Source organism: Acomys minous, assembly GCF_964271855.1.
Source record: "Acomys minous genome assembly, chromosome: 4".
Taxonomy (NCBI): Eukaryota; Metazoa; Chordata; class Mammalia; order Rodentia; family Muridae; genus Acomys; species Acomys minous.
In genome coordinates, this window is record NC_140486.1 from 110,833,605 (window position 1) to 110,976,489 (window position 142,885).

Genomic DNA, 142,885 nt, shown 5'->3' on the forward strand with positions numbered 1-142,885 from the left:
GCACTGAAGCCTTGAGCTCCACCTCTGAGCACAGCCGCAGCCTGAGGTGCTTCTGTGTGTGCAGGGTTTCATGCCCTATACTTCTCGAGTTAGACTCTCGGGGACCTGAGCAAGTCCGTACGGATTTTTGAGAACCAGCAGCCACATACGGTGCCAGGCTTTGTCTACATGTTTCCTCTGATTCTCTTCTAGAATTTGAGAGCGTCTAGAAAATACTCAGGCCTTCAGCCAACTGGGTATCCATTCCAACCTCAGTCTGCACTCGCCCTATAAAAGTGGACCTGGGGGCTGGGGAGATGGCTTCCTGGGTTAGAGTGCTCTTGAGGAGGATCTGAGTTGCATTCCCAGCACCCCCATCCGGCCTGTGACTTCAGGGGAATCTGACTCTTCTGGCCTCTGTGGGCACCTGTATTCATGTGCACATACACATAAAATTAACAATAAAAAGAAATCTTAAAAAAAAAAAAAGCTGTGATGCCGGCACGGTCTACAAAGCGAGCCTAGGACAGCCAAGGCTATACAGAGAAACCTCGTCTTTTAAAAAAAAAAAAAAAAGCTGAAGATGATGATCGACCTAGGGGTCATGAGAACTGTAACCAGCCTGCAGGTCTCATGATGTCTCCTTTTGTATGTTCATTCATGGTCTATGCTAACTCCCTCCTTTCTTCCAATCCCTCAGCATTCCGCTGTCCTCTGTTGGCCCAAACCTCACACATGGCTCAGTGTCCCCACTCCTGTTTCCAGAGAACTCCTTCTTGAACGTATGTGTTCTACCCCAGAGAGACAGGTGGCTTCAAAAATGACAGAGGTAGAATTATTTCCTGTCTTTCTCAGAGACGCTGGGTGAGAGCAGGGAGAGGAGTCTTCTTTTGAGTCCAGGGTCTCACGTAGCCCAGGCTGGCCTCAAATTCGCTATGTAGCTGAGGATGACCTTGAACTGCTCTTCCTGCCTTCACCTCCAATGTACGAGGTGAGCCATCATGCCTGCCCACCCTGGGGAAGAACTTTCCAGGTGTTAGCTTCTCCACCATGTGGCCAGCACTGCTAAGTGTTCCCTGAGAGAATTCTGGGAGCACATGTGGTTCAGGAAAACAGAATGTAGTCGACATGGAAAAGTGATATGATTTCAAGAAGACAAAAGGAGAGAGATTTTATAGGTGTGTACACCCTATAGCAGCACACCCAGCTACGTCCTGAGCCCCTCACGTTGTAGGATACACAGCTCTTCTCTAGCATGCACGAGGCCACTGTATGTGCTACCACACACCTGCAATTCCAGTACTGAGAAGGCAGAGATAGGATCAGAAGTTCAAGATCATCCTTGAAGCTATAGCCCAGCATGAGGCCAGCCTGGGCTACATGAGAACTTGCCTAAAACAGGAAGACAAAACAAGTTTCCAAGATAACATGAGAAAGAGAATTGTCACAGATAATTGGTGCTGGGACACTCTAAGATGTACAGTACCTTCTCCTCATCCAAAGGCACGGCCAGGGCTGGGAAGGGAGGTGGGCGCTAGGGAGCCGGGTAGCGCCCTCTGGCCCTCAGGCCTACCGTTCTGGTTGCCGGTTAAGTTGAAATTGTTGATATTTTGGAAAGGACAGTGGACTCTGGCCTAGAGTTGAGGCCCTGCCAAAGCACTCCTTGTGGTTCTGTGTCAGGCCTGAGGCACTGAGGTAGGACTGCGCCCCTCCTAGGCTGGCTTCCTCTCCGCCTCTCCCCAGCCCAGTGTTTCCCCATCAGTCTCATCTGACCGTCCACTTCCAGAAGCAGCAGGGGAGGCGGCTGGGATGGAAGCCATCAGTCCACTTCTGGGGTGAAAACAGGAATCTTCCTTCCTTCGGAAAGCTAAATTCACAGGCCAGAAAGAAAAGGAGAGATAGAAGCAGTGCCATGCTAAAGACTGTAGGAATATTTTAATGCTTTAATTACATTATGTAATAATAATATCATAGTCTATTTTACAAGTTAAAGGTATGAGAATGTATGAAATAGAAGTGGTAGGAAAAAAACTAAACGGGTCAGAAAGGTCAAAATTTTCAAAACTGGAGGCCAAAGAAAGCCTGTAGGGCCCAAGGAGGAGGTGGGGCAGGTGACAGGTGCAGTGTGGTTCCTGGTTCGGCTTTGATCCCATGTTTGCACCAGGAAGGAGTCGAGGCTTCTCCCCTGTCCTTGGCTGGGGCTGGGAGTTTAGTCTTGTCAGTGAAGATGGAGATTTTTGGGAGAAAAAGCCAACTGGCCACCTATACAGAGCTGGTTTCCTGGTGCCACAGGTGAGCTCTGTGCGGAAGGAATCGGCTGAGTATCAAAAATCGAATGTGTGGAGGAAAAAAGTAAAGCTTCCTCCTGCCCCTGTTCCAAATTCTTGAAAGTACACACAGGCTCTCCTCTCAGATGTAGAAAAGCCTCACTCTGGATGTGCTGACAAGAAGATCATCGTCAAAGAACTTCGTCTCTATGATGACATTGCCTCTGTGGGAGAGAATTGAGAGGACAAAGGAAGTGAGTGCCGCAGGCCAAGGCACCACTTCGCGTCCATTTGAGGTCTCCAGGATGGGCCCATGTGCCACCTGGAGCTCCAGCTTGTTACACTGCAGTCCTTGTTGAGAGCCAGGTGTGATGTGCACACCCAGAAACACCCCCTCTCTGCCCAGCCCCCCATCCGCAAGGCTGATCGAGGAAGGAGGATCTGAGGTCAAGGTTACTCTGGGCTATACAGTGAGGCGCCACCTCACCTGTAATCCCAGCACTTGGGAGGCAGAGGTGGGTGGATTGCTGAGTTCCAGGCCAGCCAGGGATGCAAAGTGAGACCATGTCTCAAAACAGAAACAAAGCAATGTTAATAAAACAAAATTAAAAAGTGTTGTCTAGCCGGGTGTGGTGGCACACGCCTTCAATCCCAGCACTTGGGAGGCAGAGGCTGGTGGATCACTGTGAGTTTGAGGTCAGCCTGGTCTACAAAGTGAGTCCAGGACAGCCAAAGCTACCCAGAAAGACCCTGTCTCGAAAAACAACAATAACAACAACAAAAATGTTTCTATGGGTTAGATTCTCAGTGTTTAACTCACGTGACTAGTTTTTTTTTCCTATCAAGCACAGATGTCAGAGTAAGAGCCTGCCTTGTGTCTTGGCACACTAATGTCCTTGCAGTGAGCTCTGCATACAGATCCCTCTGGCTTGGTTACTAATGGACAGCTGCAAATCCTGGGCTGACCTCAGGAGGGCAGCTTTTCCTACAGCATTGACTAAGGCAGACAGCTAGGAGATGGCCTGCCCTGCAGCAGCCCCCTGACTCTGGGTGGCAGCTGCTGCTCTTCCTCTGCAGACAAACTCCTCTGCCAGTGCCTGGGTCAGCTGAGTGACCCCCCTCTCACCTTACAAAGGGGGTCACAGCATTCTATTCACACCAGTCAGATTCGCTTCCCTCAATAGCAGCCTTCCTCAGCTGCTCCTTGAGGGAGACATAACAGATTCTTTCCCTGTCTCTCCCAAGCTGCCCAGGCCTCTGCTTGGTCTAACTCAGGCTAACGCTATTGGCCAGGGCTTGCTGCTGTAATTTGCAAGCAATGAGCCTTAAATGAGGCACCTGTACAGTGATGGTGGGTGACTAGTTGGCTATCTCAGTGGTCCATTCTGTTTTCTTTCTGTCTTTTCTGGCCATGCAGAGTGCACCTTGTGCGTGCCAGGCAGGAACATTCTCCCGGAGCCAGAAATGGCAGTGCTTCCATTTATAAGATGGGATACTGTTGCCATACCAAATCTCTTTGAGGGTTTAAAAAAATGTTATTTTATTTTATTTTTTGTTTTTCGAGACATGGTTTCCCTGTGTAGCCCTGGCTATCTTGGACTCGCTTTGTAGACTAGGCTGGCCTCGAATTTAGAGATCCGCCTGCCTCTGCCTCCCAGAATGGATTAAAGGTGTGCACCATCATGCCCAGCTGTTGTTGTTTTTTGTTTGGCGGTGGGGGGTAGTTTATTTTTTAAAATAATAATAATTATTTTTTAAAGATTTATTTATTTATTTAATGTATAAGACTGCTTTATACCTGGAGGCCAGAAGAGGGCACCAAATCTCATTATAAATGGTTGTAAGCCACCATGTGGTTACTGGGAATTGAACTCAGAACCTCTGGAAGAGCAGGTGGTGCTCTTAACCTCTGAGTCATCTCTCCAACCCTAAAAATAATTATTTTAAGGCTGGCTATGGTAGCACATGCCCTTAATCCCAGCGCTTGGGATTAGGGAGAGGCAGGCAGATCTCTATGAGCTTGAGGCCAGCCTGGTCTACAGAATGAGTTCCAGGACAGCCAGGGCTACATAGAGAAACCCTGTGTCAAAAGTAAAAATTAAAAATACAAATAATTTTATTTTATATGCATGGATGTTTTGCCTGCATGTAAACCTGTGCAACATACATGTGCCTGGTGCCTGCGGAGACTAGGAGGGCATCAGGCCCCATGGAACTGGAGCTATAGAGTTGAGAGTTGCCCTGTGGGTGCTGGGAGTCAAACTTGGGTCCTCAGAAATACACCTGAACTGCGGAGCCATCGCTCCAGGCTCTCTACAGCTCTTCTACACATTTGATCTGTTTCTCATGAAGGGTCTCCTGCAGATGCTCTAGTGTTGCACAGTTATGTGTGGATGTAAACTCTCAGCACTACTACTAAAACTTTTTTTTTGCGGTGTACGGTGTAGAACTCACATGTGTTAAGCGTGTTCTCTACCACTGAGATACAACCCCAGGCGTACTGAAATATTTACAGACTCTGTCTTTTCCTAAAGGAAAACAGCAAGTGGCAGCTACTAACAATGTCCTTACATTTTCATTTTGTTATTATTACTGTGTATCTGTGTATGATGTGTGTTAGTGCAGGAGCATGTGGTGTGTGCCATGGTATATGTGTGGAGGTCAAAGGGCAACTTTCAGAGACTGTTCTCTCCTTTTAGCTTAGGTCAGCAGTCTTGCCAGCTTTGACAGTTTTTTTGACAATATGAACAAACTGCTCTTTGACCAGGAAGCACAGTTATTAAATTCTAGGCCAGGCTCTGAAAAGCTATGCCCAAATATAAGATAGAGCACTTTGGCAGATGTGTAAAGGGGGTCCAGACAGCGTACAGAGAGGCTCAAGGACAGCATCCAGTTGCTAGATCTGACAGATCTGACACTTATTTTGTGTCAGTTTCCTTCCACACTGTCTCATTTAAATTTTTTTAATGTGCATTGTGTTTTGTCTGTATATATGTGTGAAGGTGTCCAATCTTGGAGTTACAGACAGTTGTGAGCTGCCATGGGGATGTTGGGAATTGAACCTGGGTTCTTTGGAAGAGCAGCCAATACTCTTAACTGCTGAGCCAACTCTTGAGACCAACACTGTCTCATTTTTTACCTTCACTTTATTCTTAAGAGTAAGGCTCAGCAAGATAAAACATTATCGTCCACGGAGACAGGTAGTCAGGGTGAACTGGAAATTTAAAATGTAGTCTAAAGTTCTTGAACATGTTATTTTTTATAGGACCAAAGTCAGGAGCCTTCACACACCACTCTCTCCCTCTTCTCTCTAGTTCTCTACCGGCAAACAGGACCCAGAGTCCCACCTGCCTGAGAGCCTGCTCTGAGACACACTGGAACCTTCCGGGCCCTCACTCACGTTAGGACGCTGGCGGGCATCATCTGGGACTCAGGCGCTGCTTCTATCAAGGACTGCCAAGTGTTTGTGGAGTTAGGGATCACAAAGCCAAACTCGAAGAACCACTCTGAAGGGAGAAGGAAAAGCCAGTGAGCAGGTGCTACTGTGGGCATGGGGGAACCACAGGCTGTATGTACCCCTCCTTTAGAGGGGCTCCTCCTATCCAGAACCATGAAAGGATCCTGTCAGAACCCTCCTAAACCAGAGGCACAACGAAAGGACACGGAGACCTTTGCAGACTATCTTCTGGTTTATGCCACAGGCTTGTTTCTTCTGGGGTCTAGCAGACAAGGGGCCTTTGGAATTCTGGCTCCAGAATGCCTACATGTTTGTCCTCTTACATTTTGAGAACTCAGTGCAGAGTCCTCACCGGTCACAGCTTATGATGTGTGGGTACAGTCCTATACTACATCATAATGGCTTCTTCCAGGATCACACTGTACTAATGCACCAGGCAGAGGCACCCAGGCTTCCAGTGTCAGAGACCGCACAGCCCCTTCTGTGGCCAGCCTTGTTTTGGTTTGTTTTCCCCAGCGTTGTAGAATGTAGAAATTCTCTTAGTTACAAAATCAGTGTTCTCAAAGCACGGCTCTGCCTGTTGCCCCCATCCTCCTACGCTCTGGTTCCAGCCACACACGGAGCAGAATACCTTCTAGGCATTGCCCTTTGAAGTAAACTTTTTGTTCCAGGCGGAATTTTTCCATTTGCTCTGCTGAAGAAAAGTTCAGTTCTCGAGACACTGCCTTGCACTTGAGGATTTTCTTGGGCACACGGGCTGATGAGAGAAAGAGAGAGAGAGAGATTGGTACCCTTCTAGTGAGAGCCACAAGGATACGATGCTTCAGGCTCCTGGGAGCGCTCTCGGCAGGCTGAGGCTGTGAGCATCCTCTCTCTCTGCAGGCTCTGTGGGTGCTTTTTCTACATGCTGATTCATCCAAATGCTTTCTCTTTTCTTTTTTCCTTCAGAAAGATAAAAAAAGGAAAATTTTCTTTTGGAAAAAGTTGAAATCTTGGCTTCTAGCTTTGATTTTTTTTTCTTTTTTTCCTTTTTGAGACAGGGTCTCAGGTGGTCCAAATTGGCTTTGAATTAACTATATAGCTGAGGCTGGCCTTGAACTCCTGATCTTCCTGCTTTAACCTGCAAAGGGTTGGGGTAATAGGAATATGGTATCACATCCAGATCTGAGTATGGTCTAGTGCTAAAGTGGATTTGGGGAAATGAGAGAAAGAAATGCGGAAGTGAAATAAGATGTGTTCTGTTTGCCTGTAGGGCTCGCCTGTCTAGTAGCTGTGTGCTTACTTAGGTCCCTGCTGCCAGGGTCTGTTTGGGCATTGGGCATAGCTTGTGCATTCAAGGGGCTGCAAAGTACCTTCATGCTCCACACCAGGGACAGACAGGTCTTCTGTCCCTTGCCAGAGTATCTTCCCTGTTTCGGCATCCCGAAGGTTCATCCAGTTTCTGATCAAATAGGATTAAGGAAAGCTAAGGCTCTGAGAGGGACTCCCACTGTGTAGTGTGAGGGTCTCAACTTTGCTCCTAGCAGCTCTTATTTTGTAGCAGGCCTGCCAAACTCCTCAGTGCTGGGAAGGCATGGAAGTATGTGGAGGAGGAGAGTCCAAAAAATACCTAAGGGAAGAGGGAGAGACCGCTGGGGAGGTTTTATCTACACCGTCTCATAAGAAGCAGAGACATGGTGGGGCTGGAAAGAAAGCTCAGCGGTTAAGAGCACTGACTGCTCTTCCGGAGGTCCTGAGTTCAATTCCCAGCAACCACGTGGTGGCTCACAACAATGTATAATGTGATGCATACTGTATACATAATAAATAAATCTTAAAAAAAAAAAAAAGAAGCAGAGACATGGACTGGGAAAAAGTCCAGCCGTAGAGCGCTTGCTTAGCATTTCTTAGGTCCTGGCTCAATCTCCAGAATTAGGAGAAAAAAAGAACTCAGGATAGGAACTAGAACTTGTAGCAAGGGCTAGAAGAAAGAACAGGGAAAAAGAATCTCATCAGCCGAAACTGTAGAGACACGACAGGTCAGATTATCAGGGTACTGACAAAGGACTGAGCCACACAGTCCTGTGGTGAAGATCGCAGCCCACGATTGTCACTCACTAGCACAGAACTCTCACATAGCTTTTTCTTTTCTTCTTTCTTTCTTTCTTTCCTTCCTTCCTTCCTTCTGAGACAAGGTTTCTCTGTGTAGTCTTGGCTGTCCTGGACTCGCTTTTGTAGACCAGGCTGACTTTGAACTCACAGTGATCCACCTGTTTCTGCCTCCCAAGTGCTGGGATTACAGGTGTGTGCCACCGTGCCCAGCTCTCACATAGCTTTTCAGTGTCCTGCTTTCACATTCAAGAATACATTGAGGACTGGTAAAATGGTTCAGCAGGTGAAAGTGCTTGCTGCAGGAGCCTGACAACCTGAATTTGATCTCTGGATATCACAGTGGAAATGCAGGACGGATTCCCAAAATAGTCCTCCAACTTCTCTGACTTCCACAAAAGTGGTGTAGCATATGTACACACACACCCCACGCCCCCACACATGGGGGTGTGGGGTGTGTATGTGGGGGAACAGAGACAGACACACACACACTGGTCAGCCAAGAATAATCAGAAACCAAGCTATTTACTATAAAGTGTAGTGAGAATTTTGGTTTCTTTAAAAACCTAGTTATGTGCTGGGCCTGGTGGTGCACGCCTTTAATCCCAGCACTCAGGGAGGCAGAGGCAGGCATGAGTTTGAGGCCAGTCTGGTCTACAAAGGGAGTCCAGGACAGCCAAGGCTACACAGAGAAACCCTATCTTGAAAAACCAACCAACCAAAAAAAACCCCAGTTAGGTTATGTGACTATGTTTTTGTTTTACTCCCAGGTGTGGGGTATGGGGCTCCTTCAGACTGTCCACAGTGATCAACTATGATTGTCTCATGCTCTAGGGGTGGGGGTGGGGCAGGGCATGATTTTGCCAGCTTCAGATAGTTTAATTCTGGGGACTCTAGAGAGGGTATAAACGGGCCTTGAGAGGGCCTGTGGTGGCAGCAGTAACAACAGACTTTTTGCTGTTGTCCTGCAACGGAGTATTCATTCCTTTGTACCCACCAGCAGTATGCCTAGCCCCATATTGGACACCACTTAGGGACATACTTTTTTGGCCTACTTTATTGGGTTCTTATATATACAACCCTTCTAATCCTTATTCCATTCCAATCCCTTCCAACACCCCCAACACTAAGTAAGAGAGAAAGAAGGTTAGAGGGGAAAGGGGGCATAGGCTTCTTTAGACTACTTCCTGTTGATTAGGGGTGTTGAGTTCCTATGGGAAAAGCACAATCTTCATCGTTAGAATATCTCCAAACAGTAATCTAGCAGTCCAGCAAACCAGCAATAGCAAACGCAGCAGCAGGAACCAGCAGCAAAAGGAGCAGCAAAAAACAACGTGAAGGGCTGGAGAGATGGCTCACAGGTAAAGGGCACTGGCTGTTCTTCCAGAGGTCCTGAGTTCAATTCCTAGCACCCACATGGTGGCTCATAACCATCTATAACATGATCTGATGCCCTCTTCTAGCACGCAGGTGTACATGCAGGCAGATCACTGTATACATAATAATAAATAAACACATCTTTAAAAAACATGAAAATTCAAGCTGGGCATGGTGGCGCACGCCTTTAATCCCAGCACTCAGGAGGCAGAGGCAGGCAGATTGCTGTGAGTTCGAGGCCAGCCTGGTCTACAAAGTGAGTCCAGGGCAGCCAAGGCTACACAGAGACCCTGTCTCGAAAAACCAAACCAACCAACCAACCAAACCAAACCAAACAAAACAAAAAACATGAAAATTCAATGAAAAAAATTTTCTTTTAAAAATGATTGACAAAGAAAATTATTGCTATGGAATCAAAGAGGCGAAGTATGTAAAAGTTATAAAGCAATATTCTGTGAAGTGTCCAAACAGCTTTTTTTTTCTTCTGTTTAACAACAAGCCCTGTGTCACCATCCTCCTGAGAGGCATGGGCTATGCTGTACCTTGGCAGCTCGGCGGTACAGATCTCTTTTCTCTCGTATACAGCTGGGGCAAGCACATGGCCTAGAATTGGACACTGGGGACCTCAGTTCTGGGGTCCTGAAACTGGTATTGCACAAGTATTTGAGGAAGAGTTTTTGTGTGGGCTTGCATTGACATTATCAACTTGCCCTTTCCTGCTGTGTGGCCTTTTGGTGCAGATCTTTGCCACACTGTCCCATTTGTCTGACTTGAGGTCAGCTGAGGACCCTGCACAGCACAGCTGCTGTGTATCACATGGCTGACAGGATGACATTCACCCAGAGATGGTCTAGGTTTTTTTTTTTTATTTTTTTTTGAGACAGGGTTTCTCTGTGTAGCCTTAGCTATCCTGGACTTGCTTTGTAGACCAGGCTGACCTCGAACTCACAGTAATCCACCCGCCTCTGCCTCCCGAGTGCTGGGATTAAAGGCCTGCGAAACCATGCCCGGTTGAAGGTCTAGGTTTTGCTGTTACACAGAAGATGCACAAGACAAGCTTGGGCTGTCCATCAGCCTAGGACTGTTGAGTAATTAGGCCAGGAGCCAGAGTTACGCACGCCTTTCTTCCCTGGTGTGTGGGTCCTAACCAGCTCTCCCAAGTGCTTGACATGCTTCTGGCCACTGAGTTTTTTTTTTTTTTCTTTTTGTTTTGTTTTGGTTTTTGGTGTTTAAAAAAAATTTATTATTTTGTATATAGTGCTCTGCCTACATGTACACCTGGACACAAGAAGAGGGTATCAGATCACATTATAGATGGTTGTGAGCCACCATGTGGTTGCTGGGAATTGAATTCAGGACCTCTGTAAAACTAGTTAGTGCTCTTAATCTCTGAGTCATCTCTCCAGCCCTTTTGTTGTTGTTGTTGTTGTTGTTGTTTTTTTTTGAGACAGGGTTTCTCTACGTAGCCTTGGCTGTTCTGGACTCGCTTTGTAGACTAGGCTCGCCTTGAACTCAGAGATCCTCCTGCCTCTGGGATTAAAGGCGTGCACCACCACCACATGGCCCTACCCTTTATTTTAAGTAACTGAATTTAAATGCAACTTCCACGTACACATTTCTACTTAGGTTATAACTTACAATTTTACATACTGAAAATCTGCCTACTTCTTCTTATATATACAAGAGAAAGCTTCTTCATTCTAAGATGGGGAACAACTGACACTGTTGTCCTGTCAACCCACTCTGAGCTCAGATTTGGCCTAGATGCCCTAAGCCCTGGGCTTTCAGAAGACACTGTCCTTACTTGGCCTGCTGTGCAAAGGCCTCTCAATACCTCACAGCAGTGCCTTATGTACCCACTGCAACAACATGTACATCAGACTGTCTGCAAGTTAAAAAACAGCAATTATCTCTACAATTCCTGACTCACAGGCAGCCAAGGCATTTTTAACCAAGAGCCTCAGCTGGAAAAAGCCTTAAAGAAATGGTCTCGGATCAATCTGCGTCTGGAAAAGATGCCCCTGGCCCAGGTCAGCAAGAAAACCCTGACATGCACAAGACTTTATTTTTATTATTTTTGGAAGGCATATGGAAGGGTGTGGAAGAAAGGGAAGGGAGAAATGATGTAATTATATTATTATTTCAAAAAATAAAGTTATGTTATGTGTGTTGGTATCCATGGAGGCCAGAGGTATATCCTGGGGCTAGATTTAAAGCGGTTGTGAACTGCCTGATATAAATGCTGGGAACGGAACTCAGGTTTTCTGGAAGAGTAGGTCTGTTTTTAACGTCTAAGCTATCTCTCCAACTTATTTTTAATTAGGTGTGTGTGTGTGTGTGTGTGTGTTTCTCTGTGGGCTTGTGCATGTGAGTACAGTTGCCTAGAGAGTTCAAAAGAAGGCATTGGCTGTCTTAGAACTGGGGTTACAAGAAACTCACAACTGCCTCCAATTCCAGGGAATCTGGCACCCTCTTCTGGCCTCCACAGGCACTGCACATGCACTGTGCACAGACAGATGTAGGCAAACAAGACACATTAAAACTGCCAGTGTTTAGGTAAGTTTTTCATTCCACAGTCATGGGGGCTTGTTAGACTTTAGACAATAGGAAAGCAGACAGCACCAAAAAGGGTTCCATCCAAGGGTGGTGGAGTGGAAGCAGCCAAGGCCCCTTCAAGGTCTGAGGTTTAGGAGCGAAAAGCGGGCCCGGGGCTCAGTGTTGAGATAGCTTTTCAATATCCTGGGTTCTCTGGGTCATTCTCAGAATAGAGAGGGACAGACAGACAGACAGGGATCCCCAACAAGCAAACAAACTGACTCACAGGCCTGTAATCTTAGCATGCAGGAAGCTGAAGCAGAATTGAGTGCAAAACCAAAAAATGAAAATATAACAAAACAAGCTAAGACAAAAACCAACCAAACAAAACTTGAGCAAACAATGAGAACGGCTGGCCTTTTAAAAGTGAGAGACAAGCTCTGACGACTAATCAGTCATCTTGTTGATGATCATCTTTTTGCCTGGGGCTAGAGAGACGGCTGAGCAGTTAAGAGCCCTTGCTGTTCTTCCAGAGGTCTCAGGTTTAATTCCCAGCACCCAAAGAGCAGCCCATAACTGCTCACAACTCTGACTCCAGTTTCAGGAATCCAATGCTCGTTTCTGACTCCAGTGGGTCCTGCGTGCCACTGCTACACAGGCATACATGCAGGCAAGATGCTCATATACATAAAATTCTAAAATGAAAATAAAGAAAAGAAAAATGTGTTTGCTTCAACAGCTTTTTGTTAAGCAGGATTTCCAGAGGAAAAAGCGACCTGAGTTTTAAGGCTCAAAGGTCAAGTCAATTCCAATCTAGAGCGAGGATTAGGTTGACAGGCTTTAAAGGAGGGGATGCTGGGCACTATTTATAAACACCGTGCTCTGGGTCAGGCAGGTCATCTCCCTTCTAAAGGCTCCCTGGTGTCTGTGAGGAGGATGAGCAGAGGACTGGTTCTTTGCTACTGCAAGTCTCCCTTAGAGGAGAGCACATCTTAGAATTAGGACTCCCTCACCTGGGATCAGGCCAAGTAAAATGCCCTCACATGTAAAAGCACCAACAGCTTTAAAAACAAGCTTCAGTCCCGGTGAAGGTGCTCGCTACCAAGCCTGACGCTCTGAATTCAATCCCTGGTACCAAATGGTGGAAAGAGAGAAGCCACTTCCATGAGCTGTCCTCTAACTGTCAAATGGAAGCTGTGGCATACACACACACACACACACACACACACACACACACACACACACACACACTAAGTAAAAACAAAAAAATTAAGTTTCAGAACAAAACAGTAAGTTTCAGGGTGGGAGGGAGGGATTGGTAGGAGAGGAGGGAGGGGCTACGATTGGGATGTGAAGTGTATAATTTAAAAATAAATTTAAAAAGTTAAAACAACAACAACAAAACCAATAATCTTCAGAGCAAAGTCAAAGATTGCAACACACTGAGCCACTAGAAAGTTAAAAAACAAAGCAAATAACATGAAAGTATGGGAGGCTCTCAGCTTAAAGGGAAGATTTTATGAATTTTTTTGTGTTATAGAATCTATGTGGGGGCTGGACAGATGGCCCAGTGGTTAGAGAACTTCCTGCCCTTGCTGAGGGCCTGGGTTCCCAGAACCCACATGGCAGTTCACAAACATCTGCAACTTCAGGTGACCCAAAGCACTCTTTTTTCCTCCTTAGGCACCTGGACACATGTGGTACGCATACAAACATACATACAAACATGCATGCAGAAACAAAACTCATACATAAGTAAGTAAATAAAATAATTTAGATGAGCTAGTAGAGGAGTTGGAGCCAGCAGTATAAGGTAGTGGTGGAAGAAAGTAGCAAAGTGCACAGGGAAAACTTAGGGACTTGGAGAAAACAGTTGGAGCAGCAGTTCTCAACCTGTGGGTCATGGCCCTTTTGGGGGTCAAATGACTCTTTCACAGGGGTCACATATCAGATATATACAGTTATAAAGTAGCAACAACATAATCTTATGGTTGGGGATGGTCATCACAACACGAGAAACTGTATGAAAAGGTCACAGCATTGGGAAGGTTGAGAACCACTGAGTTAGGGGAGGGGGTACCAGGTCCATTTCCTTGAGAGACGTGAATGAAGGAAATGAGCTTAAAATGTTTTAGATATCTTCTAGCAAGCCCCCAGAGGCATTTTGTGTGGGCACATTGGTTCTAGGAGCTTAGTTTTAAACGGAAATGGTTACATCAATTTCTATATAATAAACAGATTGTACATGCCAGAACCTCATTGAAGAAGAAAGAATGAGAGAAACTAGGAAAAGAGAGGAAAAGGGAAAAGAGCAGAGAGAGAAAGTGGGGAAGTTGGAGAAGGAAAAGAGAAAAGAAAAAACAAAACAAAACAAAACCATGATATACACAGAAGGGAGCAAGAAAATGCAACAGAGCTGGGCGGTGGTGGCGCACGCCTTTAATCCTAGCACTTGGGAGGCAGAGGCAGGAGGATCTCTGTGAGTTTGAGGCCAGCCTGGTCCACAGAGAGAGTTCCAGGACAGCCAAGGCTACACAGAGAAACTCTGTCTCAAAAAATCCCAAAAAACCAAACCAAACCAAACCAAAAAACCCAAACCAAACCAACAACAAAAAAACAAAAAACCCAAAAACCCAAAAACAAAAACCAAAAATAAATAAATAAATAAAAAATAAATAAAGTAAAAGGAAAAGAAAAAAAAAGAAAGATGCAACAGAAGGAGTAGGGTGTGTGTAGATGGGGTAGATGCACCTACAACTCAGAACGGAGAGGCAGCCCAGGGCAACAGAACAAAAAGGAAGTCTTGGGAAGTCTGTAGACGGGAGTCTATGTTTTTACTTATTTTATGCTATTTAAGTATTCTATGGCTGTCTCGGCAGATAAGGTTCTTGGTATGTGAAACTCCTCAGAAAACCTTAACTGGCAGATATTTAGTTTCATGTAATTTAACGTGTAAATTGTGCCACTTTTTATTTTGTTTTATCCTTGCTAGGTAGGCCAGGCTGGCCTCAAACTAAACAATGTTCTTCCTACCTCTGTCTCCACAGTGCTGGGATTACAGGCAGGAACCAAAACACCCACCTCGAATTTCAATAGTAAGCAATCTGCTTAAAAGTATTTGAAATGGTAGGCTGGAGAGATGGCTCAGCAGAGAGCCCTGGTAGTTTATCCAGAACTGGGGTTCAATTCCCAGCACCTACTTGGTTGCTTCAATCCTCTGTCACCCCAGTTCCACGAGACTGAACGCTGTCCTCTGGCCTCTGTGGGCGTCAGGCATGCAAGCAGTACACAGACATACATGTAGGCAAAATGCTCACACACATAGTTTTAAAAAGAGGAAATGTTTCCATAAGAAGTCTCAGGCCTTTCTTTGGGCCACGAAGGAACAGATAGAGACCACAGGGCACACTACTGTACAGTCACAGGAAAAAGCCGAGAGACAAGCAGGAGTGCTCCAGAGCAGGATGCCTGCCACACAGCACAGGTCTCGTGAGCCAATTAACCCAGCCTAGTTTCAGGTTGTAAACACAAACAACAGACAAACCAGGGCCTTAAGGTTGGTCCAGAACTACACGAAATGCTTAAGGAAGCATTTATATCTTATAGACCATGACGCAAGTATAGAATACTATAATTATTTAAGATGAAAAACTCCCCAAAGAAGGTGCTAGGCATGGTAGCCCACAACTTTAGTCCCAGCAGAGGCAGGTGGATGTCTGTTGGGCCAGCCTGGTCTACATAACAAGTTCCAGGACAGCCAGTTACGTAAGAGAGACTGTTTCAAATCTGCCTGTGTTAGATCGCTCAAGACGATCTAACAGGCACCAGCTCTCTCGCGCACACAACTGAATAGTAATAAAACCAACCAAACAAAACTCAACCAACCACTCAACTAACCCCCTTCCCCAAGGATATAACATCAATTATTTCCAAATTCTCTAACAGACACATGGCCTTATTCTATCTTGCTGGCTTTTTACTTGTTCGGGGGCAAGGGAGTAGAAAATGAAGGGCTCTTGCTATGTAGTCCTGACCAGCCCAGAATGAGCTTTGCAGGCCAGGCTAGCCTTGAATTTGTGACAGCTGTGCTGCCTCATGGGTGCTGTGATAATAAGCATGTACAACACATCTGCTTTCTCTCTAGATTTTAATAAGAAGAAAAGCAATTGAAAGGTGATTTTAGTGTTTGGCTTTGGTTTTATGCATTCTGTGCCTTGCAATTCCCAGAAATCCCACTGTAGTCCTTTATGTTGCTCATATATTAGTTCTCATCCTGCCTCTGTTTCTCATCTACACAAGAGTACAGATAAGAACTAACACTTGTAGAGATGGGTCAGCATTTCAGAGCACGTGCTGCTCTTGTAAAGGACCAGGATTCGGTACCCAGCACCCACACTGGGTGGCTTACAACTGCCTGTGATTCCAGCTCCAAGTGATCCAATGGGCACTGGCTCACACATGTACACAAGACTGGAAATAAAAATAAAAATCTTTTAGTTGGGGTACAGGGAGGGGTATAACAAGAATTTTGGTTTCTTTAAAAACACAAAAATGTAGAGCCAGGCGTGGTGGCACACACCTTTAATCCCAGCACTCTGGAGGCAGAGGCAGGCCAATCTCTGTGAGTTTGAGGCCAGCCTGGTCTACAAAAGTGAGTCTAGGACAGCCAAGGCTACACAGCAAAACCCTGTCTTGATAAACCAAATCCCTCCAAAACAAAAAACCCACAAAAGTGTTATGTGACTATGGTTTTTGTTTGTTTATTTTCCAAGACAGAGTTTCTCTGTGTAGCCTTGGCTGTCCTGGACTCGCTTTGTAGACCAGGCTGGCCTCGAACTCACAGAGATCTGCCTGCCTCTATTTTACTGAGTGTTGGGATTAACAGGCATGCACCACTTGCCTGGCTATTTATGTTTTTTGTTTTAATCCCAGGTGTGGGATATGGGGCTGTTTCAGATTGTCCACAGCAGCTAAATGATTTGTGTCATGCTCTGGCAGGGGCATGATTTTGTCAGCTGCAGATATAGTTTATGTTTGGAATTTTGGGGACTCTGCAGAGGGGATGTAAATGCCAGAACCCTGAGAAAGGCCATGGCTGCTGCTTCACCGCAGCTGCTGTTGCTGTTTGGAGATATCCTGACAATGAAGATAAAGCTTGCACCAAGGAACTCGATGCTCCTGATCAGCAGAAAGTAGCCTAATGATACCACCGACGCCCCTTTCCCTACCTTGTGTTGGGAGGTTGAGGAAGAACAGGGGTGGTGTAGGGAGGTAGGAAAAAGAACCCAATAAAGTAGCCAAAAGTCTGGCTGCAGAGGGAGATGATGATGATGATGACACAAAAATCTCAGTATGGTAAGAAGTAGCTTTTACCTTCTGAGTGACTATATTACAGGTATATGACACTATACCTGACCTAATCCTAATTTTTGTCTTTGTTTTTTGAGGAAAGGTCTCTCTAAGTAGCCGTGGCTGTCCTAGAATCGCTCTGTAGACCAGGATAGCCTCTTAACTCAACAGTTAAGAACACTGGCTGCTTTTGCAGAGTCTTGGGTTAGATTCACAGCACCCACACAGCTGCTCACAACCATCTGTAACCCCAATCCTAGGGGGGTCTGACACCCTCTTCGGGCCTCCATGGGCACTAGGCATACACATAGTGTACAGACATACACACAGGCAAAATACTCATACACATTAATAAAAACAACTTTCTAAAGAAAGAAAATAATAAAAACAAAAGAGAAATGGAAATATTGACCAGGGAGATGGCTCAGTGTGTGAAGATGCTTGTGGCCATGTCTGAAGTCCTGAGCTAAATCCTTGGAACCTGCATGGTGGGACTGACTCCTTCGAGGTGTCCTCTGACCTTCACATACAGGGCATGGCATGAAACTGCCCCACCCTAATAAATACTAAAACAAAAATGGCAATTCTCTGTGCAATAAATAAGTCTAAGTACCACTTGCTGCCTTTCTATTCTAACACACTGTACCGGGAGCTTCAGATTGGTTCTCCTTCTCCTATCTTAACAGATTTAAAACGAGAAGGATTTTATTTCTACTTTGTGTAGGAGCATTTTGCCTGTGTATATGTAAGTGTGCCAAGAGTGTGAGGTGCCCAATGAAGCCAGAAGAGGGTGTCTGATCCCTTGGAACTGGAGTTACAGACATCTGTGGGCCTCCATGTGGGTTCTGGGAACAGAGCCTGGGTCCTCTGGAAGAGCAGGCAGTGCTCTTAACCACTGAGCCATCTCTCTAGCCCACCTTTACTTCTTACAGTGGACCAAATACCTGTGGCCCCATCAAATTCAAAGGTTAAAACTTTGGCTCCTAATATGCTAGTTTTAGGTGACTAGATCACGAGAGTGGAGCACCCATGGATGGGTTTGGGCCCTTAGGAAACTCAGAGAGCTCTCCCTGTCCTTCCACCATGTGAAGACCCAAGCTGAGGAGAGTGTGGAGGTCTGAGGATGACTTGTGGAAATTGGTTTTCTTGTTCTACCACGTGGTTCTGAGGATTGAAGTCGGGCCAGGGATGATGGCAAGAGCTTTCACCCACTGAGTCATCTTCAGGGCCTGATTATTCCTGAGCTGGGTGTGGTGGTCCCTGCCTCTAATCCCAGTGTTTGGGAGGCTGTGGCAGGACTGTTTGTTTAGGGCAAGCCTGGGCTACATACCAAACTCAAAGTTAAGCCAGGCAGTGGTGGTACATACCTTTAATCTCAGCACTTGGGAGGCAGAGGCAGGTGGATCACTGTGAGTCCGAGGCCAGCCTGGTCTATATAGCAAGTCCAGGACAGTCAAGGCTACACAGAGAAACCCTGTCTTGAAAAACCAAACCAAACCAAACCAAATAAAAAACCAAAACCCAAACCCAAACTCAAAGTTGGTCTTTTATATAGGTCTTATCTCACAAACCAGGACTGGTGGTGCAGCACACAGGTAGTGTGCACTTGCTTGCTGTGCTGGCTAGCTTTATGTCAACTTCAACAAGCCAGAGGCATACGAGAGGAAGAACCTCAACTGAAAAGCTGCCTCCACAAAACAGGGAGAGCTACAGTACATCTTCTTAATTAGTGATTGATGGGGAGGGCCCAGCCGTGAGGCGCAAGCCAGTGAGCAGCACCCCTCCATGGCCTCTGCATCAGCTTCTGCCTCCAGGCTCCTGCCCTGCCTCCTTTCAACAATGAACTATGCTGTGGAAGTGTAGGCAAAGAAATCTTTCCTTTCCAAGTTGCTTCTGGTCATGTGTTTCATCACAGCGGTAGTAACCCTAAGACAGAAACTGGTACCAGGAGTATGAGGTATTGTTGTGACAGACCTGACCATGATGTTTTCTGCAGAAGAACCTTGAAAAGCTGGGCTAAAAAAGTCACTGAGTATTGGAGTTCATCGGGCTGTTCGGTGGAGCTTGGGAGAAAGAAATGTTGAGAGAAACGAAAACAATGGAGGGCTGGCTTGTGAAGTTTCAGAAGGAAGTTTGAGAGTCTCATAGAGACTCAAGAGGCCATTTGCTAGACTCTGGCTAATGGGAGCCAAAGAATCAGGTGTGATTAACAAGAGGCCAGCAGCCTTGAATGAAACCTTTGCTTTGCTGGGACAATTGATGATGCCCAGCTGGGGCTGAGAAGTTAGTGGTGATTAAGAAGAGACCAGCATCAACGAAGTCAAATCTAGGAATTGTTTCCACATGGTCAACACACAGCAGCTGTGTTCCAGGTGGCCAAGGTTGTACCTTGCCCTGGCAGCTGAACTTAGTATGTGTAAGAGTATCCCAGGTGTACTGGTTTTGACGGCATAAAATGGCTTGGATTCTAAGAGGCCACTGGTGAAGGTGCAGCCCTCAGCGGCAGTTGAAACCCCACAGTTGAAGGGGTCGTGCAGAGAAGTTGGGTCATGGCACCATGAAGAGCCCAGGAAAGGCTATTGTTCAAAGTGCAGCCCCGTTGCAGTAGGAGACCCCAGTATTTTGGAGATGCCAGAACCATGGGATGGCTACCAAGAACAGCAGCAACTGTGGAATGGAGCCAGCCAGAGCAGAGGGCGGAGGCCTTTGGAGGAGCCCAGAACATGGTGAGTGAATCCCATACAGTGGAATGGTTTACAGTGTTGGGGTTGGTTTTGCTTTGTTCAGATTGTCACTGTGCCTAGTTCTTCTCTCTTGGAATAAAAAAGTATTCAACTTATTTTTGATTTTACAGGAGCCCACAGTTAAGAGATTTTTGTTTTGCTTTGTTTCCCGAGACAGGGTTTCTCTATGTAGCCTTGGCTATCCTGAACTCACTTTGTGGACCAGGCTGGCCTCAAACTCACAGTGATCCGCCTGCCTCTGCCTTCTCGAGTGCTGGGGTTACAGGCATGTGCTACTGTGCCTAGCTAAGATTTTGAACTTTTTAAAAGAGACTTTGTATTTTTAGAGATTTTTGAATATTTCAAAGAAACTTTGAAGTTTTGAGTGTTTGAATTTTTAAAGAGTTGGAATGTTTTATATTGTGATGTTAACATTAATATGAGATCTTGGAAACAAGAAAGGGAAGTTTATGTCTTAAGTAATGTGTAGGTGGGCGGTGGTGGTGCACACCTTTAATCCCAGCACTTGGGAGGCAGAGGCAGGTGGATTGCTGTGAGTTCGAGGCCAGCATGGTCTACAAACTAAGTCCTGGAGAGCCAAGGCTACACAGAGAAACCTTGTCTTGAAAAACCAAAAAAAAAAAAAAAAAAAAAAAAAAAAGTGATGCATTTGTGTGCCAAGCTAACAAGGGTCAATTGTGTTAGCTAGTGTTTATATCAGCTTGACTTGAGCTAGAGGCACCAGGGGGAGGAACCATGGTTGAGAAATACCTCCATAAAACGGGGCTACAGGCAAATCATAGGGCGATTTCCTTCTCCTCTTCCTCCTCCTAATGTGTATGAGTGTTTTGCCTGCATGTAGGTGTGTGCACCACGTGTGCCTGGTACCACAGAGGTCAGAAGAGGGCATCATTCCCTGGACTGCAGGGTTGTGAACCACAGTGTGGGTGCTTGGAATTGAACCCTGGCCCTCTGCAAGAGCAACAAGTGCTCTCAACCTTTCAATCGCTGAGCCAATTCCACAGTCCCACAGAGCATTTTCTTAATTAGTTATTGATGTGGAGGACCCAGCCCTGGGCAGGCGGTCCTGGGTGCTAGAAGAAAGGCTGGGCAAGCCATCAGGAGCAAGGCAGGAAGCATCACCCCTCCATGGCCTCTGCATCAGGTCTTGCCTCCAGGCTCCTGCCCTTCCTTCTTTCAATGACCTGTGCTGTGGAAGTGCAGGTTAAGTAAACCCTTTTCTTCCCAGGTTGCCTTTGGTCATGGGGTCTTATCACAGCAAGAGTCACTCTGAGACACCTGCACAGGCCTGGAGTTTAGAAACAAGCAGCACATTTGGATGCTGAACTCCTCAGCACAATGCCATTTCCTTCCACATTACCTTCTTGTTTTTTCTTTTTCTTTCTTTCTTTCTTTCTTTCTTTTTTTTTTTTTGGTTTTTTGAGACAGAGTTTCTCTGTGTAGCCTTGGCCATCCTGGACTCACTTTGTAGACCAGGCTGGCCTTGAACTCACAGCGATCCGCCTGCCTCTGCCTCCTGAGTGCTGGGATTAAAGGCGTGCGCCACCACGCCCGGCTTACCTTCTTGTTTTTTCAAGACAGGGTTTTCTCTATGAAGCCCTGGTTGTCCTGAAAGTTGCTCTGTAGACCAGGCTGGCCTCTAACTCAGAGATCTGCCTGCTTCTGCCTCCCAAGCGCTGGCATTAAAGGTGTGTGCCACCCGCGCCTGGCCTTTCCATTCCATACTTGAAGCTTTTCCCTCCCATCTGATCTCTTCTTAAGTCGCTTTCTTTTCTTTTTTTAAGTAATGGAATCTAACTTGATCATTGCTTACAGGGTACCCTTTACGATAAGCACTCTCTTACTCTCAGTGCCTCCTCATGCGGCAAGGTAAAACTATCTGTATTTAAACCACTTCCAGGATAAGGCTACCTGCGTGACCAAGAGAACCCGCGCCTCTGTGGTAACTTAATGATTGCTGGCAAGGGTGGCCTCTGTCAATTTACTTTCCTCTGCCCTGAGTCAGAGTCACAGGGGAGGGCTATGGAGCTGGTTGCTTTTGATTGGTAACAACAGCAGAGGCTGTGGATTCCCTCCCCTGCTCTTGCCCTGGAAACAGCAAGCCAAATAGCAGAGTAACCCAAGTAATCCGATAGGCCCTGAAACCGGTGGCTGCTCCTTGGCAAACGTGGCAGTATCACTAAGACAAAGGGAAGAAGGGAACTCTGCAGCTCTGGCTTGGCAGGGAGGTCTACCAGTTCCTTTCACACTTGTCTTTGCTCAATTTGAAACTCCCTCCCTCCTCACTTAACTCTCACTGAAGGGATCATACGGAACCCAAGCCCAAGCCTTCAAGTCTGTGACTTTGGGTTACCAAATTAACTTGTGAGACAATTACAGGGCACATATTGTTCAAGTAGTACAGTAGTTATTTATTTAAAAAACATTTCCTAGCTGTGTGGGAGGTCGTGTGCACCTTTAATCCCAGCACCTTGGAGGCAGAGGATGTTGGACTTCTGAGTGAGTTCCAGGACAGCCAGGGCTGTTACACAGAGAACCCTGCCTCCAAAAAAAAAAAAAAAAGAAAAAAGAAAAAGCACCTGGGCATTGCAGGTGTCAGGTAAGCACTCTAGCCTATTCCCCAGCCCCAAACCAGTGGTTAGCTGTACTGTGTCAGTGTTGATTACCTGGTTCTGATAATACTGACATAAGACGTGACCACTGAGGAACACTTCACACTTCAAGTGTACATTTGAATACACTGTACTGTTTTTCAACTTCTGAAAGTCTAGAATAAATTTTAAAACAAAGTTTAAGAATAAAAAGGTAGAGAAAGTTGCTAGATGTTATAGCACATAGCCTATAAATCTCAGCTCTGGAGAACATGAGGCAGAAGGCTTACATGTTCTAGGCCAGCTGTGCTGGAGAGATGGCTCGGTGGGTAATGGTGCTATGATAGCTGTCGACTCAAGTTTGTTCCCCAGAATTCACAGAAATGTGGGATGAGAGATCAGACTCCACAAATTGGTCCTCTGATCTCTATAAGTATGTCCTGTTATACACACATGTGCACACGTGTGCACGCACACACAAACACACATACACAAATGTAATTTTAAAAATTCTGCCAGGTATGGTGGCATATGCCTTTATTCCTAATGTTCAGGAGGCACAGTTTATATCTCTGTGAGTTCAAGGCCACCCTGGCTTACACAGCAAGTTCCAGGACAGCCAGGGTGATATAGCGAGACCTTGTCTCTGAAAACCAAAGCAACTGAACAACATGGAGAAGACGGCTGGGAGGTTAAGAACACCAACTGTTCTCCTAAACAATCCAGGTTTGGTTCCTAGGGAACCACACGTAACTCCAGTTCTGAGGGATCAACACTTTCTTTTGGCCTCTATGAGCACTAGGCACACATGTTGTGCACAGACATACAAACAGGCAAAAGACTCATAAGCATAAAAATAATTAAAAATTCCAAGGGCCATGTATTTGTGCATTGCCTGAGTAAGTAACTTTAATTTTGAAAGTATTTTGGGAAGTAAAAGCAGAAAATCTGTAAATTGAAACCATAAAGTCAAGCCAAATGAAAAATGAGAAAACTATTTATGACTTGCAAAGGGCCAGTACTTGACTGTAAGGTCGCCTAGACAAAGAAGAGCATGAACATTAGGCAAAGCATGGGGAAGTGCAGTTTCCCCAGGGGCAACGGACTCTTGAGCAGAGAGGCAGGGTTCAATTTAGAATGCTAGTTTTTCTGATGGGCAGTGGCTGTGGGGGAGAGGTGTCAGCAATGACTGTGGCCTGGGAGTACAGGAAGTTAATGGCAGTAGTTATGATCACTTATAGACTGTTCTCAAGGTGTCCAGCCTGCTAAACCAGAGTAAAATTATTCTGGTGCGGAGAGTACTGTCTCTCCGGCTGCTGCAACAGCTCCCTGTGACCGTCCTTCCCAGACGGTACGCCAGGTCTTGATATTCCTCCCACTCAAATGGCTTCACATTTCCATGTCAGCTTTGGTTTGTTTTTGCAAGAACTTCCTAACTGCTTTTTCCCTTCATTCTTTCCCCTTTACATTTCAGTGCAGTGCCACCAGAGCAGCCCTCTCAAGTACCACTTGCCTAATGCAGTTCCCTGTTCAGAACCTTTCAGAGCTTCCCCTGACCCTTTCAGTAGATCACGTCCAGTGGACTCCACAGGTCAACACACTTGACGAGGTTGTTTCTATCTCAGCTCAAAACCCATCTGTTCTAGCTAAAGACAGTCAACCACTGAGCAGCCTCTCTCGGATCCTCTCCCACTTCCTCTCTCCCTGATCCTTTTTATATTTTCCTAGTGGGTTTCTTACCCTTCCTCTTCTCTTTATTAATCTGTAGCCCAGTTTTCCGTCATGCTCAGCTCCACTTGCTCTCCGCCATTAGACACGGCACAATGTGGAGTCTTCTTTAGCTTTGGGTACAGTCATGGCTCTGCCCTTTCGTAGTTTTGTGATTTCACTTCTTTTACGATTTTAAGTTCTGTGTGAGTTTGCTTTATCTATCTGGGGAGTGCATGAGGAGGCCAGCAGGCAACTTTACAGAGTTCTCTCCTTCCATCTTTGTGAGGGCTGTAGGGATTGAATTTGGGTTGCCAGTCTTCTTGGCAAGTGCCTTTATCCACTGAGTATCTCACCAGCTCCACAAGTTATTTAAAAATTTGAAGATTTTATGTGCTTGAGTGTTTTGCCAGTATGTGTTTTTGCACTGTGAGTGTGCCTGGCAGGAACTCATCAGATGATCTGGAACTGGAGTTAAAGATGGTTGTAAGCCATGTGGGTGCTGAGACCCACGCCCAGGTCCTCTGTAAGAGCGACACATGTGCTGAACTGCTGAGCCACCTCTCCAGCCCCTTAACCCCTTAACTACTTCTTCTCTTTTATTTTTTATTTAGTTTAAAAAAAGATTTGTTCATTTATTGTATATGAGTGCTTTATCTGCAGAAGAGGGCATCAGATCACATTACAGATGGTTGTGAGCCACCATGTGGTTGCTGGGAATTGAACTCAGGACCTCTGGAAGAGCAGGTGGTGCTCTTAATCACTGAGCCATCTCTCCAGCCCTATTTAGTTTAGTTTTTTTTTTTTTTGTAGTTTTTTTGAGACAGTGTTTCTCTGTGTAACAGCTATAGCTGTCCTAAACTTGCTTTGTAGACCAGGTTGGCATTGAACTCACAGAGACCCACCTGCCTCTGCCTCCTGACTGCTGGGATTCAAGGTGTGTGCCACCATGACTGGCTTGCCTCTTAAGTTCTTAATGCTAAGCTTGCCTAAACTCTAAAATGTATTGAATATTTACATGACTTCTGTAAAAATTAAACAAGATTCAATGTATTAATAAAACTAGTGAACCTGGGGATGTAGCTTGGTGATGGAACACTTGCTCAGGATGTGTAAGGCCCTGAGTTCCAGCCCCAGAGCTGCACTGTACAAAGCAAAAACTAACAGGGACAAAGAAACACTCACCTGCATTGTTCTGACACAAAGCCTTGCTTACGAGCTTGCACACGGCAATTTTTCTCTTTTAATTCAAGTTTTAACATGCAGACTCTGGACCTTGTTTCCTCCTGTTTTATGCTTTACCCCATTAACAGATGCTGTCCCCAACCCTGCACCGCTGAATTACAAAACCAAGGGCCTGTTGGTCTTATTGCCTTTAGCTCTAAATTCTGCATGAGAAAACTAAGTTTTGGAGGTATTAAAGCTTTGCCTAGGACTAAAATATCTACTGACTAGTGGGATGAAGATGAAGGTGATACTTTGGGTTGAATGTCCTAGGATTTCTATGAATTAGTGTCAGGCAATCCTAATGGGCCAGTTCTTTTGTTCTTCCAAGATTTCCCCAGGGAGAGACAAGCATCGTCAGCAGCTCTGGTTCCAACATCACTCCCTAGATACCAAAACCCAGGTTTTCCTCCAGGGAGTGCTACTAGCCTCTGGCTTTCAGAAAGAAAGCATCCTGGAAGCCTGTGTTTTGTTCTGAGAAAGATCAGTTCAGGGTCAAGAATGAAATCCAAGTTTATATCAGCAAAGAGCTCCCTGTATCTTTTCAGTTTTCTGAGGCAAAAGGGATAAGCTCTTGTTAGAACCAAGTCTCCTGAGGACAGGTGAGGCCAGCTCTCCCCAAAGTAACATTTAAAAGAACAAATGTAAGATAAAATAAAATAAAAATAAAAGGACAAACCTGAAGAATTGTGAAGACAAATGTTAAAGGGCATGGGAGTGACAGTCTTCACTCTATGCATTCTGGGTATGAACTGGTGGGGCAGAGAGTGTAACTACACGTACCTAGAATTCTTTTTGAAATAAAGGAACATGAAACTAAACTGTTATTGATAATGTATCTATGTTCGCAAACTGACTTCCAGTCAGAAATCAATTTAGGAATATACAGATATATATTTATAAGCAAGCATTCTGGTCAGCTGTCTACCTACCTACCTATCAGGCTGGACTGGCTTGGAACTTGCTGTATATCGCAGCAGGCTGCCCTTGACTTTACAGTGATCTGCCTGCCTCTGCTTCCTCATGTTGGCATGAAAGACACACACCACCAGTTTAGGTGCCTATAATTTCCTAACGTTTTTCAAAGTTTGGAAAAATATGGTCTCTGAGCTAAACCTCTTTAAATGTTTCAGTTGAAGTCTGAAGAACTCTTCCAGAACAGTCAACCAAAATAAAGGCCTGTGCCACCATTTCCGGCAAGACCCAATTAAAAAAGCAAGCAAACAAAAAACAACAAGCAGGGCTTGTTGATATTTTAGTCCTAGGCAAAGCTTTAATCCTAGCAGAGGAAGGCAGATCTGAGTTTGAAGCCAGCTTAGTTTACAGAATTGAATTCTGGGGAAGACAAGGCTACACAGAGAAACCTTGTCTCAAATAAAACAAAAAGTGTATAAAAACTGAATCTGAAAGTTTTGATAAAATTTTAAGTTCACAATAATTTTCCTCTTGAACTCCAGAATACTTATCTACTTTACAGTTGATGAAGCCTTACTGGTATAAAACCATGATTGGTATAAAAAAAAAAAGGTAGTGTTAATCTAGACTTAAAACGGACCAAACCCTGCGGTATTATAACAAGGTTACCTGAGCATGTCACTCATCTGGCGTTTACTAACTGGTTATGAACGCTGGGCTCAGTCTCTGCTATGGTCCTTACAGTTTCTGCCAGGTAGAGAAAACTTACAATGCGATGTGAGAAGCCTGATCTACAGAAGAGGCTTGTACAAAGGACCATCTCTGGCTTGCCTGTGGGAGGCCTTGCGAGATAAGATAACCATCAGTGTCTAAAACACGCTGAGGATCTGTTCACTAACCTGTATCACCTTTCAGTTTGGTGCCGTACCCAGGTGTCTCCTCTTTTCCTGATTTGCATACCTGGACAAGATAGCCAAGCCGATAGCGCTACAGTTTCAGGTGAAGACAAACTCCAAGCAAACACTACTTACTCAAGGAAGCTCAGGTCTTGTCCATACTCTACACAACAGTCTTTCTGCCCTGAGATATATGATTTTTCTTTTAAAAAGAAAAAGCCAGATATGGTGGCTCTATCATGTCTATAATCCCAGCGCTTGGGAAGCTGAGGCAAGAGGGCTGTTATTAACTTAAGGTCGGCTTGGATATGAGTTCTGGGCCAGTCTGAACTACACAGCAAGACCATGTTCAAACCCCAAGTTTACACTTCCCCCAAGCCCTGAATAAGCTATGGCTGCCAGCAGTGGTGGACTATGCCCTCAGAGGCTGAGGCAGGAGGAAAATAACTGTTTTGCAGGAGAGGCGATGACACTGGTCAGTGGGTAAAGATGATTGTTGCCTGAATCTGGTGACATGAGTTTGTTCCCAAGGACCCACGTGAAGAGGCGGAGAGAACTGTCACAAGTGTGCTGTGGCACACCCCCACAATACACATAATGAGCACTTGAACACACACATTAAAATGATTTTTCTGGAACTGTACATTTCTAAGAAGTTTGTCTGTAGTTTTGGAGGGTGGAACCAGGGCCTCACACATACTCAACCACTGAGCTACATGGCCATCTGAGAATGACTCTATAAGCAGGTCATTGTTTTCGCTTGCTTGCTTTTTCTTTCCTTCTTTCTTTCCTTTTCCCCCCTAGGCTTTTCAAGACATGGCTTCTCTGTGTAGCCCTAGATGTTCTGGAATTCATTTTTTTGAACAGGCTGGCCCCAAACTCAGAGATCCACCTTCCTCTGCCTCCTGAGTGCTGGCCTTAAAGGTGTGCACCACCTCACCTAGCAGTAGATCAGTGTTTTTGAGGCTGTCACTGATTTCCAAAGGTGTGTCAAAGAGGGAATTTTTCATTTCTTTCCTTAGCGCCAGAGCCCTCCTCTGCATGCTGAGCAAGCACTCTTATCATGGAGCTGCTCCCTGGTGGCTCTGGTGTTCTTGGGTCACCACAGAGCTCAGCCAATCGCAAATTGTCAAGCTTTACAAGGAGTTTTGCTTTGAATTTCCTAGCTTTCTATGTTAGAACCAAACTTGTGAAATATTAGAAACATAACCGCCGCCAGTGACACACAGGTGATAGTCTGAAGGTCATTAACACAGCCTGGGCTGGGCCTACAATTCAGTGGTTTAGCAGCACTTGTCCAGGATATGTGAAGCCCTGAACTCAATCCTTAGTACTGCAAACAGCAACAAAACAAAATGAAGGCCTTCTAATTGGGCACCTTTGCGGGACATGGCACAGCATGCCTAAACCCCAGCAGCTGAGGCAGGCCATCGGGAGTACAGGGTCAACCTTGGCTTCGTAGCAAGTCTGAGACCAGCTGGGAGTGCATGATTCTTGAAAACCACTGACATCTGAGTTCTACCTCCAGAAATTGTTTTGTTTTGTTTTTGGTGTTTTGAGATAAGTTTTCACTGTGTAGTGGCCCTTGCTGTCCTGGATCTCTCTTTGTAGACCAGGCTGGTCTTGAATTCACAATGATCCGCCTGTCTCTGGCTCCTGAATGCTGGGATTACACGTGTGCACCACCGTGCCTGGCTTTCATCAAACAAGTCTCATGTAGGGGCTGGAGAGACGGCTCAGTGGTTAAGAGCACTTACTGCTCTCACAGAGGACCTTGGTTGATGCCTCTTCTGACCGCTACAGGCTCTTGCACTTATGTAGTGTATATAGAATACACATACATATTCAGGCATGTACACATAAAACACAATAAACACAAATATTGTGTGGTGGTGGCGGCGGCGCATACCTTTAATCGCAGCACTTGGAGGTATAGGCAGACAGGGGCAAGCCAGGGCTACACTGAGAAACCTTGTCAGGGGGTGAGGGGGAGCCCACACCAAAAATCCAAAACCAATGTGATTCTACTGAAAGCCAGGTTGGAAACTACTAGTTGACAAGAGTTTTCCTTCCCTGAACCAGTAGGCCTGAAATCCCCTTGAGTACTGGGAATTCATCTCGGGGGCTCCAGTATGCCAGACAGGCATTCCAATACTGAGCTAGCATCCTTATCATTTTTTTAAAAAAGATTTATTTATTGTATTATCGGCAGAAGAGGGCATCAGATAACATTATAGATGGTTGTAAGCCACCATGTGGTTGCTGGGATTGAACTCAGGACCTCTGGAAGAGCAGGCGGTGCCCTTAACCACTGAGCCATTTCTCCAGCCCTCATTTTTTACTTTATTCTGAGACAGGGTCCCCTGAGTTGTCCAGGATGGCTTGAACACGTCATACTCCTGCCTCAGCCTTCTAAGCAGTTGTAAGTGTGCTACCGTGCTCAGCCAAGGCTGGCTTTCTTAAACTCTCGTGCTCATACAAATCACCAGTTCCAGCGGTCTGAGTTAGGAACTGTCATCCTGTATTTCTAACCAGTTCCCAAGTGAGGCAAAAGCTAATTGCCCAGAAGCCAAATTCCGAGTAGCGGTGTGATTCTGGAAGGACGATTATCTTAAAGAACGGAAAGAAAAAAATTACAGCCACTGAGGTCCACATACTACACTACTAGATAGGGGTGAATCAACAAAGTGGGGCTATAGAATGAAACATGTTCCTAAGAAGGGAGATTTTATGGGCCAGGAAAATTTGGAATAGCATATTTTTCTGTGGGAGCGTAGAGAGCAGCCACTAGGATTTTTGCAGTTGTGTGTACAAAGAAGGGCAAGCTGGCACGGGGAAGAAGAGAGATGGCCACTGAGGGGAAAAGATCAAGTGTACAAAAACAAAAAAAGCAAGCCCTTGGCTATAAAGCTGGCAAGGTATAGAGACGTACTAGGAGAAGGCCTGCCGGAACCCCTCCCCTGTCAGAAATGTTTCTGGGAACCAGTCCAGTTAATAAACTCAAGATGGGTAGAGTAACAGCCATCTTCTATCACTCCCTCCTGGGGGAAGCAGGGACTCAGGGGAATAAGTCTCCCCTGGCAGTGCTTTGGGAACCAACAACAAACCGAACCCACTTGCCCAGATGCTTCTCTTGTGTGTGCAGAGAACACCCAGAAGCATAGATGTGGGGTCCCCTGGCAGCTTCCAGCCAACACAATTCTGCAACTCTTTAAACTTCCAGATATACTTCATTAGAATATAAAAAAGTCAAAAGAGAAAAAAATGCCCACTCCCTGGGCTTTTCCATGGAAATTAGAAATGCTTAACATATACTTGTAGAATGACAAGTAGTATAAAAATGTTCAGAGTTACCAGAAGATATTTATTTCTCTAATTTCTTTTTCTTTCTTTTTTTTGTTTTTTTGAGAGAGGGTTTCTCTGTATAGTCCTGGCTGTCCTGGAACTCCTCTGTAGTCCAGGCTGGCCTCGAACTCAGAGATCCACCTGCCTCTGCCTCCCAAGTGCTACGATTAAAGGCATGCACCACTATACCCAGCTTTATTTCTCTAATTTCTAAAACAATAAATGAATAAAAATTTTTTGAAAAAGTATCCAGAGAAATTATATAACATGGTTAGCACATGCTATCAAACAACCCTCATTGAACAGGCCACATCTAAGCACATTTCTGCTTAAATAAACAGAAGAAACTGAAAGGAGGTTCTGTTATTAGGCGATCCATCCTATACACTGCTTGGAAGATAAGAATCCTTGGCAGAAATGGGCACTTTTCAAGTTCCTATTTACTGTATAATGATGGCTAATAGGTCCAGTGTGCCAGCCAATGTGTACAAGCTTTCTCCATGTGTATAAGAACCCTCATAATCCTATGGAATAGGCGTTATCATTACAACCCCTATTTTGATGAACAACTTTTGGTTCCAAGATGAAAGTTCAAAGGTTTCAAAACCAGTAAGTGGTAAGCCTTGGGTGTTCTGGACTCACTTTGTAGACCAGGCTGGCCTCAAACTCACAGAGATCCACCTGCCTCTGCCTCCATGAGGGATAGGGTTCCTTACAGTTGTGTGCTACTGTGCCTGGCTTGGTAAAGTCTTATTTATTCACTTTTTGGTGGCAGGGTTTTATGTGCCCTACCTGGCTTTGAACTTCGGCCTCCACCTCCAAGTGCTTGGATTATAGGCACACACACTAAACCCCGCTGTAGGTGGTGCTGGGGACTGAAGCCAGGGTTTCATTCATGCTGGACAAACACTTCATTAACTAACACAGGAGCTTGACTTTAAAGTTGCCTTTCCACTGTTTGATTCCAATGGCTGTGCTCTTAGCATCTATGACACTACCAGCTATCGTGCATGTCGTTTGTCCCAGAATATACTGCAGCTAAAAAACAGCACTGGTGGCATTTAGACAAAAAAGTCTGTCTACACTGAATATACCCCAGGGAAGAGAGTGCAGCTGCAGGGTCGGGTCCCTTGGTGAAGACAGGCCACCAGAGCTAGAAAAGCTGAAGGTGAGGAATGCAGACCCCTAAATGGGAGCAGTTATTTGATCCTTCCTAAAGTCATTAGGAAGGCTTAGTAGAGAATGTAAAATTACTGAAGCTGCACGGACTCACACACATAACAGAATTCTACTCATGACAACAAAACTTCCTTATTAAAAGTTATAAATACTTGAGTTTAAATATTTCAAAATAATGATCTGATTTCAAAATAATGTTTGATGATTAAAAGTAGCTTTTTTGCTTTTCTATACCCTGATGAAACCATGAATTTATTTGAAAGGGATTCAAGAACTTCAATTTCATTTTTAAATAAAAGATTTGACATTGTAAAGTAATCTGAAATTACCTTAGTTGACATAGAGGTTTGCTTGCAACAATGACTTTGGTAAAAAAGACCTCTTACCCTATTTGGATAACGTTATAAGAATATACAGAGATCAGAAAGTCTCAGGAGAAAAGCAAAATGGTGAAAATCTCACTTCTTACACTGGCTTTAAGGGGTCAGTACCTGAAACCAAGCCTGGCAGCCGTAGGTCTGCTCTAGAGAGCTAGTTCAGAGAAGCAAGTGGGCTTTTTTGTTTTGCAGTCAAAGTACTGCAGGACCCAAACTGTGTTTCTTAGGAATCTGTACAGGGATAGACTGTATGTATCTGCCCTAAGAGAGCCGAAGGGATGATGTTAAGCATGGCGGGAAGGTTTCCCGTGGGATAGCAGGTTCCAAGTCCACACGCCCACTGACCTGCCTGGCCACCTACTGTCATCATGTTTGTGGTGAAGGATAAGAAGTAAAAATATATCAGAATCTTCTCCATCAATATAGCTTGAGCAGCACTGTTCTAGGCAATTAGGGAAAAAAACCTTTTCCGCTCTTGACAAGGTCTGTCTAGTCTGTCAGTATCTAAGGAACACATATAGTTCAGGCTTTGTAAGTTAGATTGAAAGAATATTAATTAAAGTATTTATCTATTTGCTTGTGTGTGTGTGCGCGCGCGTGTGCCTGTGTGTGTGCATGTGTGTGTGTGGGCAGGCTAGAGGACCATCTGCAGCACTCTGTCCTCTCTGTTCACTATGCTGGTCTTGACCGAGCTCAGTTGTCAGAATTGGCAGCAGACCCCTTTACCTGTGGAGCCATCACTCTAGCCCTAAAGAGAATTTTATTTTTTTGAGACAAATTTCTCTATGCAGTCCTGCCTGTCCTGGAATTTACTTTGTATACCAGGCTGACTTCAAGCTCATAGAAATTGCCTATCTCAGCTCCCAAGTGCTAGGATTAAAGGCTTGTGTCACCATGCCTGACTTTTTTTTTTTTTAAAGTAAATAACCAATAGGCAAAAGAGACAATAGGATAGGAAGATAGGAGTAGTGCCAGTAAAAAGAGGAGTCTGGCAAGGGACAGAAAATCACATGTAATAGGAGTTTAGCAGGTTAACAAGCTGGTTTAAACCAGGGGTGGAAAAGTCAAGGTAGAAAGTGAAGGCTTATTGGAGAAAGCCACTGCCACCCACTCTGTTCTCCAGAGCGCTGTCTGTTCCGGTGCTCCACTGACCTGGCCAATCGTCTCACTGTGCTGTAGAATATGTTGGCGTGGTGTGTGCATCTGGGTTTCTAAATCAAATCCCACCCTGGCTTATTGATCATCTCAGCTCTCAACAATACTCAAGTACGCACCGAAGCACAAGTGGACATCAGAGGGCTCCTGGGAGCGCTCCTGCAGGCCAGCCCGCAGACAGCAAGGGCGGCTGAAGAGGGCCTAAAGGGCAGACAGGGGAGCTGCTCACTTGTGATTAGCAAGTTGTAGAAGGGAAAATCAGACTGGTGCTCCGCAAAAACAAGACAAAATACTAACCAAGGAGAGGTGGGAGAGAAAGCTTAGCAGTTAAGAGTGCTTTGCAGAGGACCAGAGTTCAATTCCCAAGCACACACACCAGGCTCACAACTGCCTGTAATTCTAGCTCCAAGGAGCCTCTGGCCCTTGTGAGTACCTGCACACATGTGCGCGCGCACACACACACACACACACACACACACACACACATAATTAAAAAGAAATCTGAAAAACAAAATAAATCCTTGAACACCCACTGTCTCTAAGAAGACCACCTAAATGAGCCTGCTGAATTGTAGGTAAAACACATCACAACTTAAAAGCCTTTTCTGCATTAGGCCTGAGTTCATGACTTGGCAGAGTACTTGTAAATTATATATGGGCTTGTGGCTTTGAGTAATTTCAAGGTAGGTAGGGTTTTTTTCTCCCCAGGCAAAATGGCTGACTAAGCAGATAGTGATATATGTTAATGTCGGCCAGTGCAGACCGAAGCAGTGTGAGGCAGAGCGTCCATACCAAGGTCACTGGCACAAAGAATTCCTCTGGGGTGGAAGCAGCCACAGTGCCTGGCAGTGAATAAGGGAGATTTTCTATTTTCATCATAGCAGTGCTTTCCTTTGCTTTGCTGTTCTGCTTTCTGGCCGTGATGTGCTCTCCTCTCTGTTTGCACACTGTTACTGCCCTCATGCTGCTTCTGCCCTATGGCTGGCTACGCAGGACAGGCCCGCTAGTACATTCTTTTAAGGTTTACTTTAAAATTGTTATTACTTCATCCTGTGTAGTGGTATTTTGATTGCATCTATGTCTGTGTACCATGTGCATGCCTGGTGTGGTGTCTGAAGAAGATCAGATGACCGGGAACTGGAGGTACAGATGCTGTAAAGCCACCATGTGGGAGCTGGGAATTGAACCCGGGTTCTCTAGCCAAGCAGTCAGTGCTCTTAACCACCGAGCCACCTCTCCAGGCTCCAGCCCCACTTCTAAAAAAATTTAAAAGTTGGGGTTGGGGATTTAGCTCAGTGGTAGAGCACTTGCCTAGTAAATGCAAGGCCCTGGGTTCGGTCCTCAGCTCTGGAAAAAAAAAAGTTATATTCACTCATTTATCATGTGTGCATGTGTTCACACATGTATGAGCACACATGCACACACAGGTAGAGTCAGAGGACAGCTGTGGGACTCAGTTATTTCCTTCCTCCCTGGGTCCTGAAGGATCAAACTCAGAAGCTTAGGGTTGGTAGCAAGCGCCTTATGCTACTGAGCCATCCTGCTGGCCACCTTTTAGTAGTCTTAAAAGCCAATTCTAATCGACATACATTTAAACCAACTTCTCTACTCAATAATTTCCCAGCAGTGCTCCCACTTATAGGAGACACGGTGAGAAAATATAAACGCGTCCCTGAGAACTCAGGCTTCAGCATCTGTGAAACTTAATATGCTGTTAACAAGTGATATCACGGTGAAATAATACTCTGGCTCTGGCAAGGCTACTGTGCTTGGAAAAGAGACAATCAACATCCAGACTGGCCTGGGAAACAGTGCAGGCAAGTAATTTGGTAATGAGAAAGAGATCACCACTTGGAACATAACACAGTCTTCTACTACCAAAGTCAGACAATGAAACAAACCTTCCATTTTCAAGAGTCCACTATTCTACTGGCCTGTAGCTAAGCATCTCAAACTGGCCTCAGACAAGCCAGGAGAGACACATCTGGAAGATTCTTGGAGACTAGCTTTGCCTTGCATGCATCCTAGCACCTGCTGATGGAAGAGATGACATTGATCCCCTTTCTGGGGCATGCTCCCCAAAGATTATTTCTTTCACCTTATTTGGAGGCACAGAATTAGGTTTTTGCATTTCAAAATCTACATTCAGGAGCTGGGTGTGGTGGCGCACGCCTTTAATCCCAGCACTTGGGAGGCAGAGGCAGGCGGATCGCTGTGAGTTTGAGGCCAGCCTGGTCTACCAAGTGAGTCCAGGACAGCCAAGATAACATAGAGAAACCCTGTCTCAAAAACAACCAACCAACCAAACAAACAAAAAAACCCCAAAACTATATTCAGGAATTCTTGAGCTTCACCTAATTTAAAAAAAAGAAAAGAACTACAGTACTGAGAGGGGAATCAATTTCCTTACATTATAACCCTTAAAAAAATAAAAGGAAGCCAGGTGGTGGTAGGGCATGCCTTTAATTCCAGCAGAGGCAGGTGGTTCTCTGAGTTCAAGGCTAGCCTGGTCTACAGAGTGAGTTCCAGGACAGCTAGGGATACACAGAGAAACCTGGTCTCCAAAAATGCCATTAAAAAAAAAATAAAAGGAAATCTGAGTGTGGTGGCTCACAGTTGTAATTAACACTTAGGAGGCTGAGGCAGGGGAATGCTGTCTAGGCCAGCCTCATCTCACCCTGCAAATAAACAGAGAAATAGAAAGTGGAAGATGATTCTGAGGTTTGTCTTTTTTCACTATAAAAGCCAATTACTTCCCAGCTTGATGAACAGAAGCTTTCAGGGGTCTAAGACAGGGTGAAAGAAAATCCTCCAGTCTCTGGACTTTTTGGCATCCTGAAACATGAGACTTATAAATCTGCAAAAGCAATTCTACACTTTAAAGCAAAGTTAGATAAACGACTGATATAGCAACCGCAAGCACAATACATTTGAAGAGCTACGATCTTTAAAGCGGATGACGTAATTCCATTATGTCCCTGCAAGTCAAATGGAGCCAGCACGGTCGTGCTCACAGATAATAAATGCACAAACTCCTGGACAGCTGAGAGAGTGGTCTTCACTATTGAACTGAATCTTCTTGATTTCTTCTGTGCTGGGAGGGAATCCCTGGCCTCATGCAAGCTGGGCTAGCGCTCTCTGAACCTCACACCCACCCACCTACCAGTCATGGTAACTTTACTTAAGCTACTTCCTAAACTTTGTTTTCTGTTGCCAGATTTCTTGAATAATATATTTTTGCTGGCTTTATTTCCTCTATCATCCATTTTCTAATATTGGCAGATTATAGTTAATCTTGTTTCCTTAGGTATTATTCTTAAGAAGATCACTACTGATGTATAAATTGTTATAGACTCTCAGCATAGCCTCAGATATTCACCCAGTGGAATTTCCATTCCAGCCTCCAAGGACTTTTGATCCTTATGCTCTCCTGCTGGACTCCAACTCACTCCTGAAATGCTCCTCCGCACTATCCACGCCATCATTTTGCTGTTACTCCCCAGTATCTAAAAGATTAAACTCCTTACACCTACTCATCCTTCACGGTTTTATTTAGACGACGACCGCAGCCTCCCACTTCCGCCCCCAGCAGCACCCACTTCCGCCCCCAGCAGCCTCCCACTTCCGCCCCCAGCAGCACCCGCTCTTCTGCATTTCTACTGCACTATGGTAATGTTGTGCGCGTGTCACACTGTATTCTAATTGCTGTTCGCTCCATCTCCCTTAGACGAGTCTTGGGGAGGTCAGAGGCTGATTTTTAAGTATATTTCTTAATAATTTCACCTTATTTTTTGAGGCAGGACCTTCTCATGTAGCCCTGGCTGTACTGGAATTTGCTATGTAGACCAGGCTGTCCTTGAACTCACAGAAATCCACCTGCCTCTGCCTCGGAAATGCTGGGGCCAGAGGGGGTGTGCCACTTCGCCTAGCTAATTCTCTTTCTTTCTTTCTTTCTTTCTTTCTTTTTTTTTTTTTTAAAAAAACACCGTCTTACTGAACTTTCTGGAGCTCACTAGCCAGACTGACTGGTCCGTAAACCCGGGGAATGGTCCCGTCTTTGCTTCCTCAGGGCAGGATTGACAGCTATGCACTGCTGCACCTTTGCGTTTATATAGATGCCGGGGATCCGAGCTCAGGCCCTTGTATATGCTTATTGAGGTCACACTTTTGTTTGCTATGTTTGAGGCAGAGTCTTAGATATGTGTCACTGGGTATCCTGGAACGTTGTTATGTGGACCAGGCTGGCCTCAAACTTGTGGCACACCACAATCAGTTTAGAAGTCTCTGGACGTTTAGACCTGTTTGTATTTTTTACATTTCTTGGCTTTAGCAGATGCCATGCCACTTACAGCTGTTGTAAACAAATGAAGGAGAAGTCAGGGAGTGGCTGCAGAGAGACCTCCTCACGTACTCTTCATGTAGAAGATGGCTCAAGAGCAGTTAAGGCTTACCTCTCACTTCTAGTTCCATGAGAGTGCTCCCATTCCTCCTCCTTACCCTTACCTCTCATTTCTAGTTCCATGAGAGTGCTCCCATTCCTCCTCCTTACCCTTACCTCTCACTTCTAGTTCCATGAGAGTGCTCCCATTCCTCCTCCTTACCCTTACCTCTCACTTCTAGTTCCATGAGAGTGCTCCCATTCCTCCTCCTTACCCTTAATTCTCACTTCTAGTTCCATGAGAGTGCTCCCATTCCTCCTCCTTACCCTTCCGTGTGCAGTGACTTGACAAGCACTATGCTTCCCAAGCCGAATTATCACTCAGCTACCTATCATGTTAAAAAATGTATTTATTTTTATTTTATATGTATAATTACTTCACTTGCATGTATGTGCACACATGTGTTCTGCAGAGGTCAGAAGAAGGTGTGCTACTCCCAGGAACTGGAGTTAGATGGCTGTGAGCCATCACGTGGGTGCTGGGAACTGAACCTAAGCCTTCTGCAAGAGCAGTAAGTGCTTTTGACTGTTGAGCCATCACTCTAGCCCTGACCACATTAAAAAACAAAACAAAACAAAATCAGACGGTTATAGAAAAGGTAGGTGTGGTAGCACATGCTTTTAATCTGAGTACACTGATCTCTGGATTTGAGTTCAGCCTGGTCTATGCAGCAAGTTCCCAGACAGCCAGGACTGCGTAGTGAGACCTTATCTCAAGAAAACAAAGCAATAGGTTACAGTCTGCGATATTCTTATACTGATCTCAATCTACACTTAAAGGAACTTTTTTTTTCTCCCCTGAGACAGGATTTCTCTTTCTCTGCGTAGCCCCAGCTGTCCTGGAACTCACTTTGTAGACCAGGCTGTCCTGGAACTCAGAGATCCTCCTGCCTCTGCCTCCTGAGTGCTGGGGTTAAAGGTGTGCCACACCACGACTGCCTACAATATAGTTTTTATCTGATACTTTTCATATATGTTTAAAGACAAGATTCCAGAGTAAAGTGGAAATAACTGGGCCTATGCACAAGGTGGTCTTCTAAGTACTACCAGTACAAGCTGGCAGTGGTAGTCTGGTCTACAAAGTGAGTCCAGAACAGCCAAGGCTATACAGAGAAACCCTATTTTGGAAAAAAAAAATTACTACCAATACACATGCATTTATTTGTGCTGTGGCCTAAGAGGATCATGTGAGGCATTCTTTCTTCTCTCCCATTAATAGGATGCTCTGATTTGCTCATTTGAAGACTACTTCCTTGTGGGATACATTTTGTGAGTAACTTTGCATAAAACCTAATGGCCCATAATCTTGTGCTTTTTAGCACTGAGTAACAACTTCCCATAATATGATCATGATTAAAGTTGCTAACTGTATTCTTGTGAATAGCCATTTCTTGACTACAAGCTGTGTTGAAAATAGAAAAAAAAAAAGTGAAACAAAGGATATACAAATTTGGGGCTGGAGACATGACTCAGTGGTTAAGAGTGCTTACTACTCTTCTTAAGGACCAGGGTTCAATTCTCAGCACCCATATGGTAGCTCACAGCTGCATGTATCTACAATTTCAGGTGATCTGACACCCTTTTCTGACCCCCACAGTCTCCTACATGTAGGAGTACTTACACATACACCCAGTCATGTACACGTGTGCACAAACAAAATATTTTAAAAAGAATATTTGCTATTTAAATACTTTCTGGGAAAAAATATATTTTTTAACCTTCCAGATGACTAATTGTTAAAAATTTTTTTCTTATCCCAGGCTGAACTCTCTCCCCTAAATTTAAGAGCTGAGGAAAAACTAAAAGCAATGCAGAGGATGTAACTATAATAGAAAAGAATAATCCTCGAATGAAATATGAATAAGGGCTAGAGAGATGGTTCAGCAGTTAAGGACACTGCTGCTCTTCCAGAGGAGGCAGGCTTGGTTCCTAGCACCAACATCAAGTGGCTTAGGGAATAGACATCCTCTTCTGGCCTCTGAGGGTCCCAGTATGCACACAGTACAAATATATACAATGTAGGCACTCACACATATACATAAAATATAAATAATTGTAAAGAAGAAAAACATTCTTAGGTATGGGGAGATAGCTCAATTGGTAAAGTGCTTGCCAGGCAAGCATGTAAGGAACCAAGTTCGATCCTGGAATGATACAAAAGAGCGAGGCATAGTGGCACAGGCTTGTGGCACAGGCTTGCAGTCCCAGTACTAGGAAGAAAGCAACAGGTAGCTCCAGGTCACCTAACCTAGGCCAACCATTGAGTTCCAGACCTTGTCTCAAAATAAGGTGGACTACTTCTTAGACTCACCTCTGGCCTCTACCTGTATTCACACACATTGAACCTACATACTTGAATACTCATGCACAATCCTAAGTAATACAATCGATAAAATTATATTCCACTCAGCATGCCTAACTCTGTCTTGGCAGCACCAAGCCATCTCATTGCCCCTGTATTAATTTATTAAGGTACACATTTATACCAATGGGAAAAATCAAATAGGTAAAATAATATAGCCAGCTATATGAGAAACCTGTACGAGAGTACTGTGGTGAAGAAGGCTTAGCTGCAGCCATCTGGAACACTTAAGAGGGAGAGATGTCTTATGTTTGGGAACTTGAGACTAGCCTAGACAACAAAGAGACCCTGTCTCAAACAAAAAGCACTGTGACAAATGTGAACCACTGAAAGCAGTCAATAGAACTTATCTTTGGAAATTATGAATGGAATGGAATAGAAATGATGAATTTAAGTAAAGACATTTCAAAACAATTCTCTAAGTTTTATAACAGCAAGTAACAATAAACATTAGCCACATTAGCAAGCTGTACTAAATACACTAAAATACTGCATTAAAATTTAACAGCAAAAGAAAATACCACTAAAAGTATTTCCTTTCAGTACTAAAGATTGAACCTCGGTGACTGGTTTTACTTCAATGAAACAATACCCTATAAGTAAAACATGTCTTACAGAAATTTGTTACATGACAAAGACACTGTTCCAAGTCAATGGAGGAAGAGTAGTCTAAGTAAATATTACTGGGATAGCTGATTTCCAGACAGCTTATTCCTACCACACACTGTAAGGATAAACACATGTCAGGGGATTAAAGGGTTAAATACTGAAACTAAGAGAACAGGCTATTTGATTAATCTCAGGATAAGACAGATAGCCAGCACCTTAACAACAACAACAACAACAACAACACCTACAACAATAACACCCTCTGCTTCTGTACAGCCTCAAAAATTGGGTAAAGACTCAAAATTGCTCCTCACCACAGAAATCTTTACTAAAAGGTAAAGTATTTATATGAGCTGAGCCAGAGCATATGAGGGAGATCTTAAATATGACAAAAATGCAAAAGCCAAATGGAAGCTATAGATACATTAAAAAAAAAAAAACGTAAAAAGAATTCTGTTCAATCAAGGTGGGGGTGGGGGGAGAGGGGCAGGCGTGGTGGCACAGGCCTGAAATCCCAGCTTCATGGGAGGCTGAAGAAGGAAGATCTTCAAGGCTTGTTGGGGCAACAGAGTGAGTTCAAGGCTGGTCTGGGCAAGGGGTTGTTGGGGAAGAGACACTGTCTTCAGTAATGTAGCATTACTGGTGCGTGAGTAACTCAAGCATGCCCACTAGGCAGCCTTGGTTAAACCCAGTGAGTTACAAAGCAAAACCAAAATTAAAACAAAGAGACATGACAGTGGAGACTTGAGGGAATGGGGAGAAAAGAGAAGGTGGCGTGAATGTATTATATACATAGTAAATAGAAAACAATAGTAAAATGGGGTAAACAGTAACAAATATGTAGTTCAGAGAAGAAAACTGAAAACCATGCAATTTGTTACTTCACTAATATAAACACTACCAAGACATAAGGCTCACTGTGTACCAGATGCTTTTCCAAAGCTTTAGCTATCAATTCATTCCATGTCATAATAGATGTGCAAGTGCTATTAGTCTTATTTTCTACCTAAGAAGACCTAGGCAGGAGCTGGAGAGATGGTTCAGTGGTTAAGAGCTCTTTCAGAGGACCCGGGTTCAACTCCCAGCACCCACATGGCAGCTCACAATTGTCTGTAACGCCAACATCTGACACACAGAGACATACATGCAGGCAAAACACCAAGGCACATAAAAATTATATAAATGAAGACTGAGGCAGAGGTTTAGAGAAACTGCCCCAGCTAAACTTCTAAGCTGTAGCTCCTCAGTTCAGTATAGTTCCCTGGCCCCCTTTTTTGAGACATTGCCTCACTATGTAGCCCTAAAACGCCTAGAATTTGCTATGTAAACCATGTAAACTAAGCTGGCCTTGAACTTAGATCTGCCTGCCTCGCTTCCTAAGCAATGGGGCTAAAGGTCTGTGCCACCTCAGCCTAGCTAGTTTAGTACTTAACCACTATGACATATTATTTCTCCAGAGAGCTAGGGATGTGGGAATACAAAAATTTTAAAGGTATCATTCTCTTTTCAAATGAAATAAGATTTTCAAAAATAAAACAAGTCAAGGTGCAAAACTGAGTGTCACTGGTGGGAGAATATAATGCTGCCCTTTAAAAAAATAGTAATATGGTATTGTGAATGGGAATGGCCTCCACAAATTCATATATTTGAACATTTGGTTCACTCCCAGTGTGTGGAACTGTTTAGGGAGGATTAGCAGGTGTGGCCTTGTTGGAGGAGGCGTGTCACTGGGAGTGGGCTTTGGGGTTTCAAAAACCCTCAACATTCCTAGTTAGCGCTCTCTGCCTAGTGTTTGTGGATCAGATGTAAGCTCCAGCACCATGCCTGGAGGCTGCTGCTAGGCCTCCCATGGTCATAGCTTCTAATCCTCTGAACCTGTGAGCCCCAAGACGCCTTCTTCTCTAAGTTCCCCTGGTCATGGTGTCATCGTAGCAACAGAAAAGTAATTAAGAAAAGTAGAGAGCACTTTTTTTTTTAAAAAGAAACAATCTAAAAGAGTTCAGAAAAAAATCCAACAAAAGGTGGCGAGTGATCAAGATGTTTCTATCATAAACTTAACTTAAAAAAAAAAAGGTAAACCATACAGTTCCTGTTTTTTTTCTTTCTTAACGACTTATGAGTTTATGTGTGCCACATGTGTGCTGGTGCCTCAGGAGGCAAGGCGTCAGATTCCTGGCATTCAGTTACAGGAGGTTGCCAACTGCCTGATGTAGGTGTTGGGAATCAAACCCAGGTCCTCTGCAGGAGCAATTAACATCCCTAAGTTCTTAACTGCTGGGCTGTATCTCCAGCTCCATTTTCCTTCTCTTTATTTTCAGATGTCAACAGAGGTTAAGCATCCCTCCCTCCCATGCTAACTTTATGTGGCTGCTTCCCTTGTGCCTTATAATTTAATCAGCTCAGGCTAAGCTTTGCCTGAAAGCCTGTTTCCTGAAGCCCTAACACCATTACTTAAGTGACCGATTCACTCCTTCCTCCCCTCTCTCCCCGTCTCTGTTTTTTTTTTTTTGAGACAGGGTTTCTCTGTGTATCCCTGGCTGACCTGGAAGTCAATTTGTAGACAAGGCTGGCCTCAGACTCACTTGAGATCCACCTGCCTCTGCCTCCTAAGTGCTGGGATTAAAGGTGTGCATCACCATGCCCAGTTTTATAATCTTTTCTATATTTTCCCTTTAGCCTTTTTCTCAACAGGTTCATGTCAAGAATAAAGGTGACAAGGTGTAAGATTTTTCTGTTGTACTCATTTATTCTAAACGTTTGTTTTTAGTAGAGCTAATTATAACTGGACAAAGCTGTTACTTCTGGAATTTATTTCCCTGCAGCCTATGGTTCACTGTCTACAGCATACACACTAACCGTATAAATTATTTAAGGGAAAAATAAAGGCCATGCTATAGCTTTTCTAACACTTCAGACATCTTTATCTGCTTAGAGTTTTCATTATAAAGACAAACAGGAAAGTACAGGGAGCTGCAAAGGAGTCGGTTACTAACACTTTAGACACTATCTAAAGACACTATCTAAAGACAGAGTTTACCATGAATGGCATTATGAAAGGAGATGCAGCCTTCTCTTTTTAAAAAGCACACCAGGGGCAACTCATCTTCCAGTCTCTGCCCACCACCACCCCCTCAGATGTGGGAGCTAATCCTTTACTTCTCAATGCACTCACCCTCAAAAACCAAACCAACAAAACCCTGGTAGATTAGTTTTCACTTTTGTTTTTTGTTTTGTCTTGTTTTTGAGACAGGGTTTCTCTGTGTAACAGCTCTGGCTGTCTTGGAACTTGCTCTGTAGAAAACAGGCTGGCCTCACAGAGTTCCACCTGTCTCTGCCTCCCAAGTGCTGGGATTAAAGGCGTGTGCCACCACGGCCAGGCTGACTTTTCACGTTTACATCCCAAACTTCCTGTGTTGTTGTTTTCTCTCTGGTGCTACGGAAATCCAAGACCTCATTTATACTTCCAGTCTATTCCTCCATCCTTTTGCACACTGTGGTGTGTGGGGTTTTTTTTTTTTTGGCTCTTTTTTTTTTTTTTTTGAATCAGGGCCTAGACTGGTCTTAAACACATGACAAGTTCCTGCTCCAGTCACCAAGTGCTGAGATTACAATCCTGATTTATGATGTCTTGCTATATGTTCTAGAATTTACTTTCACCTTGGTTCCTAACGGTGGCAAAGCAATTAAATATTGGAAGACAAAAAACGGGTCCTGTGACGATGTAAGAGGTTGCTCTGAGAACAGGTTTAGGAAAGCCTAAACCTCCGGCGGGGGTGGGGGGGTGGGGGTGGGGGTGGAGGGTGGGGGGGAGGGGGCGGCGGTGGCAGGTAGGAGCTTAGTAAGAAATGGTTACATTGTACTGAAAGAGGAACTTATGAATGTTCCATACCACACAGCAGGGATGTAAGCAGAATATAGTCAGCAGAATAGAAAATTGGACTTTATGGTGACAAATATTCCATCAAAACACACAGCTTCTAGTCAGAGGTACACACCCTGAGCCCTAGCACTTCCAGCACTTAGGAGACAGAGGCTGGCCTCGAACTCGAACTCGAACTCTCTATAAAGCTGAGGATGACCTGAATTCCTGATCCTCCTATTTCCATCTCCCAAGTACTGGGATAACAGGCATTCAACACCAAGTCCATCAAAGCAGTGACTTCTTATATCGTACAGTGTCCTCAACACAATAAAGCTACCGTGAACAGCTCCACCATAATAAAGCAGTCACCAAAGCAATGCCAAGGAACAAAGATAGTTTTGCCAGCAGTTAGTTCAAAACCAAAGTACCTCAAGGCATCTCACACACCTCATGTTCCTCATCTTGCTGGAAAGAGAACTTGAGAGGTCGTGCAGAAACTGACCATCCAATGCTCCAAAGGCCAAGAAAGTGTTACGGTGGGGTAGAGCTTGGCTTTCTCTTTCCCCACCTCTCTACTACTCCAAGCCCTAGAAGAAGCCACAAGTGAGCAAGAGAAGTTGTGGAAACGAGACGGGTGTGTGTGTCTGGTGGAGGGAGATGGGGTACCCAAGAGCATGTGCAGTCATCACACACACACAAGGTCACTTGCTTGCAGTCACTTTCCCTTGCTACCAGATGGGCTTCCCGCCAAAGATGCTCCTAGGTAGGCTAAGAGGCCAGCTCGCCGCACCCCCCTCGGCCTCTGCATGCGGACCGCAGCACCCTCCTGGTCTCCAGGCACCGACTGGCCTTTAGGACACCTGTTTCTAATGGGGACACCTCTCGCTGCCAGGTCCCGGGGGTCCTCTGCTTCATTTTCCCAAGGCACCATCAACGTCCCCTTCCTCCCTCAGGGTGCCCCTGTGCCCGCCTTCCGTTCGCAGTCCCTCCCGGGGGCCGGGCACGCCGTTCCTTTCCTGACCCCTCACGCAACCCTTCTTCCCGGGTGCCCACCTGGCGCCCCTGCCAAAGCCTGGCTCCTCGGGGCTAGGGCCTCCTCCCAAGTCCTCCCAGCCCCGCCCCTGCTCCCGGGCGGATACAGTTTGAAGCCTCTCAGGATATCCCTGGCCCGCTCGTCCTTGGCTGACATGATGCGGCGCCTGCCGCCTGCGGCCCTCCCACGCTGGCTCGGCGGGCCTCGCAGACGGTACCCAGGAACCGAGGACAGAGTCGCAGCCCGCGGACACCTCAGGTGAGCAGCGGTGGCGGCCAGACCCGAACCGGCCTCTCCCTCCCCTTAGCTCCCGCTCCTGATCCCTTCTCCTTCCCTCTAGTCGTGGAGCTCCCGCCCTGAAACCAATGGTAAGCTATCCTTGAGGATTGGCATCTTGAATAGCCAATAGCAACACTCAGCGGCTCCGCTCGGGGACGAGCGCGTCAGTGGGAAAGGCCCTCTTGGAGGAGTCCCGGAGGACAGAATTTTCATTCCTGTTGTTGCCAAGAGTTCGTCCCAGCGGATCTATGGTTTGAAATCTTCAGAGGTTTCAGGAGCCTGTTCTTGTCGCCAGCCACACAGTGGTCAGAGACTGTAGCAGGCTGCACTGTGGAAGGTGGCAGAAACTACATTTCCCAGCATCCCAGTGAGCATGGGCGATCCCAGTGCACCACTAAAGGGCAGGGACTACAAATCCCAGCACACTCTGCGACCCGTCTTTTTAACTTAGGTTCCAGTGTGCCGCGCAGTGTGCGCATATTTGGAATCCTTCTGTGGGGTTGGTTTCTGAATCCTGTTAATTGAAACCTGGCGGGCCGGTCCTCTTTGACCCTGGAGACGTGTCAGCCCAGTTAACTTCTGTTTACACGGAACTCAGAAGTCTGCAAACCATGGTAAGACTGCAAACAACTAACAAAACCACGGATTAAGCCGTGGAAGATAATAGAACAAAATGACTTCCTCAAATAGTGCTAGTTTATTTAGTCAGGGGTGCATTTTTACGTGTTCTGAAGGATTTACGTTGTGTTTCTGCTTCAGACTGGGAGAGGTAAGGATTGTATACTCAGTGCCAGTACAGGAAGACTTAAAAGAATTTGCCAATCCAATTTAAAAAAAAATCTTTTATTTTTAAATATGAGGAAATTGAGGCCCAGTGAGGCAGAGACTGGCTGGCCACGCATCACAGCAAGTTGAGACAGAATCTGACTTTAAGTCTACTGACCTGCAATGTATTCTGTTTGCACTACACTAGGGAGGTGATATTTTTAGAAGCATGACAATGTGATTTTTTTTTTCCTTAATGAACAGTTTTCCCAACTAGTGTTGAAACACCCAGAGACTAGGTGTTTATTTGGTGGATTAATGTGATAATTCTTTATCCTCAGTCTAGGTAGGTCTTGCTTTTGTTTTTGTTTTTTGTTTTGTTTTGTTTTGTTTTTCAAGACAGGGTTTTTCTGCATAGCACTGGCTGTCCTGGAACACTCTTTCTAGACTAGGCTGGCCTTGACTTCACAGAGATCCACCTGCCTCTGCCTCCAGATTGCTGGGATTAAAGGTGTGTGCCGCCACTGTTTTTGCTTGCTGCTTTTTGGTTTTGTTTTGTTTGTTTTTCTTTGATATTTTGAGCAGAGTCTCCCTGTGCAGCCTTGGCTGTCCTGGAATGCTCTTTGTACACCAGGGTGCCCTGGAGCTCACAGAGATCCACCTGCCTCTGTCTCCCAAGTGCTGGGATTAAAGGTGTGAGACACCACATCCAGCTTTTGCTTGCTTTTTTGCCATTCAAATTGACATTTAATAAGGTTTTTTTTTTTCCAGGAAGTAGGTAAAGTTGGTTTAATCCTCTGTTTCCTTGGAGAAACATGTTCTTCCCTAGGCCTCCCCTGTTCTCACTATACCCATTTGAACATCCACTTTTTTTTTTCCCTTATCCCAAGTAACTCAGCAAACTTTTTGGGTTCTTTTTTGTTTGTTGTGTTTTGTTTTTGGTCAGGTACCAAGTTAAATGTAAGATAAGTCACTGTTAGTTAGCAAACTTTTTGGGTTCTTTTTTGTTTGTTGTGTTTTGTTTTTGGTCAGGTACCAAGTTAAATGTAAGATAAGTCACTGTTAGTTTGGAAGGTACATAACTGTTTAGGGAGATAAGGAGAATTCAAGATGGAGTTGATAAATGACACACAAGACATCAGAATGCCACAGAAGGCTGCTTCTTGGCCATTTGGTTAAGAACAAGTGGCCGGATGTGGTGGCGCATGTGTTTAATGCCAGCACTCTGGGAGGCAGAGGCAGGTGGATCTATATGAGTTCAAGGCCAGCCTGATCTACAAAGCAAGTCCAGGACAGCCAGGGTTGTTACACAGATAAAAACCTGTCTTGAAAAAAACAAAAAACAAAAGAAAACAAAACAAACCCAAAAACCAAAACAGACCAAAGAAAAACAAAACAAAACAGAAAACCCTGAACAAACAAACAAACAAGTGGAGAGTGCCTTAGACGTTCTGATGAAGTGTAATACTAGCAAGACTTTACGGTAGAAGTGGCATTTTAACTTAAAGCAGTGTTTTGTTTTGCTTTTGTTTTGTGAGACAGGACTCACGTTGTAGACCAGGCTGGCCTCAAACTCACAGAGATCTGCCTGCCTCTGCCTCCCAGAGTGCTGGGATTATAGGCATGTGCCACCAAGCCAGGCGACAGCAGCGGTTTTCAACCTGTGGGGCACAACCCCTTTGGCAAACCTCTGTCTCCAAAAATGCTTACATTACCGTTCATAACATAGAAAAATAGCAGTTATGAAGTATCAGTGCAAATTATTTTATGGTTGGGGGCCACCACAGCATGAAGAACTGTATTATAAAGGGTCAGAACTTAGGAAGGTGGAGAACCACTGACTTATGGGATGAGGATTTTCCCTCCGTGTTAAAATTTTTTTTTAATCCTGAGTTACCTTTGTTAATAAGATATATCATACATTCAGCAAGAGAAGATAATATACATCAATCAATACCACCCAAATCAAGATGCGGAACTCATTATGCCCTTTCCTAATCAGTACCACATCCACTTTCCTGCTTTTATGACTATTACATATCTTCTCTGTATTTGAATATATATGTAGGTTTTACTTAAATGTGATTATACAGTATGTATAGTCTCTGTCTACTTTTCTTGTTAGTGTTTTTGTGCTTGTACCATTTTTCATTTGGCGAGTTGTATGTATAAACGACAGAGTTTCCCTCTTCTAAATCTCTTCTTGGTGGGCATTTGAGTTTTATCATTAACAGAGAGCCGGTCTGAAGTGAGCACTCTTGTATGTTTCCTTTTGTTGGCACACTGCGTAGATTGCAGGGAAGAAGTGTTAGCCTGGTCGGATACGTGGATGGTGAGTGACAGTAGATGGTGCTAGGTTTGAAAGGCGTTGTAGAACTGGGGCTTTTGCCCGCTATGTAGGGAAGTTCTACTTGATGCTTATTCTTGTTAACACTGGGTATTGTCATAAGTCTTTTTAATTTTAGTCATTCTGGCTGAATGTGGTATTTCCTTAAAGTATTCATTTCTGGTTTTCTTCACTGCCTATTTAATGGTCTTTCTGTCAAGTGCCTGGTTAAGGCTTTTGCCCACTTTTTGAAATTAGGCGTCTGTCCTCCTATTGATCTTCATGTAGTCTTACAATTTTTTTTTTCTGACATACGCCTTGCAAATATTTTTTTCCAAGGAGGTGGCATGTCTTCATTTTCTTACTAGTGTCTTTGAAAAAATAGAAATTATCTCTTTTTTGTTGTTGTGTCAGTATCGGGAATTGAACCCAAGAACTTGCCTATGCCAGGCAAGAGCTTTGCCACTCATCTACCTCTCATCCCCGGTAAAGATTTAAAACTTTGTTTTAGGTTGATTGATTTTATTTTAGGGATATGAGTGTTTTGCTTGCGTGTGTGTCCTTGCACCATATGTATGCTTGGTTTTCTTGGAGGTCAGAGAGGGTGTCAGATCCCTTGGAATTGGAGTCGTGGATGCTTGTAAACTGCCATGTGTGTGCTGGGAACTGAACCTGGGTCTTCCATAAGAGCAACAAGTGCTCGTAACTGCTAATCCACCTTTCCAGTCCCTATTTTTTTTTTTTTTTAAGAAAGAAAATGTTATTAAGCACATTGTAAGGGAACAGCAGGCTGGGCAGTAACTACAGCACTACCTATAGCCAGAAATAAAAACAATAATGACGATGACAACAACAACAACAACAACAGTAGTGGTAGTAATAGTTATTGTTGTTGTTGTATTTTGGTTTTTCATGACAGGGTTTCTTTGTGTGCTGCGATTAAAGACATGCAGCACTACTGCCTGTCCAGATATGATTAATTTTAATGTAATATAATGGTTTGAAATTTTAAAAATACTGCTTTTTCCCTTGAATTTAAGAAACCACTGAGGGTATGGTTAATAGAGGTTTTGTTTTTTGTTTTTTGTTTTGCTTTTTTTTTTTCAGGAAAATATGGGAGGACATTGTTCTTTAAAAAAAAAAAAAAAAAAAGAACTAGCATAGCTGGGCTCTGTACTGCATGCCTGTAGTACCAGCACTTGGAGAGGCAGAAGCAGACAGATCTTTGTGAGTTTGAGGCCAGCCTGGTCTACAAAGTGGGTTCCAGGACGGCCAGGGCTATTCATAGAGAACCCTGTCTCAAAAACAAACAAACAAAACAAAACAAAAGAGTTAATTGGTTGGTGCTAGCCTCCTTCGTTCCAAGTAAAAAGGTCTTTTTTCATGTCTTTAGAATCTGAAAGTCTGTGGTATACACTTGAAGAAATCTGTTTAACTGTTTAATTTCATGGCAGCCCTTGGCTATCTTCTCAGGATACCAAATGTCTGTGAGACATTTTGCTTACAGAACCATTATTGACCCAACTCAACTGCTTAAAATGTATTTATTTTTAATTTTTATTTTTAAAAATAATTTACTTAATTTTATTTTATGTGCATTGGTATGAGGGTGTCAAAGCCATTGGAACTGGAATTACAGACAGGTGTGAGCTGCCATGTGGGTGCTGGAGATTGAACTCGGGTCCTCTGGAAGAGCAGCCAGTGCTCTTAACCTCTGAGCCACCTCTCTAGGCCCATCAACTGCTTAAAAATATAAAGATTTATTTATTTTTAATATGTATGTGTGTGCTTGAGCATATATATGTGCATCATGTGAGTGCAGTGTATGAGGAGGCCGGAAGAGGGTCTTAGATTTCTCTGGAACTGGACTTCCAGGTGGGTGTTAGCTGTTATGTGCTTAGAACCCAACCTAAGTCTTCTGCAGCAGCAAAGGCTCTCAACTGCTGAGCCATCTCTCCAGTCTCCACCTGCTTATTTGTAAATATTTTCGGAATAGAGGTTAAGAATATAGTCTTTGGCTTCAGACAGCCTGGTTTCCAACATTGCCACTTACTGACTTGATTTGTCAGCTTTAGTTAGCATGCCTGGAAAATGGAAATCTTTTATACGGATCATTTTTTTAAATCATAGTTTTATGAGATGCTGACAAGATAAATATGGAAAACAATTGTCACATAAAAAAATAGTTCAATAAGTAATGTTGTCTTTAGGCGTAATGTTTTTCAGAACCCCAGGGTAGCTGCAGTTGTCTCAGGGTGCACTTGCAGAGCAAGGTCAGCCAAACGGGGATGCCTTTGGCCCAGGATAGTGATGACGATGGCTACTATATGGCCTTAGAATCACCTAGGCCATATTCCTTTCCTTGGGCTCCATGTTTTACTTGCCTTTTCTCCCAGTTCAGGGACTGCAGCCCAGAGGGGACCCTCTTCTCCTGCCTGACTCTTAAGATGGGAAGTTGTGCAAGCAGAATGGGAACTTTGTGTAGGCGGAACTCTAGTGCAATGGTGGGAAGCTTTCTGGGGGAAGAGCATCGGTGACGGGTCGGCGGAGACAGAAAAGTGCCGGACGCCGGGCTGATCATGGAAGCTTGACAACCTGCAGGCAGGCTCTGGGAGGCCGAGACATCGGCGAAGGGGACAGAGACTTGGCGCGGACAGGTAGGGGACGGCAAGAGGGCAGGCTGCGCTGGTATTGCCTGAACCTCCCGCTTCGCTCCGGCAGGCTTTCCCAAGAAAGCCGATGACCACGCTGCCCCGCCCCCGTTGCAGGACGCCGGGAGGCTTCTCACTCTATGCTGCTGGCTAGGAGCAATCCTGACGTCCACTCTAGCTTGCAACTGTCATCTTCCACATGGTGTCTGCCCTTGATGTGCCCCTTCCCGTAAAAGCTGTCTCCTTTCACCCTTTTTGGTCCTTCAGAAAAGCGTCCTCCTGAGTTAGGAATTTATTTCCACCATGTCCCTATCCGCCTACTCGAGAAGCCTCCCATTTCAGAAGAAAACGTTAATCACCATCTTATTCCATCCACTCTCTATCCCCACAGGCTTTGCTTTTGAAATTGAGATCTTTTGGAGGCACCCAAGTTCCTGCCCATCCTCATCCCTATCTCCTTAGTATCTTGCCTGAGAGTCCCATCTATCTTTTTAGTTGTGTCTGCTTGGGGAGGAGGCAGTCTTTGTTCCTCTCTAACTTAGTATTCTTCTTTCCTGTCTTCTTCTATTTCTTTCCTTCTCTTACTCCATTCCTCAGCTTTATTTTTCCCTCCTTAGAACTCTTTGTTTTCTAGCACTTCTCTTTTTCAGTTTCTGACAGGGCTTTCTTAGGTAACCTTAGGTGAGGCAACATACTTACTTTTCCTAATATCCTGAAAGGGTGCTGTATAACTCCACAGGAAAACATAGGGTTTTTTTTGTTTATTCATAAACATACACCCCTTTTCTTTCATTGTGTCAGACTCTTCAGTGTGTATCACTTCTGGAAGACAAGTCCTATGTGAGATTCCTTTAGAGTCCACTCATACTCAGCATATACTTATTTCACACAATTGAGGAACTCTTCTCTACCTAATATCTTGAAGATGACAGTACAATATCTACATTGGGGGTTGGAGAGATGGCTCGGCAGTTAAGACCATTGGCTGCTCTTCCAAAGGACCTGAGTTTGATTCCCAACATCCACACGATGGCTCCAGCCATCTGTGACTTCAGTCTCTGGGGATCTGATGCCCTATCTGTCTTCTGTGAACACCAGGCACTCACGTGGTGCACATTCATACATGCCGACAAAATGGTTTTGTAGATAAATCAATTAAAAAATGATAGCGACACAGTTTTCTTATATCCTGTTATTAAGATTTTGGAGTTATGTTTGTTAAAAAGTCTGTATCATCAGGAGGCCAAATAGATGTATTTCCTGACTTAAACAGAATGTATTGTCTAGATTTGAATTGCCACTGACTAAGTTTGTATTATTTTTTACCACTTTCCTATGCTTAAATGACTTTTTATTTCATTGCTGGGCAATCTAGGGCCTTGTATGGTATGCTCAGCATCACTTTCAGTTGCAGTTTTTGATTAAATGAAGTGTGGCTCTTGTCTTCACTTTGTTTCTGATATGTGCCTGGCTGTAGGTGGGATTCTAATGACACAAAAACTGCATGGGCAGTATTCTCTCTCTATCTCTTAACCCACACCTGTAAGTGAGGTAGATACACAACATATATAAAGAAACTCCTGTGTGCCCTGGTCAGCTTTATGGCCTTAGAAGGTGATGCTTCTGAGGGGACAGATAGGGTTGTGTGCTTCAGAATTGAGGACAGAATATCTTCAACTCCAGGCTGAATTCTGTCCATCTCACAAAGTGGCTATTGTATCTCAATTCAGGAGCTGTTTTTCTGAAGATTTTGAGATTAAAGTCCTCTTGTGTCTGATTCAGCTTAAATTCACACTTTTGAAAGGAGAAGGTAGTAGAATGACTGACCCACTTTCCTTTTGGACAGATCTCAAGACCAGAGAATGGCAGGTGAACAGAAACCCTCAAGTAACCTCTTGGAGCAGTTTATTTTATTAGCCAAAGGTACCAGTGGCTCAGCCCTCACTGCTCTCATAAGCCAGGTGCTGGAGGCTCCTGGAGTGTATGTGTTTGGAGAACTGCTGGAGTTGGCCAATGTTCAGGAGGTAAGAATAGTTTTCAGACAGTTTTTCTGTCTTCTCTATGCTATGTTTTCTGATTCTCCAGTGAGTTTCAACACTGAAGCCCTGTGGACTTGTTTGGTTCTCTATTAAAGGAAAGATGGAAATTGGTGGGCCAGGGGGAGGAGATCAAGGAGTTCTTTTATTCAGTGTTCCTCTGCTCTTGGATAAATTAGATTGAATTGTTAGCTGACTGAAAGATGGTAAGAAATGAGTGATTTTTTTTTTTTTTGGTTTTTCGAGACAGGGTCTCTCTGTGTAGCCTTGGCTGTCCTGGACTCACTTTGTAGACCAGGCTGGCCTCGAACTCACAGCAATCCGCCTACCTCTGCCTCCCGAGTGCTGGGATTAAAGGCATGCGCCACCATGCCCGGCTGAAATGAGTGATCTTGACTTAAAGTAGTGTTATGTTTGACTGTTGTAGTTAGGTTTTGGTCATTGTACATTAAAAATGAGATTTGTTGAGGAATCACTGGGTGGAACAAAGAGATGCAAAGCAATTTATGCTTCTCAGCCTGTACCTCTCACTTTAGACACAACTTTTCTTTGTTTTTTTGAGAAAATTGCAGACATATTTATGCATTGGAGGGAGTTCTCAGGAGTTTTCAGTGTGTTGGTGGGGCAGGCTCTCCTCCCTTTGCCATCACCAGCTTCTGCCTATATAGGATGCCGCTGGCTGTATGCGTGACTACTGCCTGCTGATCTAGGTCAAGGTAATTCTTGTTAATCATTTATTGAATGCTGCTGACGGTGGCCCTGATGTTCTTGGTGGTGGTAGTCTGCATATAGGAAGTGGTTGTCATTTGTTAGGTAGCCAACCTCCAAGGACACTATGACACCATTGGCATCCATTGTCAGCTTTATCTCAGAGCCAATTGTAACCTGAGGTGTGGGTCCAGGTTATTGGGCTCAGCACTGTATGCCTGCTTATTGCTCTTGGTTGGGAAATAGAGTTCCTGTGGTCACTTCACACATAGATCTTCTTTCTAGGGTGGCCAAAGATAGAAATGGAGCCACATAAAAAGTTTGGTGTGTGTGTGTGGCAGGTGGAGACAAGCTCCTGTCTGTGTTGTAGGCTTAAACTTAATATGTAGCTAAAGATGATGTTGAACTTTTAATCCTCCTGTCTCTGCCTTTTGAATTCTGGAATTATAGGCATGTACCACCACATCTGGTTTTATTTGGTGCTGGTGACTGAATCTAGGGCTTCATGCATGCATGGTAGGAAAGCACTGTACCTGGGAGCCACATTCCCAGCCAGCCTGACTTCTTTTTTGTTAACTGTAAGTTTTTATTTAGTGCCACTCTTGCTTGTTATATGAAGGTCTGCGAGGGTAAGGTCTGCTGTGCTTACCATGGCTTCCTTGAGCCGAGTACGTAGCCTGACATACAGCAGACTTCTAGTAAAAATTCAATCAATAATTCTTTGAGGAAGATTTGGGAATTAGGTTTTTTTTTTTTTAGCTTGAGTCTCATGTTTCCTAGACCGGCCTTGATGCTGTTCCTACTGCTTCCACCTACTGTGTGCTGGGATTACAGGCGTGTACCACTGTGCTTGGCTAGGCTCATTCCCAGTAGAAAAACTGATCAACTGTAATGTGTCTCTTTAGATTGGAGAAAAACCCAAATGAACATGCCATGTAGTTGTTTTTTGTGACTGTTGAAAATTGGGTAAGAGGAAATGGATGAAAGCAAGCTGGTAAGATCTTACTGACTTAGGCAGTCAGAGAAGTTTTGGGGTGCCTTTGTTAGAGAAGATAGTCTAGTCCAGATAGCTTTGTCGGTGTGAAAAGCAGCAGCTAGACGCAGTGCTCTTTGCTGAGTCTCTTCCACTCTGCCCCTGAGCCTTGAGGAGTTCACGGTAACTTCAGACAGTATGTAAGGATGCTAGTCTCACATCAGTGCTTACTGGTGCTTAGCAAATCACTTAGCCTATACTTTATGCTTTTCCTGTTTTGAGTCAGGAATAAGCTAGTTTTTCAGTGTTCTAAAATTATGGATGCAATTATTGGAATTTTTTTTGAAAGAGAAGATCAATTGAACTGTTTTGCCTTATGGAGTTTGCTAAGTTGGAAGAAGTGCTGTGTGTGGTGCTGAGGCTTGGACCCACAGTATTGTGCATGCTAAGCAGCCGCCGTGCCATGGAGTGCTGTCCTTTATCTTCAGGAGGAGTGAGGCTTCCGGGCCTGTGCAAAGTGACTCAGTTGCTCCGTGCATTTTTTTTTCCCCCTGGGGATGCCTTTTTGCCACCAGCATCAAAGTACTATAAAGAACAGTTTTATTTGGCTCAGGCTGACAACTCTGTTACAGTATAGCTTTTTTGTCACACTTTACACTATTAATATTTCCAGGGCTCACAGGCCGTATATAGTGCTGAAACTTGGAACTAGCCATGCAGTTTATTCAAATTTGATTGATAGTAGGTGTCAGCATACTAAGTTGGGGGCTGGCAAGATGGCTCAGTGGGTAAAGGTGCCACGTAAGCCTGATGACCAGAGTTTGATCTTCAAGAACCTTCCTAAAGGTGGGAGGAGAAAACAGACTCCACAAAGTTGTCTGTGACTGTATACATGTGCATTGCATACATGACCACACATACACATCCTACATACATCATGTACAACAACAATAAAACAAACAAAAATCATACAGAGTTGGTATATAGACAGGCTCACTTCACTCTTGCTTTTTCATTTGAGATAGTGTCTCCTTTTTAAGTAATCCAGGCTAGTTTTGGACTCGGTATGTAGCTGAGGATGGCGTTGAGCTCCTGATCCCTGTGCCCACCTCCTGAGGAATTACAGGCACATCCAGTTTATGCAGTGCTGGGATTGACCCTGGCTCTCTGTGCAGGCTAGGCAATTCTCCCAGCTGTCAGTATTTGTTTTCAGGCAGGGGAGATCCTGAAACAACGTGAACTGCTTCTGGTGCATAAAGCTTTGTGATGGAGTGAACTTAAAGCAAAGAGGCAGTTGGCGAGGGAAGGAAGAGGGTACTTGAACCTCTTAAATGTTGTGCGAAATGTCTTACTGAGGAAGGAAGAAGATGCACTTTTAGACTAAAATAATCTTGTTTAGGGTTTCTCCAGGAATCACAATTGGAAAGGACCTTAGGGACTATTAAATCTAACAGTACAGAAAAAATGGCCATGACATCTTCGGCATTTGGTCACATGTTCTCTATTAGACTATTGTAGTGGTTGGTGGAAATTTGTTGTGTGGTGAACTTTTCTTTTTCTTTTTTTTCAGCTTGCAGAAGGAGCTAATGCTGCATATTTGCAGTTGCTGAACCTGTTTGCCTATGGTACATACCCAGATTACTTAGGTGAGTTGGTTAAGATCCTTTAGAAGACTTGCTTCTTGGAGCTGTCTGTAGGGTGGCTGAGGTGTGGGTTATAATGTGTAGGTGTGGGCAGGGTAGGCAGGTCTGATTATTGACTTGACTGTACCTCCATCTTCTGTGCCTTGAAGGTAGCTTCATCAAAGGATTTCCCTGATAGCCGTTTAATTTCCTAGGTATAAAATGGGAATTGTGTGCATGAGCAGCTATGAACAGAGCCCTTGTTTATTTCTCAGATCAGTGCCTTGAGAACTAGTGTTTGTAGGGCACCCAGCTAACAAAATAATTCCGTGCTTTTGTTTTTTTTGAAATAGGGTCTTACTGTGTAGTCCTGGCCAGCATGGAACTCACTATACAGAACAGGCTGGCCTTGAACTCACAGAGATCTGCCTCCTCTGCCTCCTGAGTGTGGGAACTAAAGGCGTGCTTCATTGTATCTGACAGTTCAGTGTTTGTTTTTGTTTTTGTTTTTTGAGACAGGGTTTCTCTATGTACCCTTGGCTGTCGTAGACTCACTGTGTAGACCACGCTGGCCTTGAACTCACAGAGATCCGCCCCCTGCCTCTGCCTCCTGAGTGCTGGGATTAAAGGCATGCACCACCACACTCGGCTGGCAGTTCAGTGTTTTAAAGATGGTCAGGATTTCTTTTTGAAGGGTGCTGCTCAGTTGGTGCCACAGGTAAAGGCACCTGATAATGAAGCCTTACTTACAACCTGAGCTCAATCTCTGGGACCCACATGGTGGAAAGAGAGAATTGACTCCCACAGGTTGTTCTCTGACCTCTACAATGCACATTGTGTTAGCGTGCACGCACGCACGCACACACACAGGTTTTTAAAAAAATTTTTTAAAGATTTATTTATTATGTATACAGTGCGCATTAGATCACGTTATAGATGGTTGTAAGCCACCATGTGGTTGCTGGGAATTGAACTCAGGGCCCCTGGAAGAGCAGACAGTGCTCTTAACTGTTGAGCCATCTCTCCAGCCTCCCCCCCCCCCCACAGGTTTTTGTTTTTTTGTTTTTAATTGCTTTGTTTTGTTGAGATTGGGTTATGTATAGCATAGGCTGATCTTGAACTCAAAACTTTCCTGCTTCATTCTCTTGAGTGCTGATATTATAAGAATGACCCACCATGCCCAACTTGAATGTTACTAAAATAAGATTACCATATTGAAGAAAATTTGCAAAAGAATAAAACATGATAGACCATGAGGTTACTGTTAGTATTATGGTTCTCCGTGTTTTTTCCCTTATGCTTGAGTTTTTTGTTATACAGATATAATTAGATGTGATATATAGACGTGTATATGTAGATGTTTTATAGATAAAATTAGATTGTATATGCATCCATACCTTGCCTTTCCCAGGCCACAAATATTTCTAATACATATTTTCTAAATGTAATTTTTTATTGTAAGTCAGAGTCTTGTGTTGCTCAGGCTGACTTCAAACTCGGGATCCTCCTGCCTCCACCTTCCAGTTTTTCATCTTACAGATATGTGGTACCATGTGTGGACTCATTTTTACTATTTCATAATAAACCACTATACCACTGAGCTACATTCCTAGCCCATGTGAATGTTTTTATTTTCTTATTTTCTTGTTAAAATTTTTCATACAATGTATTTTAACTTATTCTTTCCCCTCTTTTAGCTTTCCCAGATCCTCCCCTCCTCTCTACCTACTCAACTCCATGTTCTTTTTTTCCTCTCAAAAAGAAAACAAAATAAGAAACAAAGTAAAAACAACAAGCAAGACAAAAAACAAAAACAAAAACAAAAACAAAACCCCTCAAGTTGGGCGTGGTGGTGCACACCTGTAATCCCAGTACTCAGGAGACAGAGGCAGGTGAATCCCTTCGAGCTTGAGGCCTGCATGATCTTTCAAAGTGAGTCCCGGACAGCCAAGACTACACAGAGAAACCCTGTCTTGGAAACAACAAAACAAAACGAAAGACTGGCAAAAACCATGGACTCCATTTTGTGTTGCTGCACTATTTGTAGGCATGGAACCTGGCCTGGTTTGCTTGATAGACTATACTCAGGGACACCCCATTGAAGAACATTCTCCCTCTCCCAGCAGGCAGCAGTTACAAATAGCTTCTCTGCCGGGACCTTGTGTCTGTTTCCCCTCTCAATGTTGGGATTTTCTCTGGTTTGAACCTGCGCAGGTTTCGAGTGTGCTATCACAGTCTCTGTGAGTTCATTTGCTCATCATCCTGTTATGTCTGGATGACACTGTTTCTATGGAGCTGTCTACTACTTCTGGCTCTCAAATATCTTTCCAACTCCTCTTCTGTATAGATCTCTGAGGCTTGAGGGGACGAGTTTGATGAAGGCATCCCTGTTAGTGCTGAGTGCTCCAGAGTCTCTCACCCTTGGCACATTGTACAGTTGTGGATCTCTCTGTTTATTACCATTACCTGTAAGAAGACGCTTCTTTTTAAATTACAATCTTAACTGAGGAGTGGGCTGGCAAGGTGGCTCAGTAGGTAGTTCCATTGCTGTGCAAGCCTAACAGACTGTTCACTCTATGGAACAACCAATCCTGGGAAGTTGTTCTCTTATTCCACATGCACATTACAGCGTGAGTGTACTCACACTCACATACACACTAGCACAAACACAGTGAATAAAATACTCAGAAACAGTAAATAATCAGGAGTAAGGTACTTGTATACCCACATGTTACTTTATTTCTAACTCATTTTTTTTTCCTTCTGGCTTTTCTAGTTCTTTTCTCCCTCCTCTTGTCTCCTCTCTTTCAATAGTATAAGTGTGGCTGGGTACTCGGGACTCCCATCACGCTTCCTTGCCATCTATTCCTGTCTCTCTGGCCACTTCTTCTTATTCTGTGTTGCTGTCAGGGTGAACAGTTTGCCACTTCCGGGTACGCAACCTTTCTCTGACCTGCTCTTTGTTCTGCCGAGTGCACTCTGTCACTGCCTAAGGAGGCAGCACTCTGTCACTGCCTAAGAAGGCAGCACTGTGAGGGACTCTGGAAGCAGCCTGCATGCATTAGATTCCAGCTCCATTTCTACTAGTTGTGTGTCTCTTAGCAATTTAAATGATCACAGGTGTGCCTCAGTTTCCCTATCTGTAAAATAAGAGTAATTATACTAGTTTCTCTCTAGGCTAAATCTTTTTAGGATTTAGAATTTTGGGGGACTTAAACAGGTAACATGGGGCTGGAGAGAGAGCAGTTAAGAGCACATGCTGCTTTTTCAAAGGACTGGAGTTCAGTTCTCAGCACCCACATCAGGCAACTCAGTACCCTCTATAACTCCAGCTCCAGGGATCCGATGCTTCTGGTCTCCAAGGTATCTGTATACATGTGCAGATACCCATACACAGACATTTCCACAGAATTAAAAAGAATAAAGATATTTTTAAAGAAAGGTAGTATGTGCTTTTTTATGTAGCAGTTTCATGGGATGCAGGCAATAGCTGAAGTTAAACATATCCATAATTTTTTCATGAAACAGATGAATAGACACAAGTAGGATAAGCAACTGGCCTCAGTTCAAGGTAGGAATTGTCACTTGATGCATTTCAACATTATGTTTAAGAGAAAAAATTCAGCTGGGTGGTGGTGACACAGGCCTTTAATCTCAGCACTGAGGAGGCAGAAGCAGGTGAGCCGCATAGTCTCCTGGCTTGCAGTATGGTATTAGGGTGACTGGCCAGCTTTGTGCGGAGATAGGGAAACTTGCTTTTTTTGTTTTGAGACAGGGTCTTGTTCTCTAGCTCAGGCTTGCCAGGAACTGTGTATCCCAGGTTTGCTTTAAATTCACATTTACAGACCCTGCCTCCCAAGTACTACCACACCTTGGTGGATCTCTGAACTCAAAGCCAGCCTGATGTATAGAGTCAATTCCAGGACAGCCAGGGCTCCACAGAGCAACCCTGTCAGTATCTTGGAATCCAGAAGTATGGCTAAAGGGTTGAGGACGTTTGCCATCTGTCTCATGGAGTCACTGTAGGAGGAGCTGCATGTGCAGATGTGTGGGTGGATCTGGCTCTGCTCTCTGTGTTATGTGTGGCTGCTACTGTGATCATCGCAAACTCCTCTTCCATGAAACCTTTTTGGGTTTTGTATCTCCCAGTTGAGATTGTATTTGTTTGCTCTTTCTCTGTCCCCTTTTTTCTTCTTTCTTTAGCCTCTCTTCCTTGCCTTCTACTTTTCTCTTCTGGTAGTTTTACATTTGTCTTTGTAGTGATTGCAACATCTGATTGTAAGACTGCAGCTGGGCATGTTGTCTCACACGTGCAGTCCCAGCACTTGAGAGGCAGAGGGAAAAGCAGGTGGATGAGGAGTTCAAGGTCATCCTCAACTACATAATGAGTATCAGGCCAGCCTGTGGTTACATAAGACGTTATCTCAACCCCCTTTGTGTCAAAAGCAACGACAAAATAAAGCAACAAACCTGAGGACAGGTCCAGGGTTCTTGAGTTGTCACTCCACACAGGCGATGCTCATGGAGTGGTGTGGTGCTGCCCCTGTCAGAGCCCGGAGTCTCCTTCATCCTTTATTCCCTGTAAGACGTGTTTGCTCCACGCAGCATGCTCAGTGAAGGCTGGTTGAACTTACCTGAGCTTCACGGGGCACCAACAGCATCCATTAAGGTAGCTGGCCATGCTGTTGTTCCCTTTGTCCGTGCCTGGCTTTCATACTGAATTCCGTGTGGAGACTGGGTCTTTGCCCTCTGGAAGCACATGATCTTCCAGAGAAGGGAGTGGTTGCTGAGTGAGTAAGTGCACAGTCTTGACAGTGATCTAGTAGCAGACTTGGTGGGGGAGTTGATGCGTTTATCATGAAAATAAACCCTAATTTTATTTTGTGTCTTGATTTCTGTGGTGGGTGGGGCTGAGCAGCCAACAAGGAGAGCCTGCCAGAACTGAGCGCAGCTCAGCAGAACAAGCTGAAACATCTTACCATCGTGAGTTTAGCATCAAGAATGAAGGTACCGTCCCAAACCTTTCTTGTCTTCATTTGAACCCTCATTGGCATCAGTGAAAGAACTTGCAGCTAGTCATACCCCAATTGCATGAGATGTACTTGGCAGATAAAAAGATGACAGTCAAAACGTGCGGACAGTCACTCACTCCCCGCTCTGTTTTGGAAAAGCAAGCCCAGCAGTGGTTGATTCAACAGGTCTCTGTTCTGGCCTGCTGTGGGGATTCATACAGGGAAGCCCTTTGCCATAGTAAGAGGAGCCTGCTATTTAAAGGCTTTTAGGAGATAGGAGTCTTTTTTTTTCTTGACTGTTTTTATTAAGATGACACAGACTCTAACTGTGTGGTCCAGGCTATTCTCAAAGTCACTAGGTAGCAGGGGTTGGCCTCACAATCTTGGTGGTCCTCCCACATGCTGGGTTACAGGTGTGTCATACCACACCTGGCCTTGGTAAGGCTCTTGTAACAAATTAACAATTTCCAGAATTTCCTAACACATATTTAAATGCACTCATGCTGGATGGAACACTTCCTGTGGGGGCTGAGTGGATTTGTACTTACGTGGTGACACTGTGGATGGAACTCAAGGCTTGTGCATGTTAGGTTAATATTCTTTATCATCAAGCCACAGTCAGAGAGGTAGATTTCTTTTTTTCTTTTTCCTTTTTTCTTTTTTTTTTAAGTGGCAAAGCAAGTGGCCCTGAAGAGCCACCTTTATTTATACAATCATGAGCCTGCTCCCCTGAGCAGTGATATCATTGGTTATTTTATTTAAAGAAATCATAACATCAGCACTAAACAAGGCCCATCATGTTATTGTCCCCCAATAGTTTCCCTTCCTCCTTCCCCCACCCACTTTCCCCCAACCTTATTTTGTGAGAGGTAGATCTCTAATATTCTGTTTTTCTTTGGGATTTTCAAGGTCAATTTTTGTGTCAGCTGCTAATTTTGATTTTACTTAATTTTTCTTTTTCTTTTTTGGCTAGAACAACTCAGCAAAATAAAATTCCGGTTTATTGTTGGACATTGTTTCACACATACATCAAACAGGCCAAAAAAATAATAAAACAGAACTTCATAGACAAAAAAAAAAAGGGAAAAGAAATCTTATCTTTGGCCTTTTTAACCATCCCATACAAACCAGCTACTTATAGTACAGCTAGATTTTACTTAATTTTTCATATGCTAACATTAGTCCCTATCCTGTAAGATTCCACTACACCATACCTGCAGGTTCTCTGCCTCAACTGATTTAGAAGAAACCTTATAGCCAGTAGCTTACAGCTTTTAACAAAGAGGGGACAGACTCCTATTAATTTATAGTTGTTTGGCTCACTTCTTCCTTACCTGTGTCTGTTTTTGTGAGAGTATGCCAGAGAATTTGCATCTTTCTGGGATTAAGAATTGCATATTTGAGCTGGACGTGGTGGCGCATGCCTTTAATCCCAGCATTCGGGAGGCAGAGGTAGGCGGATCGCTGTGAGTTCAAGGCTAGCCTGGTCTACAAAGTGAGTTCAGGACGGCCAAGGCTACACAGAGAGACCCTGTCTCGGAAAAAAAAAAAAAAAGAATTGCATATTTGGCCGGGCGGTGGTGGCGCACGCCTTTAATCCCAGCACTCGGGAGGCAGAGGCAGGTGGATGGATCACTGTGAGTTCGAGGCCAGCCTGGTCTACGAAGTGAGTCCAGGACAGCCAAGGCTATACAGAGAAACCCTGCCTCAAAAAACAAAACAAAACAAAACAACAACAAAAAAAGAATTGCATATTTGTTCCTTGATTGTCCTTTCAATTTATCTGGTCTAATCTAATTTATCTTTTATCTGGTCTAATCACAAATTTCTGGTTGTCAACCTAGTACCTCAGGTGGGAGGTGCCTTTCTTCCTCCTTCCCTCCCCCACCCTTGTCCTGGAGATTAAACTCGGGGACCGAGCTCAGGGCTTGTCTGATGCTCCACCACTGTGCTGCACCATAGCCTCGTCAGCCCTGGTTTCTTGGGGAATGGGGACACAAGGACCTTTTTCTTCTCTTAGTCATGGACTCCTCAAGCCTGGTGAAGAGTAGGAAGACTGTTTTCTTCTTATGCAGCCTCTCATTTACACCCTCCCACCATCCCTGGAGAGCGTGGGTGCTCTCGGGTGTGTGTGCTGTGTTTCTCTTCTGCCATCACCATCCTCCTGTCAGTTTCCACTTTTTTAAAATAGAGTTATTTATTTTATTTATTGCATATGAGTGCTTTATCTGCAGAAGGGGGCATCAGATCTCATTATAGATGATTGTGAGCCACCATGTGGTTGCTGGGAATTGGACTCAGGACCCCTGGAAGAGCAGGCGGTGCTCTGAATCACTGAGCCATCTCTCCAGCCCCTGTTTCTACTTATTTAATCGCTTTATTTCTAAACTAGTTCTGATATCTCAGGATTTGTAGAATATAGGTTATTAGATCCTGGTTTTTTAGTCATTGGTACAGGGCTGTTGTTGGAGATTTGGTATTGGTATGTTGATTGTAAGAGTTTGAGAAACGAGCAAATTTCAGGATAACCTGTGTGTGGTTTTTGTTGTCATGTGTATATATTTTGTTTTGCTATGCCTCTACTGTGGAACCATCAGTGCCTGGGATCTGTTTGAGGCTTGCAGCCATTCAGCATATGCAAATGCTGCAAGCCTCCAGAAGGTGGCAGTGTAGCACACACTGAGTATTTCTCTTTCCTGTGGAAGGCGTGTTTAGCATATGTTAAGACTATGGATGTAGAAGCTAAGAGCTGGGTGAAGTCCAGGATATAGAAAACTAAAAAGATGCCTTCTTGGGTGCTGCAGGATCTTGTTTGGGTGTCACAGGTTCCACAGCTTATCTATCTCCTATTATCTTAGCTATTGATGATGACCACTGGTGTGCATTGCCTAAGCACAGAGAGACAGGTAATACTTGAATTTTCCCCCCAATGTTTGCTGAGTGGTTTTTAGAACTGTCGTGTGACCTATCCACAGTGTATCCCCTATTCTGTGCTGCTGAAGGACCTGGAGATGAGGAACCTCCGGGAACTAGAAGACCTTATCATTGAAGCTGTCTACACTGACATTATCCAGGGCAAGCTGGACCAGCGAAACCAGCTGCTGGAAGTGGACTTCTGCATTGGCCGAGACATCCGCAAGAAAGATATCAATAATATCGTCAAGACCTTGCATGAGTGGTGAGGCTGGGAGATGGCGGGAGGTTCTAGTGTGTCCTTTGTGCCTCTCTTTGCAGAACTGTGACCTTCAGAAGTGAGCTTGGGGCAGCCAGGAAGCAGGGGCTTAGGACTGAGACAGGGGCTGCATTTGTGATTACAGCTGTGCGTGTTAATAATCATTCCAGGCCTCCTGGTGCCTGGCTCGTAAAATTGACTTTAAGTGCAGCTGGGCAGTTTTAACAGTGGGTTATAAACTATTCGTGTGGAGATGCAGGTAGAGTCTCTGTATTCTAGCTGTGTGGCACAAAATCTGCACCTTCCAACCGTAAATTCATTTTGGCCAAGTTTAGGAAGTTAGTTTTTGTATAACAGTGAATGGGCTTTTGTGATTTGGAACACCAATGCATACAGTATTTGACAATTGAGTATATAAAGAATTTGGTGACAAGGTGTGGTGGTACATGCCTATAATCCTAGCATTCAGGATGCTGAGATGGGAGGTTTATGAGTTGGAAGCCAGTTGGAGAACCTATCCCCTCTCGCCATGAGTAAATGAATTTAGTAAAAAGAACTAGGGCTTTTGGCTATATTTTTATTTTAGTGGAATTTGATTTTTGCCAAAGAGATTACAAGTTTTACAAGGATTTGTTGCAAGCTTTTTTTTTTTTTTTTTTAGTTTTTAAAAGATTTATTTGTTTATTGAGTATACAGTGTTTTGCCTGCAAGTACACCTGCACATCAGAAGAGAGCACCAGATCTCATTCATTATAGGTGTTGTGAGCCACCATGTGGTTGCTGGGAATTGAACTCAGGACCTTTGGAAGAGCAGCCAGTGCTCTTAACCTATGACTCCAGCCCTGTTATAAGCTATTTAAATGATTTGGAGCTTATGAAACCAGAGCATCTTAGAGATATGTAGGAAGTTTTGAGGGAGAGAGCATTATTGAAAGTGGGGAGTGTGTTCCCACATAGGCTCCTGGCATGCTGGATGCTATTAGACAGGGTGGGCAGTTTTGTGTTGAGAGGGGGAAACTTGCTTTATTTTTGTTTTGTCCTTTAGGTTGTTTTTTTTTGTTTTTGTTTTTTGTTTTTTGTTTTTTTACAGGGCCTTGTTCTCTAGCTCAGGCTTACATGGCACTAACTATATATCTCAGGTTTGCCTTAATCTCAAGATTTGTCCGACTCTGCCTCCCGAGTACTACCACACCCAGATTTAAAAACAAACAAACAAACTTATTTATTTTTATTTTATAAGCACCTTGTCTGCCCACAGAGGTCAGAAGAGGGCATCCGAGTCTCTGGAACTGGGATTACGGATGGCTGTGAGCTAGTGCCTGGGTGTTGGGAACTGAGCTTGGGTCCCATGTAAGAGCAGCAAGATGGCTCCTAACCACTGAGGCATCTCGTCAGCCACTGGAAGAGACTGTCTGGTCTCCTTTTTAGATGTTAGAGGTGAATTGGAAACAGAATTATTGTCCAGAGAGACGGTACAAATATGGCAGAATGTTGACCATATTGAATAATAGTGGACGGCTTATGAATAGTCATTATACTGCCTTTCAGAAATATTTTTATTGAGTGCAGATCTGTTTGTAGACATGGCTGGTATTGGAAGGCTAACCTTGAACTCAGCTCTGACTACTTCTGCCACTGCTTCCTGAGTGCTGGAATTAAAGGCCTGTGCCACCAAGCCCAGCCTGTTTTCAAATTTTAAAATAAAAAGTAAAAAAAAAAAAAGGGCTAATAAAAGTAAGAAGTGGTTGGTAACTAGGAAATAACTTTAAATTCTGAGGAAAAAGTCAATCTCTAAGATAGTGTGCTTTTGGAAAATTTATGTTTTCTGTTGAAAGGGATCAGTCACTTGTAGCGGTCACTTACTTAAAGAGTTTGTCCCTCCTTTAGTCTTAGTCTGCAAAACTGTTTCGTATGGGCTGTAAAGACTTGAAATTAGAGCTGTATTTTAAGAAAGTACCCACAAGCCACTGTATCCTTGGCCTGTGTTGCCTATTTAGGTGACCTTTTTGGAAGGAAGAAGGGACCTGCAGAGGGGACACTAAAGGAAGTCCCATAGAGGGCTGGAAGGATTTGGGGGGGAGACTTCCGAGTCTGCAGGCGCCTTTCTGGGCTTCACTGCAGCTCAGGCCTGGGTTTTTCCATTGCAGGTGTGATGGCTGTGAGGCAGTCCTGTTGGGCATTGAACAGCAAGTTCTGAGAGCCAACCAGTACAAAGAGAACCACCACCGGACTCAGCAGCAGGTGGAGGCAGAGGTAAGGAGAAAGGGGACAATAGCTTCTGTCCTTAGGATTTGCCTAGATATTAGTTTGCAGTGTTTGTTTTCATCATGTACTTTGGTGTGAATACAGATGATTGCCCTTAAACGCCCTGGTGTTTAGTACAGGCACGTAGGGAGTTAGCAGAGCGTGAGCAGGCTTCCATTATGGACTGTACAATTCTCAGTGGACAGTATATTTTGGAGCTGTTGAGGAAAAGGAATGTTGGGGTGGGTTTCAAAAATGGATAGAAGAGAACTGGAGAGATGGCTCAGCAGTTAAGTGGACTTAATGCTCTTGCAGAGGACCAAGGCTTGGCTCTCAGCACTCAATGGCAGCTCACAGCCACCTGAACCCCCAGTTCCAGGGGGATCCAGGGCCTTCTTCTGGTCTTCGTAGGCTTTTATACACATGTCCACAGATGTACACTCAGGCGACAACACACACACATAAAATAAATATTAAAAAGTATTGAAATTTGAAAGAGATGTGAGGAAAAGGGCAGGGCACCTCTGTCATGCCAGTTAAAATAATTGATGACCTACTAGCCTTCTAGAAGACTTACAACAGACTGATGGAGAGAGCGAGCTGAACGCAGGGCCCTGTCCATTGTCTGGTACCGAGAGCACATGCTCGCCATCTCCTGGCTGAGCCATACTCAGGGGCTTACTGCACACTCACCTGAACTCAGCACGTATCTACAGAGAACAAAGGTAATTCTGTCATACCCTCCTTGTGTTGTTGCTTCTGTTACGCTTGGCCTAAATTCATAACCATTTTCTCAACTGAGTAGGTGAGATGTATTTTTTCATTTGTCTTTAAATAATGTTGTTCTCAGAGGGGAGAAACTTGTTGTTTTCCTTCCAAATCTTAGAACAACAGCTTTCTGGTGAGTTGTGCCTTCCAGGGCCTCCCTCAGAGTTCAGTCAGCCCTGTGACAAACTGCCTCAGAATTCTCTTATTAGCCTTTTATAGACATAACATTATTTAAGTATAGTTCAGTGTACCTGGGGGAGGCATACACAGCAGTAGCGTTCCAAGGCTTGGCAGTATCTCTGAGCAAGCCTGGAATGATGGCTTGCAGCATTGACAAAGGCCCTTCTCATTACTTTTGCTTTTGGAATCTTTTTTTTTTTTTTTAATGTATATTTGAATGTGCCATGTCTGGTGTTTGTGGAAATTTAATATATAGCTATTGTTACACATTCACAAAACAGGCTGTGTTCCACGCAATGTAGGTAATAGAACAGAGTAAGTGTTATTTTTTTATTGTGTAGAAAATCCCTCAGGAGTTAGGTTGTTGCAGTGTGCTAAAACCATGCCTCCTGGGTACTTTATAGAGAGCAATTCTCACCATCTCTCACGTCTCACTAGCATTTCCTATGGGCTTGATTTGTGTTTGCCTTTTTTGCTTTTGCCTGCTTTTTAAAATTCAGCCCAGGCTCAGGCTGGCTTCAAGCTTTCTATCCTCCCACCTCAGCCTCTGGACTTCTGGGACTGCAGTTACCTGTCCCCACACCTGTCTGTCCCCACCCCTGCCCTGTATTCTCCCCTGTCCCCTCCTCAAAGGCAGCTTTCTACTCTGGGGAGCTCTTCTGTTTCTTATTTGCCTTTAGGGTCTCTGATAGTGCCAGGTTACATTTTTGTTAACAGGTGCAGCCCACTGGAACATTCCCAAGGCCTATGCTTTGAAAAGCTCTACAAACCTAGGTTACCTGGGTAGAGGACGTGGGCCAGAGATAGCCTATAAGCCAGTCCCTTGAGGAAGGAAATCAGAAGGGCCCTGGTCAGATGTAGGTCAAAGAAGACACATTTGTGGGAGTACTTGTTATCAAGTGGGTGGGGTGGGGGTGGGGAACTAGATCCCTTAAAGGCTTTGAGGCTAAATAGGTTTAACTGGTAGACCTGCCGGGCTGGCCAGTCTTGAATCCTGGACATGGATGGCCACCCTCAGTTCTGTACTGCTTGGCAGAAGCGCTAGCTGTGATTGTCTGTTTTCTGTCTGTTGTCTGTCTCCCTCTCTGTGTGTGTATTTGTGGGTACAGGTGCATAGGTTTGTGGGTGCACGAGTTTGCACAGGTAAATGGATGCCAGAGAACTCTCTCAGGTGTCACTCCTTGGGTACTCTCCTTCCTTTTTGAAACTGGGTCTCTCATTGGCCTGGAACTTTCCAAGTAGGCTATGCTGGCTGGTCAGTGAAGCCCAGGGACCTGCCTGTCTCTGCCACCGAACACTGGGATTATAATTGTGTTCTACTAGGCTTGGCATTTTGTATGTGGGTGCACATCAAATTCAGGTCCTTGTGCTTACATGGCAAGCACTTTGCTCACTACGCTATTTGCTTAGCCTACTAGTAGATTTTTTAAAAACGCAGAGTTGTGGCTTTTATTAAGAGTTTGTTTGTTTGTTTGTTATTTATGAAACTTCATCTCACTATGTAGTCCTGCTAGACTGGAACTCAACTATGTAGACCAGACTGGGCCTTGAACTCACAGAGAGCTGCCTGTCCTTATCTCCCAGTGTTAGGATAAGAGATATATGCCACCATGGCTGGCCAAAGACATTAAAAAACGTTTTTACTTATATTTTATCTATGTGTATATTGTGTGTCTGAGTGAATGCCACTTGTATTTTGGTGCCTGAGGAGGCCAGGGAGGATGTCACATCCCCTGCAACTATGGGAGATTGTGAGTTGCCAGATGTGGGTGCTGGGAACTCAACCAGTTCCTCTGCCAGAGCATTAAGTCCTCTTAACTGCTGAGCTGTCTCTTTGGTCTCAGTCTGAACAAACTTTTGGACAACAGTAAAATCCAACCCCAATTTGTCTATGACAAAATCCTGAAAAACATTGAAGTCTGAAATGCCTCAGGTCCGAGTCACTTCCCACACTGGATACTCAATCTACACAATGCCACTGAGTCAGCGTAAGACACGTGTCTGGTCTAGGAAGCTCACTCAAAGAGTGTGTCCTTCCCAGATGCTCCCCGTGTGCAGAGGTAAGTAGAAGGCTGCTTATACTAGTACCAGAGCGCTGCGTCCTAAACTGTAAACATGTGGGCTGTGGAGATGGCTCAGTGGGTGAGAGCGCTTGCTGCTCCTCCAGAGGACTCGAGCTCAGCTCGCTCACCTGTAGCAGCTCACAACCATCTGTAACTCCAGTCTCTTCTGGTCTCTGGGGCCATCTTCCACCTCTTGGTTCCATGTTTTTGCTAAACTCATTTCCGTTTCATCCATGAGCGGCTTGCTTGCCTTCCTCTGGGTTTCTGAATGTCATTTCAGATTTGGCCTGCTTCTCTGGGTGATCTTTATACTGAGAGCAGGACTCAGTGAGTTTTGGGTACAAACAGGTAGTTCACACAAGTTTTATTTCTCCCTCCAGGTTAGCAACATCAAGAAGACCCTCAAAGCAACAGCATCCTCCTCGGCTCAGGAAATGGAGCAGCAGCTGGCTGAACGGGAGTGTCCCCCTCATACTGAGCAGAGGCAACCCACTAAGAAGATGTCCAAAGTGAAAGGTCTGGTCTCCAGCCGCCACTAGGGCCGGCTGGGGCAGCTGGCACTCACCAGGCCTGGGTCAGGTCGGGAGGGGACACCCAGGGCCTATTTTCTCCCCTCTCTAACTGCAGTGAGTTCCAGATCTGCCCACCCCTCACCAGTACCTCCCCGTCCACTGGTACCATTGCGGAAAATGATTGCTCCTCCCCTGCCTCCTTTCCTAGTTGTTCCCTTCAGACTCAGGGGCTCAACAGATGCCATCCTAACAGGGTCCGACACTGCCCGGCTTCCCTCCAGGGGTCCTTGTCTCTGCGTATGGGCTACCTCCTTCCCAGTTGTTGTTTTGCTCCTTGTCATTTTGTCAGGCTGGTCCTAAGCTGGAGGCAGTTTACTCAGCCCCGAGGGATGACTGTGGAGGTGGCTCCTCTCTGAGTGAAGAGGGGCCCTTGCTTCTCCAGCCCCATGTACCACAGTACACACAATGGTGCAAGTGTCTCTAGCCAGGTAGCCACATTGTTCCCTCTCCTGCCTTACCCCTGTTGGCAGTGCCAGTTCAGGCCATGGAAGGATGTGGTGCTGGGCTATGTTTACTAAACCCTTGGGTTTTCAGCCTCTTAAGCCCAGCCAAAATCTCTTGTCAAGTTGGGGCGCTGGGCTGACTAACCTCTGGTGTCTGATGCAAGTGGAGGGTGCTTGGGTCTGTGGGTGGCAGAAGGTGTTTTTCCTAGCTTGGTGTCCTCTGCTGGCTACTCTTCCTGCTGTCTCTGACTGCTCAGCCTTGATTTGGCATGCGGGCCCGGCTGCTCACTGGGATTGTCTGCCAACATTTGCTCACCCAAGATTTTTCATGCCTACTGGCTGCCCCTGGTGTAGGAATGGTGGTGCCGAAGCCCCTCAGACTGGTGAAGGACCATTGCTGCTTCTTTCTCCTTTTTTCCTGCCCCTCCTTGGCTGGTGACCCAGAGCCCTCTGATGACAACATACTCCTGGCCAGAGAAAAGGACTTGACTAGACTTTCTGAACTTGAACAGTTTCAGGTTATATTTTAATTTTTTTTTTGTACAGGTTGATTCTAATACATTTCAACATGCTTTTTTCTTCCTTTGTGTCAATATTTGTTATAGTGTAATCGCCGGGGATTTCTCACTTGGTTTGAGAGAGAGAGAGAGAGAGAGAGAGAGAGAGAGAGAGAGAGAGAGAGAGAGAGAGAATGTGTGTGTGTGTGTGTGTGGTGTGTGTGTGTGTGTGTGTGTGTGTGTGTGTGTGTGTATATGTTCATTGTGTTTTCCTAAGAGGACTAATTTAAACTTCATTGAGTTTGAAGAAGCACATTTTAAGAACCCCCCCCCCCCCCAGCAAAATAAGAAAAGTGTAGATTTGACATACGCGACTGTGGACTTGAGGCTGTGCTGCTGGTGGGTTTGGAGGGCAGTCATTGGGATGGCTCAGAGAAATGTGATGGCTGTTTTAGTCGCATGGTTAGAAAGTGGGTTGATCCAGTGTTAAAGTATTTTTGTTTTCCTTTTATGCTGGTCCATGTGCCATAGACGACTGTACCTAACCAGGAGTTAAGTTTGATTTTCAAAGTGTATTTGATGAATCCACAGATCACATGCTGTGTGGAAGAAGTTTCTGTTACTAAATAAATGTGCCACTCCCTGCGCTCTATATCCTCACTAAATTCATTACTCAGGTCTTGGAGGCATTCTGGGGATGAAGCCCATGTCCGCATTGATTTGACCACCAGATCCTTTTGTTTTGATCTTTCTTTCCTTCCTTCCTCCCTTCCTTCCTCCCTCCCTTCCTTCCTTCCTTCCTTCCTTCCTTCCTTCCTTCCTTCCTTCCTTCTTTTTTGAGACAAAGGTTCTCTGTATAATACCCCTGGCTGTCCTGGACTCATTTTGTAGACCAGGCTGCCTCAAACTCATGTAGATCCAGCTGCCTTTGCCTTTGGGATTAAAGGCGCTCACTATCACGCCTGGTAGGTATTGATATTTTTTCTTTCTTTTTTTATTATTATTTTTTTAAAATTTAAGTATACAGTATTTTGCCTGCATGTATGCCTGCAGGCCAGAAGAGGGCACCAGATCTCACTGTAGATGGTTTGTGAGCCACTATGTGGTTGCTGGGAATTGTACTCAGGACATTGGGAAGATCAGGCAATGCTCTTAACCTCTGAGCCATCTCTCCAGCCCAGTATTGGTATTTCTTTTTCTTTTTTTTTTTTTCCGAGACAGAGTCTATCTGTGTAGCATTAGCTGTGTACATTTTTTCTTCACTTGCAAATTGATTAGGAAATGGGGTTTGTTTATTTTTTTCTTATTTTATTTTTTGTTCTTTTAATTTTTTTCGAGGCAGGGTTTCTCTTCATAGCCCTGGCTGTCCTGGAGCTTTCTCTGTAGAACAGGCTGGCCTTGAACTCAGAGATCCTGCCTGTCTCTGCCTCTTGAGTGCCAGAATGAAAGGTGTGTGCTACTACTGCCAGGCAGAAAATGGGGTTTGTTTGTTTATTTACTTATTTTTGGTTTTATGAGACAGGATCTCTGTTAGCCTTGGCTGTCCTGGAGTTTCTTTGTAGACTAGGCTGGCCTCGAACTCACAGCGATCTGTCTGCTTCTGCCTCCCCAAGTGCTGGGATTACAGGTGTGTGCTACCACGTCCAGTGCAGGATATTCCTGCTGTGGGTCAAAACAGTGGTTCTCATGTCTTGCTCCACTGTATGTAGGTAAGTTCTCTTCAGTTTTGATTGTTCCGCCATTATGCAGGGCCACCAGTCAGCTTGTTCGCATTCCCCACAGCTGTTAGGCAGCTTCACTGGGAATCGAACCTCGGTCCTCTGGAGTGCTCTTAAGAGATGAATCATCTCTCTAGTCCTGTTTCCCACCATTTTGACAGTGGTTTGTTCTGTCACACTTGTCTCGCTGTCAGTGGATGACAGGACTTTCCCACCTCATTGGGAAAGTAGAATAAGCATTAGCCAGGAAAGCCAGCTTCTTTTCCTCTACCTATAGATACAGCTATATCTTGCCTCCTTTAATCTTACTGTGATGGAAGGGTCTATGTGGGTTCAGTTTCTCCTCCTGTGCCACTTTCCTCAGCATTTCTTACATTTCTGCATCTTCCATCTTCAACGCCTATATGAGACAAAGGATTTCACATCCCAGGGAGATCCTTTCTTGGTCCAGTGTCCCTTTCTAGCCTTGGCTTTTCTCTGTTTTAACAACCAGGCTTCTTGACTTGTCTGCCTTTTCTGTCTGAGCTTCCTTCTCCTCAGCACTTGCTCCAAACAGCCACCCTCCCCTCCCTTTTCTTCTTCATCAAGAGGATCACTGACCTCCATCTCTCTGCCCCTGACATCCTTTTAATTGTAAATCTTCCCTCCGTGTTGCTTAACACTGATGAGCCACTTGCTCAGGCAGTCTCCCAGCTTCTCCTGTGTTTCTCTGCTTGCTCTAAAAGTTTTTCAGGGATGTGTTAGTTACTTTCTGTTTCATAACAAAATAGCCTGAGACAACCTTGAAGTCTGTGGTCCCTGATCTCTGTTGTTTCTGGGCTGTGTGTATGGGGAGGGGGGGGCAGAGCATCATGGGGAGCTGCACAGCTGTGGTGAAGAGGATGAAAGGGAGGGGCCTGGGACAAGATACACACCTTTCTCATGCAGCCAGGTCCCGTCTCATCTCCTAGCATTTCCACCTGCCCTTGGATCTCCACCATCCTGGACCAAACCACAAACCTCTGAGGAGGAGAGGACAGTACAGATCCCAACTCTTTGGTTTTTTTTTTCCCCCTGGTTTTTTTGGTTTTTCAAGACAGGGTTTCTCTTGTAGCCTTGGCTGTCCTGGACTCACTTTGTAGACCAGGCTGACCTTGCACTCACAGCGATCCACCTTCCTCTGCCTCCCGAGTGCTGGGATTAAAGGCGTTCACCACCACCCGGTTTCAAATCCCAACTCTTGACAGGAAGCGTTTTCTGTAGAGTCCGGTTGTATCTGTTTGCTTGGGGCCCATTGTGACCTTATTTTGCTTTTATATGCACTGCATAGGTTGTGTGATTCGCTCCCACGCTCCAGTCTCACAGCACCCAGCACTCCATCTGTGGCGGTTCAGTGTGAAAACAGCCAATTGGCCATTTCCCAGATCTGTTGTCAATAAATGGTGTTCGCTATCCAAGTTTCTGGTGGCTGCCATAACAAAAGACCTCAGGCCATGTGTCTTAAACAACAGAAATTAATTTTCTCACGGTTCCGGATGCTGCGAGCCCAAAGTCAGTGTTGGAAAGATTGGTTTCTTTGAGGCCTGCCTCCTTTGGGTGTAGACTGTTGTCCTCACAGGACGTTTTCTCTGTGTGTACAGACTTTTTCCTTCATGATCTCATTTAACTTTTACCTCTTTAAAGGTCCATTTTAAAGTACATTCACATTGGGGTGTAGGGCCTTCAAGATGAATTTAGACACAGTACAGTCCATAATAGTCATTATCTGAGTGAGAATTGTAGGTTCATTCTTAATGCGTTCCTGTACTATATTTGATTCACCACATCCTGACTTGTATTTTCATTATTTAAAATAGCCCTTTTCCTATCTCCCATGCTACTTCAAGCATTTGAAAATTGGCTCATTAGCATCCTTTTTGGGTACACATTATGTCCTAGGAATGCAGCCAATGGTCAGAATGTGCAAGATTACAGAAGTAGAGGGAAGCTGACTGTGGTGCTTGATACTTGTAATCCCTGCACTTAGAATGAAGCAGGAGACTAACTAGACAAGCTACATAGTGAGCTCGAGGCCAGCCTGAACTACAAGTGTAAGACTATCTAAAACAACAGTAGAGTAGATGGAAAGAAATAGACAAGTAGATGTAAATTGCGAAGTCAAAATTATAAATCCAATTTTTCTTTTTCTTTTATAAAACTAAAAGACCTGGGTGTCGTGACGCATGGCTTTAATCCCAGCACTAGGGAGGCAGAGGCAGGTGGATCTCTGAGAGTTTGCTGCCAGCCTACTTACAAAGTGAGTCCAGGACAGCCAAGGCTATACAAACAGACTCTGTCTACAAAAAACAAAACAAAACAAAACAACACACACACAAAAGGGAAAGTACCTATCAAAGCAATTCAAGACAAATGAGCAAAGAGAACCACAAAAGCGTAAGACCATTAGTTTAAATGTCATTCTAAATAACAATTTTCTGGAAAGAGATGAATGATCATAATTTATGAGCTAAAGCAATCAAGAAATTAAAGATAGGGAAAGCTACTTGCTGTTAAGCCAGTTCCATCCTGGGACCCACATACAGTATCTATTCCTTCATACGGTTTTCTGACCAGTATGTGCGCCCTGTGGCATGCAGGCCTGCACATGGGCACACACACACTCTAGTTATTGTACTTAAAAAAAAAAAAAAAAAAAAGACCAGGTTCAGTGACCCATCTTTAATTCCAGCACTTGGAAGGCCCTGTGAGTTTGAACCAGGCCAGTCTACATAGTGAGTTCCAAGAGAAAGATCCTGTCTCAAAAAAGAAGAGAAACAGAGGAGATGGTAATGGTGATGGTGACCATTCATTAATGGTAGGGCAGGGCAGTAGCTGACTAAGAGTGCAAAACCAAACAACAGAAAGTAAAAACCATAGACGATAGACCTTCACGAAGGTCATCTTCATGTATTACCAGTGACTCCCATCCTTAGCTGACTAAGTGATTTTTCAGAAAATTTAAAGTTTCTAGCTGAGTCTTACTGCCAGAATCCAGCAAGAGTGTTTTTTTCTTTTTTCTTTTTAAAATAACTGTGTCCATGGGTCATTAGGTAAATGTACTTACTTTGCAGGCCTGGTAACCCAAATTCAATCCCTGAAACACACATAACGTGGAAGGAGAGAACCAACTCCATAGAATTGTCCTCTGATATCTGTGGCACACAAACATGTCATTTGTACACCCTCCATAATGACCCTAATGTGTTTATGGGTATAGAGTTAAAGTTATATAAAGCCAGGCACATATATCTCATATGGCACATCCTGAGCTTAAGCAAAGATTGCTTCCTTGAGATGATAAAATCCCAAGGTATTTGATTCAGTGCTTGTCTTTCAGTAAAAACTCCAAAGGTCTCCCCAACCAAGTGTGCTTTTGACATGCTTTTGACTTAATGAGTACTAGTCCTGGACTTCCTCTCTGACTTTCTGTGGCTCCCGGAAGTGCTTTCCTAATCTGTGCTTCTTTGCTTTGGTGCACTTTGCCTGGCTTGTCCTTCCTGATTTATGGGGCAAGCATTCATCCACAATCTGACCTTGGTGAGGAGAAGCCATCCTCCTCTGCACCTTGCTCTGCTCCTGTTATCTATATGACCCTCTTGGGAAGTACTTATCACCTCTCCCCCCACAGTGTGGCTCTTAGAAAGCAGGAGTGTACTATGTGTGTATGTGTGCCATACCCTGTGTCTGTCTATGTCTGAAGTAGCTTGTGTTTGTCTGTGTCCAAAGTAGCCTGTCTCTGTGTCTGCAGAAGCCTGTGAGGTTTTGGGCAAACAAAGCTTTCCTGAGTCTGAGCTGTCCAACCCAAGGTGTGTGGAGGTGGCTTCTGTGGTTCTTTGGATCTTAGGATACAGCATTACTGGGAATTACAGGACCATTTGCCTTTGCTGGCGCACATTCACCAGGACCTCATCTTGCAGTGAGCAAGTGGTACCACTTAGGCTTTCTCAGGTCAACTGACTAGTAGTGAGCTGCATCTCAGCACTTGGGCGAGGACTATTAAAATGTCTGCTTATTAATGAGGACACAAAATGTGGTGCATTGTGTAGTGAAACTGGGACCTATCCCCAGTGTGACTTGGGCTTGGTCTGTAACCATTTTCTGCAGGGTTTGAAGTCCTGTGCTGTGCCTCTGGGGAATTGTTGATGGTGGGGGTAGAGGGCTAGCTTTAGGCTTTGAGTATAGATGAGCGAAGGAGTAGTCAACCAGGACCTTCATATTTCTCTTCCTTCTCTTAGTGTATTGTAAACACGTTTCCATGTTGTAGTTTAAAATTATCTGCTAAGTTTTGAGCACTCCCATGAATGCTGAAGACAGAAGTCCAGTTTCTCTCCATGGAAGTCGGTTTCTCTCAGCAGTAACTGAGTTTAGGGACTAGAGAGAAGGCAGTTAAGAGCACATTCTGCTCTTGGAGAGCATCCAAGTTCAGTTCCCAGCACCCACATCAGGTGTCTGCAGCTGCCTATAACTCTAGGGAATCTGACACCCTCTACTGTTCTCCATGGGCACTGCATTCATGTGCACAAAAGCACACACATATGCATATAATTAAAATACATATATAAACATAAAATATTTTATTGCTGTGGTGAAACACCATTACTGAAAGCAACTTGGGGAGGAAAGGGCTTATTTGGCTTACACTTCCGCATGACAGTTGATCACTGAAAGAAGGCAGGGCAAGGAAGCAGAGGCCATGGAGGTTTGCCCAGCCTTCTTACAGAATCCAGGATTCACTTTTTGGGGTGGCCTCATCCACAATCGACGGGGCCCTCCCATATCAGTCACTAATTAAGAAAATTAAGGGGTTGTAGAGATGGCTCAGAGGTTAAGAGCTGTTCTTGCAAAGGTGCCAAGTTCAATTCCCATCAACCAAATGGTGGCTCACAACCATCTACAATGAGATCTGGTGCCCCTCTGTCCTGGTTTCAGTTTCTGTCTTATGATACACACACATGTAACTATCAATAAAGAATTTTCAGGAAAAAAGTGTCAATACTCATTAAAACCCAAGAAGTACAAAATGGAGCTCCAAGAGAAGCTGTCGGATGGTGCATTACTCAGGGTTCCTTAGAGAAAAAACTGATTCAGTGCGTCTGTATATGTAAAGGGAGTCTATCAGAGTGTAGTCTGGCATATCTGCTTTCAGAGCCATCCCTCTGCTTGCCATTTCCCCCCATGACAGTTTCCCACTTGTAGATTGGAATGCTAGATGAGTCTTCTTCACTGGTTACATAGCTCTTAGTCTAATGAGCAGTGGGTGGGGGCAGCATGCAGAGTGAGAGCTTAGTGGACAGCATGAGACTCACGCCAGGCTTCTGGGTCCAGCCCCGATACATGCCATTAGGGTTATTCTTAAAGTGCTATCTTAAGCCCTACAAATGGCCAGCAGAGGACAGAGGCATACCGTATGCCATCTGGGGCTGGAATCGAAGCTTAATGTGTTCTGGACAAATCTTGAGCCTGGATTCAGAAATCCAGAATAAGTGGTAAACTCCAAACTGGAGCCTGTGGTGTGGTTAGGTCCACAGAGATGACTTTGCAAGGCTAAGAGACCGATGAGATGGCTCAGCAGGTAAAAAGCACTTGCTGCCAAGTCAGACAGCCTAAAGTCCACTCTGAGAGAAGGAGAGAACCAACTCCTTATTTGTCCTCTGACCTCCACATGCACACTGTGGCTGGTATGAGAGCACGAGCATGCGTGAGGGCACACACAAAATGTGTAAAAAATAAAATAAAAAAAGACCCAAGACTGCAAATGCCAGAGAGAAATGAATTCTCTTCACAGAAGTATCCAAGATCCTTTAGCTAGAAGTCACTTCTCATGTCACCTTAGTACTGCCAAGCCCCAGGCTAATGGCAGAGCATGGTGTGTGATGTGCATTTTTACCTCATCTAGACTTGTATGCCTCCTCACACATGCCCATTTGCCCATCTATTTTCCACCAGCCTAGGCCAGAGCTCCTGGCAAGGGACTTGCAGGTGTGACAGTATACCATGGCCTGATGACCTGCCGGGCTCTGGTGGTGCCCAGGGCCAAGTGACTCCTCTGCTGTCTTAGGGTTGCTATTGTGATGAAACACCGTGACCAAAGGAACTTGGTAAGGAAAGAGTTTATTCAGCTTGCACTTCCACTGCACTGCAGGAAACTAAGACAGGAACGCAAAATAGGGAAGGAATGTGGAGGCAGGAGCTGATGCAGAGGCTGCGGAGGGGGTGCTGCTCACTGGTTTGCTTCCATGGCTTGCTCAACCTGCTTTCTTACAGAACCCAGGACCACCAGCCCAGGGATGAAACTGCCCATAATGGGCTGGACCCACCCCCATTAATCACTAACTAAGAAAATGCCTACTGCTGGGTCTTATGGAGGCATCTTCTCAATTGACATTCCTTCTTTTCAGATAACTGTGTGTCAAGTCGACATAAGACTAGCCAGCACACCTGCCTGTTGGCTCTGGTTCCTTAACAATTAAACTTTATTATAAATTTATTAAGTAAAGGTAACTTCCTTATAACCTGACTATCCTAAACAGGAAGGAAAAGAGACAAAGGAGAACAAGAATGAAACCTTCTGGGTGTCAGTTCTGCAGGGCAAATCCCTTGGCATAATTCTCTGGGAATCTTGGACCCGATAGAAGAAAGCAGCACCACCCCAGTGTTCTCTCTTGCTCTGCTCACTCCTCTCCAGCCTGGCCCCTTCCCGCTCAGAACCACTCTCTTCAATAGCCCGGCTGGAGGAGTCGTCCCTCCCCTCCCCACTTGTCCTTAACCCCAGGCCAAAATAGCTCCTCTCAGTCTTTTTTTCTATTTCTTTCTTTCTTTCTTTCTTTCTTTCTTTCTTTCTTTCTTTCTTTCTTTCTTTCTTTCTTTCTTCCTTCCTTCCTTCCTTCCTTCCTTTCTTTTTCATCTCAGTCTTATCACAGATGTTTATCTCAGTGGGGTCAAGCCACCCAAGACTGCTTTGGGGCCCAGTCTAAAGGTCACATTCCTGCTATACCTGCCTTATAGCTTTGTCACCCAAATGTGCCTCCTTAGACATGGTGGTTGTGTTCTGCCAGCTTTCAAGACATCTTTTACCTCTTCAATGTCCCAGGTTCTCCCATTTCCTTGTTTCTGTTGCAAAACTTATCTCCACTGGATTTTGCTGGCTGCCCCTTCTTGGGTTGGATGCTGCTCCTCTATACTCTGCACTTGCTACTCAGTGTCAGTGGATGGAAAAGCTCTATTAGACTGTAGGAGGCTGTGCACAATGTCCAGCTGCCTTTCCTTGTGTTTGTGGTACCCTTGGTGCCCATCACAGCATCAAGAGTAGCAAAGTGGTGCCACGTATGTTTTCATTGTTCTGTGATGCAGATTTGATCGCACCTTAGTTTTGTCATTCCACACAGTGGGTACATCAACAGGCCTCAGGTGGACAGATCAAGAATGTCGAACAGATGGTAGTATTAGTAAGACCACAGGGCGTCTTACACAAGTAATGAAAGGAACCCAGTTGCCTACTGCAGATGATGACATTTTAATTTCCTTATCCTTAGCTACCCCTTTCCTTCTGCTGTAAGTTCACCCAATGGCACAGAGCAGGATGACCATACCCTTCTTCCTCCACACGGACAATCTAGAATCAACAAACCGGGCCACTGTGTTTTTTTCTGTATCATTATGAGCCCGGGGATTTAAGTATATTTACTGGGTTTTAATGTGTTATAATTGTTATTATGATCAAAGTTCAAATTGTCCCAGCTTTGGCCAGAGAGAGTTTCTTTGGGGTGTCTGTCACCTGACTTATTAGGACCTCATTGAAGTTGGGTGTGATGGTTCTGCCTGTCTCATGTGCCAAGATGTCCTAGGCTCCTGTGGAGCAGTCCCCATGCTGGTCCAGCACAGTAAGCCATAGGGCAGACCTCTCCTTTGAAGCCTCATGCTTATTTTGACAGGTCCCTGTGTATTTAATGCTCTCTACCACTTGATGTCACTACTGGTTTTGACAACCTCAGGCTTATCTCTAATACACTCCTCAGGCAGGTCTCATGGGAACAACATTCTGAATCCTGATATCCAGGTAGCACTTTATATGAAATTCCTTTTTCCTAGATATCAAGTATTTTATTCATATTTAACTCCCTTTGTTGATTAGTTTTAATTTAATTAATTTTAGATTTTGAGACAAAGTTTCATTGTGTCACCTTGGATAGCCTGGGACTCACAGAGATCCACCTGCCTTTGCTTCCCGAGTGCTGGGATTAAAGGCGTGGACCACCGTGCCTGGCTGTGCTGATCAGTATTTATTGTCAACTTGTTACAAACCTAGAGTCTCCTCGGAAGAGTTAAGGGGTTGCACAGATCAGATTGGCCTGGGCCATGTCTGTGGGAACTACTGATTGATGTGGTGGGGTAGCCTGCCGTGGCCAGTGCCATTCCTGGGCAGGTGGCCCTGGGCTTCTGTTCCTCCCGACTTCTACTCTGCCTTCCCTTAGTAATGGATCATGATCCGAAGTGTAAGCCCAATAAACCAAAAAAAGTTCTTTCCCAATTTGTCTTTGGTCATAGCATTTCTCACAGACACACAGAAGTGACTAGAGTGCTCGCTTAGGCATGCTGCACTGCTTGCTTCTGCTGCACAGCACTGCTGTAGAAGCCTGCAGCTCACCGACTTTGCTTTGGAAGTTACTTGCTTTTCCTCCTCATGATACTTCCGGGGTTTTTACCCAAAGCGACATAGCACATTTCCAAAAATATGACTTTGTGTTTTAATTTTGGGCTCTATTCTCTAGCATTAGTTTATTCTGTATAGCATACACATACCAGCTGTTAATCTCATATATAACTCCAAAGCTGATCTCCAGAAGTGATGTAATCATTTGCCTGCAGGCCTGATATTCAGTTCTGCCAGTAGAGGGCGCTGTAGGAACATGGACCGGAGAAGGGGCCTTGATTCATCTTGCTTTGCTATATAACAATGGTTCTCAATCTTTCTGATGCTGTGACCCTTTAATACAGTTCCTCATGTCATGGTGACACCCCCAACCATAAAACTATTTTCATTGCTTTTTCATAATTGTAGTTTTGCTGCTGTTATGAAATGTAATGTCAATATCTGTGTTTTCTGATGGTCTTAGGCGATCCCTGTGACAGGGTTGTCTATCCTCCAAATGGATCTGACTCACAGGTTGAGAACCACTTCTACGAAAGTAGAGCTTTTGCAGTCCTCCTCCTGGTGGCCAGCCAGCAACTCATGGCAGGAAAACAGCTGCACTTAGCACCCTCCTCCAGGAGGCTGCAAAAACCTCCGCTAACTAAACCATTTAATGAGTCTGCTTCAAGGTCTTGATCTCAATGCTGGGGCATGGAGACTGTTTCTTAGTCTCTGTCTCAGCCACAGATGTAGAAGTGTGTCCGTTTACCCCCCCACTCCCCGTAACTTTCAGAGGACTTACACCCCCACTCCCCCATCACTCTAGCCCGTTAGAGTTAGCAATTCATTGTAATACGTTTCCCCTTTCAGGTTGCTTTGTAATTTTTCCTTCCTGAATGGGTCCTGTGTAATGTGTAGTAGCCCCCTTTCCCCGTGTGTCTGTGTCCACGTGTGTATGCAGGCACATACGGGCATCAGAGGACAACGTCTAGTGTTGTTCCGCAGGAAACCTATCCACCTTATTTTTGAGACAGGTGTCTCATAGGTCTGGAGTTCACCAATTAGGCTAGGATCCCAGGGAGTCCCAGAGATTCACTTGTCTCCTCTCATCTGTGTTGGGGTTACAAGCATATCCACTCACACCTAGATCTGTGTGTGTTTGTGCTCATGTGTGGGTACATGTACATGTGTATATGCAGAGGCTAGAGGTTGACCTTAGGTGTCTTCATCATTTGCTTCTATAGCTTATTAATATTGAAATTCGTGTGTGTGTGTGTGTGTGTGTGTGTGTGTGTATGACATGGAACACTCAGGTTGTCAGGCTTGACAGTAAGAGCCCTTACCCACTGAACCATCTTGGCAGCCTCACATCTTAGTTTCGGGGACTCTCACTGAATCTGGAACTCCCTGATTGGCTAGACAGGTGGCTATCAAGCCCCATTGGATCCCCCTGTCTCTGCTCCTTCCCCAGCCTGTGATTATGGATATAGGGAACTATATGTGTGCCCTCAGCCCTCAGTCCCCATGACTTTTTTTTTGACATAGGTTCTCATAGAGCCCAAGCTGGCCTCAAACTTATTATGTAGTTAAGGATAACCTTCAACTCCTGATACCCTTGCCTCTACTTTCCAAAGTCTAGGACTCAGTGTCTGTCAGGTAAAGTTATTATTATATTTTGCTTACAGTGCTGGAATCCGAGTCTAGAGCCCCATGCATGCTAGGCAACTGGACTGTCACTGAGCTGTGTCTGGCAGTACTGGAAATAGAACCTACATCCTGGCACCTGCTAGACACATGCTCTGCCACTGAGCCACACCCATCCTTCTTGTTCTTCTTGATTTGAAAAAAAAAAAAAGCACTATGATCTTTATCTTATAGACATCTTGAATGGGATTTGCATTCATAGTTCTTATTTTTAAAAATGTAAAGTCAGTTTTGTTGAATTTTAGAAGTAGATGGTTTGAGGAAGCGTTTCTAACTTTATAGTCCTTCTCCTGTTGCCATGTAGTGTCAAACAAAACAAAACACCCTACTATGATATACTATAGAATTAACCAAAAAAATTCAGCACTGTCACAGCACTGTATTCAATACAATTGCATTTTTACACACATTTAAGGGAAAAAATAAATAAATTATAACAACAAATTACAATTCTTAAAGTTAGGAATGGTGGCACGTGTCTTTTATCCCAGCATTTGGGAGGCAGAGGCAGGTAAATCCCTTAAATTTCAGCCTGGTCCAGACCAGCTAGGGCTACATAATGAGACTCTCTCTCAAAAATAAAACATCACATTTCTTAGACATAAAACAGGAGGGCTGGAGAGTTGTTGCAGCAGTTAAAAGCCCTAGTTGTTCTTCCAGAAGGCTCAGGTTTAATTCTCAGCACCCACATGGTGGCTCACAACCACGTCTAACTCCAGTCCTTGGGAACTTATGCCCTCTTCTGGCTTCCATGGGCACTGCATGCATGTGGTGCACAAACACCATGCGTGTGGTGACAAGACATCCATACACCTAAAATATAAATAAGAAGGAAAAAAATTAAAAAGAAATAAAACAGAGTTGTGAATCATACCCTATATAAAATATTTCCAGATTTTAAAGATTTGAATGAGTACAAAAATGTCTTCTGATCACTGATGGAACAACTTATCGTTATTAAAATAACAGTAACTCTCAAACTATTGAGTCACTATAATTCCTGCCAGAATTTTGGTTGTCTTCTTTGCGGACATTGACAGGCTGACCCTGAAATTTATATGGAAACTCAAAGGGCCTATGACAGCTAAACTAATCTTGGGAATAAGACGTGGAAGCCGTCTACTTCCTGATTCTAAAACACTAAGCAAGTCAGTACGCTAGTGGTGTGAGGATGATGTCATGCTTACACTCTGCTCATGGTGGTGTGAGGATGATGTCATACTTACACTCTCCTCATGGTGGTGTGAGGATGATGTCATGCTTACACTCTGCTCATGGTGGTATGAGGATGATGTCATACTTACACTCTCCTCATGGTGGTGTGAGGATGATGTCATGCTTACACTCTGCTCATGGTGGTGTGAGGATGATGTCATACTTACACTCTCCTCATGGTGGTGTGAGGATGATGTCATGCTTACACTCTGCTCATGGTGGTGTAAAGATGATGTCATACTTACACTCTGCTCATGGTGGTGTGAGGATGATGTCATACTTACACTCTCCTCATGGTGGTGTGAGGATGATGTCATACTTACACTCTGCTCATCGTGGGGATAAAAACAGCTGTTGAAAACAACCGAGGGAGGGGCTGGAGAGATGGCTCAGCGGTTAAGAGCACTGTCTGCTCTTCCAGAGGTCCTGAGTTCAATTCCCAGCAACCACACGGTGGCTCACAACCATCTATGTGATCCTATGCCCTCTTCTGGACTGTAGTTGTACATGCAGGCAGAGCACTGTATACATAATAAATAAATAAATATTTAAAAAAAGAAAAAGAAAACAACCGAGGGGATTGGTTTTGCTCACAGTTTCGTAGCTTGCAGCTCCCGGTCCTTGGTTCCTTTGATTCTGAGCCTGTGGTGAGGCAGTTTGTTCAAAGCAGACAAGAGCAAGGCCAAAGGGACTGGAGACTGCTTATCTCCTTCAGAGAGGCTCTACTGGCACTTCTTTCAAGTACACACCACTTTCTAAAATTTTCAGAGCCTCTTCAATGGCTCTGCCAGCCTGGGCCAAGCATTCAACACACGAGCCTGTGGGGACATATTTCTAGTCCTTCTGGGTTGGTCCCCCAAAGCCCATGGACATCCCATAATGCATAACACATCTGGTGCATTTCAAGGAACTCTAAAATCTTAACTCTCCCCATTGTCCAGAAGGCCAAGTTCTAAGTTTCTTCTGAGGTTAAAGGCAGACTCTTTACCGTGAGCCCCTGCTAGATAAAAAGTATGTATTCCTAAGATACAGTGGCACAGAGTAAGACAGCTAGGACATCCCCCTGAGACCCAGAGGGCAAGAACTGAGTCCCCTACCTCCATGTCTGGGCTCACATGCTGTGGCCAGCTCCAACAGGAATGAGCAGCCATTTATAACCCACATGGGTACAGAGATTGTGAGCAGTCACTGACTTTCCAGGTCTTTCACTGTGATCCCCTGTTCTGTCCCATGCCCAGTGCCCTTCTGGTGAATGTGATCTTTTTGAGAGATGGTCTTCGGTCCACAGAATACCCAGGAGGGTGTAAGAGCCTTAGGAGCCATTCTAGGTCTGTGAGATGTATGATTCCCAAGTCTGGGAAATCAGTCTTTTTCCCCACCTTTTGTATTCTTGGGAAGTTTGAAGGAAGCCTCTTTGCAACTGATAGGGTGTGCCATCACACACAGATGCCATTAACTACTCCAGCGTGGCATCTGGGTATGCTACCTGTCGTATCCGTTTGATCCTATGAAGGCAGTGAGTTTGGCCTGGGCATGTGGTCACTCACAGGAGTTAAGGTATACATGTACCTTAGGCTGGCCTCAAACTCACTTTGTACTTGAGTTGACCTTGAGCTGATGTCCTGCCCCCATGGACATCTTATAATGCAAAACAAATTTGATACATTTCGAGGAGCCCCCAAATCTTAAGTCTCCCCTTTGTCCTGCTGGGCTTATAGGTGTGTGCCACCGTCCCCAACTGACGGATGCAGTGTTTAGATTAACCAAGTTTCATGTATTTTCCATAGCCACTCTGCTCTCTGAGCTGCCCAGACGCCAGCAGGGACAGGAGACAGCACATTAGAGTCTTCCTCCACACTATCAAGTGGGTTTTCAGCAACTGCCTCAACACAGTTATTGGGTGGCCAGCCTCATGTATTTTTTTTTTTTCCTTCAAGAGGCAGCTAGGAGAGGGTTAAGTTCTGGGCTGAGATGCTTATTCAGACATCAGTCAGCCCTGACATGCCATGACCTCATTAAAATGCAAACACCCTTTTCCTCAGCCATATGCAACCCCAGAAAAAAAAATTAGCCTGGTCTCAATCATAATTTATATAGGGATATAATACCCTACTTATGCTTTCACACTGTCATCAAAAAAAACTCTCTCATCTTTGTCACTAAGTGATACCCTGAAAGTTTATTATCTGGTACTTGGCTTGCTTTTATGGCTCTTACAAGATATGGCCCCCAGATATGAGCAGCAGAGGCAGGTACTGCAGAGCACTCTGTGACAGCTAGCCCAGCTTCCCCGAGTGCTGGGGCTGAGTCCTAGTCCTCCTCTTTTTCTTTCCAGCTGGCCATGTGAGTCATGATATTCAGGCCCCACAGTGGAAGCAAAGGCAGGGCTTGTTGTGGGATGTGGGCATGTGCATGTGTGCGCTCTAGAAGCCTTGCCACAGCAGGAAGGGTTGTTGCTCTTTGTGTGCTGGGGCCACGAATGGGAGCTCAAGCCCTCTTTGCCCTAGGCAGTCACAGTGACAGAGTAATTGACAAAGGCAGTTTAACGATATGTTCCCTCCCCCCTCCCCACCTTCCACCCACCCAGAAATAGCATCTCATATGTGCCTTTGGCTGGCCTGGCCCTTACTGTGTAGACTAGGATGGACTCGGACTCACAGAAGAAATCTGTCTTTCTCTGCCTCCCAAGTGCTGGGATTAAAGGTGTGAGTCACCACTTCCAGCCTTGCTTCCACCTCCTCCTATTCCTCCTCAAGTCATGTTGGCTTCATGGTTGAAGAGGATTTAATCCATCATGGGGGGAGGCATGGCTGTGGTAGCTTCATGGTGATTGGAATTCATGACTGGTAATGCCTTATTCCTACAAACTTCAAGAGTGGTCCCAGCCAGGCTTCCAATGTTCCGTGAACTCCCAGACCAGGGCCACTAGCCAGACACCAAGTGTTCAAACACATGAGCCTTTCGGGCGATATTTCACAGTCAAACCACAATAATTACAGACTGGTAGAATTCTTCATTTCCTGGGGGAGAATTTGTTACTTATTTATTTTTCTCAGATTTGTACTTATAGGCTGGGAATGTAGCTCAGCTGGCAGAATGCTCATTTGCCTAGCAGTCACCGAGCCCCAGTCTGATCCCTAGCATCATATAATTTGGGTAGATCACATCTATAGCTACAGCACTAGGGAGACGGAGGCAAGACCAGAAGTTCAAGGTCACCTTTGGCCAAATGCAGAGTTTGAGGCCAGCCTGAGATATATGAGGCATGTCTAAAGAATTATCCCTGGGGTTGAAGAGATGGCTCAGCGATTGAGAGCACTGGCTGCTTTTCCAGAGGACCTGAGTTTATTTCCCAGCACTACATGGCAGCTCACAACCATCTGCAAATCCAGTACCAGGGTGTCCAGTAGCCTCTTTGGTCTCTGTGGGTACGAGATACACATTCGGTACACATATATGCATGCAGAAAATAAATAAATTAAAATTTAAAAGTTTTCCTTTTTATATAAACACCTAGAAATGCCTGGCACATAGTAGTCATGATGGTTAATGTTTTTGTTTGTTTATTTTTGTTTTTTGTTTTTTTTGAGACAGGGTTTCTCTGTGTAGCCTTGACTGTCCTAGACTCGCTTTGTAAAGCAGGCTGGCCTCAAACTCACAGCGATCCGCCTGCCTCTGCCTCCCGAGTGCATCCTGGCTAATTTTATGTCAACTTGACAAAGGCTAGAGCTATCAGAGATGAGGGAACCCCAACTGAGAAAATGTTTCCATAAGATGGAGTTGTAGGCAAACCTGTAGAGCATTTTCTTAATTAGTGATTGATGTGGGAGGGCCCAGCCTATTGTGGGTGGGGTCACCCCTGGGCTGGTGGTCCTGAGTTCTACAAGAAACCTGGGAGCAAGCAAGTTATCAGCACCCCTCCATGGCCTCTGCATCAGCTCCTGCCTGCAGATTCCCGCCCTGCTTGAATTCCTGTCCTGACTTCCTTTGATGATGAACAGTGACATAAAAGTGTAAGCCAAGGGGCTGGAGAAATAGCTCAGAGGTTAAGGGCACTGACTGGGTTCAAGTCCCAGCACCCATATGGCAGCTCACAACTGTCTGTAACTCTAAAGATCTGACACTCTCACAGACATGCATGCAGGCAAAACACCAATGCACACAAAATAAAGGTAAATAAAATATTTTTTTAAAAAGCGTAAGCCCAATAAACCCTTTCTTCCCCAACTTGCTTTGGTCATGGTGTTTCATCATAGCAATGGGAACCCTCACTAAGACGGTGGGTGTTTGGGTGGTGAGGTAGTTACAGCACCCTTCCTTCTGGGATGCAGAACTCCCCTGGACTGTTCCTATCCTAGCACCAAATTCCCAGCTACCCAACCACAGTTAGCTGAGTTCCTTACTGAGGTGCTCTAGCCTCCCTCCTGCTTTGTTTTAGTGGCTTGTCCTCCAGTCCCCTACCTTGGCAGAAGGTAGGTGAAACTAGAGGGCGGGAAAGGGCCTTTTCCTTTCAGAGTAGGACAGAGTCTGCAATATATGGACAGAGGCCCCACAAGTCTGGGGCACTGGTGGAATTCCAGGGAGGGAGGGAAGAGCTGGGCTGAGAGACCCTGTTCCCTCTTCTTCGAGAGTCTGGTCTTCTGAGAGCCCTCTTTCCTTCTGTTGCACCTCCACAGGGTGTTCGTCTGCTTATTCAGAGGCTGGCTCTCCAGGCTGGCCTTGAATTCAGCTTCCCTCATGCTGGGGTTACAGGCAGGAGCAACCAGGCCTTTCCTCTGTAGTCTTTTGATGCCTAGAAATGTTTCTGTTGTCATCAGAACCAGGAACAGAACCGTGACATCTGCCAAGGGGGAGGGAGATGATCCATTAGCGCCTTGCTTGGGACTACAGGATATTGGGATTTTTCCACCCAGATGTTGATGGTGGTTTCTCAGTGTGGGTCAGTATGAAGATGGAAGCCTGCCTCGGAGTATTTTTCTTCAAGGCTTAGACAGGCAGTGAATGTGAAGTGATTTTGTTGTGAGTGACAATGCTGAATCAGTCACTTAAAACCTTCTACCCCCAGGTCAGATGTGTGCGCATGAGCGCGTGTACATACACACATACACACACACACACACACACACACACACACACACAAACACACACACACACATACACACACATACACATACACACACATACACACACAAACACACACACATACACACACATACACACACATACACATACACACACATACACACACAAACACACACACATACACACACATACACACACATACACATACACATACATACACACACACACACACACACACACACACACACACACACACACACAAACACACACAAACACACACTCCCTCCTTCCCTCCTCATCAGTCCAGGAGCTAGCAATTCTCTTAGCAACCATCAAACCCTATAATTTTGGCACTTGCTCAGATAAAAACTGTTTTCTAAAATGATTTCATTTCCATATTAAATCATTAAGAGCATTTGAAAGCAGAAAACAATATGGGATTTAGACAGATGGTTTTGTTTGTTTGTTTTTTTCCTCACTATGTAGCTGGCCTCAAACTCAATATTTTCTTCCTTCAGCTTCCTGAATGCTGGGATTATAGGTGGGAGCCAGCATACCTGGTTATATGTATTTCAAGGTTTTTTTGTTTTGTTTTTTTAAAACCTCATTCATACATTATTGGCTAAGGACAGTCACTTGCATCAACATACTCAGCTTTATATTTTTGAGATTGGGTCTTAAGTCTTATAGGCTGGTCTTGAACTCACTATAGCTAAGGATGACCTGAAACCTTCTGCCTCTACCTTCTGAGCACTGGAATTACAGGTGTTTGTCACTATTCCCAGCTTACATGGTACTGGGGATTGAACACACAGGGCTTTGTGTATGCTAGGCAAGTGTTCTACCAACTGAGCTACTCCCCAGCCCAAGTACTCTGCTTTAGGTGAAAAAGTTGGACCTGCTAAGACAGCTTGGCAAGTATGAATATGTGCTGCACAGGTATGATAACAAGTTAGATCTCAGGAACCTTTGCAGAAGGGGGGGACATGTCCTGAAAGTTGTCCTTTGACTGACACATGGCACACATGTCTGCACACACACTTATACATGCATATACACACATATGTATGCTTACACACATGCATATACACACACCTGTATACACGAATACACATGCATGCATATATATATACACCTGTAAACACACACATATACACACATAAGCACACACACTCATACATACACATGCATATACACTCCTGCATACACATACTCATGCACATACACATGAAGTTAAAATAAGTAAATAAATGAAAAGGCTGTCCTGAGTCTCACTGTGTATATATATAAATAAAATGTGTGTGTGTGAATATGTGTGTATATATATATATATACACACACACATATATATACACACACATTCATATATATATATATATATGGAGAGAGAGAGAGAGAGAGAGAGAGAGAGAGAGAGAGAGAGAGAGAGAGAGAGACTACTCTGTCTTTTAAAAAAAATCATCAAATGGGGAAATTATTGAATGTCTTCCATTTACTGTCCCTCTGAGGGTCTGCTAATATGAACTGTAAGGAGACAAAGTAACAGGAGAAAAGTCATGCAAATGTGTTTAACTCACAAGGGGAAAATCACAGGACAGTGGGTGCCCTGCATAATCGAGTAGGGCTAAATACCTTTCTTCCTCAGGCAGAGGAAGGTGGGGAGTTTAGGTAATTTTGAGGGATAGTAAATGATTTTAGAGAAGATGAATAGACTCAGGAGGCAGAAATTAGCTTGTAAATGATTCTCTGGAAATTTGAATGAGCCCCAGAGAGAGATAATATCTTGTAAATGATTCTCTTTGGAATTGGAATGAGCTAGAGGGACTAAAATGATTCTCTTTAGAATTGGAATGAGCCAGAGGAACAGACAATATCTTGTGACAAAGTCCGTCCAGGTGTGCCGTTACTAAGCCTTCTTTGCTGTGAGATGGCGAGGTCTCATGGAGAGGACTGGTCCAGCATGAATGACATGTTCTGTGGGAACGAGGTTACTTGTGCTTTTATAGTCACAAAACAAAGGTCATAAACCAGTGCATTTACCAAAAACACCGGTGGAGGTTAGGTAGGCGGACCACAGCAAAGCAGCTAAATCTTTCTTTCTCCCCGCTTGCTCTCTCCACATCTCTCCTCTCCCTTAATTTCCCTCCATTTCTTTACCTCTTCCCACGCTTACCTCTTTTCTTTTGTATTTCTCAAGATAGGGTCTGGCTATGTAGACCAAGATGGCCTCAAACTCAACAACATCCCATATTGGGCTCCACTGGGATTGTGGGTGGGGAAATCATCTTAGAGGTTTCCAGTGTTGCTTGGTTGCATTGTTGCTTTGGAGTTGGCACAGGCTAGGTCAGTGATGTGTTCTGAGAGGTTAGCAGAGGTCTGCTAAGCTTGGTAATATACTCCGCAAGGTTTGTATAGTAAAGTCACAAGGGTGGCAGGCCAGATCCAAGGGCAGAAGCAGATGTGACCACAGGGACAAAGCTAAGGCCATTTTGGCCCCTGACCTGCAACATTCTCTTATTAAGGGACCTAAATCTGTCTGTTCTTTGCTCAAAGGTCAAGATGAGAAGTGGTGGGAAGAAAATCAGGTTATTCAAGGGCTGGCATCCTGGGAAGATGGAGGAGTTAATGCACCAGCTCCACTCTCCCCCCCCCCCCAAACAGCTTAGGACCCCTGGCCTATGAAAAGGGCTTTTATAGTGAGGGAGAGGACATGTAGGGGGCATTGGACAGGAAGACCATCTGCTAGGTGGGGTTGTGTCATTCAGTGTCTGCCATTTTATCAGCTGTTTCCAATTAAGCTTGACCTCAGGATAAGAAGTTCTCCTGGTTCTCTAGATTGCTAAACTACTTCAAGCTAAATCTCACAGCAATTTCCCTGCTCTGTGTCAGTTGACTCATAGAACTGCAGGATAAGGAGGGGGCGTTACACGTACCCCCTGTGATGTCATCACAGGGTGCCAGATGTTCTGGGTTCTGTAAATCTAGATTGTTCAGCAGTTAACGCCTTAACCATTTAGATGCAGCCTTTCTCTAGAACTTAGGTTGCTGGGCAAAGGGAGGGGATATCAAAGGAGAAATCACAAAGGATTTCCCGGAGGTGGCCACTGTTAAACACTCTCGCCTTAACCAGAGCCACCTTCCTCAGCCAAGATCAAACAACCTGAAGGGAGATGCAGCGTCTTCTGAGAGCGTCAGCGTCACATTGCTGTGACATGTGCCCAGGGCTCATGTGTTGGGGGCGTGGGTCTTCAGAAGGCGGTGTGGGTCCTTTCAGGATGTAGTCCAGGGCCTGGAGGGATGGCTCAGCAGCTAAAAGCACGTAGTGATCTTCCAAAGGACCCAGATTCCATTCCCAGCATCCACGTGGTGCCTCATCACTGCCTGAAACTCCAGTCCCAGAGGCCTTCTGAAGGCATTGCGTAGACATACATGCAGGCAAAACATGCATGCACATAAAGTAAAAATAAAGGTTAAAAACATGAAAGAACAAATGAAGGAAAGAAAAGAAGGAAGAAAGGAAGGGAGTCTAGTAAGTTCTGTAGCTCACTGGGGCATGGGGACACTGTGGGACTCCAGTATGTGTGCTTGCTTGTTGTATTCGGAGGTGAGGTGGAGGTGAGGTGGAACCTCTTGCAAAAACCCACTGTTTGAACTTTCAGCATCTAAAACTATAAGCCAAATAAAGATCTTTGTAGGGTCAGACTGTGTCAGGATTTTGTGGGGTTTTTTTGGTTTTTTGGTTTTTTTTTTGAGACAGGGTTTCTCTGTGTAGCGTTGGCTGTCCTGGACTCACTTTGTAGACCAGGCTGGCCTTGAACTCACAGCGATCCTCTGCCTCCCAAGTGCTGGGATTAAAGGCATGTGCCACCATGCCTGGCTAAGATTCTTTTTTTTTTAAATAGCTAAAGTTTCCAGAAAAAAGGGGTACCTACATCAAACCATCTCCAAGGCTGATTGACTGAGAACTTCAATGATTGTGGGGTAGGATTCGACTGTCTCTGCCTCGCAAGTGCTGGGATTAAAGGCGCGCATTACCATGCTGGGCAAGAGCTGTGCTTTTTGCTTTGACACAGTAATGAAAACAGACCAATACTCTGACCCATGGAGACATAAGGAGCAAATGCTTAGTGAGCATTGAGGAAACAGCCATGGCACCTCTCAGACATTCCTAGAAGATCTTTTTCCTCAGAGAGGGGGGAGCCATTTGACATGGTGCTTTACTTTTTTGGCTCACCAATTCCTACAACTTCTCCCTTAAGGAAATAATCCTGAACATGGTAAACACTTAATGCCCAGTGAGAGTCAACCTAACACGGCTGAGGTCAGTGGGTGAACAAACAAGTTAATTGCATGTTCATGGGGTTCTTGCCCTCAACATGGTCTTGAGGAAGAAAGACTCATGTGAGGCTTGTTCTGAGGATGCTGAAGCTGGTGTCAGGGAAGCTGCCTTGACCAGAGAGCTTGGGGCTCTGCCCACCCCCCCACTCTCCAGCTTTGGCCAGGCCCCTCTCTAGGACCACTCTGTTTTCTTCTTTGTTTGTTTTCCTAGCATTTATTTGCTAATATTTTAAAGATTTGTTTTTGTTATTTCAAATTACATGTACACGTATTCATCTACACGTGGCCATATGCACATTAGTGTCTGATCCCCCTGGAGCTAGAGTTACAGATGGTTGTGAGCTGGCTAATGTGGGTGCTGGGAACTGAACTCAGGTCCACTGTAAGAGCAGCACATGCTCTTAACTGCTGAACCATCTCTCCAGACTCCTACTGTGTGTGTGTGTGTGTGTGTATACATACATGTACATACCATGGCATACATGTAGAAGTCAGAGGACAACTTTTGTGACTTACTTCTATTCTTATACCATGTGGATCGCACCTTTACCCACTGAGCCATCTCTCCAGCCCCAGTGCTGCCTTCTTTGTGAGCCTGTGCTGACATCTACTCACTCCTGACAGCTTGTGTGCACAGACCCCAATGCCTAGTGTCCTCTTTGTCCCCGCCCACAGCTCTCCATTTCCGTAGTCAGAAGCTATGTGCCACTTGCTCTTCATCCTGTTTCTTCTCTTCCATCCATCTGTGGGACAGAGGCAGAATGAACAGTCATTGAAATGCCATCCGAAGACAAAACCAAAAGTGCTTTTAAATTCTTTTTAAAACCATTCCATAAAATACATGTTGCCTGTCAGCTTTGTACCTAGCGGAAGCAAGAGTCTGGCTCACCCGAGCATTTGCTAAATTCATCAGGTTGGTCATTCAGAGAAACTGGAGAAGAATCCGAAAAATGCTTAAGTGTTGGCAAAACAGAAAATGACTTTTGAGAGGACTCAAGAGAAATCTGTGTCAATTGAAAAGTTCTTCTTTGAGACCTTACAAATTTGGAATACTATTACGTAAAGAGTATGTCAGAAGAAGGCACAAATGACTTTCCAGTGTTTAACAGTTTGAACATACCTTAAATTACTAGTGAGAGTTGAAGAATGGACAGTGTTTTGAAATAAATATTCTCTAAAATAGCATTTGGGAAACTGGTGTCCTGGCTAAGTCTGGTCAGTTGGTAACCAACGGAGGAAAGATAGATGTTCACAGAATTGATGAGACCCACAGACCCAGGGCTGTGTGAAGACCCTGAAAGTCCATCCCTGGCTGTGGACAGTCCTGTCTTGCCTCTTCTCTACGCCTTCTTGGCCGATCCCCCTTGTCTGCGCACCTAATCCAGTTTTTAGCCTTGGACCCAAGCCCCTCAGAGCCTAACTCCCCACTTCCTCACAGTACCTCCTTTCTTTACTCAAGAACTCCATGCAGTCCTGTGTTCATTCTAGATTCTTCCAGAGCCACTGCCTGTCTGGGCTCACAGCTCGGGTTTCACTGGTTTACTGAGGCCTGAGGGTTGTCTGCAGAGGTGTGGGATGGTGTCCCAGTGTGACACAGCCCTGCCTGACCCAGTGTGACACAGCCCTGCCTGACTCCTTTCCTTTCTTCATGGCCATATTCCCAGCAGGCCTTCAACAGCCATGACCCCACACCCCGCAGACTGAGCGATCTCTGCTAAAGCACTCCTCCATGCTGGCTGGGTGCTTTAGTTCTCCCCACAGAGCCATCCTGTACTCAGATGCACTCATGTCCTAAGGCCTGCCTTCCGTATCTTAGAGGTAGATTCTTTATCCTCTTTGCTGTTCTGGCCAAGTTCATCTGGGCCATGTTTCTAACAAGTCCTTGCTGAATGACCAGGGTAGACTCCCCGGTGAGAAATGCCCAAAGATGCATCTCAGGGAACACAAGGCTCTGGATGGTAGCTGGCGCCTACCTGCCTTCCTCCCAGCCATCCATACCCCCACCCAAGTCTAGTCTAAACCTTCACCACTTCTCCAGGAGCAAAGATGGATTACAGCTTGTATTTTTGTTGTTGTTGTTGTTGTTGTTGTTGTTGTTGTTGTTTTGGGAGACAGTTTCTCTCCATGTAGCCTTGGCTGTCCTCAAACTCACGGAGATCTGCCTGCCTCTGCCTCCTGAGTGGTGGGGTTAAAGATGTGCACCACTACTGCCCTGTTAACTCATTGAGTTTTTTGTTTGTTGTTTTTTCTGTATAGTCTTGGCTGTCCTGTACTTGCTTTGTAGACCAGGCTGGCCTTGAACTCAGTGATCCACCTGCCTCTGCCTTCCAGGACTCATTGTAGTTTTACAGATGAGCTTCAGAATTATTTAGACAACTTTCCCTAAAAATTTCAGTGATTTTGTTTGTTTGAGTCAGGGTCTCACCTAGTCCAGGCTGGCCTTTGTGTATAGGAGAATGACCTTGAACTTCTGATCTGCCTCCATTTTCTGAGTATGCCACCAGGTCTGGCTTATATGGTTCTGGGAATAGAAAGCATGCTAGGCAGGGACTGAGCCGTATCCTCAGCCTTCTACCAGTCTTGTAGTTTCTAAATATTCATTCATAAGAGGAGAGGAACCCATTTGTGAATGTTTACTTTGTATCCATTCACTTTACTTATTATTATTATTATTATTTTTTGAGATGTCTCACTGCGTTGCTCTGGCTGTCCTTGAACTTAGGATCCGCCTGCCTCAGCCTTGTGAATTAATGGGATCACATGAGTGTGTCACCTTGTTTAACTCAAGAAGCTTCCCCTTGATTGCCATGGTATGAAATTGGTCTCAGCAAATGACAATGGTGTCTTCTTCCTGCTCTTCTGGACCTGACTCGTTCTCAGCTGTTTCTCATTGCACTGGGCGAAGCGGATCCTTTCTTAAATAAACCTTTCATTAGGGAAGACATTCGGGACTGCACTGAATATTTTAAGAACACAACCATGAAAGTGACACATCTCCGCTTCTGGGATGCTGCCAGTGTAGTACTTAGAGGAGATTCATTGCTCCCAGGGCTTACATTAAGGAGGGGAAAAAAGAGAAATAATAAATCAAGCCCATGCTTGACGAACCCTCTTCCCTTTAAGCTACAAACCAAGAGAAAGGAGAAAGAGGAAGTAATAAATTTAAACAAAATGGAGGAAGAGAGAGCTGATAAACTTAATCAAAGGCACCTGGAGGAAATGACCTTTGTGCAGAGTGGGGCAGTATGGGACAGGGGTGGGAGGACAGGGTCGGCCAGGCAGCCAGGCTCTTCCTTGTATCTACCTGGGGGCAGATGGTTTTGGAGAATGGGGCTTCTGTTGACCTTGTGGCCACCCACTGGTGTGGGCTTCAGACTGGAGTTCCTCAGATATATTTGGGGGAGTGAATAGAAGGCTCACAACCAGGAATGCACCCCAGGAGCCCCAGCATTGATGGAGAAGGCAGGCCAAAGCTTCGGGGGATGGTCTCACATGCGTACTTTTCAATTCCTCTGTTGCCACGTTGGTTATTACTTATTCATTTTTCCTCTCGAGTCTGTAGTCAAATTCCTCAGCAAAATTCCATGCTGATGGAGAAAAGGGCAAGTCCATGGTTCTGTCTGCTCTTAGGCCAGAGCACATGGCAGTGGGGTAGTTAGACTCGGGTATAAGTGGCCAGTGAGGGCTCACTGCTTGTGCTGAGCCCCCATGTTTTTTGTGGGTTGGCTGGTTGTAGGGTTTAATATTATGCTCCTTTGAAGGAAAACTTCCTTACAGGCAGTGAAAAAAATTAATAAGCCATTAGCTAAATTTTAAAAAGGAGCAAATGCAAATTAATACACTCTAGAAGAAGGAATGAACTAATGCAAAATGTGTTTTACAAGCAAATGAGAGGACTGAGTTCTCAGCAGTCTGCTTGTATGTTTTTGTAACAAAATGGAAATTAATATCTTCCCAGGGGCTCATCATCTATTCCTCTCAACTCAATGTAATCTGCAGTGATTGTTTTTAATAGAGGAGAAAAAGCGCCCAGCTGCTCTTTTGAGCAAGCCAGCAGGACATCTTGGAGCAGGTCTGTGCTCTGCATAAAGTCCCTGGGTGGCCTCTTTGTTTTACTGTAGAGGAAAGGCCAGCTCCTTTTCTCCAGATTGGGGGCGGGGGTCAGTATAGAGCAGGCATAGCAGGTGCTAGCCTCCCCGGTGAGCAGAGATCTGGAGCCCCCTGGAAACAAAGAATAAAGACCCTCGGCCCCTTCTCCCCAAGTTCTTGGCCAGTAGACTAGCGGGGTCATCCAGAAGGCCCTGGCCAAGGTCTCCTGGTTGAAAGGACCATATTGCTTCTGGCTGAAGCTAAGTGTTCTGGGGCACGGCCACCTTGATGGTGTGGGGACAGTTGTAGAGGTGACCTTAGGAGAAAGAGTCCTAGAAGTCCAAATAAAGGGCATTGTTGAGGGAGCACCAGCAGTGGCAGTATCCCTGAGGGCTACAGGCACCCTGCTGTGAGGCTAGCGACAGAGGGACAACAGCTGGAGAGGCAAAGGTGGTAGCTCATGCCTCCTGCATGGTCAGTGTTAAGCCTCCTGATGGGAGGAATTCCTGATGGGAGGAATGAACTTCCTGATGCTAGAACTTGTGGGGCTTGTTCTTATAAACCCCCAAGGATGCAATGTGGCTCCTTGTACGGGCAGCTGGTAAAGCAAAGCACTCTCTTCCTCTGCACAAGCTTAGTGCTGGGTGTTAACTTCCAGTGGTTGCAAAATCAAAATTTCTTGGACAGCTTTAAGAAAGGACATATTTATCACAAATATAATCAGTGTAAATGTCAAAGCTTTCACAGACCAACAGACAGACAGACAGACAGACAGACAGACAGAGAGACAACCACTCACCCACCCACCAGGGAATTTTCAAGTGCCAGGCTTATCACATTGCTCACATCTCATTGGGTGGAACTCAATAACATGGCCGCACTTAACAATAAAGGAGGCTGGGAAGTGAAGTCCAATAATACTTGAGAAGATTGTTCTTGAAGAGAACAGAAAAGAGCTTGTGACTGTAGGGAGGACAAGATCCTTCTCTTTCTACCCTCTAGCTTCTCTCTGTGATTTAGATTGACAGGCAATAGATGAATGAGAGACAAGCCAGAGGTTATTAGCAGGTGGACCCTGCACACATATGGGGCACTCAGGTGAGTGCAACTCAGGTGATGTCAGATGAGGGAACCTAGGTACCTAACTCACAAGGGAAAAGGAGGAGGAAGGGTATGGATAGGAAAACAAATGGCCTTTTGGAAAGATAAATTACTCCAGTGCTGGCTAATTTTGTGTCAACTTGACACAAACTAGAGGCCATTTAAAAGAAGGAACCTCCATTGAGAAAATACTCCCACCAAACTGATCCATGGGCGAGCCTATGGTGCATTTTCTTGAATCATGAGTGATACGGGTGGGTCCATCCCATAGGGAGTAGTGCCAGCGGAGGGTCCTGGATGGCAGAAGAAAGCAGGCTGAGCAAGCCAGGGAGTAGTTAGTAAGCAGCACTCCTCTGCATGGAGTCCCTGGGTGGCCTCTTTGTGTTACTGAGGGAAAGAAAAAAGGCCAGCTGCTGCATCAGCTCCTGCCTCCAGGTTCCGCCCTGTTTGAGTCCCTGTTCTGACTTTCCTAGAAGATGGACTACAAGCTGTAAAATGAAAATAAACCCATTCCTCCCCAAGTTGCTGTTGCTGATATGTTTTTAATCACACAATAGAAGCCCCTGACTAACACAGCTCCTTAGGGGAATAGCTGGGAGATTGGAGGGTTTGTGACAGACCAACCCCATATGAGTCCCAGTGCTCAGGAGGCAGGGACAGACAGGTGTCCGCGAGTTTGAGGCCAGCCTGGCCTACATAGCAAGTTAATAAGTTAAGATGGTCAGGCAAAATGACCGGCAGGTGTGGTGCTGATGCCTTTGCCTCTGAGAATACGAGAGCTGCTCTGGGAGGGGACTGGCAGCAATTGGGTTCTTTTGGGAGGGTCTGCTCTATGGTCCACAAAGGATTATAGGGGCTCCATTGCAAAACTAACCCTGTGTCAAAGTGGCTTCTCTGATGCTCCAAGCCCCTGCATCCCACGGCAAGACAAAGAGACCCAGGATCCCTTTCACAAAAAATTATTTTGGAAATGCCAAGTTCAAAGTGAAACTGTCAAAACCCTCGACATCTGTTATTAAAAAGGACCATGCACTTCTCTTGTGGGAGGTGACGCATTTGAGACTCTGATTCTTGGACCTAACTCAGTAGTGGCATTAAATCTCACTTCCTGATTTTCTGCTTCCTCAGACTTTCAGTTCATCTTGAGTTTGGAGCAGGAGTGAAGTGACACATTCTATAACCCTCATGGCTGGACTCTTATTTTGGGTCCTCCCTCTCCGCCTCCTCCTCCTCTTTGTGACAGGGTCTCATATGTAGCCTTGGTTGGGCTGGAATTTGCTATGTAGACCAGACTGGCCTCAAACTCGCAGACATCTGCCTGTCCCTGCCTCCTGAGTGCTGGGACTATAAAGGTGTGTGCCACCACACCTGATCCTATTTTAGGGTGCTTCTGCCATCTGCTCAGTGACAGGCACATTTTTTGCTGTTGTGGCATTGTTGATAGTTAATCTTGATTGTGACAAGACTGTTATTGTGACAAGATTTAGCATCCTAATGGAAACAAATCTCTGGACACGTCTGTGAGGGATTTCCTAGATAAATGAATTGAGGTGTCGTGACCCGTCTTAAACGCGAGCAGCACTATTTCATGGGCTTGAGTTCCAGACCAAATGCAAGGGAGAAATGGGGGTGTCTTTACTCTCTATCTCTTGAGGCAGCTGCGTCCTGCTTCTAGCACCATACCTTCCACACGATGGACTGCCTTGCCCTGTAAGCCCTTCTGCGCTTGAGGTACGTTTAGTTCAGTCTGGTGATTTGAATGACATGTCCTTCCTAGTCTCTGGCATTTGAACATTCGGTGCCCCAGCTGATGGTACTGTTCAGGAAGGCTTAAGGGGTGTGACCTTGTTATAGAATATGTCACGGGGGCGGGATTTGAGGTTTCAAAGCTTCATACCATTTCCAGCGGGTGCTCTGTTTTTATGCATGTGGCTCAAGAGGCAAGCCCTGGCTTCCTGCTCCCGCCTTCAGCCCTCCCTCACAGACCTTAACTCTAGAACCACACAGAAGCCCAAACAAACTCTTGCCTTGGTCATGTGTTTTATCACTGTAACAGAGAAGTAACTAAGACAGCCTGGCATTTTGCCACAGTGACAAGAAAGGCAACTTACTCAGCATGGAAGGCCATGCTAAAGGGAAGACGTCAGTCCCTGGTGCAGCTGGGCTGACTGTCACACTCCCTGGGTAGCAGACTGGGGTTGTCAAAAAGTGCCAACCTCTGGGGTCCTCCCAAAATGCCGGGATGTTGGATGTTGTCTGTCCAAGAGTTTCGTCTTTGGTCCGTTGTGAGTTAATTTTCGTGGTGGTGTTTGGTAAGGGTCATTGTCTTCTTTCATAAAAAAGAAAAGAAGAGTGCCTACCCTCTGAGGATGAGCTTTGGATTCAAGGCAGCCACAGGACCAGCTAGGTATCCCAGTCATTTTTTAGATGAGAGAGGAAGCCAGGGGCAGTGAATGCCTTTTTGTTTTGTTTTGTTTTTGAGACAGGGTTTCTCTCTGTGTAGACCTGGTTGTCCTGGAACTCACTTTGTAGAACAGGCTAGCTTCCAACTCACAGAGATCTGCCCCTGCCTGCCAAGTGCTGGTATTAAAGACGTGTGCCACCATGCCCGGCTGGCAGTGAATGCCTTTAATCCTAGCACTCAAAAGGCAGAGGCAGGCAGATCTCTGAATTAAAGGCTAGCCTGGTCTACACAGTGAATCCCAGGATAGCCAGAGCTACATAGTGGGATTCTTCCTCAAGACAACAACAATCCCAAACCAATAATGAACCCAAAACAAAAGATGAGCCGGGGCCCTCACCCCAGGCTCCATTACCAGCTACCTGAGACACAGATGCTTGCCAGTGATTGGCCCCTGGCCCACCCCTCTACCCAAGGCTGTTCACTCTCTATTTGGAATCCTCAGAGAATCTGATTGGTTTAGCTGCTTTCTATTTTCCATTCATATGAAGCTTTCAGACACTAGAAGCTGTGGAAGAACAGTATGGAACACAGGGCCTGTGAAAGAGACCTCCCCTTTGAGAAAGCACGGAGCGTGTGGGCCCTTCCTGTGGACTAAGACTCCCTGCTGCTCCTGGAATATAGTGTCCAGTGCTGTCTTCTCCTTTGCCAGAAGTCATAGGGCTGTTAAATGTCAGAGGCAAGTTTCAAATTCAGGTCTGTTATTCCAGAGCCACCACTTAGCCCTCAGTCCCATATAATATACTGGCCTTTCAAAGGTAGCTGTGGGAGGCCGAGGAGGGTGGAAAGGAATTCTTTGGCAAAGACCACATGCAGCCAGAACTATGGAAAGGAGAACGTATTTTTTTTTTATCATTCCTTTTTTTTTCTTTTTTGAGACAGGGTTTCTCTGTGTAGCCTTGGCTGACCTGGACTCACTGTGTAGACCAGGCTGGCCTCAAATTTACAGCGACCCACCTGCCTCTGCCTCCCAAGTGCTGGGATTAAAGACGTGCGCCACCACGCCCGGCCTTGATCACTCCTTTAGTTAACATATTTCTGAAGTCCCATGGAGCTATCAATCCTGGAAACCAACAAAAAACCCTCACATGACAGGATGGTGCAAGAAGTGAGCCCAGTATATTACCACCACGCGGAGTCTTGAAAAGCCGCATGAAGCACATGGGAGGAAGTTAAGGGAGTGGGGTGAAGTCATCATAAAATGACAGAAGGCCCCTCAAATGAGAGCCAGCTGTGCTTGGGCCGTACACCTGGCCCCACGCTCGGGCCAGTCTGCATGAGAGATGAGTCTGGAATGGAATACAAACCATCCCGGAACCCAGAGGAAATGTGAGGCCCTCGCCAGGTAGGAGCTACAGTTGGAATGCAAGGACACTGCTGCATCCAAATCCTCTGCAGCCTGCGCTTCAGAGGCCTCCTCAGGGTCTGAAAGACGCTTCTGTCTCCATGTGTACTTTACGTCTTTAAGACCTGTCTTCTTTTTAGTATCTTTCTCCCCCTTTGCTCTCACAGTTACATCCTGCTACAAGCACCTAAAAAACCTTCTCTTGTTAAGACTTGTTCAACTCCAGTTCCAGAGGATTCAACACCCTCCCACAGACACACATGCAGGCAAAACACCAGTGTACATAAAATAAACACAAATAAATAATTTATTTAAAAAAAAAAGACTCCCAAGTATTTGACCTAAGTCCCTACAGGGAGTTTTGAAAAAAGGACCCATGGATGGGATCCCAACCAAGACTGCCTGGCCTACCCTGAGTTCCCGTTCTAATTCTGACCCGATGTGTGATCAAGAAGGAGCCTGACCCTGTAAGATAGGCTTGAGAAACACTGGACAGCCAGGCATAGTAGTTCAAGCCTGCCACTGCAAAGCTGAGGGAGGGTTGCCAGCCTGGGTTGCAGAGTGAAATTCTGTCTGTAAACAGACAAACAAACAAACAAGCAAGCAAGCAAACACCACCCCAAGCCCCACAAAAGACACATAACTAACAAAACCCTGCCAAAGAACAAAACAAAGCAAAACCTATAAGAGTAACCGCTTAATATGTTTTGTCAGGATTAAATGAGGTGATTAATTTTTGGAGAAGTACCTGGCATGTGGTAATTGCTGGATAAATATATCTTTATTTGTATTGTGATGTAAAAGACAGGAGAGAATTTGCATGACATTTTGGGTTAAAAATCTTTAGTAATTTTGATGCCAGTGGTGGTACACGCCTTTAATTCTAGCACTTGGGAGGCAGATGCAGGCAAATCTCTGTGAGTTTGAGGCCAGCCTGGCATATAAAATGAGTTCCAGGACAGATGACAAGTGCTATTACACAGAGAAATCCTGTCTTGAAAACCTCAAAACAAACAAAACTAAAACCAAAAAGCTTTAGCCATTTTGGCCATTCCAGAGAAAGACGCAGATAGGAATGCCAAGGTCTTGTAGATGTTCCTGTTGTCCCATCTTGACGTTGGGTCTTAGTCTCCCTACAAGCAAAGTGTTTCTGAGAATGGCCATTTCCCCTACCTCACTTATTTCAGTGACTGTCCTGATGTAACGCTCCGAGGGACAGTAGTCTTGGAGAGGCAAACTTTCATCTCAGCTTGTAGCTTACAGTCCGTCGCTGAGGAGGTTGGGGCAGGAACACTGATCTATTGTTTCTAGCCAAGAAGCTATCCACATATGATGCCCGCTGGGAGAGGAGAGCCAATTTTCCTCAATGGAGTGACAGTGGGTATGGTAGCCTCACTCCAGGACAGGCCCAAGCTCAGGGGAAGACGGCTGACACAGACTGTTCAGAATCCATGTTTTCAGTGGTGGTATTTTCCTTTTTTTTTTTTTTTTTTTTTTTTTAAGAGAGAGAAAGAACATGAAGTTGGGTGTGTAAGGAGGCAGGGAGAACCTGGGAGAAGTTGAAGGAGAGGAAAGAATATGATACAAATATACTGAATGAAATTCTCAAAGAATATATTAAAAAAAAAAAAACACCAGAAAACCGAAAACTTATCATCTTTCAATTCACTATCTTAAGAGCTCATGTTAATATCGTAACATTAAAGACAACATGTCTTTTCAAGTTCCACAGTCTTTAAAATTTTCCATCATCGAGGGAAGTCAGGAATAAGCTCATGCAGGAACTTAAAGAAGAAACCATGGAGAATGCTGCTTGCTGGCTTTCTCCTGGGTTCATGCCTAGTTAGCCTTCCTATGCAGCCTAGAACCTCCTGTCCAGGGAATGGTGCTGCCCACAGTGGGCTAGGCTCTCCTACACCAATTAACAATCAAGACAACCCCCCCCCCAAGAATGTCAACAGGCTAGTCTGATTAATCTCTACCGAAACTTTTTTCTCAGGTGACTCTAGGCTGTGTCAAGTGACAGTTAAAGCTGATTAGGAAAATGTTCTGCCCATTTGTCGTGGGCACTAGTTGGTCTATGGCCAATAGATAATCATTCCCCTGTATGCATACTTTTTTGGGGCTATTTTATTGTGTTTTCATATCCACCACCATTTCCCACCCCAGCCTCTTCTTCTAACCTTCCAATGCTAGGTACGAGAGAAAGACCATTAGAAGAGAAAGGGGCCATAGACCTCATTAGACTATCTCCTGCTGATTAGGAGGGGCTGGGTTCCTAGGGGGAAGTCCAATCTTTGTTCTCAGAATATCCAGCAATCCAGCACACCAGCAATCTAGCAAATACAGCAGAGGAGCTAGCAGCAGCAGGGACCAGTCGCAGCAGGGGCAGCAGTGGTGGTGGTGGTAGTGGTGGGAGCAGCAGCTGCCACAGGCCCTCTTGGGGAATCTCCCATTTATACAGTCCCCAGAATTAAACTATCTACAGCTGGCAAAAACCACACCCCTCCTAGAGCATGAGCCAATCGGAGTGAATGGTTGTGGACAGTCTGAAGCAGGTACACATAGTCACATAACATAACAGGCTTTTAAAAGAATCCGAATTCTCACCACATTCCTATTATTATTATTATTATTATTATTATTATTATTATTATTATTATTATTATTATATTTTTGTGTGCTTTTTTTTTTGAGACAGGGTTTCTCTGTGTTAGCTTTGGCTGTCCTGGACTCACTTTGTAGACCAGGCTGGCCTCAAACTCACAGCAATCTGCCTGCCTCTGCCTCCTGAGTGCTGGGATTAAAGGTGTGTGCCACCACGCCCGGCCACATTCCCCTTTTAAAAGAGTTCTTGAAATCTTTTGGAGGATCTTCCTTTCTCCATATCGGGAGCAGCCTTTGCCAAGCGTAGGTCAGGAAGTCCAGCTTCATTGCTGAAGAAGTTAAAGGGAACTTCAGAGCGCATCATGGACCCTCAGCCCTGCCAAAAAGTGCTTGGGGCCCAGGACCTAAATTCTATGTATCAGGCTATCCTGGGACTCTGACATGGAAAGACAGGGTAGAAAAAGAAAGGGCTACAGTGTTGTGCAGCCCCGCCCTGTTCTTCAGCTTGACCCACCTTCTGCCTTCTCATCAGCTTCTGCGTCTTCTTTGTCCAGTTGCTCACGGGGTCTGGTTTGTGGCTGAAGCCTAATGGTCTACTGAGAGTTATTTAATTTCACAGCTCAGACAGTGCACTGGAGATCTGAGGACCAGTGTCATTTCAAAGTAGTGCCTGATGCACAAATACAACCCAGATGAGAGAATGTGGGATAATGAAAAGGTCACAGAATTCTGTTTGTATTTTGGTTAAAGATTCTTTTAATTATATTTAGTGTTTGTGCACACATATGCTCTCTCACACACAACACATGCACACGCGCATGCACACATGGCATGGCATGCATGTGGGGGTCAGAGGACAACTTGTGGGAGGAAGGGTGTTCTCTGCTCCCACTATGGGAAACGCAGGCAACACACTCAGCTTGATGGCAGGCCCCTTCACCCACTGCCCATGCTGCTGGCCCTGCATTCTGATTCTTACTAACCTGGCCAGCTCGCTGAAAACCCTTGCGTGACACGCAGTCCTGGTTAGGAGTCATTGTACCCAACAGAGCGCAGGACACTGGCCGATAGAATAGAAGTGTGCTGTGCTATGTTGCCACTTTTGAACTATAGACTGAAATGGATGGGTTTTGTGATAATCAAATGATGGCCCTAATATTATAATCATGGCTTCTGTGGCGGCACTGTGACGTGCTCTTCCCTGGAGTGAGCAAATGTATATGCTCTGTGGGTGCCAGGCTTTGGCCATATGATTTGTTTTGCTCCTAGAATAAGGGCAGAAATGACTGTCCCATATGTTCTTCCGTCACTCCACTTATGTGCTGCTGCCACTACCCCTCCTCAGCTCCCTCTATTCCCTATGGGAAGAAGACACCCCCAGCAGTCCCTGGTCCCTGAGTGAGAGGCACTTGCTGAAGAACTAGACTCAGCCTCAGCAGCGGGCACGCCTGTGAGTGTGGGAGAGGTGATTGCTGCTCTCTGCTTTGGATACTGTTGTGTTTGTCACCCAGTATGACCCAGTGGCCTTGGGACTCATGCAGTGTTCTCAAGCTCAATTGGGTGGTCTCGATGAAAAGCACAGAAAGACGGTTCCCAGCAGCCTCTGTAAGCATAAGTCCATACCTAACAGGGTTTCCCCCCTGCATTTTAAGAGGCTATGTAAGTGAATGCATTCTGTTTTCACTATTAGCACAGTAAGTTACACAAGATTATTAGATAGATTTTGTATTCAGTGATTTTTGCCCAGCTGCGGCCTAATAGAAGCATTCTGAGCAACATTGTAGGTGAGCTAGGATATTCCATTCATCAGGTGTTTTAAATGCATCTAACAGATTTTTCAATTTTTAATGGTTTCACTGGGACAAAACCTCACATCAACTTGAGGAGATTTTATGTGGCTCCAGATATCCTACACACTGTTAGCTAATAAACCTCCTAAATCACCCTTTTCCCCAGTGCCTGCTTTCTCAATTCCACTCTCCTTAGCTCTGCAGAGAAGGCTCCTCTGCCGTCCCCTGCAGTCCATTCATTCCTTAGCGTCACCTCCCTCCCTCTTCCTTTGACAAGCCTTCCATTCCAGGCACCCCACTAAAAAATTCTTTCAGATTTATTTGTTTTTATTTTATATGCATGAGTGCTTTGCTTACATGTGTATGTATGGATGTATGTGCATCGTAAGAATGCCTGGAGAGGCCAGAAGAGGGCGCCAGATCCCCTGGGACTGAAGCTACTGATGGTCGTGAGCCACCATGTGGGTGCTGGAAACTGAACCTGGGTCTCTGCAAGAGCAACAGGTGTTCTTAACTGATGAGCCATCTTTGAGCCCTGATTTCAGACACTCTTAAAATCATGTGTAAATTTCTGTTCTGGTCCTTTTTCTCCATCAAACTTCATGAAGACGACTAGCCCGGTCACACCTTCTTCCCCACTGCAAGCTGCAGGCGAGAAACAGCTCACTTGTGTTGTCATTCCATCGCCTTCCTCCTGCCCCGCTCCGTCCACCTGCCCTTTGATGGCTCAGCTCTACCTTCTCCTTACTGAGATCTTTCCAACACGCAGACCTGGATGCCCTGGACCATCCCCAGACCACCTCTGAGCTCTTCTTTGGCCCATCTGCTTGTTAACGAGACCTGGCTGACTCCTGGCAGAAGGGAAGCTGACAAAGGGGGAAGGGAACAAGCCCTCAAAGGGGAGACAGACACAAAAGCAAAAAGCCAGGCAACCTATGGGCCGAGCTTGTTAACTGAATCCAAGAACCGCTGAAGGAGGTCCAGGAGGTTCCTGTCTCGACACCTGCTGCCTGTGACCTCTTGGGGTTCTGCCAGGTGGCCTTCAAGAACTGATAAACACATTAGAAGGAGTTAGGAGACTTCCTGTGTGATCATGGTAAAGGAAAGAGGACACTTGCTTTTGTGTCCAGTGGTTCCCTCAAAGCATTTCACTGAATAAAACTTTCGCTAGCTGGCAAGAACAGCGAAATGGACTGCTCAAATGATGCAGGAAGCCCTCTCGAGGCCAATGCTGTTACTGACGCCCCAACTGAGAATGTCAAAACCACCAGCGGAAACCTGAACGCAGGAGACCACAGCCTCCGTCCGCTTCAGCAGACAGGACCTGCAGCCCTGATTCAGCAGACAGGACCTGCAGCCCTCCAGGGCCCACAGCCAGAGAATGTGCCGGAGGAGAGTTTTATTGCAAAAACCTAAATTTAACCAGCTGGAGCTCTTTTTAAACAATCATCCTATTCATATATTTAGAATAAATTGTGCATCTTTTAGCAGGCAGTCAGCGGTTCGTTATTAAGACAGAAGATGGGACAGAGTGTTCTTGGCTGGGCTGATCCCAGAATCCCAGGCTCCTTTTCAGGGTTGCTCAGCATGTGGTAAAAGCATTTATGAAGGGCAATCTGTTTCAGGTCTGACAGACTAGAGGCCCACATACCTACACAGCAAGTGGCTGTCATCTGAGTGGCACACACCGGAACCTCGCCAAGGTGACATCATTGTCTCCTCACATTCTACCAGGCGCCTGTAGGGAACACGAACATTTCAGAGCGCTCAATGGAGTCACCAAAACCTCTTGGCCAAAAACCGTTCAAGTGCCTCATAAAGCTACAATAGTTAAAACTGTGTGAAATGGTTACAAACTATTTCCAGTAGTTTAATTTTCTTGATGACTAGACTTTGGGATACAGGGGGAATTGACATATGCAATGAGGGAAAGTACTCACTAAAGACTAATAAACCATGGAATCTTGGGACTTATTTTACACTGAAAACACACACTACATTGGGAGTGGATATGGAGAATAACCACGTGTCATCCCTTGACGTCCAGACCTGACAAGTTGGCACAAGAAGACTGACTGCACAGATCAATTTCTGAATGTTGTGGAAAATATCTGGAATAAAATATTGACAAATCTGACTCAGGGCGCTAAGTCAGTCTGACTATAGGAAGGCAAAGGTGCTTAAAAATGGGGGCTGGAGAGATGGCTCAGCGGTTAGGGGCCTTGACTGTTCTTCCAGAGGACTGGGTTCAATTCCCAGCACCCACATGGCAGCTCACAACTGTCTCTAACTCCAGTTTCAGGGGATCTGACACCCTCACATAGGTAGGCATACATACAGGCAAAAACGCTGGTGCACATAAAATAAATAAATTTTTAAAAAAATGTAGAGAAGCTTGTTTACAAACTACTGTATTAGTAGTGTATTCATTACATAATTATTGTTGATGTGCCTTGGATTTTACTATATACGTCAACTGAGGAGCCCGTGAAAGTATAGATTCTGATCAAATGTCTGAGATGGGGCCCAGTTTGTATCTTTTCAACAGGCTTCTGGCTGCAGCCGCTGTCCCCTCCCCCCCACTGGCAAATGACCACAGCAGGAAATGCAGACTCCTGAGCCCCACGGCCCCACACACCATTTTCTTCAAGTGCACATTACGAGTTTGAGAAACAATGGTCCATAGTTCTTAAGACTGGGTAGAGGCGTTGTTGTTGTTTTAAGAAAGCACCAGGCTTCCACCTCGGTTTAGTGAAACTGGGATCTAGGTGAAGAGGTGCTGGGGCAACAGTATTTGTTTTAAAGATTCGCTGTAATTAAAATGTGGGACCAGTATTGAAAGCCACTGCTCTGGGGAAGTGTTGAAAAACTACTAAATATGACTCGAAATCTCTTTCTGACCAACATACAAAACACAGAACTGGGGATTTCTTAGGGAGACTAGACATATCGATCAGGCGCCAACTGCCAGAGACCAAGTGTGGTGGCAAATACCCGCGACCCCAGTGTTGGGGATGCTGAGCTAGAAGGACCATGAGTTTGAGGCCAGCCTAAAATACACAGCAAGCTCCTGCCTCACACGGCAGCAAACACCATAGCCCGTGCTGATGCAGGCATGCTAGAGGAGACTTCACTTGGTTCAGAACAAAGCCTAATACCCACTTCCCATTTATAACTCCCCTGAAACTGGAGTTAGAGACAGTTGTGAGCTGCCATGTGGGGTGCTAGGAATTGAACCCAGTCCTCTGGAAGAACAGCCAGGGCCCCTAACCGCTGAGCCATCTCTCCAGCCCCCATTTGTCCCCATTTTAAAGCACCTTTGCCTTCCTATAGTCAGACTGGAGTCTTTAATCCCAGCAGGCAGATCTCTGAGTTCGAAGCCAGCCTGGTCTACAGAGTGAGTTCCAGGACAGCCAGGGCTACACAGAGAAACCCTGTCTCAAAAAACCAAACCCAAACCCAAACCAAACCAAACAAACACCTCCCCCCACCCCTGCCCAGAAAACCACCACCACTGCCACACACCACACACAAACCAAAACCAAACCAAACCAGACAAACAAAAAGCCCCCCAAAACCAAGATTACATGTTTCAAATAATGAAATTAAATAAGGAAGTTGAGGCATAAATGTTAGAAAACAAAAGACAAACTTAGAATTTTCTCAAAATAAGTAAAATTGACAGTATTGAAATAATAAGAAATTTATGTAATATGTCCACATAGAAGACAAATAAATGAAATTTAGAGCCTTATCAGATATCAGAAGCAATATAGAATTAGGATTTATTAAGGTTCAACAATATAACCGTGTACAAGCCATATCTTCAAGTAAGTTCCTCAGCAATGTTTACAGTGTGTGTATATGGGGAAAGTGACAAACATGAACAAACAGGACTTCAGGAAATGAAAAGATATTTCTTTGTGGGTAGAACATCCTAATAATATGAAGCCACCAGGTATTCCTTAAATTAAAAACAACCTGGGCTGGTCATGGTGGCACACACCTTTAATCCCAGCACTCGGGAGGCAGAGGCAAGTGGATCATTGAGAGTTCAAGGCCAGCCTGGTCTACAAAGTGAGTCTAGTTACAGCCATGCAGCATTACACTGGTCCAAACATCTATTCTGGGCTAGTTACCGACTCAGCAACAGAAAGCGAGCTAAATTACGTTCATAGGTGTACTCTTTAGGAGGGCACAGCTTTGCATGGTATGACATGAGGTTATAAGTGTTGTCATCTGTGATCCTGTTTAATCTTCATAGTAATTCCATGACAGAGGAAGGTGAGCTGTTATTTTGGTTTTGCAAGAAAGGCGTTTGTAGAGTCCATCAAGGAAATGGGATGTGGAAAAATCAGGAGTTAACACATAGTTGGCTGAGTGTATACTACATCTTGGCTTTCTTTTGGCCAATAAACGTGGCTGCTTCCCCAATGAGTTTCCACTAGTCCTAAGTTTTCATACTTATTAGTGCTAATATGCTTTGCTGTCATACTAGGGAAAGAAGTTTAATGCTGTAGGAATCTTCAGCCTTGTTTTAAGTGAGACGCTAAATCTATTTAAAGTAATACAAAATTCATATATTAGATATTTAAAGGTAAATGCAAAATGGCTGCATTATAGCACTGCTTCATTTTTTTGTATGAAGCTGTCAGTTATAATACAGAAGATACTTTATTATATTTAAGTTTTGTTGTGAAATTGACAATTGTTTGTTTCCTTCTTTTAAAAGATTTTTAAAATTATTTTAAATTATATATGTGTGTATATTATGTCTGTATGTGTGCGTATGTATATGTGTAGTATGTGCATGTGTGGCTGCAGGTGCTCACGGATTGCAGAAGAGGATGTTCGACTTCCTGGAGCTAGAGCTACAGGTAGTTGTGAACTACCTAATGTGCATGCTGGGAACTGAACTCAGGTCCTCTGCAAGAGCAGTCCGTGCTCTTAACCACCGAGCCACCTCTCCAGCCAACATTTTCCTCTTCTAACAAATATAAACACCCACTACATGACAGGTACTTTCCTTGCTACTGCAGCTACAGAGATGAGCAAATCATTTAAAATTTAAATTTTAAGATAATTTATTTTATGTGTATGGGTGTTTTTCCTGCATGTATATCTGTGCACCGCTTAATTGCTGAGCCATCTCTTCAGCCTTTAATCTTATTTTTGACATAATATAAAATAATGTTTGTTCTAGATGAAGTCTCAGATATATGGCTGTACAGCCAATGTTTGATATATACCCGCAGATAATTTAATAAACATGTATTATGATTTAATGTGCACAAAGATGTTCACTACCTTTGCCTGAAAATTAAATTGAAGATTATAGGTATGTCAGGGTGTTCTCTTGGAGACTGTTTGTATTTTATTCCTCTTCATAGGAAAATGCTTCACAAAGTTAGGGCAGCCCTACTTACCTTAGCACAGTGGGTAGGCACACCCTGTGCTCAGGGGTTTGTTGTTACTAAGTGGTGGGGGAGGAGGGCCACAAAGACTCTGTGCTTTAAGGAACAAATATGACAGTGGCATGGCCTCAGGGGAGGTAATTAGTGCTTCTGGTTGCAAAGGTTTAAGAGAAAAAAAACTTGAACAGCCCCTTCGAATTGAGAATGCCTGAGAATAGCTGAGGACCTTCCTTGTGGGATTTTGGGACACTGACCTAAGAGCCACGTGGGGATTTATGAAGCTGGCCGCCCAGGTGGCCATGACAGGCTCAAGGTGGCTGGTACAGGAGCCAACCAGAGCATGTAGCTCCACAATGGCTTCCCATGTCATTCCTACCAGCTGTGCCTGTCCTCCTGGCTGGTGATGCAGGACCTGGTGCCTTCTGGCTCCCGGACCAGTGATGGTTCTTGAGAATCAAGGGTCCCATGCCAGGGAATGTTTAAAAGTAAGTGGTATGGACCTCAACATTTGTCCACTGTATGGGAGGCGTCAGGCAGGCAGATAGGAAGATCTCGGCTAATTGCCAATTTCATACATTCAGAATTTTAGTGTGTGTGTGTGTGTGTAGTCCAGGACAAAGAAAGTTCCAGGACAGCCAGGGCTATTACACAGAGAAACCCTGTCTCCAAAAACAAAAACAAACAAACAAACAAACAAACAAGACTCAGGCCTGTCCTTGACCTCACCTTCTCCAAGCCCACCCAGGCAGGTGGAGGGACTTACATCCCAGCAAACTCAGCTCCAGGTTGACTGTTAGATGTGTCCTGTGTTAACACCACACTTCTTCCTCAGCTGGCCTTGGGTGACTCTTGGCCTTTGTCATTTTGTCTTTCCTTTCCTGCTCGTACAGTCCCCTCGCCTCATCCCCAGTCTCCCTGAAGCAAGGTGAATCTTCCCTCTTAGCTCGGACAGAACCACTAGGCAGCTTCATTGGATGACTACACCCTTCCGTGGCAACCCATTGGTGTCTGCTGTTAGGTATCAGAGAGAGCAGGACGAATGGCTAACTGAGGTGCATATTGACGTATCAAAGTGGACCTGGCCACCAGGCTCTCACCAACACAGACCCTGCTAGAGTCATCCTGGCTGGCACACCCAGCCCCCTACCTAAACCTCGCCAGCCTCTGGGCTCCCCTCCCTCCCCCCAGTTCCTCTGATTCATTATAGTCCTGCCATTTTGGCCTTCTGTCCTCCTGATTCTTTTGGTCCCCACGTGCTCTCTTTGCTCCCACTCTCTTCTCTTGCTTCCCTTGACCTGCCTCATGGCCTGCTTCAGTCTGCTGGCCCAGTGCTGTGTGGACTCTTCCAGATGCTTCTGGCTGTGCTTCCCCTCATATCTACAACAAGCCTCCTCCTCGACCATGCCCAGGAGCAGTCATGTCCTTATTTGTCGTTCATCTGCCGCCTGTGTTCTCAGATCTCCCATTTCCAAGTGATTTTTTTTTCTCTACAAAGACAGCCAGCCACCCTCCTAAGAGGGCCCTCGTCCCCTGCCGAGACAGCACTGGTGACTCCCTTCCCTTTCACAGAGCATCAGATTTTTGAGAAAGTCTGACTACACAAGGCCAAGTTATTTTTTCTTTCTAGCTGTTTATTTAACCGGGACTGGTAATCTTCACAGACATTTCCCACGTGTCTCTAGGGATGCAGTTGGAGGTTTGCTAGTGATGTCAGAGGTCAACAGGCCCACACCCTGATCCTCAGTGATAGAGCAGGGTCCACACCCAGTAGAGACAGAAAGGCAAACCACACCAGGCACTGCAGAAATCACAGGGAATGGTTCCGTGAACAGTGATATAGTCATAGATTCTGGAATCAAGACACAGACTTCTAGGAGTTAATCTTCTGCTTCCAAGCCATGGTTGGGCTGCTGGGGGGAGGAGTCTGGGGCTATTCATAACCACTCTAGTCAACTACATTGGAGACCCAGATCTTGTAAGGGGGTGGTCTGTGATCAGTTGCCCCAATTGTGGATGTTCCTTCTTAGTTTCTAGAATCTATAGATATCTCAGGAGGCCCCATAGCTATGGGACCAGGCCTGAAGGAGAGGCGGTGGGTTTCCAGGCCTGCCCAGGGGAACAAGGCCATCGGTCAAGATCAGCATCAGTCTGTTGATATGTTTCCCAGAGTTCTGTGGGGCTGTGGTAGAGTGTCTGTAGACAAAGCTCATGCGCATGAGGGGTAGTTGGCTTCCATGGGTAGGACTGCTTGACAAAGATGTCCAGTTTCCACCTTCCTGTCAGGGAATAGGCTGTGCTTTAGCACACTTTATGTTGCTATAACAAAACACCTGATGCCAAATAATTTATAAAGAACAAGCTTTTCATGGTTCTGGAGCTTAGAAGCCTCAGATCAAAACTGTGGTAGGTTTATTGCCACAACAGAGTCCTGTCTCTGTTTATGATCATGACAGAGTCCATCTCCAAGATGGTGCCTTGAACATCGTCACATCCTCTGGAGAAGAAAGCTGTGTCTTCAAAAATGGATCAAACTTCCTCTAGAAACCCCTTTATAATGGTATTATTCTATTCATGAGAGTAGATTTCTTTTGACCTGAACGATACTCAAAAGTCCCACTTCCTAACACATGAATTTTGGGTGGCACGCTCAGACCACAGCAGTCCAGAAACCTCCAAGCCATTGTTGATGTGTAGCAAACGATTTCACATTGATTTCCCAGCATGCAGTTAGAACCAGGTTAGACACAATGCCTATCTACATCACTGAATTGATGGTTCCAAGAATGGTGTTAGTAATGGCAGCACAAATCTCCTATGAGCTTTTTTCTTTTTGTCCCTGGGAATGTTTTAAAATCCTTTCAGGCCTACCTCAGACTGCCCAAATTAGAAACTGGGGGCGGCACCCAACAAACTGTGGTTTAAAGGCAAATCTGACCGTTATGTGCGCTAGCTAAGAGAACCAGACTTGCAATTTTGTAATTCCATGTAATCCTGTCACCTCACCACCAGAGGGCACCATTAGGCTGTGGTTCACCTGTCATCGCTTGCTGTCAGGTTCCTCAAAGGCCGGTCACAGGTATCAGAATAGCTCACAAGTGCCATCCTGTTCGGACTGTGCGGCACAGTTGGTCTAGTCCTTGCTCAGCTGTGGAGCCGATATGTTTCTGCGGCGGTAGAACCTACCTGGCCGCGCTTGTTTTGTTTGGTATAGAAGGGAAAAACAAAACAAAACAAAACAAAAACCACTGGGATCAGAAATCGACATGGTGTCCTATTAGAAGTCAGCATTGTGAAGTCCTGACAGGAGGCAGCGCCCCTCTATCCAGTGTTTTCCTCCCCCCTTCCCCCTCCCCCACCCCCCGCAGCGCCCCTCTATCCAGTGTTTTCCTCCCCCCTCCCCCCTCCCCCACCCCCCGCAGCGCCTGCTTCCTTCCACTGTGGCCAGGGTCCCCAGCTCTGAAAGCCTGGCTGTCCTTAGAGAACCCTTCCTTCCTCTGCCCCCATCTTCCCTCCAAACATTTACCCTTTAAAATCTCAGATAAGCTGTAATTAACATCTTGGAAGTGTACCCATTGCAAGTGTTTGATGGGATTCAGGTCTGATGGATTTTGACAATTGTGGATGCCACCCCATTGACTTTTTTATTTTTAAAACAGTATAGCTATCATTATACTGAATTTATAATTCTTCTTTCCTGTAATAGTTAAGATTATTCAGGTAAATAAAATGAGTTGTAACAGCAGGAGACATTGTACATATCTTACATAATGTTAAAGACTAAACATGTTTCCAATATCGTGCTAAGAAATATCGGTGAGACCATACCTGTATTTCAGTGTGTATCAACTCACTCTCACCAGCAGCTCCTGCTCCAATTAGCTTCGCGCTGGGTGCTGAATGACAAGTGGTTTGACCCAATAAAAGTTTAAAATACATACTTACTGTCGGTCACAGAATTCTTGATATAGCTGGATTTTTCAGTTCTATGGCTGACTTCTGCAGGCTGTGGTGGACTCTTAAGTATGGTTGGGTCAGCAGCCAGGCAGAGAGAGAGAGAGAGAGAGAGAGAGAGAGAGAGAGAGAGAGAGAGAGAGAGAGAGCGACTGAGAGACTCATTCCACCCTCTTCTTCTTGGACCTGAGTTTTCTTGTCTGAGACACTTAGACCCCAGAGGACTTTTGCAGAACCCTTGGCAAGCCTGCAAGGGACCTCCCTGATTGCAAAGGTCATTTTTCCTGCCCACAGGACTTTGCGGGGGATTTTATATGAGTGTTATGAAAGGACAGATTAAGTTTTTAGAACTGACTAAAAGTCACATCCATTAAATTCTACATTGATTTAATTTAATGTACTGTTATTGAAGACTTGGCTGTAACCACAATGCTTTATTTACTCAACAAATATTTATTGAGTATTTAAAATATCCAGGGGCCTAGACTCTAGACATTCATTGTGAACAAGTCAAAATCCTGCCATGTGGCATGTCACAAACAGGCACAGAGTGCAGTAAGATGGAGCAGTGGGACACCAGGCCACAGACAGTGACACCAAGACATCTTCTAGATAGCATGGCTCGGGAAGATGTGACTGAGAGACGGGGCATTGGAATAGAAATGGGAATGAAACAAGTTGGTGGGTTAGTCAGTGGTGGGTAGATTTATTTGTTTGTTTGTTTCTTTGTTTGTTTATAGACAGGGTCTTATAGAGCCGAAGATGGTCTTGAACTCTTGATCCTCTTGACCTCTGCCCCCTCCCCCCCCCCACAAGAGCTAGGATTACAGGCATATGCCACCATACCTGACTGAGAAGGGTTTATTTAACTCACAGCTTCAGAGACCCACCATCCAAGACCAGTTGGGCCCACTGTTCAGCCTCTTGTAGGGGAACCTTTTGGCTGTGACACCACAGGGTAGAGACAGGGAAGGTAAAAGACAGCATGTGGAAAGGCCGACTGCATTCATGGAGTAGCCTCCCCTTCTCACAGCTTGCTGCCTTCAGAATGAGAGAGAGACCCTAACCACTATGAAAGCAACAGCCTCTAAAACTGAATCATCATCCCGTGTCATGTGCAGGTTCCACCATCTCTTTCGCTGCCACACAAGGGACCCTCCTGGACCACCTGCTCTTCGGGATACACCCTTGAATCATCACCAAGGTGTAGCAATGACCAGACCAGGCTGTCTGGACAAGGAACCGATGAACACAGAGGTCCTAGGCGGGAGGGGTCCTGGTAGATCACAGGGGCCACACCTATGTGGAGAAACCAGGGAGTAGCAGGGGAAGCTGGGAGAGCCACCAGGTGCCACTTGCTGTTGCCTGGGACTAGATGGGAGGGACCTGAGCAGAGGACAGCCAAGACCTGCTCAGAAACCAGCTTGTGTTGAGAGGCAGGGTGGGCAGCACCAAGGTTTGCATTAGACAAGGGCGCAAGTGGAGGAGACAGCTTCGGGTTTCCTGCCGATGACTCTGATGCGGACACAGGACTGGCTTGAAGCAGCTGTAGTCTGGGAGAGACCAGATCTTCATTCCCCTGGCTTCAGCACACTTTGCAGAGCACCCTGCCCCACCCCCACCCCGTTCTTCTTCATAAGCGTTGAGTGTGTCAACGGACAAGAACCTCAAGGGCAGCTGATCCCCCTGCGGCCCTCCAGTGACCTGTCATCCTGCCCTATGATAGATAAGAAACCCACAGCTCAGATGTGGGATATTTGCCCCACCGCACAACCCCCAAGTGCTGGTCTTGAGAGCAAAAGGTCACAGGGACAGTCTCGTGAAGTCACAGACACAGTGTCAACTGAAGGAAAGGGAGCAAAGCGGCAGCATGGTTGGGAGGCAGAGAATGCCACACGCCAGGGCAATTACTTAGGGGACATAAAACATTGGTACTGACAAGGCAGAGAGGAAGTTGGCAGTTCTGTTGTTTCTGAACTGGAATCCTCCTGCCTCCGCCTCACAAATGCTGAGATTACAATTATACACCACTATACCCAGCCCCCTCTTTCTTTATATATAAGCCTTCTCATCTGCTGCCCCAGGCACTCCTTGTTCCTGAGCATTCTCTAGGGACACAGTCACTTTGGATTCAGTTGCTGATAAGAGAATGTGGCCTTTTGTCCATCCTGTTAGCCATCCCCTAGTCACTCCAGGACTGTGACTCCAGTGTGAAGCAGCCAGCCCTAATCTCATCAGAAGGGACCAGAGCCGGAGCCTTGGGCTTGTCCTTTGCTTTAGCAGATGTCCACTGAGTCAGGATCATGAAGAGGAGAAAGACCCCAGCCTTACCATGAGGATTTTTGAGACATTTTGGAATTGAGTAGACTATCTTGGCTCGGGCCCAATGTGATGGCTTTTGTGCACCCGGGAGACAACTGTTCTTCCCACTGTCGGCTTACAGGTTTGGTAAGACTGAGACCTTTGTTTCTTGGCAGAAGCAGGAAGAATTTGGGGGTGGGCATGCTGGTGGAGTGTAAGGACACTTCAAAGGTCAGAGATAGGGCTTGAAGAGGAAGGAGGGGGTAGCCACTCTCCACCCCATCCCCCACTTCTCACTGTAGGGCACGGACTTGATGGGCTGAAGGCCCAGTGGCAGGGAACAGTAACAAGAGAGGACTGCCTTGGCCACGTGAGACCAGAGGCGTCTCAGGCCCAGCCTCAGGCCTGGGTACCCAGAAAGCTGAGGATGCCACCACTGCAGAGTATGGTTCCTGAAGGACATTGACAGTGGCCAGTGTCCCTTGAGAGGGGAAGGAAAGAGAGTGTGTGGTGTGCGGTTGTGTTGTCTAGAGGTGCAGTTCTTTCAGGGCATCCTGAGTGACAGGATGATATTGGTGGTGGTGGTGGTGGTGGTGGTGGTGGTGGTGGTGTGTGTGTGTGTGTGTGTGTGTGTGTGTGTGTGTGGTGTTTGTATGTGTGGCTGTGGGTGTGACTTGGGTGTCACTGTTTTAGCATTTGCTTGAGGTTGGGGGAGATGCGTAATGAGGTGGGACGTGCATGTCCCAGGGCTGTCATAACCAGTGCTGTCAGGTCATTGTCCAGCAGATCCATAAGCGACCACACCACTGCACCATCTCCCAGAACTTGCCTCCTGGCCAGTAACAGGAGATGCTAGGAACAGCCAGGCTGTCTTTTTCCCTTCGAGGAGTGGTCCACTCACCTCTACTCGAGCTCTGGGCACTCTCACTGTTAGACCAGGTGAAGCACAGTGCAGGCTTGGGCTAGGTGTGCCACTTTATTTGAGACACACTGTGTCTCACGCACTGTGTTTTTTCCACTTAAAATGTCCGTGTTCAGTGGACTTTTTACCAGTATTGTCTCGGTATCGTCCACACCACCACAGTCACGGTTAGGTTGTCTTCTATTCCCCTCAGGATAGAAATTCCTAGTCCGTTAGCAGCCTCCCTCTTACCACTCTGCACGCAGCCCATCCTGCTGCTGCTGCACTCTGCACAGGTTTGCCTATTCTGGCCTTCTATGCAAATAGAGTTATAGCCTCTATAGACTTTTATTCTGCGTCTTTTTCACTTAGCCTGATGTTCTCAAGGTTTATCTATGCCATAACAGAAATGGTTTCTTTCTTTAATTGCCAGATACTGTTCCTTTGTATGGATACAGCACATTTTATTTATCTACTCATCAGTTGATGATTACTCAGAATTTTTTCTGATTTTTTTTTTTATCTATGAGCGATGCTACTATGGATGTTTGCATGTGTGCATTCATGTCACCAGTCTGACCACACACATACAGTGATTTTAAAAAGTTGTAGTTGCCTTAAGTGTGGGACCTTGAGATAGTATCTGTCATGGTTGGCAAACATCCTTCCATGTGTTACTCCAATTCTAGCCTCAAAAAATGATCCAAACCTTTGCCTTGAGAAAGGCTCATCTTCCTCAGTCTTCATGGGTTCTGGGAGAGGCTGATGCCAGCCCTGACAGGAATTTCATGGAAGGACACTGCTATGCTATGAGTCTGAAATAGGTTCACGTGACTGAACACTTGGTAGCCAGCTGGTGGTGCTGTCTCGGGAGGTGGGGCCTAGCTGGCGGAAGTAAGTCATTGGTAGGTAGAGTGAAGGGTCACACGGATGACTCCACTTCTGTCTGAGCTCTCAGCTTCTTGGCCCACTGAGCTATGAAAAAGCAAGAACATATTTCTGTTACCATGCTCCCGCCATGATGGACTGACTGTATCCCCTAAAACCGTGAGCCAAAATAAATTCTTCTTCAGGTTGCTTCTGATATTAGCATCAGATATTCAGTGACTGTGATGAGGAAAGTAACTAATGCAGATGTTGAAGGCTCTCCGTGTGTCACACATAGGGTGTGAGATGCATCTACAAGACAGTCTCTGGGCCTGGGGGAAAGGATGAATGCAAGCACAGAGTGGCTTATATGCATATATGTCTTATAACTTCACTATTAGCGAAGCACTTTACTATAAACACAAGTATATAAATGAGTGACTATATCTGTGTTTACTGATGGGGACACGAGTCCAGAATTTAGGCACCATTGTCTAAAGTCACGTGAAGGAGCCCCACATTCTCTCCTGCTGAATTTTTAGGGGCTCCTTTGCAATAAGCGGTGTGCCTGCCAGGGTCCTCTTCACTTGTGTGCAGAGTTCAGACCAGCATTGGGTCCTACAGTGCCAATGCCATGGGATAGACTGGTCCCAAGGGGTCCTTAGTCCTTTTTCAGAGACATCCATGGTTGTCCCTCAAGTATAGACTGGTTCTTCCGGGACTTCCCTGACTGTTAAGGCAGGATATCTGGCAACCGTATCTGCATCCTGTTCGCATGTCTAGCCTCCTCAGCAGATGCCGTGAGGGCAGTGGAGATTCTGATTTAGCTCGATGGCCACAGGAACAATCTAAAGACAGTGAGTGTCCCCTCAGGAGTGCAGTGTGGATCTGTTTCTGCCCCTGGTGATGGAACCAAAAGGTGGCGCCACAGAGGAATTGTACCCTATACTGACTTGGACTATGTGGCTGCTGCAATCTGAATGTGTCCCCCAGGGTTTCCTGTGCTGGAAACCTGGTCCTTGCTGCAGCAGTGTTGAGAGGTAGGACCCTTGGGTGGAGCTGGATCAGGCAAACTTCACCCTCACGAATTCACACATAACATATTGGTGAATGGGTTGTTTAAAATAAGGATTTGTGGGCTGGAGAGATGGCTCAGCGGTTAAGAGCACTGCCTGCTCTTCCAAAGGACCCGGGTTCAATTCCCAGCAACCACATGGCAGCTCACCCCTGTCTGTAACTCCAAGATCTGACATTCTCACACCAACACACATAAATTAAAATTAAATAAAAATATTAAAAAAAAATAAGGATTTGTGCCGGGCGTGGTGGCACACACCTTTAATCCCAGCACTCGGGAAGCAGAGGCAGGAGGATTGCTGTGAGTTCGAGGACAGCCTGGTCTACACAGCAAGTCCAGGACAGCCACGGCTAAACAGAGAAACCTTGTCTCGAAAAACTAAAAAAGAAAAAAAAAAGGATTTGTTTATTTAAAATTTTTTTATGTGTATGAGTGTTTGTTGCATGTATGTATTATAATGATTGCTTTCTGGCATGGAGGGCTGAAATGGGTGTTGGGTTCCCTGGAACTGGAGTTGCACGTGATTGTGAACCTTCATGTGGGTGCCGGAAATTAAACCAGATCTTCTGCAAGAGCAGCAAGTGCTCTTAACCACTGAGCCATCTCTCCTGCCTCTGAGTGGGTTATTAGAGGAAGGATTTGCTATAAAAATGAGCTCTCTCTAATACAACTGCTCTGTTTTTACCATTGGAAGTCCTTTTCTCTGTTGTGAATGCAGCCTGAAGGTCATCACTAGGTGCCAAGTAGATGCCAACATGATGTTCTTAGATTTTTCCAGAATCCAGAACTTTGAGCTTAACACATACTGTAGACCAGTATGTGGTTTTATATATGTTGTTAGGGCAAAAATGGATTAAGATATTCACTTGTGCAAATACATATAACACAGACACAGATGATGAGATACACACACACACACACACACACACACACACACACAGAGAGAGAGAGAGAGAGAGAGAGAGAGAGTGTTCTGGGCTGAGGCAACTTCCATCCTACCAGAGGGGCTTGGCCGTCATGAAAAAAGACAGTAGTGGTCAGGGTGTCAGGCCCAGACTAGACAAGTGAGGGTCTACAAATGGGAAGAGGCTATTGGAACACTTGATATAAGTGAGAAACCAAGAAAAATGCTGAAAGACACCAAGGGGAGGCCTTGGTGGGCTCAGCAGTCTAGGTAATGAGCGAGTCTTTGGAGGATTTTATGGCTGCTCCTGAAAGGGGGCAAGAGACAGGAGAAACCACAGTGGGTAACTTTATAGTCTCTTTTCTGAAGGAGCCTGAAGTTATTGTCTGATTTTAATGTTGATAGTAATATAAATATGGATTTAATAAGTCTCATCAAAAACATTAAGGAACTGCTGAAAACCAAGAACAGGACATCTGCTTTGCAAGCCACTGCAGAAGATGAAAGCAGGCACAGCAACCCGAGGGGCAAAGTTAAGTATAGAGGAAGGAAAACAAGGAAGCTTGAAAGCAGATTCTCCAAGTTAAATGAGAAAGTCAGCTTAAGCAATGACAATAAATAGGAACAGTCGGGTCTCCTCATTGAAAGCCAGAACTTCTTCATTTTGTAATGTATTAGATGTATTTTGATCTAATACATTACAGATACTTAATATAATATACATACTTATATATAAATATATAACATAATAATATAATATATTATGTATTATAATATATAATAAAATACAATATAAAATATAATATACATACTTATGTTTAAAAAAGCACACATAAAGAATTAAAGCTTGGATAAAACCATCATGCACAAATAAAAATAAATTAGGGAGTGTGGCGCACACCTGTAATCTTAGCACTTGCGAAGTGGAGGCAGGAAGATCAGAAGTTCAAGGCCAGCTTCAGTGTCAGTGAGTTTGAGGCCAGCCTGGGCTACACAAGTCCCTGACTCAAAACAAACAACCTCCTCAAACAAACCCTCCAAAACCCTGACAAAATGCAACAAGGTAAGATAAAATATCTGGCAACCCCAGCACTTGGGAGGCAGGGGCAGGTAGATTGATATGAATTTGAGCTTAGCCTGATCTGCATATCCAGTTCCAGGCCAGCCAAGGTTATATAATGAGATCTTTTCTCAAAAATTACAAGAGAAAATAGATCTCATACTGTCCACATCAGAAAACAACTGAATTGAGAGTTAGGGTTAGCAGCTATTCCACTCCTAGGAGTATACCCAGAAGATGCTCCAGCACACAACAAGAAAATTTGCTCAACCATGTTCATAGCAGCCTTATTCATAATCGCCAGAACATGGAAACAGCCTAAGTGCCCCTCAGTAGAAGAATGGATAAAGAAACTGTGGTACATATACACGATGGAATATTACTCAGCTATTAAAAACAAGGATTTTCCAAAATTTGTGGACAAATGGATTGAACTAGAAATGATCATAATGAGTGAGCTAACCCAGAAGCAGAAAGAGTCAAATGGTATATACTCACTTATTACCGGACACTAGCCCAAGGGACAAGTCCCATGAAAGTCTGCACCTACCAGGAAATGGGGATGGAGGTGAGGACATCCTATTGAGACTCTAGATGAGGAAAATATAGAGGATAGGCAAGTAGGGGGACCCAGAGGGTCCTAGAAACCTACAAGAAGAACATTATGATGGCTAGATCTGAGCCCAGGGATTCTGCTTGATCTAAGGCACCAACCATGGACAAAACGGGCAGTCATCATCAAACCCCTACCCAGATCTAGCCAAGGGACAGAACATTCTCCACAGCTAAGTGGAGACTGGGGACTGACTTTCACAGGATCTCTGGTGCCCCATATTTGGCCATGTCCCTTTGAGGGGGAGGCCCAATGGCACTCGGAAGAAGGATAGAGGACTACCAAGAAAAGACTTGGTACCCTAGCACCATATTCAGGGGGAGGAGGTCCCCCACAGCCACAGTCATAGGGAAGGGGGATTGGGGTGAAAGTGGGAGGGAGGGAGGAATGGGAGGATGCATGGGATGGGATAGAAAATGAGATGTAATAGGAATTATTTTTAATTTTCAATAAAAATGTGTTAAAAAAAAAAAAAAAAAAAAAAAAAAAAAAAAGAGAGTTAGGGTTAGGACTAGGGTATGAGAAGCTCAAAACAAAGGAGTGCTCCCAGTGTGACTGCCACCAGATCTTTACATAAGACACAAGTCACGTTTCATTTTGTTTTTGTTTTTGGAGACAGAGTATTGCTATGTATCTGAGGCTGGCTTTGAATTCACTCTGTAGACCAGTTTGGCCTTGAACATGAGGCAGTCCTCCTGCCTCAGTCTTGCAGGTGCTGGAATTACAGGTGTGTACCAGCAGGTCTGAAATTACAGGTGTGTACCAGCAGGTGCTGAAATTACAGGTGTGTGCCAGCAGGTGCTGAAATTACAGGTGTGTGCCAGCAGGTGCTGAAATTACAGGTGTGTGCCAGCAGGTGCTGAAATTACAGGTGTGTACCAGTAGGTATGACTTAAATCTTTGGTATTTTTCAGTCTGTGAGAGTTGGGGATTTTTTGTTATCATATCATAACTTCATATATTCTTTCAAATACACATGTTAATATCAAATTTTCATTACTGAATATTAACATTAAAACACAAGAGTGGTGAGAATTTTGGGGTCTTTAAAAACCTAGGTGTGTAAACTAAAACATTAAAAACAAACAAACAAAAAAAACCTAGTTACATGCCAGGTGTGGTGGCACATGCCTGTAATCCCAGCACTGGGGAGACGGAGGCAGGCGAATCTCTGTGAGTTCCCAGCCAGCCCGGCCCACAAAAAGAGAGTCCAGGACAGCCAAGGTTACACAGAGAAGCCCTGTCTCAAAGAACCAAAACAAACAACAACAACAAAGAACCAAAATAGACAAACCACCACCACCACCACCACCAAAACCCCCAGTTATGTTATGTAAGCATTTTTTTTTGTTGTTGTTGTAATCCCAGGTGTGGGCTATGGGGCTGCTTCAGGCTGTCCACAGCAGCAGACTACTGGCCTCCTGCATGCTCTGGCAGGGGTGTGATTCAACAGCTGAAGATAGTTTAACTCTGGGGACTCTAGAGAGGATATAAAAAGACCAGAGCCCCAAGGGAGGGGGTGTGGTTGTTCCTCCTGCTGGTTCCTGCTCCTGTTGCTGGTTTGTCAAGTGGTTGTGGGAAAAGAAACTATTAAAAGAAATTGGCGATATCCTGACAGCACAAAGATTGGACTTTCCCCAAGGAACTCAGTGCTCCTAATGTGGAGAAGGTTGGTAGATATAACAACCCAAATAAAGTAGCATAAACAAATATGCCTATGTACACATCTAAATAGAAAACAAAACAAAACAAAACAAAACCCAGTCACATCTTATTTTTCCCAACATCATTATTAGTCTCCAGTAAGTCAAATCAGTGAAAAAAAGATTGGGATGTGTAATATAGAAGGCAAAATTCATCAAATGTTTGTAGAATTCTCATACTGTGTAAACATGCATTCATCTTATTTTCAGCGTGTCCACGTACCTTTACACAATCAATGAAAATGTAGAGATGAGGTGGGAAGTATTTAAGACTGAGACGGGATGGAAGTCATGACTAAGGCAAGGTGAGGGAGTGAGGCTGCCACAGGCCAACTTTTTGGGATATGGATACAGCCTTACTCAGATATAAGTAGTCAGTCAAGCATGTGGATAAGAACCTGGAGACAGTAGCATGTGTGATGGCTGGTGTGGGTTGTGACAAGCACAGCTGTAAGGGATTGTCTAGATTAGTGCGGCCTCTGGCTGTGCCTGCGAGGCAGGGGCTGAATTGCATTGGTTGGGGCAGGAAGACCCATCCTGATTGCTGTTGAAAGAGAAGAGGGGCTCACCGTTCACCGCTCCCTGCTCCTGTCTGTGGAGCGGTGGGACCAGTGGCTTCAGGCTTCTGCCACCAAGCCTTTCCTGCCGTGACGTACCTGCAAGCTGGGAGCCAGAACAAAACCTTCCTTAAACTGCTTTTGTTAGTCATCAAAGCCTCTGTTTCTGGTCCAGGGAGCCCAATGACTCAGTGATAACTTCCACTCCCTTCGAGGAAGAGGAGGAGAAAAATGGAAGAGGAGGAGGAGGAAGAGGAAAGATGAGGAGAAGAAGAAAAAGAGGAGGAAGAAGAGAAACATAGGTTGCTTGCTGCTTCACCATGTGGTGTCCTCTGTCACGTCACAATGGAGCAAGTAGGCCCTGAATAGAGGCTATTACTATGCCCTCAGACTTTCCAGACTCTGGAACAGTGAGCTAAATCAATTTCTACTCCTTTCCGTCCCCCCCCCCCAAAACCTGCTCAGGTGTTTTGCTATAGGGGTAGAAAATAAACTTATGCACCCTGACCAACACTCCCTCCCAATATGCTTTTCTCAAACTCTAGCATGGGCTACTCAGTCAGCCGCCTGCTTCTATTGCCTTGGCTGGGAGTTCACTCAAGGCTCTGACTGTGTCTAGACATCGTGTCCTCGCTGAACACTCCCGCGCTCTCCTGTCCAGCACAGTCCCTTCTTCTACCACATGCACTTCTGAAAAAGAAAGCGCCGGGGGCGGGGGCACCACTCACTTCCCTGGGGACCTAGGACTACCTCTCCGTCTGCCAGCGCCTCATCACTCCCATGCCTCTGTACCACATCTCAGAATTACATCTTCCAGGGGTTGTGGTTGCCTGGGCCCCTCTTTCAGGTGTTCTGGGAGCCCAAGGTCAGGTTCCAGGGCTTCTGTTAGCAGCAGCTGTGCACCCGGGACCAGGGAGGCTGGGGAACATCTCTGTTGTGCACCCTGACTCCCTTCATATTTGAGGGCTCAACAAAGGGCTTCCATAATTTGTTGAAACTTGGATCTATGTCTTTCTGCACGTGTGTGTGTGTGTGTGTGTGTGTGTGTGTGTGTGTGTGTGTGTGTGTGTGTACCTATGAATGCACTGGGAGGCATGTTAGGTGTCCCACTCTATCATTATGAAGTTCAGTAAGGATCTCTCACTGAATCTTGAGCTAGACTGGTAGTCAGCAAGTCCCAGTGATCCTCCTGCCTCCGTGCCCCATAATGAGGCCATGGCTGACTTTTTATGTGGGTGCTGGGCATAACTGCAGTCCTGTGCAGAAAGTGCTCTTCCCCATGGAGCCTTCCTGCAGTCCTGAAGACAGGTCTTTTTCTTTTTCTTTTTTTTCTTTTTGGTTTTTTGAGACAGGGTCTCTCTGTGTAGCCCTGGCTGTCCTAGACTCACTTTCTTTGTAGACCAGGCTGGCCACGAACTCACAGCGATCCACCAGCTTCTGCCTCCCGAGTGCTGGGAATAAAGGTGTGCGTCACCACACCCGGCCTGACAGGTCTTGAAAGTCTATTCATTGACTCTCCTGAAAGCATGTGCGACCACCACACCTCACTGCCCTATGTGTTCACACCCTGTGAGCTTCTACAAAGGGTGTGCTTGGGGACACCAGGAGGCCCTGGAGCCTTCTATAACCTGGAACTTTCTGTTTCTCTGCTGTACTTTGGACCACCCCACTCAACTGACCCTGCACAGAGGTGTCCAACACTGCCAAGGGCTCCTCCCAGTCCCAGAGGACCAGGACTCCAGCCAGCCCCATCACTAGGGCCGTGTTTCCAGATGCTGGCTGTTACTGTCTCTCACGTGGGAGAGAAGCTGCAGTTCTCTAGGCAACATGAGATGAAATGCCAGGAAGGAGGCAAAACCCAGATGGGGAGGCTTCAAGCTCCTGGGCTATACTGCTAAGGAATACCCCAGCACGGCTCTGTTGCGACTAAGGAGGCAGACGCAGGCCTTTAAGTTTGCATTACTTTTCTCTTCGCTCTGCCAAAATACCAGACAAAAGTCCCTCTAGGAGAGAGGGGCTTATTTTGGCTAACAGCTTGAAGGTATGGTCCCTCATGTAGGGAAAGAAATGATGGCATCAAGGCTGCAGTCAGCGGTTAAGGGCACTGACTGCCTTTCCAGAGGGCCCGGGGTTCAAATCCCAGCACCCACGTGGCTGCTCACAGCTGTTTGTAACTCCAAGATCTGACACTCTCACATAGACATACATGCAGGCAAAAGACCAATGCACATAAAACAAAGGTAAATAAATAAATAAAGGCTGCAGTCAGAGCCGGGCACGGTAGTGCACGCCTGTAATTCCAGCACTCAGGGAGACAGAAGCAGGCAGATCCCTGTGAGCTCGAGGCCAGCCTGGTCTACTAAGCAAGTCCAGGACAGCCAGGGCTACACAGAGAAACCATGTCTCAAAACAAACAAACAAACAAAAAACCAAAACTAAAACCAAAACAAAAAACAACAACAACAACAAAAACACCCAAACTAAACAAAACAAAATGAAACAAAAGGTCTGCAGTCAGGAAACAGAGAGAGATGCATTTTGGTGCTCGGCTTCTTCTCCTTAAGTGGTTTTTTAAAAAATAGTTTATGTGTCTGAATGTGTCTGTATATACGCATTGCCTGAGAAGGTGAGAGGGGCATCAGTGCCTAGAGCTAGAATTACAGGTAGTAAGCCACCTGGCCCAGGTGATGGGAGTCAAACGCCAGTCCTCGGCAAGAACAATACACACCCCTAACCAATGAGCCATCTCTCCAGCTCCCTTCTCATTTCTCTTCTGTCTGGAACCCCAGCCTTAGGGCCATCCCACCTCAACTAACCAACCTAGAAACTTGATACAGACATGCCTAGAGGTTAATTTCCTAAGAAGTTCTATAACCGATCTTATTAAGGTGAGATTAATCATCACAGGACAGCAGTTGGCTAGTGACACCCTGGACTTGTGCTAACAGGTTGAGGGTCTGGTCTTACTGATGATGGGTGATATTGCCAACTGTGGGCCTTGCTTATTTTTCTGGAGGAGGGGCGCTAACACTTGGAGTGAGGGCAGCATAGAAGCAAGGACCCAGATACTTATCAGTCCTTATCAGCAGTTACTGGTTACCCCCAAGGATGACCACGGGAAACCCCTTTTGTCTCCAGTGGTTAGAATTCCTGACCCCTTTTGTCTCGGCTTTGAGACGAAGCACCTGCTTTTTCACCAGCAAAGCCACAGTACGACCACTTGCCTAGCTCTTGTCACCTCCAAGGTTCTGGCATATCCCTCTAGTGGTAAGGGGTGCTCCACCTGCAGGGCAAGCTGAGGCACAGTGAGGCCTGAATTCTGAACTCTGCAGCCCTCACCCTCAATGATAATGGTACTGGGTCTCCAGCCATAGACCTGGGAGCGAGGCAGAGGAAGGAAGGCAGCCACCCCCATGACTGGTCATTTGGCCCTCAGAAGGGGATTGGGAATGTCCCCTCAGGTCCTGGAGATTGGAAAGTGGGAAGGGCTTCAGCCTTCTCCAGCTGGGTTGCATCTTACTGCATCGGTCACTCAGATCCTGCTGGAGGACCATGAAGGTCAGGGGCCTCGGTGGCTGCAGAAAGACCAGGTGACACCAGTGTCCTTCAGGGACAGTTGTCTCCTGGGATCCCTTGGCACAGGGATGGTGTCATGACATCATCAAGAGGTTTAAATTTTAGTTAATTTTCCCTGTCCCTCCCTCCCCCTTTTTTTTTTCAAGACAGGGTTTCTCTGTATAGCTTTGGTTGTCCTGGACTCGCTTTGTAGACCAGGCTGGACTTGGTCTCGTGGTGATTCTCCTGCCTCGTAGGTGCTGGGGATACAGGAATGTGCCACCAAACTAAGTTCCGAGAGGCTCTTTGTGGCTCTTCTTTCCTCTAACGAGGTCGGACGTTAGGGAAGCCTGCACACCCATGTCGTTGAGTGGAGCATGTGGCGGGATTACCGCTGAATTATTGAACAGTTTCCTGCTGATTTCAGGAAAAGAGATTCTAATCTAAATTGTATTCACAAATTCCAAGTCATTAGTTATGATTTCACACTCAAAGCTCAGGAGCTGTGGTGTTAGCAGGCTCCTGACTAAGCACTCCCCATGGCGCATGCGTGGAGTCTGGCCATTCCCACTCATCCTCAGAGGTGGTACCCGAAGGACTGAGCACCGCAGTCCTTATGGAGTTAGGGCGAGCCGCCCACCCAACGCTTTGGAAGCACTATAAAAGGCCTGTAGTTGGCAACTTGATAATCCCACGAGGCATACAGAAACCTGACCCTCAAGACAGAGGGCAAATTTGGGGCAGTTTCTTCTCACAGCAGAGAGAAGGTGAGGTGGAAGTGGGGGGGCCCCAAAGCAGCTGAACCAACTCCAGTTTAGCACTTGGCATCAGCTTCGCAGGCATTGGAGCAGAGTTGGCAGTCACCCTGCGGTGGTGCACGTGGCCAGCCCGGTCCTGAGAGACCAACTTCAGTAGATCGAAGGGTGGACGGGGCAAGGAAACTGCGTTTTAGCAGGCGTCCTAAGGGATTCCGACACGGAGAAATTCAGAGTCGGGACTCTGACTGACAGTTGTACTTGGAGGCAGATGCCCTGTTTCAGATTCTCCCTCTGCTCAGCTTAATTTTGGAAATGAGAAGCAATGAATAAATAAAGACAATTTTCATGATGTTCGTGGAATGGCTTTTTTTTTTTTAACATTTTTTTTTCAACTAGTTAGGACAAAAACATTACAATGGTTGGCTTCTTTCATTTAGTTACATAAATAAAATTTTTATAAATATCTCTTTATAAACAATATAAATAGCTTTACAACATAAATACATTTATGCATGACGTGAATTTACAAACAGCAATGTCTTACAGCTGGTTTTGTCAGTCACTTTAAAAACTGTCCCTTGTCATCAAGACGGTGTAGGAGTGTGTGTTTCATGTATATAATATATATATAATATATAACTTTTTATTTTTCATTTTCAAAAAAAAAAAAACCCCAAACAACAAACTCATCCCTTCCCCTCCCCAAATAATAACAGAACAGCTGGTGTTGTGTATTGCCAGTACCAGGAGGAAAAAATAAAAAAGAAATGTAAAAGCCACATTGCATTGGAGGTGGTTCCAGATGCTGGAGGCTGATGACCAAGGATGACCTCAGCGCACGGAGCGGTTCCCAATCCTGAAACACAAAGTGGACACAGGACGCTCAGTTCTGGCCCCTTAACTGAAAAAGTCCAGCCCACAGGGTAGTTCTAGAACCTTTCCCCCTCTCTTACAGTACTCCGAGGCAAAGCACTGTGCCTTTGATCCTCAAGTCCTTGATTGACACTGGCTGAACCAGCACAGGTGGAACCATCGTATCTGCCAGACCTGCACTCCCCCCCCCCCCCAAGCTGTAACTACAGGCTTTGCTCTTGGCAACGGGCAAGAATAGTGGGGCCTCTTTCCAGCTCCATTTTGCTATAACACAAACCCTCAGGCAGTTGCTTTCATCTTGTGTCTGCTTGGCTATGTAAGGACAGAGAAGAGACTATCTCAAACTCTCGGTCAGATTTGACTTCCTGGATGGCCCTGAGGAGCTTTGAGCTCACCCATAAAATGGATAATAGCTGCCTCTCAGAACTGGCGCTGGGATTCAACAGGGCCACATATTAAGTATCCGCAGTGTCTGGGTCACAGCTACCAAGCGGCAAAGAGCACTTCCTTTCCTAGGCAGCTTTGTCTCAGAAATGGGTTACTTCTGCAGCAGGTAAACTTGAGCTTGCCACTGGCCTAGGCAAATAAATGTATAGCCATGCTAGATGGTGGGTTTGGAGAATGAGAGTAAGGCGATAAGCACTGTATTCAGGCCCTACAAGTGGCTGTGTGTTCTAAAAAGTGGCAGACATGTAGAGGCCTCCCTAAGCACAGCACTCACAAAAGGGTCTGGCTTTAATGGTCTGGACAATTCTGCCTAACTCGCTTCTTTGGCTCTTTCAGGTGAGATGGTCCTAGGGAGCAGGGCCAAAGTGTCCACTGAGGTCTCAGCCACACCCAAGTCTCTGTCTATTGTATAATCAAAACCTATAACCACCAGCGACAGTCATTACGGTGGGGCTTGGAGCCAGAGTCAACCCCTGAGTGGAGAAATGGTCACAGCGTTGGGAGTTTCATCAGTGTGAAGAAGAATGAGCCTTGCACTCTTCCGTAAGACCAGGCAAGGTTGGGGGTGGGGATGGGGGTGGGGGTGGGGGTGGGGGTGGGGGGCTCTCCACTGGTCAGCTCCACTAGGAGACGTCTGGTTTGAGAAGGATGATCTCCCTTCTCACTGGTGCTGGGCTAGAGAAATTCTAGGAGGCCGCTTACCTCCTAAGGTTGACAGGGGTCCAGAAGCCGTAATTGTCTTCCCTCCTTCCTTAACATCCCTCACCACCTTGTGCTCACAGATGCCTAAGCCCAAGGCGCCATCAGGGAAGTATATCCCAGGCACTCACGCAGAGGTTAAGTAACTTTTGTTTAGACCCTAAAGTCTATGCTTGGCGCTTAAATCACAAACTGAAAATCCAAGCCCTCAGACTCCGTCTCTTAGATATTCACACAGAAGAGATCAAGAGAGGCCATGACATCAAGGGCTTGCCCGTCAGAACCAGACTCGCTCTTCCTCCTGAGGAAAGGGGAGTGGAGACCCTAACAACCCTGTAGAACTAGGGCGAAGCATGCAGCCTGCTCAAAATGGGGTGCAGAGAGGAAAGGGCCAGCTGAGATTCCCGAGCCAGGGTACTTGGTGGAGATACTGAGCTGGGGTGGGGGTGGGGTCTCTGTCCTTCTGGCAATTGGCCAATATTTCCTAGATCCCTTCTGAGTATGATGTGGGTTCTTGAGGGTCTGTCCCTTAAGTTACTCACAAATTAATTTGCGGACACAAACAAGTTCACGGAGCACTGTACTTCCAGGAAGGTCTCTCATGCGAAGAAGAGGAGGAGGAGGAGGAGGAGGAGGAGGAGGAGGAGGAGGAAGAAGAAGAAGAAGAAGAAGAAGAAGAAGAAGAAGGCGGCAGCAGCTCCTGTGATGTGCGTGGGGAGGTGTAGGTGTTCCTGTGTTCCTATTCCTTACCGGGAAAAGACTGGCCACTGGGTTGGGGAGAGCTGCCTCCTCACCTCTGGGGTGGGACAGACACATTGTGGGACAAGCAATAGCAGCTGGGTGAGCGAGAGCCAAAGCTAGGAAGCAGCAGGGGCCTGACTGTCAAGCACCATCTAAGCTCTGCCCCCCTTCACATCGTCAGGGATGGAGTGTGGGAAGGAACCGGGGAGGGACCCAGCAGCCTTGGGCCGTGGACGTTTCCAGTCTGGGTGGAGGGCAAGGGGGCCGGAAACGGTTCAAAGCACAGTGTGGGTGGGCGACAGTGTTAGTAAAGAACTCCGTTTTGGACACACTAAGTTTGAGATTAGGACAAGGAAATATGATTTGGCTTGTTGTCCTGCCTCTCTCTTGAAACAGGGTCACAAACCCGGAGGTTCATCTCAGGAGCCCCAGGGCTGCACCATCAGGACCCTGGATAGACCAGTTTGCCCACAGCTGGGTTTGGAGCAGGGGTAAGATTCAGAATGCCCCAGGCAGAAGGGTGCCTGCTGCTGCCCACAGAGGCTCTTCTCTCCACTGCGAGGAACAGGAATATCTGCCTGCTGGCTGCCTGCCTTACTTCAGGGACAACAGGCTCAGAAGGGCACCCTGGCACTTGACTGCCTGGCTGCCAGCATAGAGCTGGCAGATAAACTTACTCTGGCCTGGTGGTACATCTTCCCCTCGCTCTTTCCAGGATCTCGCTAACAATTTCCAAGTTGTCTAGCTGGACTGTGGTCCATCGGGCCTTGGCCTACATAAGCCTGCCTTTGCTTTCTAGAGGAAGCCAGGTGGGGCTCTCTAAGGTTGAGCCCGGTTTCTGACCTTGCCCATGTTCTCCGGACACTTCTTTTTTTTTAATCTGTAAAATGTGATAAGTGAGGTAGCAGGCAAATGTCTGTCTTACACTTGATCCCATGCCAGAATAGGTTTAGGGACGGTCACCGAGCATAGGGATCAGGGAGCAAACGAAACAGCCTGCACAGGGCAGTGGTAGGGCTTGGTTCTCCCGGGTGCAGAGCTTAGGCGAGCAGGGAGCGTCCAATGCTGTTACTCACCGCCGCCAGGGGTCGCTGCACTAACATCCCAGACCGCTCATGGAGCCGATCCGGTCCAGCTTGAGGCCAAAGCAGCCTTTGGATAAGCCCTTCTTGTTGCCGCCTTTGTATTTGCGCGCGTTGGGGTGCTCGTGCAGAAGGCGGGCCCAAGCGGCCCGGGACTTGGTGTCCACGCGCAGGTCCCGGAGAAGTCGCGATCGGTCTCCCTTGAGATTGGCTCCCCCGCCGCCTGGAGCCTTGTCACCCTTTTTCTGATTGCCGCCAGCTGCCTGGGGCTCCGCCAGCTCCTCCCCTGGCGAGGTTCTTGGGGCCTGTCGGAGAAAAGAGTGGGCAGGTGAAAGGGTGCACCGATGTAGCGCAGGTGACTTTTACAGGGCCCAGAGTGGCGTGGCCCTCTCCAGCCGTGATTCCTCCCATCCCATCCATGCGGGACAGCTGAGTCGGCGGCATCCACCTGCCACACATCCCTCTCGCCTGCTCCTTCGGGGAGCCCCTTGCCCTTCCGTTCCTCTTGTCCTGCTGGGCACATTGGGGCACAGGAGATGTGCATGTGTTGACATTCTCTCGAGGTTGGGGAATGAACCCGAGAAGTCTCTGCTTTGAGGGCGCAAGTCCTAGGGATCTATCTGCCTTTACCCCCTGCGCGCCGCATCCTCCCACGCCCCTTACAAGCCCAGCGTCCTGGCGACAGCACCCACCTTCGGTGGCGTCCCGGGCTTGGCTTCAGAGGACCGGAGTGAGAGTAGCGTGAGCAGCAGGGCACAGGCGATTAGCTGGGAGAGGTGCATGATGCCGATAGGGCCGAGGGGTGCAGACGGTCTGCAGCCGGGACGGCCGGTGAGCAGTCGGACAGGCAGATGCAGAGCAGGCTGGCTAGGGGAGCGCGGGTCCTACTGCTACGCGGCGCCGGCTGGGTGCGCTCTGAGTCCGTGGCACGGCCGGTGCCTTTATAATCCAACCTGCCGCTGATGTCATCTTCCCGCCCACCGGGACGCCAGGGCCAATGGCACAGCGCACGCTGCCGAATCGACGGCCGGGATGGGGCCGCGGGGGCTCCCCCTGCTGCCCCCACCCACATCCCACCTCTGAAGGATCCCGCGGCTAGGCGAGCTGCGCTCGGAGCCACAAAGCGGCGCGCACAGGGGAACTCCTTTTGTAGGTTGCTCTTGCTTTAGTACTCGGTCTTCTAGGCGTCCAGTGCGCTGTGTACCAGTCCGGTCCTCACTGAGCGCACTGTCCTGGTATGCGTCTGTACTTCCTCTTGCAGGTGCAAAGGCTTAGAAGAAGTGTCCCTTATGCAAAATTACACAGGTAGAAAGTTGGTGCAGGCTGAAATCCACGCAGGTTGCCCCGTATTCAAATTCTTCACTAACATGGGATCTTCGCTGACACCTGACACACTCTAGCCAGAATGGAAGAGAGCTAGCTGACTGTGTCCAGACTCCCTTACACTGGGGAGGCGGAGGACGGTGTTGAAAGATCCTAGAGAGAGAGAGAGAGAGAGAGAGAGAGAGAGAGAGAGAGAGAGAGAGAGAGAGAGAGAGGGAGGGAGGGAGGGAGGGAGGGAGGGAGGGAGGGAGGGAGGGAGGGAGGGAGGGAGGGAGGGAGGGAGAGAGAGAGAGAGAGAGAGAGAGAGAGCGCTTGCTATAGCTGTAAAGGAGACTTGCAAGCTTCCAGTACTCACCAGAACCTGCGAGCTGCAAGGATGCCATCAACTCACATGTATGAGCCGTGTGTGTGTGTGTGTGTGTGTGTGTGTGTGTGTGTGTCTGGGGGGGGGCCGGTTAGGAGGCAGGTGACTTTTCTTCAGTGGTGTACTAACCCTGCCTGCAGGTGGAGATGTCCATTTTAGTGTCCTGAACACCACCAGCAACTCTAGGCAGTACTGGGGCTTTACTCAGCTCCAAGCCTTGACAGGCCATCACCGTTAAGTTTGGGGCTATAGTTGCCTTCTGCCTATAATGACCAGGCCACTTATCCCTGCTGCACACAGCTTCTCTCCCTGGCCTGGAATCTTGGGTCCCTCAGACTCTGGGAGCCTTGCAACTTAGCAGCTGCTAAAGAGCTTGTTGTGGTTTCAAGAGTCGAGTGGTGGGCAGGAGGAGTTTGTGTCCCTTTTGCTGAGCAGGACTCAGGCTTGAGAGGGGGAACCTAACGTTGGCAGAACCCCTGCAGTTTCTAGGAGCAAAGAACTGGGGGAGGGGTGAGAGGTAGGAGCCAGAGATAGCTTTTTACAGAAAGAGGGAGCTGGCGGGGGTGGGGGTGGGGGGTGGGGGTAGGGGTGTGAGGTGGGGGGGTGTGAGGGGGTGGCAGTGGGAAGACAATGGGTCAACACGGATCGGGAGGACCAAGTATTCCTGGAAGGTACAGTGCTTTCACTGTACTGCCTGCACAGTTCACCACATTCTTCCTTGTCTTTTCCTACGATAGCACCCCAAAGTTCCCAGATGAGGACCACAGGCTCCTTCCAGCTTTTTTGTTTAGGAAACGACTCACAAGTGAGGTGTGATTTGGGTCGGCAACTTGAAGAAAGATCTAGGCATCGATGTCATACCCTTTGTCAGTTCTGGAAGGCTGGTGGCCCACCTCCACGCACTCCTCCCTCCCATGGCCTTTCAGTGTTAATACGTCTGGAATGACAACAACCCTCTTGTATTTGAGAAGGGGAGAGAAGCAAGGAGGGTGAGGGTGAGGTCCTCAGCTGATCTGTGGTGGTGGGGGGGTGGGCTGGGGTGGGGGTGGGGGTGGGGGTACCAGCCAAGCTTTGAGACAGCAGGGATGCCTTATAAGGCCCCTTGTTACAGGTGGGTTGCCCTGTGACGTACAATGGTGTACGTGTGGAGGTCCGAGGCCAACTTGCAGGAGCCAGTTCTCCCCTTCCATCACGTGATGCTCAGGATGAAGCTCAGGCTTCCTGGAGGCAAGCGCTCTCACACGTTAGGCCCTCTTGCTGGCCCTGTGTGGCAATCTTTTGACCTTTGATGACCTGCAGCTCCTGCTTCCTGATCTGTGGCCAATGACTGTAGATCCTGGCTGAGTTAACCTTCCCTGCTGCCTCCACTGCTGCTACTGTAGCTTCTGCATTGCTGAGGCAGGAAGCAGGTGGGACGGCAGTCCAGGGTCAGTCTGCAGGGACTTTGGGGCAGGGAGGCAAGGAACATGTAAGTGCTTAAGAGACAGAAGGACTCCTCCTGGCTTTCCTCCTGGGACTAGATTTGAGATTGTAGCTCCCTTCCTCTGAGAAGTCTACGTCTATGTCTCCTGCCTTTGGCTCCAGGGACCTGGTAGAGGTGAGAGAGTGGCGGGCTAGCCCACTGAACAGCTGAAATCAACTGACCAGACACTGCACTGACTGTTCAGTGTTAGAACTTATCCTGGGGCTGTAAATGGCTCAGGAGTGAAGGTCACGTACCGAAGATTGGTTCCTAGTACCCACGGTGGGGCTGGGCGGGGCAGCGGGGGGGTGGGGGGTGGTGGTGGTGGTGGTGGTGTCACTGTCCAGTCCAGTATGGATGGGAAGCCAAAGAGGTCCCATTGTGAAAGGTGTGTGATGCTTCTGGGACGCTGGGAAAGGGCCACTGTGACAGAACTGTCCCCTCGTGAACAGGATGTAGGCTGGAGCTACTGGCAGTGTGATGCCCCCTCCTGGCCCCAGGGTAGCAGGGGTGGATTCTCAGGCCCCCAGAGGAGGGGGCGCATTGCTGAGAAACCCATCTGTTCTCTCTGCAATTATTTCATCCCGGGGCCCCCTTCCAGCTGCACACTTCTCAGAGAGGACACTAAACAGGCTGTGCGCTGTTGTTGGGGAGGCCAGGCAGGGAAATTGCAGCGGGATCCCAGCCAGATCTCATCACTGTGCTGGGCCTTCAGTTTCACCACCTGTAATTGGGAAAAGGCCGTCCTTGCCTCCTGGACAGGGACAGAGTGAATCTGGCTGAGGCGGCAGGAAGCAGCTGAGGCGGCAGGAAGCAGCTGAGGCAGATGGGGGGGTGGGCGGGATCTGAATGTTACCGCTCACACGTACACACTCTTCCAGGCAGCAGGGCCCAACATGATGAATGGGACGGTTTGATAGTGCACAGCCGTCGGGGGGGGGGGGGAGGGGGAGGGAGGGGGACACAGAGGCTTGGCTAGGTCTCCTTGGACTTGGCACCTCCCCCAAGAGGCCTGCACCTATGGGCCTGGCCTTTAGGAGAGAAATGGGAGGCCAAGGAAACATCATGAGGTGTCCTTTGCAGGCCAGAAATTCCAGGAAAGATTTGAGTCTTTTCTTGACCCTAGGACACCCCCACCTGACAAGGCAGCTGCCCTCCCTCCCCTTTCCCAGAGGCCCTGCCAGCACCTGCTCCAGATGGCCTCCAACCCCACTGTCCTACGCAGTCCTATGACGTCAGAGTTTATCCCTCTCCACCCATCTTTTCTCTCCCTTGTAAAAAGAAAAGATAGGCCCTTACAGATAGGCTCAGTTCCTTTGGGGGGAACAACCGCTCCTCATCTGGCTGTCAGCAGGCCGGTGAGGGGGTGCAGGGCTGAAGCTTGACCCTTGAGAAAGCGATCAGAGTGAGGGAGATGGGCCTTTCCAGCGGAACCAGGCTGAGCACCCCAACATCCATGTGAAGTCTGCACCAGATGTTTGAGTCTGCTGCCAGGCCGTTGCCCTGGGGACGAGGTCTCGCCTTGGCTGGGCTGTGGTAAAATGTTGGTTCTGTGCAGCTTTCCAAGCAGTGAGCCACACTCTTTGTCGGCTGAGGCGAGGGCCTTTTGCTGCAGGCCCCTTCTTAGTTTGGACCCACAGGAAGGTTTGTGTTATCTGATCCTAGAGAGAAGGTTTCAGATTTGCTGGAGGCCACAGTCTTGGGGGGTGGTGGTGGTGGTGTCATTTCCAGAGGACATAAGGGACTCCAAATGTCTTAGGAAAGCCCCTTAAGTTGGCCTCTTCACAGAGAGGCTCACGAGATGCGCTGGCCAGGATCTTTGGGCCACGGTTAGTTTGAAGGAACCATTTTTCTCTGAGTTTTCTAATCCAGAAATTCTCTGCCCCACGTGCCCATGTGCTGCCCCCTGGCGAGTGGTCAGTTTCTAGAACTTACCAAAGACACATGAGTACGCCAAGTGCTTAAGACAGCTAGCTGGAAGGAACAGACCACTTGCAATTCCTGCTTCCCAGGGATTGGAAAATACTTTAAAATCTGAAGTGCATAAATTGTTTGAAAAACCACCATGGTGACTGTGTGAATTGTCTTTGGGCCGAATGAGAAACGTTATATAACAACCTGTCCCTGCCTTATGTCCTAGTGTGGGCTTGGCAAAGAGAGGCAACCTTCTCCCGAGTCAATAGCCTCCTTTGCCACGTAGAAATAATTCTAAGAGAAAGCCATGGCTCAGTGGTCTTGGAGCTTGCTGTCAAGCAGCTGATTTGGGATCTTGGTCCCCATGGAGGTGGTGAAGGGCAGAGACGGTCCTGTGGATTGGACACCAGCCTTGGCTGCCTAGGATCTTGGCCTGCAGGAGAAGCTGGAATGCCAAGAGATGGTTTTCCCAGGTGCCCTTGAGGTAGTCTTAGGTATATAACTCGGAATAGGACTGTCTCACTTTTAGTTTTCAATTAGCTTCTGTGTTATTAAAGGAGCCAGCTGATGGGAATGTCTGTCACATAGCCAGAGCAGTTCCTGGGGCAGAGGAGACACGCCAGGAGCATCTGCTCTCTTGTGTTAAGGCTGTCATCAATGTGAATATTCTCATAAATGGCTTCAGAGTGGTTCTCCTTGGACCCGCTCTGTTGTGAGTTGCATTGTGGACTAACCGTGGGCGGGCCATTTCCAAGCTCTGCTGACTGCGTAATACCTTTTAAAAATATATCTCCTTTCTTATTTCACACACAAGGTAAGTTTCTGTTGCATACACATAGCCCCAAACAAGGGGCCATACCTCCTTCAGCCCTACACTTCATCTTTGGGGCGATGCACCTGCCAGAGACCTTGCTCTTTCTTACACAGCCTCTTAGGTAAAGGTGAAGGCACCTGGAAGGCGCATTCTCTTCCCACAGCAGCGAGTAACTGGGCAAAGGGGGATGCTACACAGGGAAACAAAACCAGGTGGGCTGTGTGGCTTCTGTCTAGAACCACAGAATGAATCATGTGGGCAGTGTTTAGGGATGAAGTCTGGCCAGGCCACGCCAGTTCTTTAAAGACCATGTTTCCAGTTGTTGTCAAGGGATAACGGAAGGAATGAGATGCTCCCTGGATTGGCTCTGAGTTAGAGTCAGGTGAAAAGAACGTGCCACATAAATCACAGGCATGATTCGGTGAAGCAAATATTTCTGACTTCGGAACCTTCTTATCCAATCAGGTTGTTTCTCCCCCTCCCCCAGCCCCCGCCCCTGAGCTTAGAGAAACATCAAGACAAATGGAGCTGGCCCTGCCCCTCACAGGAGTCTGGAGGAAATGTGGACTCTGAAGGGCCAAGTGTCATCCCCTTGACCTGACCCAAGACTGAATTTCCCATCTGCCAAAAGACTGCAGAACAGGGGACAGCAGAGAAGCTGGGATGCTGGTTGGGGAAAACCTTCAAGGAGTTTAGCCACTTGGAAGGTGAGCAGCCACTCACTTTGGTTTCTAACCATGTCTGCAATGGGTGGGCTGGACAGGAATGGTCTTCTGAACCCCAAGGCTGTGCTCCCCAAGCCTGATGGCTCCCACCTGGCTCTCCCCTGCTGGAGAAATGAATGTTCCCTGGTTAAGCACTTACAGAAGTGGGGGCCATAGCTCTCTTAGAATGTCATTGTCATATCCCCAGTTACCTCGAGCCTTCCTTCTCTTGTTCTGCTATCTTTCCGGGACAGCCACATCTTTTTCAATAGGCACAGGCTCCTAAACTGCCTGCCAGACTGTGGGTGCTTAGTGACTAGAGAGCAGCCTCGGCACTTGCAGTGGGGAAGCCTGGCAAAGCTACCAGCAGATTCACTTTGCGCAAGAGGCTGAAAAGGTCCCAAGCAATTTCCCCGATCTGTCCTCAGTCATGGCTAGGGCCTCATTACTGGTCTAGGCCTTGCCGGCAAGCTGGCTGACATCCAGTCAGTCGTGGGGACAGGCTAGGGAGTGAGGCTCTGTGCTGCTTCTAGAACATCTGCTGGGAGGACAGCTGTCACCACCTTGTATGGAGTGGCTCCGGTGGGAATGTGGTGTGTGGCCTGGCAGATTACTGGACACAGCTCCTCTGCCACCAGTGGCCATTTTTGGGGAAGGAGTAACCTCAGCATCTCTGGGGCCTTTGTCACATCTGTCAGCAGCCATGTCTCTGGGTCTTACTTTCCATTCTTTCCTAGTTAACTTCTGGGAGGTCTAGGAAGTATGGGGCCAGACTCTTTGGGAATGCTGTGGCCACAGAGAGTGTTAGAACCCAGCCTCTGGTGTGAGGAAAGCACCCTTCACTGTGGACTAGCAGGTGTCAGGCCAGAGACCGCGGCATGGGAGGTGGGCCAGGGTAGGGCT

The 142,885-nt window shown here is 45.9% G+C and overlaps 3 protein-coding genes across 6 annotated transcripts; 1 reads left to right on the forward strand and 2 right to left on the reverse strand.

The window, feature by feature from the left end:
- Positions 1–1,887: 1,887 nt before the first annotated feature.
- On the reverse strand, positions 1,888–45,850 carry PDE6D (phosphodiesterase 6D). Its single transcript, XM_084779225.1, has 5 exons — positions 45,596–45,850; positions 7,056–7,144; positions 6,335–6,460; positions 5,647–5,752; positions 1,888–2,470 (listed from the first exon to the last, which is right to left on the reverse strand). Exons 1-5 carry the CDS (start codon positions 45,643–45,645, stop codon positions 2,389–2,391), a joined length of 453 nt encoding a protein of 150 aa, XP_084635351.1. The 5' UTR covers positions 45,646–45,850; the 3' UTR covers positions 1,888–2,388.
- A 338-nt stretch (positions 45,851–46,188) lies between these two features.
- COPS7B (COP9 signalosome subunit 7B) lies at positions 46,189–71,886 on the forward strand. 4 transcript variants are annotated; one of them, XR_014778656.1, is made up of 9 exons: positions 46,189–46,382; positions 51,256–51,516; positions 53,357–53,534; positions 56,798–56,873; positions 61,768–61,856; positions 64,837–65,039; positions 67,181–67,286; positions 67,838–68,002; positions 70,669–70,797. XR_014778656.1 is itself a non-coding variant. In XM_084779220.1 (8 exons), exons 3-8 carry the CDS (start codon positions 53,373–53,375, stop codon positions 70,825–70,827), a joined length of 795 nt encoding a protein of 264 aa, XP_084635346.1. In that variant the 5' UTR covers positions 46,192–46,382; positions 51,256–51,516; positions 53,357–53,372; the 3' UTR covers positions 70,828–71,886. The 4 variants fall into 4 exon arrangements, 3 of the variants coding, with proteins under 3 accessions (XP_084635347.1, XP_084635346.1, XP_084635348.1); XM_084779220.1 differs by lacking the exon at positions 67,838–68,002 and having other exon boundaries at positions 46,192–46,382; positions 70,669–71,886; XM_084779221.1 differs by lacking the exons at positions 51,256–51,516; positions 67,838–68,002 and having other exon boundaries at positions 46,190–46,382; positions 70,669–71,886.
- A 60,030-nt stretch (positions 71,887–131,916) lies between these two features.
- On the reverse strand, positions 131,917–136,348 carry NPPC (natriuretic peptide C). The gene is made up of 3 exons (XM_084779039.1): positions 136,094–136,348; positions 135,396–135,706; positions 131,917–132,415 (listed from the first exon to the last, which is right to left on the reverse strand). Exons 1-2 carry the CDS (start codon positions 136,181–136,183, stop codon positions 135,416–135,418), a joined length of 381 nt encoding a protein of 126 aa, XP_084635165.1. The 5' UTR covers positions 136,184–136,348; the 3' UTR covers positions 131,917–132,415; positions 135,396–135,415.
- Between the last annotated feature and the right edge of the window lie 6,537 nt (positions 136,349–142,885).

What these genes read in the sequence shown, in the direction of transcription:
- PDE6D (XM_084779225.1), bottom strand. Translation starts at nt 45,645, where the DNA reads ATGTCAGCCAAGGACGAGCGGGCCAGGGATATCCTGAGAGGCTTCAAA. An exon ending in CCCTGGTGTGGAGCATGAAG is followed by an intron (nt 6,461 to 7,055) that starts GTACTTTGCAGC and finishes TTCTCTCATCAG; the next exon opens with CCCGTGTGCCCAAGAAAATC. An exon ending in ATGCCCGCCAGCGTCCTAAC is followed by an intron (nt 2,471 to 5,646) that starts GTGAGTGAGGGC and finishes TCTCTCCCACAG; the next exon opens with AGGCAATGTCATCATAGAGA.
- COPS7B (XM_084779221.1), top strand. Translation starts at nt 53,373, where the DNA reads ATGGCAGGTGAACAGAAACCCTCAAGTAACCTCTTGGAGCAGTTTATT. An exon ending in AGTTGGCCAATGTTCAGGAG is followed by an intron (nt 53,535 to 56,797) that starts GTAAGAATAGTT and finishes CTTTTTTTTCAG; the next exon opens with CTTGCAGAAGGAGCTAATGC. An exon ending in TACATACCCAGATTACTTAG is followed by an intron (nt 56,874 to 61,767) that starts GTGAGTTGGTTA and finishes GGGGCTGAGCAG; the next exon opens with CCAACAAGGAGAGCCTGCCA.
- NPPC (XM_084779039.1), bottom strand. Translation starts at nt 136,183, where the DNA reads ATGCACCTCTCCCAGCTAATCGCCTGTGCCCTGCTGCTCACGCTACTC. An exon ending in AGCCCGGGACGCCACCGAAG is followed by an intron (nt 135,707 to 136,093) that starts GTGGGTGCTGTC and finishes TTTCTCCGACAG; the next exon opens with GCCCCAAGAACCTCGCCAGG.